Source organism: Mesocricetus auratus, unplaced genomic scaffold (assembly GCF_017639785.1).
Source record: "Mesocricetus auratus isolate SY011 unplaced genomic scaffold, BCM_Maur_2.0 Super-Scaffold_100010, whole genome shotgun sequence".
NCBI lineage: Eukaryota > Metazoa > Chordata > Mammalia > Rodentia > Cricetidae > Mesocricetus > Mesocricetus auratus.
This window is the reverse complement of record NW_024429194.1, coordinates 17,365,092-17,507,705: the sequence shown is the minus strand read 5'-3', so window position 1 is coordinate 17,507,705 and position 142,614 is coordinate 17,365,092. Positions and strand designations below refer to the sequence as shown.

At 51.7% G+C, this 142,614-nt stretch overlaps 2 protein-coding genes across 8 annotated transcripts; one reads left to right on the top strand and one right to left on the bottom strand.

Annotated features, from left to right (window-relative positions):
* Positions 1-64,452: 64,452 nt before the first annotated feature.
* Gpc1 (glypican 1) lies at positions 64,453-93,889 on the top strand. 2 transcript variants are annotated; one of them, XM_005077215.4, is made up of 9 exons: positions 64,453-64,853; positions 87,248-87,406; positions 88,730-89,121; positions 89,715-89,880; positions 90,836-90,966; positions 91,069-91,188; positions 91,276-91,409; positions 91,656-91,831; positions 92,140-93,889. In XM_005077215.4, the coding sequence occupies exons 1-9, from the start codon at positions 64,688-64,690 to the stop codon at positions 92,364-92,366; spliced, it is 1,671 nt and encodes a 556-aa protein (XP_005077272.1). In that variant the 5' UTR covers positions 64,453-64,687; the 3' UTR covers positions 92,367-93,889. The 2 variants fall into 2 exon arrangements, with proteins under 2 accessions (XP_005077272.1, XP_040608942.1); XM_040753008.1 differs by lacking the exon at positions 64,453-64,853 and adding an exon at positions 82,734-82,877.
* On the bottom strand, positions 92,404-138,843 carry Ankmy1 (ankyrin repeat and MYND domain containing 1). 6 transcript variants are annotated; one of them, XR_005879799.1, is made up of 19 exons: positions 138,708-138,843; positions 138,291-138,450; positions 135,092-135,281; positions 132,068-132,211; positions 125,926-126,398; positions 124,021-124,237; positions 123,533-123,691; positions 122,254-122,717; positions 121,125-121,296; positions 116,391-116,531; positions 115,242-115,382; positions 113,373-113,480; positions 112,520-112,651; positions 111,408-111,521; positions 110,935-111,100; positions 107,471-107,546; positions 106,629-106,789; positions 95,170-95,299; positions 92,404-95,038 (listed from the first exon to the last, which is right to left on the bottom strand). XR_005879799.1 is itself a non-coding variant. In XM_040753005.1 (18 exons), the coding sequence occupies exons 2-18, from the start codon at positions 138,431-138,433 to the stop codon at positions 94,995-94,997; spliced, it is 3,045 nt and encodes a 1,014-aa protein (XP_040608939.1). In that variant the 5' UTR covers positions 138,434-138,450; positions 138,708-138,843; the 3' UTR covers positions 92,404-94,994. The 6 variants fall into 6 exon arrangements, 4 of the variants coding, with proteins under 4 accessions (XP_040608939.1, XP_005077287.1, XP_040608940.1 ...); XR_005879797.1 differs by having other exon boundaries at positions 95,175-95,299; XM_040753005.1 differs by lacking the exon at positions 95,170-95,299.
* Positions 138,844-142,614: the final 3,771 nt, after the last annotated feature.

Here is a 142,614-nt window from a genome sequence, read left to right as displayed (position 1 = left end):
AAAACAAAATATAAAACTCAAAGAAAGAAATACAAATAGTCATTGGTCATGTTTTAAAATGCTTGAATTCGGTGGAATATGAAGAGAAGTGTGTAAGAGCTTGCCTATAAAATTGGCTGAGACTTTGGAGATTTGCTGCTAGAGAGCCCAGAACGAGGCATGGGCAACATGTCGCCCCTGGAGGGCAAATCAAAGCAGGATGTCTGGGAAGCAAGTTGACAGTCCACATTGTCAATTGTTTCTGTTGACACTCCTCTTCCAGACACTTACAGTGTGAAGATGCTTTGAGCCATGGGTGACACGGCAGACACCGTCTCGATGTCTACACATCCCCCATCCTGACAACTAAGACAAAGGGTGGCAGAGCCGGGCATCAGTGCGACCTCAGGCCACTGGAAATGAATGCAAGGACCAGAAAGACTCTGAGTCATGTGATGGAAGCCTGTTACTCCTGGCTTTGTTATTGCTTCCACTGTCGTTTTCTCATTTCTGGCCATTTCTTGGGAAATATGTTTTCAGAACAGTTATGAAAGAACACGGCTGACCAGTTCACACACGCAACAGTGGGACCTCCCTCCAAAGCCAGAGCGTGCAACAAAGCGGTGTCATTGTGAACATCCACAGTGCAGGTTGCTCCACCAGGAGCATCCTGGTGCTACACCAGACACAATCTGACTGTCCGTGGCTGTCCATGATGGCTAGCTGTGGTCTAGGCCCTTAGAAGAGTTGGCAGAACCTGTTCCTTACATGGGTCGTGTGTGACTGCTTTTCCAGGGTGAAGCTCAATCCTGATCTGCCTACATTTCACGTTGTCCAATCAATAAACACATCTGAGATTCTACTGTGGGTACCAATTAGCAGAGGTTTCCGGGTTACATTGAGATAGACCCCAGGGGTTCCCCCACAGCAGAGATTAATGCCCTCTTCATCCCATTCATCCACCATGAGTCCCCACTGTGGTCCCTCAGCAGGAACACGGGAAGCCGTGTTTGTAGGAGAGCCAGGGAGGGAGGGGCGTGGCCCCGACAGGCTGGCACTGGCTGGTAAACTTCCCTCAGAGGTGAATGTGCTGCCTCTGCTCATGTCTCTTTGGGCAAGTGAAGTGGCATAGCACGGTCCTCCAGGGAACTCACGACTGACCTGGTTCCCCCTCCTTCACCACAGCCCTGAGGAAAGGTGCGGGACGCCATTGCGAATGTGACTCTGAGATCCTGAAGGACTGGCAGTACAGCCTGGCCCTGTCCCAGGCCCCAGGCCCAGTCCAGCAACCTGGAATAACAATTGCTGTGCCCTGTGGTATAGGCCCCAGGGGGGTTGCTTCCAAGTTCCTCAGCAAGGCACATACTGACTGTTTGGAGATTCCCTTCTGCAGCTCCTCCCTTCACACTCTGTCACGTGGCCCTGGTGCTTTGTTTCTGAGAGTGCCTGCCACCTAGGATTCTGTGTTTCAGGCCTTGGGCCGGGGATTTGCTCTCTGGGTGCTGTTTGCCACAAGGAGGACATCACTGCTGCTGTTTTCACCCTGCGCAGTGTGACTGTGTCTCGATTTCCCCTGCCGGTCAAATGTCCAGGTGCCGCTGCAGGTACCCATTGAGCTCCAAGGAATCCAAGGGTAGAACACAAAGTTGGCGTGTCCAGGATGCAGAAAATGTCTTTGAAAAGGGTGCCAGAGGGCATCCTGTGGATTACAGAGTAGCTATATGTGTTCAACTCTGATCATGCCAGATAAACCCACTAGGGTGATGGGGAATCGAGGATAAGGGGTCGGGCAGGGAGGGGCCTTGAAGACAGAACAGGAACCAAAATACAGAGAATGTCAATTCCTCGGGAGACGGGAAACCTGTGGTTGAATTTGGAGTGGCAGGCAGCAGCTGGAAGAGAATCAAGCAGTCCCATGCCTCAGGTCACAGGAGAGCTCAGAGACCCCAGGTAGGACTCGTCACCTTCTGTACAGACAAGCAGAGTCCTGCTCTCCCAAACCTCCGTCCCCTTGCCCTGCCTCACTGCCCTGGCACCAGGCCAGAGAACCGCTGGCCAGAAGCTCTGGCAAAGGGGGTCAGGAGAGTTCCTCAGAACAGCAGACACAGCCCAGCTGCGTCATGCTGACAACAGGTGTGCTTGGTAAAAGACTTTACATGAAGACCACACACAGGTTTTAAATAAGTCTGCACATCAGCAGCAAGCAAATGGCTGGCCTCTACCATCCCCTCCCTATTTTTCTGTGACACACAGGCTCTCACAGAAACCAACTCAGCTTTACCTGCGTCTGGAAGACTAGCAGATCAGGGTGGGTACCTGCCAAGTGCCCTATAAATGACCGCTCGCCCTGTCAGAGAAACTGGGTCCCTTGCTTGGCCTCATCCATAGCACTGTGAGGTAAGACATTCCTGAGTTGTCATGTTTAAAATCATGGAACTGCCCAGCTGATTGGAAACACTAAAAGGGACCCTTGGAATTAAGGTGAAAGCCACGGTCGCTCCTTATTTCTGGGTGGCATGCGTTGCTCAGGCTGCTGGGACTGGGTCTTGGAGCAGAGCAATCAGAGGGATGGAGGGACCAGTAGTAAACCAGGTCAGGGTTTGGTGGGTCACTAACCTTGAACTTCAGGTAGAGGGTTAATTGCCCCCAAGACACGGCCATGTCCTCACACCAGCCCTGGAGGAGACCCTCCCCTGGAAAAAAGGTCTTTGCAGATATTTGGAGTTCTGTTTGCTTGTGTTTAGCATAAGCCATACCTCAGGAGGAGCTGTCTTCACAGACACAGTCATGAAGGAACTCTCTGGGGCCCCAGTTTCCTCACATGTAAACTTGAGAAAGGTGGGAAGCGGCTTGACACGGGTGTGTCAGAGTGAAAGACGAGAGAGCGAAGTCTCAAAGTCTCAGCTGCAGCAGGCGGGTGTCGCCACGTGTCATATCCTGACCACCACTAATGGACCAAGTCTGTGACAACCACAGCTCCCAGGCACAGTCACACCAGGGTGCAGCAGAGACAAGAGCTTCTTTGTCTCATGACCAGGGGTACTCCTCACTAGAGACAAGTCTCACCCCCACAGGTCAAGGTGAAGCCAGTAGAAATCGGATCACGAGGCAGCACCTCCCCCTCCCCCCTCCTCCAGGACAGCCCTGGGCCTGGCACGGAAACTTTGGATGGGGTGGAAATCAGAAAGCCCTCCCTGGGGGGTGGGGGGATGTGCATACATATGTGTACCAGCTCTCACTGGGCAGGTCCTTCTCCTGAACTGAATCAGATGGGTGGCCAGACGCGGACAGAGGTACCTGAGCTGAATCCTGGATCAGGCAGAGCCCAGACTCCCTCACTTTGGTCATGGATGCTCCTATGCAGGTACTGAGCTACCTTTAAATAGGATTGGTGGAAAGATGCAACCGCCCCCCCCCCACCACCACCAGATTCCTTCCTTCTGTCCAACCCAGGTCTCCAGAATTAGGGCCACAGCCAGGCTCTGGCCACACAAAACAGGCAAAGAATGCCCAGAGGCCGGTTTTTGTCGGACCCTCCACCAGTATTGCTGCTGGCAGGTTGGGTAATGTCATGTGATCCCCTTCCTGGGTGGGGGCTCTGCTGTGTCCTGAGGAACGTTGCTCCTGGCTGTCTTGGGATGAATGGGACACAGTATGTGGGGTAGGGACCCGGAGATAACAACACACTGCAGCAGGTCCAGCTTCCTCCCCACCCCCTTCCATGCCCACAAGGCAAATGTGGCCTTTCTGAGCCATCTGACCCCAGGATGGAGCCTGAGCCAAGGCAACAAAAAGACACTGTTCGCCACAGCCTGTCCCCAAGGCCTCCCAGTAAGATCACAATGGGGCCTGGAAACAGGGCTCAACACTGGAGGCCCAGGAGGCTGGGACCGATACCCACGGCCTCTTCTAGTTGTCCAGGACAGGCCTGCCTCAGTTTGCACACAGGTCAGCACCAGAAAGAAGGGCTCTTTGCTATCAGGTCAGGGGCCAAGCCGAGGGGCTGCTTCCTTGCCTTGTCTCTTCCAATCCCCTACAAGCCCTGGACATCAGTGCTTGACAGCCGCACAGCCCTGTGGAACAAGCAGAGGGGTCTGCAGACTAGAGAGACAGAGAGTCAGAGACCCAGCGCCCACGGTGTAGGGGCCAGCACTGAGGTAAAGAGGGGTGAACAGGTCCTGGATGAGGCCAAACCTGCTGCCCCTGAATCTGGCTTAGCTCCCTCCCAGGTAAGGAAATAGACTGACACTCATGGCTGTCACCTCATAAGGCGTCTCTGGGTACCATCATGTGAAGATAAGCAGAAGCCATCTGAGCTCAGGTCCCATGCAATGTGTCATCCTAATCCCCTCCTCATGGGGACAGGCTGTTCCTTTCTTGTTAGTGGCTGTCACTTCTGATTATTAAAATGGTCCTGAGCCTGGTTTTGACATTGTCTGTCCATCTCAAAGACCTCCCAACCTCCTTTGAGACATGGGCCTCCCCCAGAGCCACATTTCCAAATGTTCTTGTGCCTGCCAGAGTCTTAAGGGGGACATGTGAAGGGAAGCCAAGTTCATCTCTCCTGTAACCCTTGTTCCCAACCTTGAGCTGCGGCCTCCAGACACAGGCTTAGGCTAAGAGCCTTGGTAGGCCTCCTCAGAGCTGCTTGGAACTTGCCAGGTCGTTCGAACTCCCCTTGCAGTCTCTGACCTAGGATGCTGGGGTGGCCCTTGTCTGCCTCCCAGATGCCCTCTGGGCCACATGAGGCTCCTATACCCCAGGAAGGGACTGCCCCACTTGGAGAACATGGAGACCCAAATGAACATCCCTTGCATGGTAAGTGCTTCTGTGTCCTTGGGACCCTATGCGGGGCCTCCAGCATCGAGGGAGAAGGGCTGTACCACAAGGCCAGGATGTTTCAACAGGTGGGATTTGAAATAGTCACATAGAAGATAAAACGGGGAACCTCATTCCCTCCAATCCACCTCAGATGTCAAACTAGCCATTAGAGCAAAGTCATGGCCTCTTCCCATAACTGGCTCTGCCTGTCACTTAGGAGGCCATGCAGCTGGGTGACACATTGTTATTTTCCCATTAACTCTGTGCAAATGTCATGCGGACTTAAGAGCTGTGGTCATGGCCACACCGATGGCTTTGTGGAAACACCCTAAGGTGTGGTGGCTAAACCACCGACTCTTCACTGGAGCCCAAAGATATCTGGAGGGTGAGAGGGGTCAGAGAGTTGGCATCTCTGCATACTGTGTCTGTATCCTTCATTGCCATAACCTTTCAACAAGACTCCCCTCGGCTGTTGATTACTGAGAAATGTTTTGTCCAAGATGCTAATGCAGGATGAGCTCTGCCTGTCAGCCACTGGAGCTGGTGTGTATTTTTTTCCATGCCACCCTCGTGCTGTCTCAGCAGCTCAGGCACTGAAGTCACTGGGATTCATCATAATCTCAGACCAAACCACGAGGTCAGAATATTTATGCGAGATGAGTAAATCAGCAGTTCCCAGGTTAAGTCACTGCCCACCCGCCTGCAAACCTCAAGGCCAGAATGCTGAACATGAGAAGAAAACATCTTTTGAAACTGTGCCCAAGACCAATGGACAACTGCCAAGCTTTAGCCCACCCCAGGCAAGCCGTGAAGCTTCTGTTTCCTTTGTTCTGAAAGCAGCAGCCTGCTCCCTCCGTCCATCTCTTCTCCCGGAGCTGAAGTTGATCTGCTGGGGCTAAAGTCACAGCAGTGGGGTCTTTTCTGTTGGCTTGCAGGTCATAGTTCTGTCTTCGTTCTGCTCTGCTCTCTGCACCTGGGCCCTAGAAAGCAGTTCTCACCAGAAACCAGCTCTGCCAGTGCCTTGGCTTGGACCTCCAGGTCTCGGATATTTTGTTGTGGAGGCGCAGACAGACTACAGACTAAAACAAGCCGGTTCCAGAGCTGAAGGCTAACCCCTTCTATCCTGCAGGGGGCTCCAGTTCCCCTAGGGAGTCTGAGGGTAGTTTCAGCTGGTCTCCCCCAGAGCTCCCTACCCCCAGAGAGGCCTGGGGATGCTAGGAGCACTAGATGAGGTCACTGAACACATCCTCAGGCTCAGCTCTGGGGCGTGCAGGAGAGTCTCAGCCCCTTAGGTTTCTGGCATCTCAAGTGAGGGGCTACTCAGCCTCTGTTCCTAAGCCTGTAGTCTGCCCCAGTTCTGCCTGACGCAATCGTAGTAGCCGCGTCACTGTGTCGCTAAATCCATCGTCTCTGCCAGCCCTCGAGTCAGGCGGTCTGACCACATCCTAGACGGAGGAGCAGTGGGGCAGCACCCCCTGCTCCACGGCACCAGCCCCGCACCTCAGCTCCGGGAGCTCCAGTCCGCCCATCACCGAGTCTCCCAGGCAAAATGCCGTCTATGCTGATTAGAGCTGTGGAGCCCTACATGGCACAGCTCACCTAACCAAGCGGTCATCCTGAGTAAGGTCCACGCCTAGCATACCCTCCTGCTGTGGACGGCCCACTGAAGTGGAGGTGCCCAGCTTCCGAATTGCTTCTGTTGTACTCTTCCATCAAAACAAACACATTTCTAGGACATTTCTAAGCATGGGAGAAATACAATACGACGATAAAGGGGGTCATATAGTTTTATGTAGAGTGTAAACCAAATCATATCAAGAAGGAACCATACAAAACCTCAGGAGTGATCTGAGAGAAGCGGACGGCTGGTGGCTTTAGCATCCCGTGTTCCGTACCCACACCTAGCCCTAAAGGCCAGGCGCAGAGGAAGTACCAGCCCCACGGCTGTTGGCACAGAACCCTGCAAGGTCCTCAACTTTATTACGGCGCTGGTGAGTTTTATGTCAACGTCACACAAACTAGAGTCATTTTGGAGGAGGGAACTTCAATTGAGAAAATGCTCCCACCAGATTGGCCTTAGAGCAAGCCTGTGGTGCATTTTCTCAATTGACCATTGCTGTGGGAGGGCCCAGCTCGCTGTGGGCTGGGCTACCACTGGGCTGTGTGGTCTTGGGTGCTATAAGAAGACAGGCTGAGTACTCCATGAGGAGAACCCCCCGATGGCCTCTGCATCAGTTCCTGCCTCCAGTTACTGCTGTTTGGGGTTCTGTCCTAACTTCTCTCAATGGTATACTGCCACTTGGAAGCATAAGATGAAATAACCCTTTCCTCCCCAAGTTGCCTTTGGTCCTGGTGGGTTTTTTTGTTTGTTTGTTTGTTTTTAATCACAGCAATATGAACTCTAAAACAATTACTACCTGTAGTTTTGTTTGTCTCCTATAATGGACCCCCAAGTTTAGCCTGGGGCCGTTCAAACACCTTCATGCTCCATAAGAGACCCCTGCTTGAGACCTTCACCAATCACCAAGAAGAAATGACGCTGACATCCAGTGACAATGGGGTGGGGGCGGGGCAGGGCAGAAGACATATACCAACAGTCAGAGCCAACAGCGAAGTGCTAAAAGTTCTAGAAGGCCCATGAGCAGCAGGTGCTGCTGGCACGGGGCTCCTGGATGCCTGAGTTTCTGTCCCATCGCTAGTCGGTAACCGCTTCATAAGAAGATTCAAAGTCACCTCTCTGACCTTGCCGTGCCAGCAACAGAACTCCGGCCACTGCGCACTTACAGTGTGGCTTCTCTGCCCTGAGACCAGCTGTAGGCAAAGCACACCTGATTTTGAAGATCCAGTAAAAATGTCTCATCTCCCAGTCACCGTTCTTAATTGATTGCATACTGAAGTGGTCACATTGATGTCATTTCCAGTCACTGTCTGTCCGTGGCGTGGGAACCTGCTCAAGCAGCAGTGGGAAACTGGTGGGCAAGTCTGAATCCACGAGGTCACCTAAGCTGGTGATGCTGTGCAGCGCTGGGCTCAGGAGGCAAGGGGACGGAGACAGCACTGCTAGAGCGAGAACTGCAGGCTGTCTAAGCAACAGGCAGGAAGAAGCGGGAAATGTCTAGGGCTTCCACGTCAGAAGAGGCAAGCCTTCTCATGTGTTCCTGGTCAGATACATTTGTTTCAAATTACAGTGGTTAAAAAAGAAATCATGGAGGCTATGGCCTGTTCCTGGTGGTAGCTTACCACTGCAACCATTTTCACTAAGGCAGTCACTTCAGGGGGAAAAAAAGAAAGAAAGAAAGAAAAAAAATGAACTACAGTAGTAAAGATGGCTCAGGAAATCGTGCACACAAGCCTGATTCGCCGCTAGCCTGTCTGCAGACAGGCCCTGTCATCACAGGCCGCTATTTGCAAGACATTATGTCAAACGCCTCTCATTGCGCATCATGTGCAAATGGTTTGCTTCTTGTTAAAATCCAATCCTGGTTTGGGTTTCTCTCTGCAAATCCCTTGATGAGGACAGGCTGCGTCTGTTTTGAGTCTGGTTTGTGTCTGTTTTGTGTCAGCTGCATCCCTTACAAAAATCAGCTCCTTCTGTGTCCCCGATGAGTCTACATGTCCGCCATGGTCTTCTGCGGCTGAGTGCGCCGGCCACCGGTGTCAGCGCGCAAGCCCATGTCCAGCACAGGGAGCCAGAGGCCAGATGTCATTCTTAGCAAGATGCAACCACCACAGGGCCATCCCTGTGGTGGCGGGAGGTGGCATCGGCCCTCTGCCTCCGGGATCCCCGGCTCCTTTGAAGTACCAGCATGACACAAAGTGAAAAGGATTTGCGTCAAATGCAGTCTAAGGGCATGTCACTCCTCGGTCTCCAGTCTGCGCAGCTCTGTGGCTGTTAAATTCAGACAGGCCTTATCGCTGATGAAAGGGCTGGTCTGGGGGGGATTAGTAATCAGGCACGCTCAACTCTTCAGGAGAGCCTAGCCTTTTATTCCTGGGAGTTCCCCTTTTTTTATATATTCTTAAGGAGAGTGTGCGAACTTCCCAGCACAGCTGGCTTCCAGATGATCCAGGGAAGCAGACAACGGCACTGGGAAGTGACTGTGGGTATCCTGGGGACCACTGTGAGGAGCACCTCCATGATGAGAAACAGCGGGATGGACGCTCATGGAGTAGCGGCTCTGCTGGCGAGGGAGGTATGTAAGCCAGGCTGATACCATGGGAGTCCTGTGGGCAGGACAGCAGACAGGGCTCAGACGGGCTGGGCTGTCAGTAAAGTTGCCTAATCCTTCTGCTTTAGGTCAGGTGCCCTGTCCCTGGCTGCTAACTGGTGGGCAGCCTTCTCAGCTCCCAAGAGCGACGGGCATCACCATGTAAAGAAAAGTCTGGATGCCAAGACCCATCTATGCCTCTTACCGTTTGGTATTGCAAGTGGATGGTGCAAATACCAAACCAGGAAACTGCATCCCCGCACGCTAACACAGTACAGCTTCACATCGGCGTGCCTGCTTGGCTGTGAGTCTTCTGGAAGGGCTTCAGAGCTAGGCGTTCATCCTCACTTTATCATGGCCTCAACATTTGTGATAGTCTCTTCTAACTCCAGGCCAGAGTGATTTTTTTTATTCTTTTGTTTGGCAAGTTTTTTGGTTTGCAGGGGTGTGGTTTTATTTTGTTTTGGTTTCCTTGAAACAGATCAAAGCACTGGGAAAGGGGTTTTCCAGCGGTCACTGTTGTAATCACCTGGGTCTCTGTGTAGTATTCAGTCTCCTGTGGCTCTGAGGGAGCCAGGAGCCCAGGGCACATGGACACACACACCACACATATCACATACGCATACGTGTACATGTACACACCATACATACACACACACACCAGACAGGACCAGCCTCCGGCTTTAAATCCAGGCATACTGGTCCCATGAGAGGTATCCTGCAACCACCACAATGACAGCAATAATGCACCCCAGATAGCCAAAGATGGGACAGTGTCCCAGTGGAACACTCCTGGATGATAAGAACCCCACACCTGCTGTGGTGGCACCTGGCACTCCGACTGGAAACAGCCTGTATCCTACAGGGCTGTAAGCTCTGTGTCCACCCAGCATCAGATGCCTCCGAGCTCAGTCCTGGACTCCCGGCAGATTCACATGGAGTCCCTCTGCAAGTTTCGCCCGGAAGCCGCTTGGTGGTGACACAAAAGCTGCCTAGAGGTACACAGAATTTGCAGGTAGACAAAGAACAGTTCCCTTCGGGTTGGCAGCTCTATGTTTCAGACTCACAAGCTCAGTTTCCAAACGAAAGGCTTTTTAGCTCTAAACCCGAGAACCGGTGACTCGGAATATTAAGCTTTCAGAGCTAAGGCTCATTGCTGCTGCGAGCACTTCAGGCTGTGGCTCACCAGGCTTAGAGCACCAACATCCAGATCCAGTTACAGCGCTGGAGACTTGAATAAGGACCCTCGGCTCTCAGGTGTCTCTTGAGCTCTCCTGCAGACCCAGCCTGAGGGCTCAACTCCGACTTCTGGCTCTTCGTAGCCTCTCCCACTCTGTAGTTTCAGCTTCTGTGTGTCTCTAGCCTGTACTCATCCTCTGGGACTCTCTAGCTGCCCTCTGGTCTTACAGTTCAGAGCTTCTCGTTCCAGACCCTCAGGTCCTGGTGGCTCTTTGGAACTATTCTGCTGCTGCCCCTGGAAGCCCCAGGTCTCTGTCTGCTCCTTGTGCAACTGTCTCAGCCACTGTACCCGTAATGAAGACTAAAATAGGTAAAAGGCCACTCAGGCGACACCTTGAATGGGACCTAACCTTTGCCACACCAGGGATCAGAATGCAGGAGAGAAGCCAGATTGAGTAGCAGAAGAGGGAGGTGCCACCTGTGCCCAGAGTGTAATTCCACAAGCCACAGCCTTGAATGGGTTAATAGCATTGGATTTTGCCAGTCAGGACCATCACACTGCATAAATCATAGGGTTTTTGCTGAGTCACTGGAGAGGTGATTTCCTCTTGTCCTGAGTAGCTGCAGGGCAAGCAGCTTCATCTAGAGTTCCCTGGGGCTTGTGATACTCTGAGTTGTCTGAAGCAGCCCTGGTTGGAGAAGGTCCTTCCCCGAAGCAGAGGCATGTGACTCCAGCAGCACCGTGGTCAAAGAGGCCCCAGCTGGCTAGGAAGTTTCTCAATGCTGTGACGGCCCAGCCAGCTAACAAAAGAGGGACTGCTTGGTTGACAGCTCCCTGCTTAAGGCACTTGGGCACAAGCGAGAGGTCTGGCAGACATCAATCAAAGGGTCAAATCGTCACAGAGCCAACAGCGTAGTTTATTTGAAGGAAAAATAGGCACTAAAGGGGTCTTACAAGTAAAGATAAGAACATTCTTGACATGATTTACCTGTACTTAACTTGAGGCTGTAGGCATAGCTCAGTGGTAGAGCACTTGCCTAGCATTATTGGGGCCTGGGTTCGATCCCCAGTACAAGACACTCTCAAGGAGAATGAGCCTTTCTGCCTCTGAGCTTTCCAACCTGTTTCCCATGTGTGGGAGCGACAGCAGACCTGCCACACACGTACATCCTCTTGGGACAATGGCAGAGCATCTGGTCTAGATAGGACAGGCACTTGCTGGCAGCGGGGAGCTACCCACATAGAAGCCCCAGGCGTCTACTCCCATGCCCAGCAGGTGGGCATTTCCATTTGCCGCCCTCTTTACGGGTGTCTGGACTGCAGGCTGCTGGACAAAAGGAACCACCTGTGGAAAGGAAGGCACTAAGCCAGCCTGTAGCCTGGGCTTCCCACATTTCCCTCTAAGGTGCCAGGCTGGTACATATACTTCCCCAGAGATGGGCCAGCCCATGTGAATTCTAAGTGATTAATAACAACAGCAGAGAAACACGCAAGAAAAAGTATCCTCTCCCAGCTCAACCCCACCAGCCCCGATCCTGCTGTCCTGGCTGTGTCTGCACCGTGGTCTTTTCCTCAGGTCAAACTGCAGCATTTGTGTGAGCAAACCCATGCACATGCCATGCCATGATGTCAGTCACCCTGTGAGCAGCAGCCCCTGCGGCCAGTCCCCACCTGTGCCATGCATGTTGGCAGTCCTCTCTGTCGTTAGACAGTGCCATGAGCTGTCCTATCGTTCTGGGACCCATGGACACAGGCTGCCCTGGTGCAGCCAGGGACGGAAGCTGTTCCATCTCTCCCAGGGCAAGCAGAGAACCAGCCTCCTCTCCCCAGGGCTTGCACCTGTGGGTCATTGTAGGCATTCTGGGCAGCTAAGTCTGCAGCCCACCTGCTTGCCCTCCTACACTGGTGAGAGAGACAGGATGGGCACAAATCCCCAAGATGTCTGGCACCCAGACCTGAGGTGCTTCAATTTGGCACCCCACAGCCTGATTGAATCCTCTGAGGAGAGTGAGCCCATCCTCCAAGACCCCTGCTCGGTCCATAAAAGTGTTCAGCCTTGAGTTCAGGCCTGGGAGGCTAGAACTTCCCATGCTTACTCAATAGTTAAGGGTGAAAGCCTGGAAACCCTGAGAGGGAGTTGGTGGCCAGATTGGTCCTAAGGGTGAAGGAGAGATGTCAGGAAGTGTGGCTGCGATGTGAAATGCCCCATGGGTTCACGTGGTTGAACACTTGGTCCCCGGCTGTCGGTGCTGTTTTTGGAGGGATTGTGAAACCTTTAGGAGATGATGGATCCTTGCTGGAGGAGGTGCACCTCTAGGGGTGGCTTTGATGTTTTAGTGCCCAGCCCCACTTCCTGCTCCTTCTCCGCTATGCCATGGAAAGAACTGCTCTCACGCTCCTGCTGCCGTGCCTTCCCCACCATGGTGGATGCTAACTCCATGGAACTGTAAGCCAAAATGAAGCCTCTCCCTTGAGTTGCCTGCTTGGACCAGTGTTCTATCAAAGCAACAGAAGAGAAACTAAGGTAGACTGTCCACGAATCTGCTTTTGACATGCAGAGGTCCTCTTGCCGCAGTGATGCTCGCATTAGGTAAGTGACATGTGGTAGCAGATCTCATGGCCAGGATGCCCCTGGTGACCATTGCAGGGAGGTGGCCTCTGCCTGTAATTCCTACACAGTCCAGGTTGCCCACTTGCTCCTCCTATGAGAGGAAGCTGGAATCTCACCCAAGGTGGTTCACCCAGAGGACGATGAGAGAAGGCACTGGGGGCGGGGTTATTGGAGCTTTTCATGACCACCTGTACCTCCAGATCCTGGGGATTCACATGCATATGTATATACATATGTACAGGCACATGTACAGTTAATTAAAAATAATAGAATTAAATCTTTAAAAAATCTGTGACAGGCATTGAGAGATCCTGTCTCAAGAAATAAAGTGCATGATACCTGGAGAATGACAAGGTTGATCTCTGACCCCCACATCCACCGGCATACATACTACCACAACACGCACATACTACCACAACACACACATGCTACCACAACACACATGCTACCACAACACACACATACTACCACCACACACAAAGATAGACTCAGAGACAGGTTCACTAAGGAAGCCAACATACTCCATGAGAGGAAAAGCCGAAATATCCTCCTACGAATGTGGAAGAGGTAGAGATATAAGACATGAAAAAATAAAAATGGAGAGACCGGAGACTGTGGGTGTCACGTCTGTAATCAAGTCAGAAAAACCAATATCGCATGAAAATCACAGTCAAGGGCACATGGGTCACAAACAGGCAATACACATACCCTTTGGGGTGTCATGGAATTTGGAAGAGAACATTCTAGATGTCGTTAGAGAAGCAGAACCCTTAGAGAAATGGTATCACAGTGTCAGCTTGCCCAGTGCAGAGATGAAATGAGGCAAACAGAAGAATTCTCAGAGGTCAGAAAAAATTAGCTTTCTAGTCCAGCTCATTCTTGAGTCTTCATGCAAAGACAGAAGGAGCTCCTCAGACCTGCAATGTCCCAGATGATCCTGTCACATCTGCCCCACTCACTGCAAAGAGCTGCTGCAGAGAACGGGTGCCAATAGGATAGGGCAGCAAAAGCTCAGAAACGCTAGTCAGAAGGTACCTAGAGTAACAGGGACAACAGAGAGAGGGAAGGAGAGAGACAGAGACAGAGACAGAGACACAGAGAGACAAAGAAGGACAGAGAGAGACAGAGAGAGAGACAGAGAAAGAGAGAGAGAGAGAGGAGAGAGAGAGAGGAGAGAGAGAGAGAGAGAGAGAGAGAGAGAGAGAGAGAGAGAGAGAGAGAGAGAGAGAGAGAGAGAGAGAGAGAGAGAGAGAGAGAGAGAGAGAGAGCGAGCTAGGGGAAAGCTACAGAGGCCACTGGGGCTCTTATCCAATGAACAACAGACAATGAGCACAGGGGAGGCTCCAGCAGTGAGCCTGTCTGTGGAGCATCTGTTTCCTCGGGAAGTATGAACATGAAGAATGATCAGCGTGAATGAGGACAAGGATGTGGTCAGAAGGGACCTCCTACCTGTCAGTACACGTGTGCATCTGCCTCTGTTGGAGACTGTTCAGAAATAAATGCCACAAGCTGGGAAGATGGCTGGACTGGCAAACTGGACCTGAGTTCGATTCCCAGTGTTCACAGAAAAAGCTCGTGTGATGGTGCACACTTGAAATCACAGCACTAAGGAAATGGAGATAGGTGGGTTCCTAGGGCTGGTTGGTTGGTCAATCTAGTCAAGCTGGAGAAACCACAAGTCCCAGTGAGAGACACTGTCTCAAAAACAAAAGGTGTGGATGGCTCCTGAGTAATAACAGATGAGGTCAGCCTCTACCATCTACATGAACACACACACACACACACACATACACACACTACACACACATACACACATACACACACATACAGACACATACACACATACACACACATACATACACACACACACATACAGACACATACACACATACAGACACATGCATACACACACACACATACAGACACATACACACATACACACACATACATACACACACACACACACAGGAATTTTGCTTCATGGGTTCTGTTTTTAGAAATTTGTTACAAACAAATGGTCCCAGAAGAAGAAGGCATGAGTTCTGGAACATGCTTCCACCCTTTTTGTGTGGAGTCAAAGGGAACCATACAGCCCTTGTGTACTCAACGTGGCTTTCCAAGTGTTGACATCCATTCTGCCTTAAGTGTAGACTCTCAAGTAGCCAACTGAGGCAAGACACAGCAGTAAGGACAGGAAAGGTCATATTTGGATCCACAAGCAGGAAGCAGAGAGGAAACTGGGAATGGCGTGGATATTTTGAAACCTCAAAACCCACCCCCAGTGACAAACCTCCCACGAAGCCCCATCTTCCCAAAGTTCTTCTACTGACTGCAGACCAAGTATCCAAACAAATGAACCTGTGGAGGCCATTCTCATGCAAATCACAGTAGGACGTCCAGGGAGAAAGGCCATGCCCCACCCACCCCACATCCTTCTTCCCAGCCTCAGCTCGTCACAGATACAGTGATGCACCAGGGGAGCACAGGGAGCCCCCAGAGATAGAAGGCGGCAGCAAGTCCAGCCTGTCCCTGGAAGATAAGGGGGTCCGGGTGCGTAGAGGGTACCTTGACCAAGGTCATGCCATTCAGGTCTTGTAGAGCCCAGGATGACATGCTGTCTTCTGTGGCAGTACTCTTAGCTACCGCCATCCGAGTTTATCTTCCTGAAAAGCCTTGGGCTTAAAAGTAATTGGAAATTGATTTTTCTTTTACTCTGTGGTCCTTGGATTTAAAAGGGTATTGTTCCAGGTAGCAAGCTAAGTCATGCTACCCCCCAAGGACAGTGGCTGTCCTAGATCCCCTTCCCCACAGGGTCTCCCACCCTTGGATATAGGCAATCCCTGCCAGCATGGAATTGCATTCCCACCCCAGTGCTCTAAATCCCAGCCTCCTGAATGCTCACCATGGAGGCTCCTCCAGACAGGCTTCAGCCTTTTTGAAACAGACCACAGTATTAGCCGGGTCACTGTCCTTGTGTGTAGAGCCCCCTCCCCAGAACATCAGCTTAAATGACTCAGGTAGATAGCCAGCTAGCACGTGGGTAGAGGGTTCATGCATCCAACAGGAGCTCTGACACCACCAAGCTGTACCTGAGGCACTTTGGCTGCTGGGCCTTCCTGCTCTACATCAGCGGAGCAGTCACTGGTCCCCAATCCCACAAGTTCACCTCACCATGGTGCTTAGATCCCTCCACCCAGAAAGTCCTCACTTTAGCCCCATTGACCTGGCTGAGACTCCACTGTGGAGGGTCATCTCTGTCACATCAGCACTGCAGGCTTGGCAAACACTGTACACACACACACACACACACACACACACACACACGCACACGCACACGCACACACATGCACACACGTACATGCACGCACATGCACATACACATATACACGTATGCACACATGTACATACATTCACATGCACACACGAACACACACATGCACACGCATGCATATGCATGCACACACACAGCTCATGGAGGCCCCACAGCACCCCTAAGGGTCACTTCCACTTATAAAGAGGCTGTGATTGTGTCAATCTCAATGAGACCTAGAAACACTTGGGAGGTGCGGCAGGCATAGCTGCGTGGCCATCTTGATTCATGCAGGAAGGCCCGACACTGTGGGCAGCGCCGTTCCCTAGACAGCAGCCCCTGAACTGAAAAGGGGAAACCAGGCTGCAGCCAGCATGCTTTTCCTCTGCTTCTTAACTCCATCCACCACGTGCCAGCTCAAGCTCCTGCCACCAAGAAGAGCCAATATAAACTTTCGCTCCTTCAGCTGAATGTTCATCGCTGCAGCAAGAAATACACAGGCTCAGAAAAGCTAAGCAGCCCTCCCAAGCTTGCACATCAAGAGGGAGGGGAGATCGCTGTTCTGGTCAGCCAGCTCCCACAGCCCTCACTGCTCACCTTGGCTGAACTGGAATCTGTTGACCAGCCCTGGCTCAGACCCTAAGAGCACGGTGCTAGTCCCTACCCCAGGTCTCCCTCTTGGTCCAGCAGAAACCAGGAAGAGCTAGCGTGCTGTGAGAACAGAACCGCTTCCTCCCAGCTCTCGAGGCTCCCAGCTCATCAGCTTGCTCTCGGGTAATTAGAAGGCCGAGGCTCACCCCTTCTGCCCAAGTGGGACCCTTCGCGGGAGGGGGGAGCCATGCCACACACTCTGCATGCCACAACAACCCCTTTTGCAGGGCAAATAGAACTCAAATTCACCCTCTTGTACCCCACCACAGGGCCCTCCCTAGCCCGCACCTACATTCCCAGAAAGCTGGACTCATCCTAATTGGGTCAACAGGAAAAAGGGGGGCTGGCCCTGAAGGTAGGCCAGGCAGGGCTAAGGCTCCAGACACAGCCTTTGTCGTCTCACAGGCCTGAGTAACAGCTATTCTCTCTCCTCCGAAGGTCAGGACCCCAACCCCGAGAAGACCTCAGCATCCTGCCCCGCCCCCACTCCACATGCTGTCAGGACACAATACCCCAGGGGATCTGCCCTCCACGCCCACAGCACACACAGATGTCTGCCTGTGCAGGGAGAAGGCTTGTGGTATGGTGGGTCAGGCAGCGTCTTGGGCGGTGCCCACAGGATCTGGGGTGCAGTTGCAGCCTGGCTTGCTTAATTCAAGCCTGTGGGTTCCGGCTGGCCTGAGCGCAAAGGAGAGTTTCTTGGCTACACTCTGGCTTCTGGTTCTTCTTTCTTCTCCACCCTGTGGCTTGGCTGCCTCAAGACAGGCGCAGCTCAGAGCAGGCCTTCGGGGCAGCATCTTTTACAATGCTGGACCTGGAGTGCTCAGCCTACACAGGCTTTCCAGGCCTGCTACCCTTAGAACCCCTAGATCCTAGAGTAATCCCTCCCCAAATCTGAGGCACCTTCCCCGGGCTTCAAGGTTTTCCAGCATCGTCATTTGGAATCAGAATCCAGTTTTGGTCTCAGAGGTGGTATGTTTAAGATCTAAACTGGCCCCTCCGTAGGAACTGGGCAACAAGGATACCCCTTTCCAATGCTCAGTAGTGCTGGTCACAGACACAAGGATACCTCTGTCACCTTTGACCACTGCTGTCCGGAGAGCTCAGGCTCATCAGGGCCAGCAGCAGCCCACCCAGCTTCCTCCGTCACTCACGACCTCCAGAAACAGGGAACCTTCTCCACTCTGAAATGGAAGCCCTCAGGCATCGGCCACAGACACCAAAGCAGCCAGAGAACAGCAAGGCTGCCCCTGCTCTACCCTCTCTGGGCCCAGAGATCCAGGCTATGCAGTCCTGGGAACACACCCAGTGGCCTTTATTCTTCTCTGAACTTGGAGGCCCCAGAAACCACACCGTTCAGGAAAGCCAGGACTTGCCAGGCCACACAGCCTCAGCCAGCTCTGAAAGGGGGTGGACCCGCCTGTGTCCCTCTCCAGCCTTCTCTTAGGAAGAGGAGAAGAGCTGTCAGTCCCAGCCCTTGAGGGGAGGTGCCACCTGTGGAAATGGGTTTTCTGTGTCTCTGTGGAACGGGGATCACTTCCTTTGCCTGCCTCCCCAAGGCAGGGGTGAACACAGCGTCTCCATGAGCATCAAGCATGGGCACTGGCGCTCCTGAGAGGAGCTCCCCCCAGTGCAGGGTGTGGGAAGCCCAATGTGGTGGACAGGATGGCTCTCCCTAGGCTGGGGACGCCGTGAGGCAAGGGCTGGATGGATGGATGCGGATGGTGGTTAGCTTCTGGAGGCCTCTCAATCCCTCTGCTGGGATGGAACGGGGAGGAACTGACTCTTCCCTAGAGAGATGGCAGACTGGAGGGACTCTGAGGCCCTCGGAAGAGTCTGCACTGGCTGGGCTGAGGAGCATGGAAGAACACAGCCCAGCCCAAAGGAGCCAAGCGCTAAAGACAGGAGTGTGGGGCTAGAATCTCCCCATCGGGAATGCTCACTAGCTCACGGCTGTCCAGGCTGAGCACATGGCTCACACGTACCGGATGAAGAGAAAGCATTGTGTGCACAGAGCTAAGAATAAGTATCAGGCCTACCAAGCCGGGCGTTGGTGGTGCACGCCTTTAATCCCAGCACTCGGGAGGCAGAGGCAGGTGGATCTCTGTGAGTTCAAGGCCAGGCTGGACCAACAGCCTCCAAAACAGAGAAACCCTGTCTCGTAAAACCAAAAACAAAAAAACAAAAAAACAAAAAACAAAAAACAAAAAAGAATAAGTATCAGCCCTACCTGCTGGTTAGGTCGCCAGGAGGAACCTCATTGTGTGGGACAGGAAGGGCAGGGGTGAAAGGAGGGGCCGGAGAACACATTAGCCCCTGGCTCTAAGAAGGAACTCCAGTGACATCACTTAATCCACGGGGGAGAGTGAAAACCCTGTAAGTCACAGAAGGCATGGCCTCCACTATGATGTCAGACAAGGCTGATGATCTGTCAAAGCAGGCTCAACATCCAGGCTAAAGCCTCTGGAGCACTGTCATCCCCAGGGACACCAAAGTGGAGTGTCAGTCGGGGCCCTGTAGCTTCCCATGCCTGGGCCCTGTTGGGACTCCAGACTCACCATCCTGAAGGTGCTGGAGTCATGCATCCTAGTAAAGGACTCACGGGCACTTCCATGGTTTCAAGGTTAATGTGGGGCAGGACCCTTGGTGCCTGCCTCAGCTCTCTCCAAGTCATCCAGGATCATGCTCCCCAACACCTGCTCTGGTTTTTATAGCTGAGGTATTCTGAAGGCAGATGCTGCATACACTGGAAGCATGGAGTTTCTGAGTCTCTAGCCTACTGAAATAAGTGTGGATTCACTTTTGAGGGCTTGGAAGGCAGGCCCAGCCAGACTCAGTCCAGACAGCCCCTAGACCCCTGACCATCAGCTCCCAGAGCAGCCACCTGCGCTGGACCTTGGACTTGGCCACGATTCTCTTTCTATGGTCAGAATGTTTGTGTCCCCTGTAGTCGGACTTTTTCATCTGGACTGCTGGCTCCCCAGTAACGGCACGGAGACTTATTGTTAGTTATGAAAGCTCAGCCGATAGCTTGGCCGTGTTTCTAACTAGCCCTCATAGCTTAAATTAAGCCATTCCTATTGATTTATGTGCTGCCTTATGCCATGTGACCTGTTACCTCATCTCCTGCATGCCATGTTTCATCTGCGTCTCCTCAAAACTCCCCCATCCTTCTCCCAGCATCTTCTGTGCCTGGAAATCCTGTCTAGCTATTAACCGTTCAGCTCTTTATTAAACCAACCACATCTGAAATGACACATCTTCAGAGTGTACAAAAAATTATTCCAGGGTGAATAGTGCCCTGAATTCACACACTGAAACCTAATACTCGATGCTATAGTATTAAGTGCCTTTGGGAACTCATTCATCATGAAAACACAGCCCTTACGAAGAGAAGAGAATTCGAGTCCTTACAAAAGAAGAAAAGTGGCTAGCGATAGGTCTGCCAGTGAAACACTTGCCTTGTTATGGATGAGAACCTCAACTGAACCCATATTTTTAAAAAAGCTGCACATAGTAATGTAAGTTTGTGATCCTGGCAGTGTCAACATGGAAACAAGTGGATTCTGGGAACTCACTGACCTGCTTGGCATGGTCCATGCTAATGAAAGACCCTGACTCAAACATAAACAAACAAAAAGAAACCTGTCAGGACTGAAGAGATGATTTGGGCTCAGCTGATCCAGTGCCTGTCATGCAAGCGTGAGTCTGCACGTTGGCATTCCCAGCGTCCACATTAAAAGCCAGGCACAGTGGTACATCCTTGTAACCCTGGCTCTGGAGAACCAGAGATGAGAGGACTCCTGGGGTTCATTGCCCAGTTAGCATTGCAGAATTGGCGAGCTCCAGGATCGCTAAGAGACAGCATCTAAAATATGAGGTGGAAGGCAATTGAGGAAGTTGCCCAAAGCTGACTTCTACCCCCCCCACACACATAGAGGCAGCCTCTTTGCCCCTCTGCCTATGTGAGGAGACAATGACACAGCATCACCTCTGGAAAAGTTGGCCCTCAGTGTCAGAGAAAGCTGCATCTGCTTCTGCCTTGCTTGGATCTCAGGGTCCTCCGACTGGTGACAAAGAAGGCTATACTGTTCATAAGCCATTCAGTTCATGGGCTTTTGCTACAGGAGTTCAAGGAGGGTGTGTGTGTGTGTGTGTGTGTGTGTGTGTGTGTGTGTATGGCAGGGAGTACTTGGAGGTCCAGCAGCAAGAGTTCTGGGAAGGCAGATGTCAGACCAGTCTCTACAGTATGGAGTGAGCTTTGTTCCCAAAGGCTACACTCCAAGTTAGGCCCAGGTACCTCTGGATCCTGGGCGAAGCATCTAGTACCCAGGGTCAGGACCAATCTGGAAGCAGCCAGAGCCTTTAGCCTTGTCTTCGGGCGGGAATGTGGTAGAATACAAGTGTTCTATCAAGCATGTTTCATGAACACGCGTCATCGGCCCATTGGCCTCTCAAGCTAACCATATTCTCAGTGACTTCCACTACTCAGTTCCTCAGAACTCCATCATGGGTCCTGTTGCCAAAGTAGTCTAACACTAAAGTCACCTGTCACACTGTCCTGCTTCTCTCCCACCACACCCCACAGCACTGCTTCCTCTCCCTCACCTGGCCCCCAGTGAAGACCCCAACTCATCACATTCAGCCCGGCAGAAGATGTGCTCAAACATTTCCCCTCATGATGCTTGTGCACAGAGCTGCCTGCCCCAAGGCCAGGGCCACATACTCCAAGGTGAAGAGCTGCCTGCTCCAAGGTCAAGGCACATTCCAGGGTCAGAGTGTATGTTCAGGGGCACATGCTTCAATCCAGGACCAAGTCTGATGCACCCCCTTAACATCAGGGCTTGGAAATCTGTCAGGCAATGACAGGAGGGACAAACAATGTAGTTCTTCATTGCAGAGAACCTGCACGTGCTCCCAGCTGTGGGAGGGAGACAGGGCTGGTCCAGCTACATATCGAACCTTGCTGTTCCATGACCACCTCTCTAGGAACAATCTTGAGGCTTGGAAAGGCACAGAGCTCTAGGTAGTAGTAACAGTAACAGTAATAGTAACAGTAACAGCGGCAGTAATAGTAATAGTAATAATAGAGTAGGCCTTGCCACTCATCTGGAGAAATTAGGCTCTTACATGAATATTATCAAGGCCATCCTGCGGGCCTCTTCCTTCCAGCTCTTCAAGGCCCAGTTCTGCTGTGATCCTGAGGCCCATTATAAGGCCAGATTCCTCCTGGTAGGCTTTGCCCCCCCCCAGGCAGGACCAGCTGTGTCTATGGGGGGAAAGAGGCCTGCAGGGGCTCTGGGGAAGGGACAGATGTGCAACAAGAGGGGCATTGTCCACACTCCGATCAGACTCCCAGGAGCTGCAGGGGTGGGAACAGCTAGGCAGGGCTCTGAGCTGGAGGCTCCCAAAACAGCCAGGGTGCGGCTGGTGGCCGGGCTGGGCAGCTGACTTCACACCACAAGCACGCTGGGCAGCCCAGCTGTCTGGGGCCGCACCTGCTCAGCCTGAGCAGGATGCTGTCCTCGGTGGGATAGGATGGACAGCCAGGGGCCTGGCCACCCACATCTCAGCTCCTGGCTCCGTCCCAGAGGGGCCCTTCAGGCTCTGGAAGCGTCATGCCGCTCCCTGATCCTTTCCCTGTCCACTCGAGCCAAACTCGCCCCCTTGACAAGCTCGGGTCTTTCTGAGAGTCGGACTGTTGTGTGGGAAGGTAGAGAAGCTGCCTTCCTCTTGGGTCACCTCTCTGGGAACAAAGAATAGCCCATCCATCCAAGGTGGGGTGTCATCTGTCCTCCTAAAGTGGGGCAGGGTCTCGTGACCCTGACACTGACTCAGGAGGTTCATAGGCACTACTGAAAATCACTGAATGACATTCTTACCTCCTTCCTTGACAATGGCTCCTGTGCCCTCCATAAGGGCTTCTGAGCCACCAGGAGTCACCCAAGCTGCCCCATGGCCTCTTCCCTGCCCTAGGCTGGGGAATAGGAAAGCAAGTGCTGTGGAGGGGCAGGAAAGCGAGTAGGCCTCTGAGACCCCGCTCTGTTTCTCAGGGCTCCCCTCGTCTGGAGGCTACACAGGGGCCCCCAACTCATTTTCCTGAGGGGTAGACGGGCAATAACTCTCCTGGCTAGGACCATTCACAGGAAGTTGAAGAACCCCGTACTAGGGCCTGGGATTCAGCATCTCTGCCTTGCCCTGAGAGAGGTCACCTGAGGGAGGTCAAAACGACACAGACGAGCAGCCTTCGCTCTGGCTTTTGTTGTCGAGTGGATCATATACATGCATGACAAAGTTCGCGCGCTGTGGAGACCATCTTAAGAAATTATATATCTGTCCCGTAGCTTGAGAAATATGGTAAAACACTGTCTGCAACTGAAGGGGTTTGGCTAAAAGAGGCTACAGCCAGACTTGTGAAGGACCAAGGAAGAACAGCTTTTTGGTTCAGATAGTCTGTGGGGCCCTACTGAGGAAAAAGCTGGGTTTTAGGTGCCTCACAGTCCTCCCCATCAACAGTGCCTGGCACTCACGGATGCAGACGTTACTCACTGAGGCACAGTCTCCCTCACTCACACAGCCTCAGAGAAGACAACGCTCAGACAGACACCACTCACCAGGGTAAACATACTCAAACACACAGATGCCCAGTCCTGATATCAAAAGGTCAGTGACATCACGGTCCCTAATCCCATCCCTCAACTGGCCTTTCCTGACCCCTCTCCCTCCAGTAGGCAATTACCCCTAGCTGCAAACCCAGTGACACAGGCCTGTCTGGACTCCAGCACCTTCTCAGGAAGCCTCAGGACTGGCCTGAGGCCAGAGTCTACCTCTGCCTCCTCCATGGTCCCTTCTGTCTGTGGAGCCCAGTGTTCCTAATGGTGATCTGACCAGTACTGAGCCCAGGCCTCCACACCCCTCCCAACCCTGGTGTCTTATGCATGCGCCGTTACTGCCTACCCCTGCCTGTCCTCCTGGCTGTGTGTGTGGTTCTGAGACCGTGGTCACTTGGCTGAGAGACGGTGGTAACTGTTGGGACACCACCCCACAGGGTTCAGCTGACATCCAGAGATGGCCAAGGCGAGGGTGTGTCACATGGTGTGCTCTCACAGACCAGCCACCTGTGTATTCTGGCTGCCTTACGAGGTCAGCCACTGTGGCCCAAAATGTCCTCAGAAGAAACATGCTGGGGACCAGAGAAAGATGGTATCCTTACCCCAGAGGCCTGGTGAGACCCCAGCTAGCACACATGCTGCTGCTGCTGGAGCCTCATTCCTGAGGAGTGATGCAACCAGACACATTGTCACAGGCTGTCATTTGGAGAAGCCGGTGGGAACGGACCCACTCAAGCAGCTTCCAGCCATGTTGCAAGGACTCCTCGGTCAAGTGCCTCACCTTCACATTTACCATGGCACGGGAAGAGCCTGTGGACACAGAAAAAGACAAGGGCTCAGGGCAGGGAGAGTCAGGCTCCTGGACCAAGGAAGGTCTACAGTCTGCAGTGATCTGGCCCAGTCAGGCTCAGCAGCCCAAAGAGGCACCAGCTTTGTCCCTATCGTCAGCACAGGGGCACCTAGCCTCCCTGTCAGGGGTCTACACCCCAAGGTGCTGTATGCTTCCACCCTAATAAGAAGCATCTCCTACCAGCACCCAGGGTCTCTGGAGGAGAAGCCCAGCTCCCCAGTGCTCCAGGCTGTATTTAAGCTGTGATGTGCTGCATTCAGCCAGTTTCTGCAGAGAGCTGGTTCTTGCAGAATAGATGCCGAGGCTTGCCTGGGTGTAACCAGTACAAGGCCATTAGGCTATACTGCTGACACCGATTTCCCTGGGGTCTTTTGAAAGATGCATATTGAATCCCCAGAAGCCATGAGTAGATCTCTCTCTCTCTCTCTCTCTCTCTCTCTCTCTCTCTCTCTCTCTCTCTCTCTCTCTCTCTCTCTCTCTCTCCCTCTCTCTCTCCTTCTCTCTTTCTCTCTCAGTATTCTTTGACTTGAGGTTATTGCTGCCTTCTCAGCCAGATGACTCCATAGTTTCAGCTCCATGGGGTGCACTGGAGTGGCTAATTGCGGCTAGCTCATAGTACCATCTCTTTATGGGATGGATCAACAAGCTTGGTCTTCAACCGGCTATCCACAGCAGGTGCCTCTCCATCTGCTCTTGATGGCCTTTCCAGTTGTTTTTGAGTTCTGGATGCTGGGACAAGAGGTAAGGGCTATTTGTGTGTTCTCTTGATGTCCTTTAATCTGCCTGTTTGGGGGATGGGTGGGTGTATAGACACAGAGAGACTGAGCTCTGTGTTGGGATCTTTAGTGCCACTACACTCTGCGGAACAGTTTCCCAAAGCGATGTTACTGAGCCGCACTCAGTGAATGGCAGGGCTGGCTTCTAACACATTGTCAGTATTTCTTTTCACCAGTTATGCTGACCCGTGCTGGTAACCAGCTGTAGCCAAAAGCACATCTCCCTGACACTGCGAGCCTGGCGCCTGTTCCCATGCCCCTGGACAGCCGGGTCTCTTCTGGAAGTGCAGCCCTCGGGCCCTGCCCGATGCCCTGTTCGGTCGGTCGCCTGCTGTGTAAGTGGTATGAGGTGCTCTTTACATGTTCCAGACCCTGAAGTGGGCAGTTCTGAAGCTGTAGTTACCTTCTTCTGTTGTGTGCCTGGATGCCATGTCTACAGGCTCTCCCCCTTCCCCTCCCCCTCCCTCACTCCCTCTCCCTCCCCCTCCCTCTCCCTCCCTCCCCCCTCCGTCTCCCTCCCTCCCCCCTCCCTCCCTTCCTCAGCAAATCCTCATTAAGCATGTCCCCTAGTGCTCAGTGCAGGCAGGCAGAATGGACATTGAAAGAGCCCCCTGCCCTCTTCAGTGCCCCACAGGATGGAGGCAGCTCAAGTGTCATGGGGAAGCCCAGGGCCTACCCCATGGTGGATCCACAGGAGTGAGAGTAGGAAGATGTCACACAGAAAAGTTGGGGATATCTTACCACAGGACAGCTGCAGGGCATGTTGCCAGGGGCGGAGTCAAGGGATGGGGGGGCTCAAGGCTCTGTAGTTCCAGATGCCCTTGGTACTCTGGAGCCATCAATTGCCCCACCCCCTAGGCTCCTTGAGAGGCCCTGAACTCACAGCACCCACTTGGCATTAGTTCTTGGGAACAAGAAACAAAGACACCCCCCATGAGTGCCTCTGTCTTGGGACCTCAGTCCTCAGAGTGAACTCAAGGGCACGCCTCCACAGCACAAGGGTCTGACTGTACCTCTGTCCCTGGGTGAAGCCGATGGGGCTCCTAAACACTGTAGGACAGTGACAGGGAAGACAAGGAGGGGAGGGCCGCAGGCAAACAGATGACCAAGTGCCTTGATGAGCTCCGTCCAGCCCCCCCAGCCAGAAAAGAGGAAGGGAAAAAAGTCAAGGGAGGGGGCAGGGATGGGGGCCAAGAAGAATGGGAAGACCGAAAGAGGGCCTTGACCTTGAGTGTCTTGAATGGTGTGCACAGCACAGACCTCTCTCCTGCAGCATGCAGAGAGTACCCCCACCCCTGAGAAATTAAAAGGCTGGCACAGAGAGCTTCAGGTCAGGATGTCGCCTGCCCTGCATGCCTCGTGGCCCCGCCCCCATCCCTGGACCCAGACACCAATAAGGATAAGAAGCAAGCACTGCCTATGCGGAGGGGCAGACAGCACGTGGGAGCCGGCGTCTGGAGGACTGATACTAATTAGGAGGGAGAGCGGGCCAGGAACCTGAGGGTCTGTGAGCCAGACCTGCAAAACCCGGAATCACTCATTCCCAGATGCTGGCCCGCCGCATGTCCCCTTGCTGTTCAGTTCCTCACCCAACTGGCCTCTGCCTCTGTGACTGGAGAGTGGCCCTGGCACCTCCACCCTGCCAGTACCAACTGGGTACAGGACCAGGGCCAACATCAAAAGGGTAAGGACCTTTGAAAGATCTGCTCAGGCAGCATCCTTCCAAGGGTGTCCAGGGAAGGTTCCGAGGCCAAAGCTACTTTGGGGACAGGCAGCTGAGTACACCAACCCCTATCCAACCTTGTCCAAACCTGTGTCCACCAAACAAGATAAATCAGAGCCAACGGCAGGAGGGAAAGTTGTGAAGGGGGAGCTGGAAATGAATCCACAGTCGAGCAGTTAACAGACTTCTCTGGAGGCAGAGAGACAGGATGTTACATCTAGGGACAGGGAGAAGGACCCTTTGGAGAAGTAACTAGTCCTGGGGCATGATTGAATTTCCAGTAGGCTTTGGAGATAGGATACTCTGTATCCCAAGCTCGCCTCCAATTTGCTATGTATTCAAGATGGTCTTGAAACTTCTGATCTCCTTGTTTCTACTTCCAAAGTGCGGTGATAGCAGGCATGCGTTACCATGCCCGGTGCCGGAGACTGAACCCAGGCCCCTGTGCATGTTAAGGAGGCCCTCTAACAACTGAGGTATATCCCCAGTTCTGACCCTCTGCGACATAGCAAGTTCAAGGCCAAACCGGGATTCAGGAGATCATTATTCATAACTTCCATCCCTTTCCCATTCCCCATTCTCTCCTGAAGTCCCGGGGAGGTGGGGGACCACAGAGAAAATGACCACCCCACGACTTCCTGGGGCACCTGGATTTTCCCACCCCTGTGGACCTGTACCGTCCTCGTGTCTACACCAGCCTCACGAGCTGAAGATGTAGTCAGAGTCCTTGGTAGACTGATACCGTCCTCAGAGGCCCTCGGCCACGCAGCTGTGAGAAAGCACCTGGGACGGCCACAGGCATCTTGTCACCCTTAACTTGGGTGCAAAGCCATCTCCTTTCATTTGTGTGTTCAGAAATGACCCTCTGCCCACAAAGCTCTGGAAGTCTTGACTAGTGCAAAGCAATAAGATTGAAAACACACCTGTGGTCACGTGGTATTCTTACACCAGCATGTCTGTCTCAACTACAATAGGTTCATTCTCTGTCCTCAATACTGGCAGCACCTTTTTCCCAAGTACTTAAGTGCTTTTCCTATGCCAATCACTCAGTGAATCACAAGGAACATCTTAATAAATTCTAAAAAATAATCTAAAATCCTCTTCATGTGAATGCAATTATAGTGCTTAAGTTACTTCATTTTTCGTTTCATTTCTAAGCACTATATTTTCATCTTGGACATTAGCATGTGGGAGCCTGTGGAAAGGGTAGGTTGGGGTTAGCAACATCAAAGTAGTCTAGGGCACTGTTCAAAAACACAGTCCACACAGACTGCAAGATCATGTGTAGTGCACATGACTATATTAATTTGTAAAACACCCCCACCCCAAAGTAGACATTGTAGAACGACATTTTGAATGGCAGTTAAAATTTTAAGATGACAAATATTTCCTTAGATGTTTGTTCAAAAGAACCCTAGGGTGCTAGGGACATAGCTCAGTTTGTAGAGTGCTTGCCTAGGTAGCCCTGGCTCCAATCCCTTGCACTGTTGAAAACCAGGGGTGGGACATGCTTGTGATTCCGTCACTCAGGAGGTGGAGGTAGGGAGATTAGAAATTCAAGATCACCCTTGGATACACAGTGAGTTCCAGGCCAGCGTGGGTTACGCAAAGCCCTTTCTCAGACTAACCACAAAAAGCAAGCAAATGAAAAGAACTATACAATATCCAGGTCAAAGGATCAATTACAGTGATAACCACAGCCCCTTGGAAAGTGGAAGCAATGAGAATGCTAGGTAAGGGAATGGGAATCCTGACTAAAACTGTCCAGGGAAACCATCCCTCCACAGGTGGTGACTGTCCTGCTTGTAGCCAGCATAGTATTCATTCCTGAATGCCCCTGAGGTTTGTCTGGGTTTCATCTCTTCCCGCATTCTCTCCTGGTCCCGCTGGCTCTCTTGCTCCATTCCCAGCATGGCTACGTGGTGCTAATAATGTGAGTTGTGCCTGATGGATGCTGAGATATGGTGGGTGACCAAGCAGAATGTCACCCTCAGAGATGTCATCACTGTGAGAGCAGGAACACTGTAGATATCTAGATGGTGTCTAGGATGGGTGCCAACATCCACGATATGCCAGGAAGATACCAGGCCAGAGCAAAGAGCAGGTAGACACTGCTCAAGAAAGAGGAGGAGCATAAAGGGCCTCTATGAGCCCAGGCCTGAGCCCAGAGGCATATGGGTACAAGACGCAAAGGAATGCATCATGCTCAGAGGTGACCTCATATGACTATCACTAAGCATGGAAGGTCAGGTGACTAGAGACAAAGCCAGAAAGTCCAGGTGACAAATGCAGCAGAAGCCATAAAAGCCAAAGCCAGGGGGCTTTAGGGAGGAACATCACACCAGCCTTAGACTGCTTAGTCTGATTCTTCAGCCTATACCATGCTAAGATTGTTTCATGCTCAAAAATGCTTCCTTCTTCATGTGGCTCTCGGGAAGCCATACCCCCATCTCTCCCCGCCTCTCTGTGGTTCCCCACTGGTCCCTGGTGCTTACTCTCTATACACGGGACCCATAGACGCTCTTCTCCCATTCCACGCCACACTTGACCCTGTAGACTGACCTGACCATGCTGTCATGGCCAGCTCAGGTCTGGACCCCACAGCACGCACCTCCAAGCCAATATTTTAGCTGCTCTAGAAGGTATCTCAGTCTCCCTGTGCCAAGAGCCCTCCTGACAGCCATACACAGTGAACGGTGCCTCTGTCCTTCCCTGTGCTCAAGCCACAGGACCTGAAGGTACCGTGTGACTGCGTTTCTTCACTACTTCAAGCCAGCTTCAGAGCAAACTTTCTCCCTCTGAGCTATGTGCAGATCTGAGTGTGCCACCATCTTCAGCTCACGCTCTGAGCGCTCTGCTCCCACCGCTGCTGCCCTGAGGTGACACTAGCCATTGCCCTGCTGTCCCAGACAGAGTAGAGAGATGCGGAAGGATGGGTCCCCTTTGGTCCCTGCCTGCTGAAGCTGGACTGCCAGTGTCCTCCTGAACAGAATTCCCACCACTGGCTCTCCACGTCTGTGGCTGTTTTATGGACTGAGTCACACCACAGGCTACTCTGGGTCTCAGGGACCATATTACAGACCATGGAACCTCTCAGCCTCCACAAGCTCACAAGCCAAGTCCTCATTTTAAACATATGCTTTAATTGAATCCACACTGTATTGATTGGTGATCTCCATAGAAACAAGGTCAATAGGAGTTGCATATTCATGAGGGTGTGTGCTCCATGTTGTGGGATCCACATCCATGAAGACAACAAAATGTGAAGTGAAACTCCGTTTGCATGGAGTCCTTACTGTCTTTTTAATTCCCTAAACAGTAGAAGAGAATGGCTGTTTCCATACCGTACCCTGTGTCAAGTATTGACAGTCACCCAGTGATGATGCAGAGTCTATGGCAAGATGGCCCAGGTTCTGCCCAAACACGTCAGAGGTTTGTGTAACTTCAGTATCAGAGGAATCCACGGGGAAAGGAATCTTGACACCAGTACCCTGTGGACACAGAGGACTTCTATTAACAGCCCCGACGAATATTAGGCATTGTGTGTGTGTGTGTGTGTGTGTGTGTGTGTGTGTGTGTGTGTGTGCGCGCGCACACACACGCGTGCGCATACGCCCTTGAGAGTGCTGGGGATTGAGAGTCAGGGTCTCATGCTTGCACAACAAGTTCTTTGTGCGCTGAGTCACCTTCCCAGACCTGAAAACTGATTTCCTCTAATAAGCAAAGGCCTTGAGAAAGCCTTCATGAAGAGGTAGATGAACACAAAAGTGTTGGTCCTTCCAGAAATGGAGATTTAGGATTCCCATACCACCAGGAAAATCAAGAGGTCTGATGATAAGGCTCGAGTGTTGTAGCAGATCACGGTAGACTGACACTCTGAAGGAGTGTAAAGTCCTTGCGGTTTCTGAGTAGCATCCTGGCTACACTTCTGAAGCAGAGCATTCCCAGCTATGGGCACCCACACATGAGCCCATGTCTGTACTGTAGACAGTGAGCGTCTGTCCGCCTGAGTCCAAAGGAAAGCTTGCAGACCATGTGCTTTCATACAACTGAACACAGCAGGAAAGAACAATAAACCTCCCAACGAGCCCACGAACCTCACAAACACAGTCTGAGAAAAAGAAGCCAGGACCCGTGCTGCACGCTTTGATTGATGTGATGGTCCGAGCTGGGCAGCGTCGTCTACAGGGTCAGAACAGGGCCATCTCCTGTCTGGACGGTGGTTTCAGGAGCATGATCACACTCATGGGTTTAAATGCACCAAGCTGAGCAGTTAGTTTTGTAACTGTACTTTTCTTATCCAGTAAGATAAGTAAATAGCAGTGTTCTCTTAGAAGTACAGCAGTCATACATGCAACACAGCTCTGAGTCCATGGTGTAGACCAGAGACAGACAACCTCACCTGCGGTAGCTGTCACCACTCCCTCAAAGATCCCCTCTGCTTCTGAGCCTCATGTATCTGTTCTCAATATTCATCGACTCACCACCTCTGGTTCCTCAGGGAGCAGAGAATCAAAGGCCTCAGAAGAGCCTTAGCATGCCATGCTTAACTTTGGAAACACACAAGTCAGATACTGAAAGTAAACTAAGGATGACTTTTGCATCTCTGCCCTGGAGCATAAAAAATGAGTCACGCTTAAGATTAGTTCAATTCCTATGCAGCAAAGACACAGTCACACTAGCCACCTGCTTTCTGCAGCTCTCCTGCAGGGACTCCCAGAGCCTGCTGAGGAGGCCACCCCAGGTGAGAAGATGAGAGGTGGCAACGTGCAGCCACCTAAGGATCTTCAGCATCTCCTCACTCCAGGCTGGGTACCCACCATGGGGTCAGCCAGTGTCTGGCCCTCCCAACCACGTCCTTTCTCTTGGAAAATTCCCGTCTACCACAGACCATCTTAGCAGTCCTCTAGGCTGCACTTGAGAGCCGTAGAAGGCCATGTCCTGGGCCAGAGACCCCCTCCATCTGGTGCCTAGCTTTCCCTGCAATCCCAGCATTAGAGCCCTGCCCCTCTCCTCAGGCCGAGCATCCTGCTTGCAACAGGGAAGTCCTATACTAGCAGTTGAGGTCCCTGATGTCCACCCTGGGCAATGCCCTCAGTTGCTGCCTCCCCACCTGGGATCTGCTTCCATGCACCTGGGAGGCGATCCTTATCCACTGCAGCATGGAACAGCAAACTTCCAGTGGTTGCTCAGTGAATGAGTTACTTTCTCAGTGAGGGCCAGGCTGACTTGCAGCAACTGCTAATTGAGGTAGGAACCTCCCCGCAGCGGCAGATTCTAAACTCTCCTGTGGAACAGCAGGAGATACGCATCTGCATGCTCTGGAGCTTGCCATGGCTTAGCATGCATGGAGGTCACTGTTGATGCTGACGGTAGGAAGTCAGTAGCATGCTGTTGTCTGCACCTGCGGCTTCTCCAGGTCCACACTGCCAGTGCGCCGGGTCCCTTCAGCTGCAGATCTTTTGGTTTCAGCCTCTCATGCAATGATGCTGTTATTTAGCACACGTATGTCTACATGAACACACACTGGGGCTCCAGGGAAGAGACATGATGGCTCAGTGTTTGCAGCCACATGTGCGCTTGGGTTCCCCACTGCTATCTTCTCAACCTTCTCTACAGAATTAGGAAATACAAAAGTTTGAAAATCAATGTGAATCCTGAAATTTACAACCCCCAACTTAGCATTGACAATCCTTAGCTGTTTTTCTAACTGAATCTCTTGTCTTTCCCATCTGTGTTCTCAGTCTCTAATCCTGGAGCACACTTTTGCATGGTTCTATACCACAAACAGAGACACATACATATGCATGATTCTATACCACAAACAGAGACACGTACATATGCATGGTTCTATACCACAAAGAGACACGTACATATGCATGGTTCTATACCACAAACAGAGACACATACATATGCATGGTTCTATACCACAAACAGAGACACGTACATATGCATGATCACTAAAACAATAGCATGTTACTACTGAGGTTATACAGAAGGTTTCTAAGCTTTGCCATGCTCAGAACTGTCAAATCTTGTGTTGTCACAGTTGACAGGGAGATATCAGCCTGGACTTAATGAGACTATTTGGGTTTCAGGCATGTGTGAATGTTGACGAATAGCCTCTGACTTACCAACCCTGCGGCAGGAGACTGCTGACTCATTCTCCTTACAGAGGCTGAGTCACGAAACCTCTCCTGGCCGCACAGTAGATCTGAAAATGACTCACATACTGCTGAGTCATGATGTCCCCAGGCCTAGAGCCTGAAAGTTCCAGAAGTCATACCCACTGGAAAAAGCCATCCAGGGGCCTTCAGCTTGGAGGGGCCCAATACCTGCTACTGTGGCCTGCATGAATGCGTGGGCCTGGAAAGACATGGGGACATCCTGGCACCTCTCCAGCCACTGGAGCCTGAGGCACTGTGCTCACTCTAATTGCGTAAGCAAAGATTCTGTCAAGCCAGAAAAGGATGGGATGTTAGCCAGAGATCCCAGGGGCAAATGAGGACTATCACAGTACTCACCCAGCAACAGCCAAATGGCACATACCCTACCAGGTACCCGACCCCTCCTTGAAAGCCACACTCAGGTGACCCCTCCTTGCAGACCCTTACCCAGCACACAGGCAGGGCCTCCCCACGGGTTTTCTTAGCCATGAGGAGACATGTGCAAAGGCAGCCAGAACAGCAGACATTCTCCAAACAACACACCCTAGCCAGGACCAACAAGGCCTATCCAGGACAACACCTAACAAATTGAAGTTTCCTGCCTCCTCAGCCGTACAGGAAGCTGAGGCTCACAGAGGCGGCCACCACCAGAGCATCTGACGGGAACATCAATTACAGAGTCAACAATCACCATTGGCCAGCCCAGCTCAGAGCAAAGTGTCCAGAGGCTCTGCCACCAAGCCTTGGAGAAGGACACTAGGGGGCTCACCCACCGTACCGTGGGAAAGAGTGTCAGACAGGGACATAAGGAAGGACCCACCAGGTCTCAGGTCTGGGCAAGGACTTCAGAGATCAGGCCTCCCTGACTCTAGTCACCAAGAGTCAAGGATGGAAACAGGCTTAGACCACTGCCTGGCACACAATGGTGATTGAAGCTGGGGTACAGGCCAGGCTGGAGGCCAGACTGGGCCACTGGAGACTAGACCAGAGTTGATTACAGAGGGGCCCCCAATATAACTTTGACTCCTTTTCTGCTTTTGGGCCCTGGCAGCCTCTGGTGGGACACAAAGAGACGGCTCGGGGACATGAGGCTTTGGGTGACTCAGCAGGGATCAATGGCCCTGAGAAACTTCTGGAAGGAGATTCTAGGGCCCACTAGTGTGCGTAGCTGGTGGGGGAATCCTCAGTACTAGGCTGACCCTACGGCCCTGGATGAGAGGGGTAAGGCACACACAGAAAGGAGATCCTCAAGAAACTATGGCTACCTGGGGCCCGACTGAGCCACCATCGGGCTGTGGACATGAGAGCAGCGGAAGCAAAGGTTCTGAGTGGGCTGGTCAGGAATGGGGTTTCTCAGGCCTCTGGGAGTTCCAGCCTCCCTAACCGCACTTACCGAAGTCCCTCAGCCCTGTTTGCTGCCTCCCTCAAAGGGCGGTAGATCAGGTACCCTAGATCATAGATCAGAGATGGGACAGAAGTGAACAGCTGACCCTGTCCATCCCACATTGAAGAGTAAGTGACCACAAGTGTGATGGAGAACGCCAGGTCCATCTTTTGTCTTTGATGCCCTTATCTGTGGTATCAAGCCGAGTTGCGACAGAGGACAAGCCAAGACTTGTCTTCTGGAAGAAGCTCTGATCAACCCCAGAGAGGCTTCCCATGTGCATCCAAGCCTGAACCAGCTTCATAGTGAAGAAAGAGCCCACAGGCTGGAGAAGTATCATGCCAGAGAAACTCTACCAAGAATATGAAACCATCCTCCTCCAGTGTCCAGGACAAACCTGAACACCGAGGGGACTTGCAGAAGCTTTGTCTGACTGCAACAACCCCAAGAAACCTGTGAAGTATCTGACCTTTGCTCACAGGGCTCATCTGACTAGAGCCATGGCCGAGTTAGTCACAAATACCTCCAGGACAGTATCTACAAAACTGTGTACGAAGTAAAAAGAGTGTGTTTGATCTCATGACCTTCCAGCGTTAGGTGTCAGAGGGAAGCTGTACACAATACATTTGATGCTGGTATTTGGTTGGGATGGCAACAGACCTGAGTATCTGAGAGCTGCAGAGCAGGCGACCTCCATCTCTGAACCCTATCAGCTATTCAAGAGGTAACTATTCCTGGGTAGACCAATCGTCCCACCCATGTCGCGAGAGATTCCAACAAGGGGTAGGTTTGTAAGGAGTCTGAGCCACACCTACAGGACCAGACATTCTCCTTCATGGGTAGTGAGCCCAGCTGGCCACTGCCAAGGTCCAGGTCCTAGAGAGCTGAAGAACGCTGTCCTGGACCTGGTGACGTCACACAGGCTCAGAGGCCCCTTCCTCACCCCACGGTTGACTTTTGTTTCCTGTGCCTTACAGTGAACACAGGAAGTGTCTCTCATGCTTTTCCTTACATGAGAGCCACTTGGGTAAGTCTCTCACACCTAAAGCACACCCTAAAGCCCAGCTCCAGGCCTAAGGAGGCGTCTCAGAATGCAGGTCAGAAAGATGCTGGGCTCTGTCCCCAAGGTGCCTGGAAAGGAGGCTGTGAAACTGTCCTAGAACTGCCTCATCAAGGCACAAGGTCTGTCCTTTCCAAAGGCCCTCATGGAGCTGCCTTCCTCCTACATTTCCTTACTCTGCACCCCTGCAACGAACAGGATGCAGAGGTATGAACCATGTGGGGAGGGCTGGAGTTGTTCCAACCTGGGACCAGGGACTAGGACTGTTTGGGAGACCTCTGCCCTGCTGGGTATCTGTCCTACCCGGGTATTTGGACCTCTCTTGGCAGAACTGTTTACGTGAGGTCCACAATGCTGAGGTGTGATCGTCCCCTGCACGAAACATCCAGCAGCGCTGCCCCCCAAGAGCTGTGCTTTCCCACAAACTACCTCATGGGTCTACAGAGAGAAGGATCCCAGACAAGAACCGAGGCCTGCCCTAGGGACAGGCCCCAGACCAATAATCAAGGAATCCTACCCATGCTGTCCACACATGACTTCCCTTCTCCAGCCTCAGTTTCCCTGTTTGGGGATTGGAAGCAGTAAGGAGCAAGGGAGAAGTTTCTAAATGGGAAAAGGAACCTGGTCTTCAGGACAAGCAGGTAAGTTGGGCTAGACCTCGCAACTGCCCTCGGGACAGGCAGGTGCCCTTGTCACTGCCCTCAGGGACCCACAACTGAAACGGTGGGGGCATGCTACCTGCCCAGACAAAGCCCAGCCTGGGAGGTTAGAGGACAGAGACATCAAAGGGGACAGGCTGAGGCTTGGCCAGCTTCTCTCTAACTTCTTCCTGTGAGGCAATAAGGCAATAAGGGGGAGGGATATATCCCAGACAGAAGGCAGTCTCCCATGCAGGTCCCCAGGCAAGGGTCACCTGGGCCCAGGGGAGGTTCAAAGATTACCCCAGGAGGACCTTGGGGTGCTCACCTGGAGCGATGCACCAGCCGCTGCTCAGTGTGGTGCACAGGTCTGTGGGGAGTGGCCAGAGAGAAGCCACAGCTATGACTTAGGCTTCACTTCACAATAGCTGGACATAATCTCAGTGGGCTCCAGTGCGCAGACCTAACCTCCCAGTCCCAGTGCTAGCCTACATACACAGCTACAGGTCCATTAGTCTGTGCTCAGTTGACAGTGCTTCCAGACCTACGAGACCCCACGCACTACTCCTGGACTGTAGATGAGGGTCTGAGGTTGAATAAGCCTATGACCAAGTGCAGAGCTGTGCCCTGTGAGCCCAGCACCTGACTCACTGGCGGGCAGGTCTTCATGGGCTTTCTTTGCCTTCTGTGGAAAGATTCCCCCTTGGGAGGGCTGTAGAGACACTAGGAGGGGAAGGCTTTGTCAGTGGGCAGAGTAACCGACACCTCATCTGAGCCCTTTGGTCCCTCCTGAGCTCCAGAAGGCAGCAGGCATGTCAATCAAAGGGAGCTCCGCCTGGAGAGCTAGACAGGGTGGCTGACGATGATCCCAGGTGTACCCAGAAGCAGTGCTCCACCCAGAAGCAAGGAGCTGTCTGTCAGCGGCCTTCCTGGTAACAATTGCTGAACAGACAAAGCACCCCCATGAAGGGGAAAGTCAGAGTCAGGGGACAGGGACAGACAGGGCTACAAAAGAATGGTGGAGACACAGAGGTGGCCTTAATAGCAGGAAAGTCCAGGAAATGGATTCTCCGAGAGTCACCAGAGAGGCCAGGCAGACACTCACACACACACACACACACACACACTCACACTCACACACACACTCAAATATATCTCCATGTAAAGACTCCACCCATAAGAATTGTTGGAGAACAGACTTGTGTCCACTTAGGCCACTGATCTGGGGGTGCATATTACAGCAGCCCTATAAACTTAAAGCAGCCTCCAGTGAGAACAAGCTAAGATCTCGCCATGTTCAGGAAGCATGACCGGTTCTCACAGAGGAAGCTAGCACAATGAGGAAGCAGGTGGCCATCACCATAGCCCACTATGTCTCACACTCTCAAGGAGAGTGAGGGGCAGGCCTGCTATCAACAGCGGGAGACCGAGAAACTCTGAAACACAAGCCATAATCCCCTGCATGCTAGCCCCACTTGCTAGCATTTAAATCTGCAAGAATCAGTGAGATATTCTCTGTTGTTTTGATTTTCAGTTCTCTGGCCTTGACTGTCAGAGGCCTTTCTCACCCAGCAGCCAGGGGTCCGTGGCTTAGAGTGGTGTCTGCAACAGTGGGTGATGTCAGGAGACACTCAGCTCCTGACAGCAGCTGATGCTGTCATACTCAGGCATTGGGTGCCAGAAACACTGGCCCTTAGGATGCAGCAGCTCCCCCCCCCCCGTCTGTCTTCCTGGTGACCAGGCCCACAGTCTTTCAGTCTGACTCTCCATGGCCTTCTCTCTCCTTGTACTGTCTTCCCTCACCTCCTCGGTTGCCATTCTTGACTTTGTGCTCCAGGAATTTCTGAAACTACCCTTTGCAGCCACTGCCACTAATGTGGCTGCTGTTGTCTCAGCCCCTGTTCTCCCCATGACAAAAGTAACCTTCAGAAGGCAAGAAAAACCACTCACTGGCAGTCTCTTATTGGTCTTAATGTTACAACTTTCGGGCACAGCACAAGAGGGTATCTCTGAACATACCTCAAAAGTAAGTCAAACAGCCTGGTTATAAAGCCAAAAGGGGGTGTGGCATGGTTGACATGCAAACAAGGCACTGAAATGTGCGCCAGTCACGGCACAGCTTCCAATTCTACCAACCACAAGCCTCACATAAGGACCAATCATAGATTCCCCACATGCACTATCCACAAGCTTTCTACTGAGCCCCTGGGGTGAGTGTTCCCCACCCTTGGCCTGAGTGAGAATGGATACAGGGTAAGCAGGGTCACCTAGAGTTCACCAGGGCTTGTGTTGGAGCGATGTCTTCCAAGCCAGGTGAAGTTGTCTGGAGCAGTGGTGAGTGGCGCAAGGCCTCCTGAGTGTGCGCTGTTTGCAGAGCAGTGACGAGTGTCTGCAGCTGCTGTGGTTCCAGCTGGGATCTCAAAACACCCAAAGCAGGCTGCCATGAGGGCAGTCCAGCAGCTTTGAGAAAGCAGGCGTAAGGGAAGGTCTGTCACTCAGGGAATCAGACACCCGCCCTCGGGGTACACTCAGTCACAACACCAAGGGGTGTTTGCCGTGGAGATGTAACAGAAGCTTAACCCCAGACTAACATTCTCAGCAACAGTTCCCAGCCCTTAACCCTCATCAAACACCCAGGAAGAGCGGGGCCGCTCTGGTCTGTCTCAGAGGCACTCAGATGACTCACACCCGCCAGCCAGTGGGTTTATGTCTTGCGTGTTAAGATCCACAATATGTGCTGAGCTGTGTTTACTTTTGCTCAATTTTGAATGACTTTGTGCAAATGTCATTTACATACCACAGAGTTCTCACACTTACCACATACCATCTAACCATTTTAAAATATTTACCGAGTTGTACAACCACAACCCTAATCTGACTTTAAAACACCTTCATCATCAAAGGAAATCCTTCTACCAATGGCAGTCACCTCCTTCCCACCTGATCCTAGATGTGTCTTGATCAACCGCCTCGAGCTGTGTTCCAGGCATTCCATACAAGCAGAGACCTGTAAAACATGGTCTGTGCTGAGTGGCTGATCTGGTTAGAATGACCATAATCCCCATGTACCAGTATCCCATTCAGGGTGTTGCCAGTTCATATTACAATGTATGGATGGATTCTCACTGTTGGGGGACTGGATGATGGACACTGAGTTGCTTTTATATTGGGTTGTTATAAACAATGTTGCATTTGTAGGCAAGGCTTGAGTGGCCATGTGCTTGTGTAGCTCTAAGGTGAACCCCGGCCGGCCGGAGTGCTAGGACACCGTTTGCTGTACTTGTCTTTGAGAAGACCTGCCAGGGCATTTTTCAGCCCAGAAACACTGGTTTACATGCCCCAAGTGGTGTCTCTGTACATCAGAGGTATCTATCTGCCTTAGGAAGATAAGGGTCCACGGTTATCTCGATGGCCCCGGCATGAGGAAATATCTACAGGAGCTGGTATAAAGTCAGGAACGGCCATGGGGAAATCAACAGAAATCTAAGAACCTAGAGCGCTTGCGGCGTTACAGTCCATGCACTGACACAACATCTCAGGTAAACCTAACCTCACAGCCCTTGCTCAAGGTGACATCCCAGGGCTCCTATTCCACACACAGCTGTGGGAAACAGGAAAGCAGAGCTTACCTGGAGCCGCTCTGCAAGGCAAGCTAATGAGTGCCTGACTGTTGCCAGTGTGGCGGAGGACATCATAGGTTCCCAGTGAAGCAGATGCTCTTACAGATGGGAAGATGGTACCCACAGCAGCAGAATCCAGGGAAGGGAGAATGGAGGTGGGTGCTCAGGACCAGGCGCAGCAAGAGAGAGTAAATAAAAGGGGGCTTGGCTTACAGGAAATGCATATTGGGTACCATCAACACGGATAAGTACCACGCCAATGACTATAACTCACAAAGGCAGTCGGAATCTAGTGGTGACCTAGCCTGTCATCATCACACACATGCAAAAGAATCATGGCCCCAGTAAAGAAAATCTTAACACCTTTAAATACATTTTTCTTTTGGCATCAAAGATCGAACCCAGGTCCCCATGCATGCTAGGCAAGCGAGCTACATCCCCTAGCTCAGCCTCAAACTTCTCAACATACTCTATGTTAGAAGACAAACAAATTCAAATCCTAAGCACTTAACACTCTTAATCATTCAAGAACTTCAACACGGCTTCCAAAAACTCATACTGATATGAGACAAACTCCAGTGAAAGCAATCCTACGAAGAAAACCCACCACAGCAAGGGTGACGAGGCTCATTCAACCCAGGAGTGAACTGATACAGATGTGGCCAGCAGTGAGGCACATGGGGTGTCAGATAGCCCCAGGGTTAGAAATGAAGAGGGTAGTAAGAGGTGGGGGAAACGTATGCTGATTTCATCATCTCTGTGGTAAGAATATTTATTTCCAAGTTCCTAAATCGAGGAAAGAAGAGTTAATATCTAGTAGCCACAAAACATGCAGTAAGAATTCTAATACTGGGCCGGGAATGTAGGTAAGTTAGTTAAGGGCTTGCTGAGAGTGGAGAAGAACTGGGTTCTAGCCCCAGCATTTATACAATGGGCGTGGTGGCACAGGCCTATAGTCCCAGCACTCAAGAGGTAGAGGCAGAAGAATCAGAAGTCCCAAGACATTCTTACTCATACAGTAAGATCAAATCCAGCTGGGGATATCTGAGGTCCTGCCTCAAACAAACAAAAAGCCTGTACACACTGTAGAGATGGCTCAGTGGCTAAGAGAACGGACTGACCTTCCCAGAGGACCCAGGTTTGATTCCCAGCACCCACTTGGCAGCTCACAATCATCCGTTACTCCAGTCCTAAGGTTTCTGATTCCCTCTCCTGGCCTCAGTTGGCACCAGGGCACTGGGCATGTACATGCTGAATAGAAATAAACAAGCAAAACACCCATGCACATAATTAAAATAAAATAAATCTGAGGTGATAATTATAGTCTCATAATAGAAGAGAAAGGAAGGAGAAGAAGAAAAAGTAAAAATGTTCTATTTTCATCATTGCTGCTAGGAGCAAATCTGCAGACACTTGGGGCAGAGTCTGACATGATGGGCACCTGTCAGGAAAGGCTTGATGGAATGAGGCATTCCTCCTCACTGAAAGGTAGAAGTATTATGAACTAGAAATAGATGGATGCCTTACCCATGGAATAAAGATGCCACAGCCAGGCCCAGTGTGCAGTGCTGTGCTTCATGGGGAATCCTAACCTCAAGCCCCTCAAAACAAAAGCTAACCCTGGTTAAAACGCAAGAGAAAGCGATAAAGAAAGATATAAAATAAGGCCCAGGTGCTTGAAAGGCTGAGGCAGGAGCAAAGGTGCTTGGTTCCAGCACGCAGTGAGATGTCGTCTCTTAAGAAAATAAAGGAAGCCGGGTGTGGTGGTGCACGCCTGTAATCCTGGCACTTGGGATTCAGAGGTAGATGGATCTCTGTGAGTTCAAGGACAGCTTCGTCTAGATAGTGAGTTCCAGCACAGCCAGGGCTCCATAGAAAGCCTGTCTCAAAAGCTGGAGGCAGGGTAGGGGGAGGTTACACTATCTACTGAGAAGGGGGCAGGTGCAGTGAAGAGAAGAAATAAGAAGCACTAAAACTGAAAATGAGAAATAATATCAGTGCCATTTTCAGATCGCTTGACTGCACCTGGGAAAAGCAAGTCAACATCGCTGTGAACCAAAGGAGAATGCACGTGTTGATTGGATACAGAAATAACACAACAAAAAAAATCTACATCTTTCTAAAGGACAGGTGAAAACATATTGCAGAAGATGAAAGCCAAGACTCTATTTGAAATATCGATAAAAAGGTAAAGCCCAAAGGAATAAAGTAAACAAGAAACGTAGAATTTCAACATGAAGGGAATTGTGAAATACTTCCACAAGACAGATTTTGAACTAATTGAATAGGCAAACTGGGCTTGACTGGGTATGATTGTAATCCCAGCACTTCGGAGCTGGAGGCAGGATCTTGAGTTCAAGGTAACCCTTGGCTACATAACCTTTTCAAAGGCACCCGAGCTACATGAGGCTGTCTTTTTTTTCATATTTTTATTATTTTAATTTTAATAGCTTGTTTTACATGTCAATCCCAGTTCCCTCTCCCTCCCCTCCTCCCACACCCCCCCCCCACCATCCCCCCAGCCTCCCACCCTATCGCCATTTCCTTCCACATAGGGGATATCTAGAGTCTGTCATTTCACTCAGGGCAGGGTCCAGGCACTCCCCTAAGAGTCCAGGCTGAGACAGCATCCCTCTTTGTGTTATGAATACACGATGCCTGTTTGTATTCCAGGGATAAACACTGATCCACTGCTCAGGGCCCCATAGGTTACCCAGGCCTCCTCACTGACTCTCACATTCAGGGGGTCTGGATCAGTCCCATGCTGGCCTCCCAGCTGTCGGTCTGGGGTCCAAGAGCTCTTCCCTGTTCAGATCAGCTGTCTCTGCTGGTTTTGCCAGCCCATTCTTTGCCAATTTGCTCATCGCTCCTCTCTCTCTGTCACTGGGTTCTTTGGGTTCAGTTCGGTGTTTAACGGTGGGTGTTTGCCTCTGCTTCCATCAGTCACTGGATGAAGGCTCCAGGATGGTTATAGACATCAAGTTCATTATCAGGAATGGGCATTCAAGGTGGTCTCTACACTATTGCTTAGCTTGCCAGTTGGTGTCATCCCTTTAGATCACTAGAGGTCACACCGGTGCCTGATCTGTCTTCTAACCTATGATTCCCTCTTCCCCCTAATCTACTCCCCCACTCGGCCTTCCTGTTCCCCCATGACCTACTCTCTCTTCCTCTTCTCCCCATCTCTTCTTCCCAGCTCCCACTCCCCCCCCACCCCTCGACGTGTTCCCAATCTGTTCAAGAGATCTTGCCTCATTCCTCTTCTCTGGGGTACCATGCATATTTCTTAGGTTCTTTCCTGTTTCCCAGACTCTCTATCATTGGAAGTGCAGGCTGGCACTATTCTGATCCATGTCTAAAATCCATGTATGAGTGAGTACATACCATGTTTGTCTTTTTGTGACTGAGTTACCTCACTCAGGATGGTTTCTTCCAGTGCTATCCATTTCCCTGCGAATTTCAAGATTCCATTGTTTTTTTCTGCTGAGTAATACTCTTCAGTTGAGGGCATCTAGGTTGCTTCCAGGTTCTGGCTATTACAAATAATGCTGCTATAAACATAGTGGAGCAGATGCCCTTGTTGTATGAATTTGCCGCTTTTGGATGTACGCCTAAGAGTGGAATTGAGACTGTCTTAAAGGGGATGGGGAGTGGGAGACTAGTCAGTGGGGAAAGTGCTCATTGTGTGAGTAGGAGATCCTGAATTCAAACACAAGTTTTTATCAAGTTTTTATGGCTGTGATGAAACACCATAACCAAAAGCAACCTGGGGAAGAACAGATTTCTTTCAACTCACAGCTCTCAGTCCCAGTCCACCAGTGACAAAGGCAGGAACTGGAGGCAGGAACTGAGGCAGTGGCCATGGATGGGGCTGCTTACCGGCTTCCTGCTCGTGGCTTACTCGTCCTGCTTTCTTTCACAACCCAGGGCCGTGGGATTCAGGAGTAGCACCGTCTCCAGTGGGTTGGACCCTCACACATCACAGGTTTGCCCACAGATCAGTCTAGTGGGGACATTTTCTCAACTGTGATTTCTTCTTCCCAAAGGACTCTAGTTTGTACAAGTTGACAAAAAAAGAAAACTAACCATAATGTCATGTCTGAAATTAAGAAGTCTTATCATGGCAGGAAGGGGAAACTTTAGATATGTGATTGGACAGCTAGAGATAATGGAGAAGGATTAGGTAGGTAGTTCACAACCAACATCAAAAAGTGATAGATTCATTGAAAATAAGACAAATGAGAGTGTCTCACCTCCCCTGGGGCAATGAAAGTGCTAAGCCTTTCCATCCCTAAAGACTTACATAGCTGTTATTGCTCAGGGTAGGCCTCTTTTATGGTCCCTTTTTCCTTTTAAAAATGTCAAACTTTGCAGGCCAAGGTAATTTGACTCCCTAATTGACAGCTATTAGACCCCTCCCCGACTATCAGCCAAGACTGCCCCACACCAATTTGGCTGTCCTGAAAACCCCGTGGTCTTTTTTGAGGAAGTTACACTAAGACTACAGCTGCTTGCTGCCAAAGTTACTGCTTCAAACTGCTTACCCTGAACAGCATTTTGTCATCACAAGCTTTGGTGAAATCGAGATGACTCTGTAGTTATTTTCACCCAGGGAAGAAGGTAGTGTTTCTCCTAGAGTTCCACCAAAAAAAATCTGTGACCAATGCCAACACAGCCCCTTGTTTGCTTCAAGTTCTGTGGAGAGCTATGCAAACACCATTACCAGAGCCCCATTCTGACTACACAAGCAGGCTGTGCCTCACTTTGAGAACCAGCCAAGAGACACCCTGGCTGCCCCCAGTTCTAGATTTCTCAAGTGGTCTGTTATTTCTCACTTTAGATCTTCACCAAGAGTAGAATGGGCAGGGCTGACAACAGGAAGAGAAGCTGCATCAGAATGGTCATAGTGGAGGCAGCAGCAGTAGCCACAAGCTTCAGAGAGTGGCTAAGCCAGAAACACAGGAAGCTGAGGCAATGGGAACAATGGTGGATGAGGATTAAAGATTGTGGACTGTGGTCACTGTATTTGTCCTAGGGGTCTTGTTTGATTTAAGGACAAAGGATCTAAGATAACCTACTCCTAAAAGTTATGACATTTGTGTGGTATTTTGTTTTAATTGTCACCTTGACACAACACAGAATCACTTGGGGAGGCATTATCTAGATCAGGTTTGGCCTGTGGGCATGTCTGTTGGGGACTTTCTTAATGACCTCAAATGAAGTGGGAAAACCCAGTCTGAAATGGGGAAGAACCATCCCTGGGTTTTGGATCCTGTACTGTATGGGTAGAATTAGTTAGCTGAGGACATGCAAGTGTCTTAGTTAGGGTTTCTACTGATGTGAAGAGACACCATGTCCACGGAAACTCTTATAAAGGAGAATATTTCACTGAGGTGACAGCTTACAGTTTCAGAGGCTGAGTCCATTATCATCATGGCAGGGAGCATGGTAACATTCAGGTAGACATGGTGCTGGCTGCATTTTGATATGCAGGCAACAGAATGTGGACTGAGGCACTGGGTGGTATCTTGAGTGTGTATGAGACCTCAAAGCCTGCCTCCAGAGTGACACACTTCCTCTGCCTGCCTCCAGAGTGACAGACACACTTCCTCCAGCAAGACCACACACCTCATAGTGCCACCCACTTTGGGGGCCATTTTCTTTCAAGCTACCCCAGTAGGCATGCCTTCGTTGCTCTCTGATTTTGACTATGTATAAGACTCGCTGCTTCAAGTTCCTGTTGCGTTGACTTCCCCACAACAGTGGACTACAGTCTGGAACTGAGCCAAAATAAAACCCTTTCTCCCCTAAGTGCTCTTTGTCAGGGTGTTTTATAGTGGCAACAGAAATGAGTCTAGAACAATTGTCACTACAGACCTGCCCAACAGCTGGGCACTTGCAGGTTCTGCCCGCTGCCTCTCTGCTTCCCCTCACGGCTGATGGACACTAAAGATTATGATAGCTGGTGGCTATCCCATAGCAAGAAGCCTCCAACCTGTTGCCCAGAGCCCTAAGTCTCTGGCTTCTAAAGCCTGCCGCAACAGAGCGCTGTCATTCAAGGTTTGGAGCTGTGAGTCTTTGGGTCTGCTCTCCCATCACCTAAGCCACAGGGCGGGGGACTGCCGGCACTGGCACAGCCTCTCCTCACTGACTCATGGTTTCTATCTGAACAAAAGCATCCAGGTCAGCTGACTGGAAACAAAATCCCAAACATAGTCAAAGAACGACAAGCATGCATGTCCATCCAGATCCCAGAGTGAGACATTTCCATATGGGATCAAACCTACAACCATAGCAAAGTGGCTCAAATCTACTGCTCAGGGGAACCTTTGCCTCTATTAGGGTGGAAGAAGGCACAGGAGAACATAGCTACCAACTGTGAGAGCACACCTGCAGAGCTGACTATCTTAGCCCACCTAGGGCTTGGGGGCAATTTAGCCAGAACTCAAAAGTGGCAGACCCCAGGAAGACAGGAGATGCTTGGAGTCCCCTTTGGCAAAGCTACAAGACAAGAACATGGAATACTTCTAGTTTACCAAACCTATAAGCACTGGCATGAATTGGAATAGGTAGCAGGGATGTCAGCCTTTCCATGGTCACAGACCTCCCCAATAGTCATAACCCCCGCCCCCGTGGTCACAGCCCCCATGATCGTGAGCCCAAGGGCAGCCTTACTCAGGTCATGAGAGTGGCAGATCCCCACTCCATGGAGGTGCATGCCTGAGAGAAGATAGTAGGGCCCTGAGACTCTACCAAGGTTACTGCTAGAGCCCGTGTTACATAACACTGGTCCCTGGAGACCATGAGCTGCAAATCTTTGACGTCTGGGCTCATGAAGACCACAGCCCTAATCATCAGCATTCGAAATCTGCCCTTGTGGTGGCTTGAGTGAAAATGACCCCATAGGCTCATAAGGAGTGGCACTATTAGGAGGTGTGGCCTTGTGGGAGTAGGCGTGGCCTTATTGGAGGAAGTGTGTCACTGGGGGTGGGCCTTGAGGTTGGCTTCAAATGGCCAAATCAGTCTCTTCCTGCTGTCTGCCAATCCAGATATAGAACTCTGAGCTACCTCTCCAACACCATGCATGGCAACTGCATGCCATCATGCTTCCCACCATGGCAACTGTAAACCAGCTCCAATGAAATGCTTTCCCTTATAAGAGTTTCCGTGGTCATGGTGTCTCTTCACAGCAATAGAAACCCTAAGACAGCCCTCAAATGTCGTGACATCCCTGTCCTGCCTGCAGATCCACAACCAACACCATTGTCATGTGTCTGATGCACCTCCAAGCTGGCTACTCCATTTTGAGGTCATGCCTCCCTGAGGTCTCCCCTGGGGCTTGGTGGGTCCTGCTCAGCCCTTGCCCACCACCTACTGCTGCACTAGCATAGGCAAGGCCAGGAGACAAGGAGAATTCTGGGAAGTGTAGGCAGACATCAGACGCCAGGTGAGACCAGGAAGGTAGGACGCACTGGACCCTTCTCCAGTAAGATAAGACCACGTGAAAGTACTTAAATTACTAGAAATGGGCTGATAATTAAGACAGAGCTATCCAATAAGAAGCCCTAGTTATCAGCCAACAGTTTCATAATTAATATAGCGTCTGTGTGTTTATTTGGGACTCAAAGGCCGCGGGACCAACCGGGACAAAGAACCTCACGTTACACACTAGCCCTTGTCTTTCCTAGGATAAAAGGTGGTCCTGAGTAGGAAAGTCCCTATGCAGAGGTGGCTTGGCCCTGCCCCAGTGTCAGGCAGCCAGGAGGAGCAGTATGTGAGACCCTACCCCCAGACAGCACCTCCAGAATCATCCTGGGCCATGACATCCCAAGACCCTCCGTAAAGCCATGTTCCAACTGTGGGTGTGTGTGTGTGTGTGTGTGTGTGTGTGTGTGTGTGTGTGTGTGTGTATGTATCAGCACCCCAAGGGAACCCCTGCCTTTCCCATCTTACCCTACTCTGAGTATAGCTCTTGACACCAGGCAGAGACAGATCAGCTGCCTGCTACGGAGCACACATGACCATGCCCTAGGTCTCAGGCTAGGGTGGGGACAAGGAGCAGGTGGGAAAGGACAAGGCAGGGGTCTCCACAACTGCTCTCAGCTTCTGAACCGTGCAGCCGGCTCCACAGGGCTCAGGAATCCAGGCCAGTGCAGGGCTGGGCAATTTTACAAGCAACTTCAGAAGAACTTGCCCCACACCCTGGAGGCCCACGCTACGGAGACACTGGCTGTGTCTGTCTGAGCCTTCAGATCTGAAGGAAGGCATAGAGTGGGAAATATCCAGGCGTGCAGCATGGCTGGGGTGGGAAGGAGACACTGGTACCCGGGGACCTCTCCCGTTCCATGCCTGTGTCCCCGAGGTCCTGCCACGGCCTCCAGATCCACCGTGAGGAGTTTTGACCCCCTTGTGATCCCAGCGTCTTAGGGAGTCCCAGACATTTGGGCACTGAAGGCCCTGCCTTGATCTCATGGAGAGGATTTTATGAACATCTAAATGCCCTCAGTTAAGAAATGCAGCAGTGAGAAGGACAGCAGAAAGTTCTGGGGTCCTGCCAGGGCCATAGTGTGTTGACACCCTGGGCCCAGTCCTAGACTCCCCCTCCCAAAGCTGAGCTTGTCTTCAGGGCTGTCAGCACCCACCTCAGATTTCGGGCAGGATCAAAACCTTTTTAGAGTTTAGGGGGAAAAAAATCTCGTGACTTTTTTTTTCAAATAGTTTGGGCTTGGCAAGTCTCGAGTTGTGTTTTGCCAAGCCCTCCGCCCTCCTATAATTTAAAGGAGGAAAAAGCACAAGAGACAAAACCACTGTGCATTCCGAGAGAGCCGCGGTCTGCTGCTGCTACTGCCACGGCCCTCGGTGTTATCCAAGCAGAGAGGCCCCTCCCCAGCTCTGAGTGCTAACAGCTTAGGTTAGGGCAGGTTAGGTAGCTTAGTTTAGGTGGGTTAGTCTAGTTTAGTTGCTTAGTTTAGACCCGTCAATGAGATGATCTCTATAGGGAGTTAGAGCCCTCCCAGCCCAGGCCACGGTGGCCAAGTGTCACGCCACTAAGTCAGCCTCTGGGGACCAGAGGTTGGAGGAGCAGCCATAGCAATTCTTAAAAGGAGGCCCAGTCCTCCACACTGTTCAGAGTCACTTGTAAACCTTTTCCTGGACCCCTCAGCATCCCCTCCCCTACCCCGGGGAGGGACAGACAAGCAGATACCACCCTGGGGTCCCAAAGTCTCAGCATCCTTAGCACACAGGAAGGGGCTGGGAACAGAGCAGACTTTGGAGCATGGAGGATGCTTAGCCTGAAATTATTTGGGGGGGGGGTGCGGGGAAGGCAGCCAGGAAGCCAGGAGGGTAGGAGGATGAAGGGTAGTTTCTCCTCGAGACTATGGCCCCGAGCCAGAGTCTTGAGCAAGCCCAGACAGCAGGACTCCAGGTGGACAGAGACCTGGCTAGGCTTTAGGGACAAGCAGAGTCCTGGGGTCACTTCCTGTTCCCCAACCTACCTGGAGCTATGCATGCCCTATGACTGCAATGGGGGTTGACCAGGGCTCTGGGCCATCTGTAGATGGGCACCACGCCCTGTGGCTGCTGTTGAGCCACAAGCCCATGTGTAATGACAAGGCTGGCCGGCTGGCCTGTCCCTATGGCCCAGAGCCAAGTGTCAACAATTCTGAGCAGTGGTTTTGCTCTCTTTCTGACAGTACTGGGGATGGGAGTCTTCACTCCCACTGAACATCCAATTTTCCAGATCAGCTGAGAAACAGAGCTCAGAAGCAATCAGAGCTGAGAACCAATGAACAGAAGCACCCCAGGCCATGAGACATTGAAACTAGCACCCAGCCTTCACTCAGGTGTCTCTGTCTCCAGCCCCCAGACAGCCCTCGTGCCTGCATCTCTGAGTATAGCTTGTTAACGTTTTAAAAGACATGGTAGGGGCTAAGGAGATGATTCAGCAAAGTGTTTGCCATGCAGGCATGAAGATTCAAGTTCAATACCCAAGAAAAACGATGGACACAAAGACATGGGCCTGTAGGCACTGGAAAGAGGAGGAGCCTTGGGGATTGCTGGTTAGCCAGCCTATTTTTTTTGTAACTACTATTCTTATATTTGTTGACTTGGTTTTTATTTGTTTTACTTTTTGTCACTGTGAAACATGCCTAGAACAACTTGAAGGGAGAACCATATGTTTTGGCCCATGAGTTTGGGCTTCAAGTCCATGGTGCTTCGCTCTGCTGTTTCTGGGGGGCAGAGGTGAGACAGAGCAACAGGGTAGGAAAGGGAGGGTTTGAGGTGCATCTTCCCAGGACAAGCTCCTGGTGACCTGTCTCTCTAACTAAGTGCCAATCTTAGTTCACAACCATCTCCCAATGAAGCCATCACCTTAGGAACATATCCATTGATGAGGGCAGAGCCCTCGTGGTCCAGTCACGTCCCAAAGCTTAGTTCTGAGCACTGCTATGCTAAGACGCAGGCTTCAACACATGAGCCATTCGGAAAAGATTTCATAACCGACCTACAAGAGTAGCAACGAGCACAGTCAAGGTAGTCGCTCTATGTGCATGTGTGTGGGTGCATGTGCATGTGTGTGAGTGTGCATGTGTGAGTGTATGAAGTGTGCAACTCTGTGTGCACGTGCTTGTGGAAACCAGAGGACACCTCTGGTGTCATTCCTCAGGAATGCCACCCACCTATTTTTAGACATTGGCTTAGCTTGCTCATTAGACCAGTTGGGTTGGTCAGCGTGCACCAAAGACCTGCCTGTCTCTGCTTCCCCATGGGTGGGAAATACAAACATGTCCCACCATGCCCTACTGTTTTTAACGTGAGTTCTGGAAGCTGAACTCAGGTCCTGGTGCTCACAAAGCAAGCACTTCACAACTGAACCACATTCCCAGCCTCAAACAGTATAATTTCATAAAAATGAAAAGCCCATACATATTTTTAATCAAAAGTGCATGCATTAAGTAGCAGAGACAAATAAATACACAAGACCTGCACAAACATCAAGACAATTAAAATCCCAGTGTGGACAGGGGCAGGACTCATGAAATCTGACCCCTATCTGAGGAGCTATTAGCATTTGAAGGCTGCTGGGGGGTGGGGGGAGTTACCTAGGTCCAGTAGATGGTCCTACACCCATGCACACTCAGACAGCACTAGACGGACTCAGTGGGGAACTTGAAGTTGTGGGGAACCTGGTGTGGAGGGTTGGTGAGAGTAACTGAAAAATAGGGTATGGGGTGGATTTGATCAAATATGTATCTCATTTGAATACATACATGCATGTATGGAATTTTCAAATAATAGAAAGATTATTTAAAGAATAAAGTTATTATTAAAGTCCAAGGTATTATCAACATAGATGCTATGTTACCTGGAAATCAGAAAGTGCAACTAAAAAAAAAAGAAAGATCAGCCAGCTTAGTGACCCTGTGAGGTGAAAGTTCATTTACCCGCAGCGATGACCACTCTTAGAAGACGGAGGCACAGGATATAATTCCATTTCACAAACTCATGATTGTCTACAACACTTAACTTTTTAAAAGAGACAAACAAGAAAAATGTAAGCAGGTCTCTATAATGAAAACCGTGAAACTTTGTTAAACAGCAAACTAACCAGAACATAAACTAACCAAAGGGAAAAATTTGACATACACAGTAAATTCTGGGATGCAGACTCAATTTTGAGAAAAGATCAGTTCTCCCAGCAATAATCTATAAATCTGGGGAGATTTCCACCCGTGTTTATGAAATTGACAGGTTGAGTTCAAGCTTCATGTGGAAAACATTTGAAAGAAAACCCAAGGAATTTTGAAAAGTATGAAATATGTATCCTGTAAAACACATTATTTTTTTTAAAAGTGTGGCCTTGGTCCCAATACATGCACAATAACCTAATGAGGCATCTTAAAGCAGTGGACCAAACACCTGCCAGCATTTCACACAAGTGCACTCAGGGAGGGGATGAGACCATCCATCCGCTAGGGAAAATTCTCATCATCTGATCCTCCCTGGAGACGCCCTCACAGACACACCCAAAGGTGAACCCTGCTAACTCTCCACCCACCCAAATGACACTCAAGCCGGAGCACTGCATAGTTCCTGAGTTCCACCCATTTTCCACCACACAGTTCTTGAGTTCCAGCTGTTTTCCCATCGCTTTTGGAGAGTTTTAGTCAAATGGTGTGACTTCTAAGTTATTAGAAGTCTGAACTTGGCCAGAGTCTTTTTAATAAATACCATGCTGTTTTGTATTAGGGCTGTTTTCAAAATCTTTCAGGGGGAGAAGAATTTGGGTTGTTTCATAGCACACTGTATGTTAACAATAATTCTGTTGATGACTGATAGTATCATAAAAAGATATATCAGATTTCTCAGGATTTCGTATGACCTGTGCATTTTACCACAGTCAAGAAGCACATCTAATTTTTTTGTTTGTTTTTGTTTTTCGAGACAGGGTTTCTCTGTATTGTTTTGGAGCCTGTCCTGGAACTCGCTTGGTAGACCAGGCTTGGTCTCGAACTCACAGAGATCCACCTGCCTCTGCCTCCCGAGTGTTGGGATTAAAGGCGTGCGCCACCACCGCCCGGCAGCACATCTAATGTAACATCTTTTAAATTACTATTATTAGTGTGTGTGTGTGTGTGTGTGTGTGTTCATCCATATACTCAGGATGGACATGGTGGGTGTGTAGAGGTCAGAGGACAATTTTGGGGAGTCAGTTATCTCCTACCTTGCATTCTAGAGATCAAACTCTGGTTGTCAGGCAAAGTTGAACCCCCTTGCCAGGCTCACATCTCTATTTTAAGCCCAGAAAGGATACTCTTTGGAGATGTTCCAGGAACCCAGAGTTAACTCAAGGCTAAAAGGACTTAATTTAGAATTTGGTTTGGGGAAGCTATCAAAAATGTGAAAGTGTTTAAAGCACTTGCCTGAGGTCCCAGGTCACTTTGAGGCAAACCAACCTAGCAATGTGCAAAGTTACATGGTGCTTGTGTAGGAAGCTACAAAGAACTTAACGTCTTTTAAACCTTTCCTTGAATAAGCAAAGGGCAACAAAAGACAATATAAACATGAAAAACTGATAAAATACAAAGTCTCCATGCCTAGGTCAATTGCTTAACAGACAAAATAAAACAAACAAACAAAAACCCTTCGTAATATTCAGGATCAAACCAAAACTCCAAAAACCTTTGTCCTCCTAACAGTGAAAGATCCATGTCAAATTCCTGTCAGTCTGTCATTGAATTTATATTTTAATCATACATCAAATCTGTCGGTCTTAGTATAATGACTACAAATAAAATTCCTTCAATCCATAGACCTTCAACTTTCTCTACACAGGGTAATTTTTGAGGTTGTTAGATTGTTTGTTAATTTGTTTAGTTTTGAGACAGAGTCTCACTAAAATCCAAACTATCCTCCTGCCTCAGCCTATAAATGCTGGGACTACAGTTGTGGGTAACCCACCATTCCTGATTTTATTTTAGTGTTTTTCTTCTTTTGTATTCCATAATTAAGATGAAAGTACTCTTTTTTTTCTTCTAATTAAAACAGGTCTTACAGACTTTTCCTTATTAAAATCTTGTCCTTTCTTCTATATTAAACATATTTTATATTAGACATTTTACATTAAGCATACAGTCGTATCCCTCCATCCATGGTTTTGCTTTCCCTTTTCACAGCTACTGGGGGGCAACCCTGATCAAAAAATATTAAATGACAAACTTATCTAAGCAGTTACAGTTTTAAATTGCACAGTGTTTTTGAATAACAGGAAGAAATCTGATGTTATCATTGTGTCCGCCATACTGGACACCTTTCTGTGTCCCGCATATCCACGTTGTATATGCCACCCACCTGCTAGTCACACGTCGACCTCCTCAGCTGTCGGACCTGCGGCGTCAGCACGAAGACTTGAGAGAGAGACCACAACACTTATACTACAGTGCATTGTCACAGCTGATCCATATTGCCTTTAGTGATTACTCATCTCTTACCGTGCCTAATCTGTAAACCAAACATTGTCCCGGGTTTGTATGTTTAGGGAAAACAGTACATACAAGGACTGCTACTGTCATTGGTTGGAGGCATGCACTGGTGGCCCTTCAAAGGTTTCCCCAGTTGATAAGGAACACAACTCGAGATCTTTCCTCTTGAAACTATTATTTTGGTAGTTCCAATTCCATATATTAATCAGAATTTTAAAGCAACAGTAACCTTAATATTTAGTGGAAATTGAGAAGCAGATTGGCCTCTGGGCATGCCTTTTAGGGCATCTTGACTGCATTAACTGAGGTGGGGAGATGGGCCCTCTGTGGGTGGGATTCCCCAGCTAGGATCATAGGTTGTATAAGTGGAGAAAGGGTCCTGTGCAACAACAGCAGCATGTGTGCATCTCTCTCTCTCTCTCTCTCTCTCTCTCTCTCTATCTCTCTCTCTCTCTCTCTCTCTCTCTCTCTCTCTCTCTCTCTCTCTCTCTCTCTCTCTCTCTCTCTCTCCCCGTGGTGGATATGATGAGATTTCTGCTTCCAGCTCCACCTTCCTTGACTGCCCCACCACAATGGAATGTACCTTGAACTGGAAACCAAAATAAACAAAATAAACCTTTTCCAGTGTAAGTTGCTTTGGTCAGAGTGTATTACCACAGAAATAGGAAAAGAAAGTAAGACAGTGTAGAGCCCAATATTACTAGTTGCTATTTAGTAAGAAACTGAGGAGTCAAATTTTGAAGGCACTGAAGATTTGGACAGATACTATCCCACAGAGGACAAGCCATCTTACATAACACCTAAACGTCATGGCTACTCTGAACAAGCCCAAGTTCTGTTATTCTATTTTATTTATTACATGTGTATGGCTATCTTGCCTGGATGTATATCTGTGCTGTGCACCACATGCTTGCAGTGCCCATGGAGGCCAGAAAAGGCCATTGGATCCCCTAGGACTGGAGTTGCACACATATGGGTGCTGGGAATTGAATCTGGGTCTTCTAACAAGAGCGGCCAGCGCTCTTAAGCACTGAGCCATCTCTCCAGTCCCTCTTTGAACCAGCTAAAGTTATATTCAACTTGTATTTGCAAGTCAAGCAAGGTTGGACTCCTGGAGGCCTGGCTGTCCAATGATTCCCTCTAGGCTCCTGTTCAGTATGCTTTGTGGCCTGGCGTGGCCACAACTTACAATCTTAAGTCACTTGTGCAGGCCTAACACAATGTCACACGCTGGGTAACTTATAAAGTACAGAAGTGTTTCTCATGGTTCTGAAGGCCAAGAAGCCCAAGATCAAGAGGCCCACAGTCTTCCAAGATGGCCCTTTGAACACTGTGTCCTCTAGTGAGACAGCTACCATATCCTCACATGGCTCAGAAAGACAGCAGCCCCACTTCTACAAGACATCTACAAAATGGCACCAATGCCACCACTGAACCCTGGTTCCAACACTGCTGCCCTGCAGACTGAGTTTCCACATGAGTTTGGGAGAGGGATTTAAACCACAACAAGGTCTCCATGGCAACAATGCAATGCTTTAGGTGCATGAAATGTCAACTGATCAGCAGTGGGCTGCAGATTGGAAACTGAGCCAATGGCTGGCCCCCTCCAGGAGCTTGGCAAGCTTCACTTCAGTTCAGTAGCTCCCTGTCCCTGTCCCTCCTGGTAAAGGGACCCTCAGGACCTCATACACAGAGTGCAACCCAAGGCTTCTTGAGGGTTGAGGAAGGAAGTTGGCCCTGGATAAGCCCTAGCATCAAGAAGGCCTGTGCAGACTGAGGTTAAACTGAGGATGCCAGCTGACAATGGCAGCTTCCCTGTCACGAAAATAGCTGGTTTCTCAGCATGGCGAGGACTGATTGATAGTACCATCATTCATCAAAGATAGCTGGTTTCTCAGCATGGCGAGGACTGATAGTACCATCATTCATCAAAGGGAAGAGGAATAATCTCTGGCAGTACAGGCAATCCCAGTATTCAGGAGAATGGGGCAGAAGGTGCAAGTTCAAGGCTACCTAAAAGCAAAAAAGGGCAAAGGGGCTGTGAATAATACATAGCTCATTGACAATACACTTGATAGTGGTGAAGGGACTGTGAATACATAGCTCATTGATAGAGTACTCTATAAACATGTACAAAGCCCTGGGTTCAACCTTCAGCAGAAAGGAGCTTCATTGCAGATTAACTGATAAGATTCAGGAGGCCAGCTTACTGTCTCCCTCTTCCCTTCCATGGCAGGAAGCAGCTGGTTCACCCTGTCCTGAAGTGAGGAAGAGGGCTAGCTGGTTGTAACCAGGTCTTGGTGGGCTAACCTGGAACAGAGCACTGGTGGTTGACTCCGGTCTATCCTTCAGCTATAGAGGGCACCCTTTGTTTCTAACTGAGGTTCCAGAGACCTGTCCTGTCCCCTGGCTTCTGCTCGGCAGAGATTTGTGGCACTGCAGGGTTCTTGGGGGTCATTTTAGGTCAGGTCCCGTGGCTCTCCACTTTTATCCTGGAAAACAGCTCACCTCAGTTTTTAGGGACAGGAAAGTGGTGGCGGCATGGCTCTGGTCCACCAGCTCCCACCACATTCTAACTCTGGTATCCCATGCTGGAGCCACTTTGGAAGGGTGGCAGTGTCAACCCTGCACGGAGCTGGCTGCACACCAGGCTGCCTGAGGCTCCACTCTACCAACTCAGCCCTCGGGAACAGCCTGTTCTGTTGGGCTTTACTGGAAGAAGATTCACATAACAAAACCAGCAGAGAGCCATTTACATCACTGTGGGGAAAAATACCTATTCAGTTTCTCTGTCCTTCCTACAGCTGACCTTTTTACCTTTGATTATAAAGCCTCTCTGTTTTCTAAAGACTATATCCCATTAGGGGTGATCTGCAGGACTTTGCTCTGAGCCTCTCAGCTGTCCTTCTACTTTTTTTGATAACACTTCCTTGGTGCACAGCTTTTAATTTTGATGAAGCCGAATTTATCTACTTTTTACATTTTGTTGCTTGCCAAACATCACAGCCAGAAATCCTTTTCTAAATCCAAAACCACAAAGGTTTTTATCTAGGATTTTCTTCTAAGAGTTTTGTAATTTTAGCTCTTTGAGGCTTTTGATCCATTTCGAGTTAATCTTTGTGTATGATGGGAGGGAAAAGCCCAACTCCAGTTGCCCTGGACTTACTTGTTAAAGAGACTATTCTTTCTCCCATTATTAGTCTTGATATTCTTGTCCATGGCAAATGATCACAGCTGTACAGATTTTACGTCTGATCCCTCAATCCTGTTGATCTGTATGTTCGTTTTTATCACTATAGCTTTGTAGTGCGTTTTTCATGAGAGTCTCCAACTTCAATGTGGAGAGTTCAACTGTGGCTATTCAGAGAGCAGCTTTTGCCTCCTCCAGGTGCTCAATGGCTTGCCTGATGATGGGACAGGCCAGCACCTCCACCCTGTATGGTCTCCAGTCCATGTTAAGAAGGAAAATGCTTAGATATGAGACCCTCAGGAAGAGTGAGGCTGTCATACCTGCTTCTATAAAGAGACTTTGGCCAGACTACCACCAGAGGACAAGAGTCAAGGGCCAGGCCAACTAGCAATGCCATCAGCTACCTCTAAGACAGGCACTTCACTTCCTGTGTCAACCTTCTCCCTGGCAAGGGTAGTTTGATTCAAGGCTAGGGCATGCCACTGGATGTGACTAGCTGGCTAGCTAACTCTTCATCAAGTCACTGCTACAGGCTGTGTGTACCAGCTTCTTGAATTATAACCATCATCTGGGTTTTCTCCTCCTGGATTGGCCAATGGCTTTTTGTGAGCAACACTACACACTCAGCACCAGGGCTAGAATCCTCTTCTGCCTCCGGTTGCAGCTGGCTAGGTAAGACCAGTCTCCCTGATTCATCCAGGAACCTGGAATAGACTCTCCCTCCCACTGAGGCCCTCAGGCTGGCTACCCCCAGTTAGGCATACATCCCTGGTCTTACAGCAAGATGCCAGCACTCACAGAGACGTGAAGACCCTGGTGTGCTCCTCTCAGGGTCAGGAAGCTGTGCCCCTGACCTGTGCAAGTCTACTGCTCTTGGCTCTTGCCCTCTAGAGACCATCTGGCAAAAGTGTCTTTATAGAGGGCAACACATATGACATAGTGAGGCTCTACAGCCTGCTCTCCAGGCTCTTGCTATGCCTCCCCTTTAGCAAGACTCCTCCTTAGGAGCCCCTCTTGCGCCTACAGTGAAGACCTTAGTCCTAACCCAACACAAACCTGATCCTCTGTCGTGGAATACTAATTGAAGATGTGTTACATTTGTTTATGCTGTAGAATATTTGTTTAATGATGCAAAGATTCTTTTATGTTACATTTGTTTAACTCCGTGAAGCTTTGCCTGTCTAAAACACCTGATTGGTCTAATAAAGAGCTGAACGGCCAGCCAATATCTAGACAGGAGAAAGGACAGGAGGGGCTGGCAGGCTGAGAAAATAAATAGAAGGAGAAATCTGGGAGGAAAGGATCAAGGAGCAAGAAAAGGAGAAGTGACAGGAGTTGGTAGCGTATGGCTTTAATCCCAGCACTTGGGAGGCAGAGACAGGGGGATCTCTGTGAGTTTGAGACCAGCCTGGTCTACAAGAAACAGTTCCAGGACAGCCTCCAAAGCTACACAGAGAAACCATGTCTCAAAAAAAAAAAAAAAGAGGAGGAGGAAGAGGATTCCAGGGGCAGCTACACAGCAAAGTCACAGAGTAAGAAGTAGAGAAAGGTAAAAGCCCAGAGGCAAAAGGTAGATGGGGTAGTTTAAGTCAAGCAAAGCTGGCAGGAAAAAAGCCAAGCTAAGGCTAGGCATTTGTAACTAAGAATAAGCCTCCAGGTGTTTATTTGAAAGCTAGGTGGCAGGCCCCCAAAGAGCCAAAGAGTTAAAAACAAAAGACCCAAACCCACTACAATCCTCCTCAGCCAAGTGTCCAGCTTCCTCTCCAGCCTGCACGATGCTCACCAAGGGCTACAGAGGCCACACCACCTCCCACCAGGCCTCTGGCTCCCAGCCCCAGACGGAGGTCGTGGTTCACCCTTTCCCTCTGCATTCCCAGGGTTGACAGATGAAGGTGCGCTACCAAACCACTGCCCCTCGTCCAGCTCAGCTCTGTGGTAACTCTTCCCCAGGGGAAATCCTGGGAGCAACAGCTGGGAGCCCTATAGCAGCCCCACTATAGGGACAGCAATGTCTGGAGTAGCCATGAGGAAGGTGGGGACCTCTCTCACTATAGGGACAGCAATGTCTGGAGTAGCCATGAGGAAGGTGGGGACCTCTCACACTGCTCAGAGTGGTGCCTCTGCGTGGCTGCCACACAGTATCTACTTTAGAGTCCCGCCCCTGAGCTAGGACATATCTGTGGATGTACACAAAAGCCTGATAGTGACGCTGTCCGGATGATGCGGCAGGGGAGTTTCTATTAGACTCACATTGGTAAATGGCCTTGCCCAGAGTTGGCTGAGAGCACATGTGAATACCACGGGGACCTTTGAGACACCTTGGCCCTGGCCTACCCACCCTGAAACAATATGGCCAGACTTTCTAGGCCACACTTTAAACAACAGTGGAGCTCCCAAATAGGTGACAGGCATTCTACATGTTAGTGGGCTTCTTCCTAAAACTGGGAGTGTTCCAGGACTACACAGAGAAAACTTGCCTCAAAAAAAATCAAAATAACACAAAACAAAATTTGGCCTTACCCTAGAAGCAGATGTTTGGAACACAGAATAAGCCCAGGATCTAGGTCATCTTGCGCCACACAAGAGTGATGAAGTCTAGAGAGAAGAAGGCTTCTGTGAGGGTTCGGGAGCTGTAACGATACGATGACAAAACCCTTCCGGTCCAAACTTCTGGAGGTGGAAGCACCTATAAAGTCTCAATCTCAGGGGAGAAGCTGGAATCTGAGAGTGTCAGGTAGAGCATCTGGCTCAGTAGAAATGCCCTGCTGGAGGCGTGGACAAGGCTCACACAGCTGCTGTCACGTGCACTCTGGGCTCTGAGCTCTGCTCTGCAGGCAGAGTCCCTGCAGGCTTTGATTGAAGCTGGTTTTACCGAAAGGACAACCAGGCTTCAGAGACTGCAGAACAGATCAGAAGCTGGTAGCTGTCTGAGCAGAAAACTTTCAGGAGAGGAGCAGCAGCTGAGCCCAGGAGGACAGCTCCTACTGTCCTGGGCCTGGAGATTATCAGCACACTGGTCTCTCTGCCATCTGGAGAGCTTTAGCCAAGCACATCAGACCTGGCTGTGTCCAAGTTTCCTCTCTCCTCAGTGACCTGTCTCAGAGTCAGGGGAACAAGGCAGGAAAACAGCTCCCAGGATACAAGAACAGCAGGGCCCAGGGCTGAGTACCTGGAACCATCTCCTGCTGGGGCACACAGACAGAGGCAGAAGTGGGCTTCTGCAGGGGTATAGCTGCAGCCCGTATGGGTGGCCCAACCTCGTCTGAGCAGGCCTTCTTTCAGCTGGCCTGGGTACGGAGACATGCCCAGACTTCCGGCTGATCAAAGGGACCTGGGATTCAGCAGAGCCAAACAGCTGCCAACGTGCTGCCTTGATGTGGAGTGCCCGCAGGCAGGGGTTTGGGGCAGGCATGGGGTGAGTACAGGTAGGACCACCCTTGAGCAGAATGTGCCAATGCTGTCTCCATCCTGTACCCCCAAGCACCCATGTCTACTTGAGAAGTCCCCCAAGTCCTGGAAGCAAGGGCAGCCCTAGAACTCAGCGTCACTGACACAGGACTAAGAGTTCATTGCAGGGATTTACTTAGTGTCAGAATAAAAGGGGAAACAGCACCCTACTTCCTAGAGCCGACACAGGGGTGATCTCTAGGGTCTGTCTCAGTCTGAGACCCCGTGTGAAACTCCAGATGTCACCCTGACCTAACACAGCAATGAGACTGCATGTCCCTCCTTCCAGCACAGTGCTCCAGGCAGCAAAAGGTGTGTGGAGGGGTTAGGAGGCCACTCTCCCGGCTCTGCAGATCCTCTCAGGTCCTACTTCCTTCTAGCAGGGACTCTGATGCCGTTTGCCGCACTATCTCTAGGGAAGTGGCTGTCTGGCTCCCCCGTGCTACGCCATGCTGTCAGACACTCCTGGAGGCCACTTTCCCCTCACCAGCCCCTACTAGCATCTGCTTCTTCCCTCTGGGTGCCCCCGGGTGGGGTCCCTAAAGAGATGTCGACACCCCAGGTTTTCTATATTCCCCAGGTACCACACCACCCCCTAAGAGGTCAAAGTGCCATCACCTGTCACCCGAGCCTAGCCCATGCCTCTGACCCCTGCAGCCTGCTGGTGCCACTTTGCACCTGTTAACAGATGGTGACTTTGACTGACTGCTGTCCCTTTGGAAGTTGCTTTTGGAGCCACTGGAAGATGATCACGAAGCCAAAGAGAACACGAAACATGCTGTTTCCACCAGCTGGGAGAGGCAGTGCCAAATCACAGGAGAAAGGGGGGAGGCCAGTCGGCCTGCTAGGAACCAGCAGACCTCCAGCCTGTCCCGATGTCCCTCTGAGCAGTCTGGCTCAACCCCTGACCCCCAGAGCCCTTCAGGACTCTTATGGAAGTTGGGAGGTTGGGACCAAGCCCTCCGTTGTTCCTCTCTCCTCAGCTCCATGCCCTGTGACAATAGAAATACAGGTCCTAGCTTCATCTGGATCAGAGGAATACACTTCCCCCTTCTGATCCCCCCATTCATTCTGCCCTGTCTCACAGCCATACCATACTTTGGGCAGGCAAGGACCCCCACAAGGCATCCCTGTGTGTTCTGCACACAGTGGCCCCAGCACCCAGCCTTCCAAATCGCTCACCGTAATCCCCTCCCCAACTGCCGCAGGAGATAGCCCCAACCAGCCTGTATTTGGCATCCAATGACCTAGGTATACTTGTGCCCAGCTGTGCCATGGCCTGGCTGAGGGACAGCTAAGTTGTTGGCTATGTTGTCTCATATGTGACTACATTTCTGCAGCCAAGAGCCCCGAGGCAAGTAAGGCAAGGTCTGATGGGTACAGCTCTCATCTCAGGCATGATGAGGTTCCAGCATCCCGTGCTCCCAGCAACCATTTTTCTAAATTGTAACCACTCCTCCTCCTTGGTAGGTTTGGGGTAGGAAGGAAGGAGGCCGCACGGGTGAGGACAGCCGAACAGAAGAGGCGCTGAGCACGGTGGGTTGAAGAGTGGGCAGACTCTTCTCGCTGTTTTTCCTGAGGCCTTGTCACCTTGACTGCATCTGGGCAGCTTCAGCAGGGCCCCCTCTGCCATGAGGTCCCCTCAGCTTCTGCTGTCTGGACAATTATTCCCAGCCTCTTTGCTCTTTATCACCAAGGCGCTGACAGGTCCTGCCTGCCTAAAGCTGAGAGGACTAGATAGCCTATGTCCCTCCCTGCCCCTTGGCTTAAACTCTGTACTGGACATGGGCTGAGATACTGGCAGGTCCTCACAGTATCTCCCAAAAAGAATGAAGGACCTCTGTGAACCCTAAAAACTGCACTTAGCAACGGGGCAGCTTGCTTCCTGCACATTCGGTATATCCCAGATGTTATGGTAAGAACGTCCACTCCCAGAAGAGATGGATGCTCTGTTGTGAGCTGAGTCTACCAAGAGCTGGTGAGTGCTGGGTCCCATTGGGTACCAAGTCTGTTTCCTTTTATACTAGGCTGAGTTAGCTCAAGTGCCACCTAACTAGGTAGACTCTTGGGCAGCTTTCTGCCATTTTGGTCAAGTGTCCTGGTCAGTAAAAGTGGGAGTAGAATCTTAACCTTGGGGTGACATACACACCCGATGGCCCCTCTCTGGGAGCAACAAGGCCACTGCCATTCTGGGTTCCCTGCCCTGCAAGGGAGGGGAGGCTGCTAGGGACCTGCCGGACCTTCCATGTTGCTCTCTGGCTTCCTCAGTCAGTTCCACAGCAGGCCCTGAGCTACTCACATACCTGGTCCCTCAAGGTTATGGAAAACCCAATGTGGGAAGAAGCATCCCTCTGGAGGGAAGGTGCTATGCTGCCCTTTTGCAAGTAGAGTGATAAGGATGTCCCTAGGAGAGGGAGTCACCTTATACAGGCCATCAGCTGAGCCAGGATCATAGAAAGGGCCGCCGTATCCTAGGGATCTGCCATTTGGGGTCTAGAAATGGCTCTGCACTCAACTTGCCTTGAAGAAGTATCTAGACTGCTCACGTTACAAAGAGGCATGCAATGGCTCTATTGAGCCTCAGCCAGGTTTAACCCTGAGTCAATTCCCAGGCCACAAGAGGCTGCCCGCTGATACCCAGGCATGTGGTGGGGAGCCAGACCACATGGGGAGCACATAAAGCGAGCAGGAGCCTGGGTCGGGCGCAAGGGCACTATTGAAGGTGGCAGGGGGCCCAAGCTGGCCTGCCAGGCCTGGACAAGAAGGGGCAGGCCTCAGCATGCAGTGCGAGGGGATTGGTGAGTCGGGAAAAGTGTTTCAGGGCAGGGGTGTGGGGAGATCTGCTCTCCTAGCCTGGGTCCCCATTGCTGCTCCCAAGTAATGGCTGTATGCATGGATGAAGGGGTAACTTCACTGGCAGTTAGGGCAGGAACCCCAGCCTCCTGAGATGACAGTCTGACGGTTTAGGAGCCCTGAAAGGAGAGGCATATTGAGTGATTACGGGTGTTGTCACAAACCCATAGGTCCTGACCCAGCTGAATCCAAGGGCCCTGAACTCGTTTGTTGCATAGGCGTTATCTTATGACTCTCAACCAAGTGAGCCAGTTCCTTTGTTTCCTTCCGATTTCCAGATTATGTATCAGGGTTCACAGTCTGACCTCAGCTATGATGGCCTGTGAGGCCTTTACCCACAGGGCACAGGGAAAAACGGGAGAGACAGTGCCACCGGCAGCAGACAAGCAAGAAACTCCAAACCCAGCACCACCAGTGCCCAGGTGGGGTGCCAGGCACCCTCCCCACCTCCCCCATCGTCCCTGAAGCTCTGCTTGGCAGCTGATGCCCGTCCTCCACAACATGTCTAGGGTTGGGCTGCCCTGCATAGTCTCCCAACTCCACTCCTTTCCAGGGATCATCTGCCACCCTGCATCCAAGCCCACAGACCTGCCTCTGTCCCATTGCTTTGTCGCCCAAGAGTCACGAAGAGGGGACCGAAACACCCGCTGACAATCTGCAACATATAAGTCATCTAAGCTGGTGAAGGCTAGTTTTTTTGGCCAGTTTCCCGCCTTCAGCCCCCTCACCCTCCTCCAAAACACATCAAATGAGAACTGCAGCCGAGCAGGAGCAGCTAGAAAAGGCGTAAGGAGGTAGGAGCTGTTGGGGGTTCGGGCGTGCAGGTGAGCAGGGAAGCGAGGGACCAAGACAGAGTTGTGGAACCGCTGAAAGAGAAAGCCGGGTACGCAGAAGGATGGAGAGGAGCAAAGAGGTGCCGAATTCGGCAGGGGGCGGGGAAACCCCTGATTGGCCGGGGGAGGACGTGATGTCACGTCCGGCGAGGGAAGCCCTGCCTCAGCGGTCCCCCCCCGCCCCGCCCCCGCCCCCACAGGTGGTGCCTCCGCCCTGAGTGCTGGGCTTCGGGGGTGGGGGGGAGGCACCTTCGGGGACCCTGGACTCAGCTTTGCATTCCTGGTTCCCCCCTCCCTTGCTTCCCCCACCCCAGCAACCGAGCACATCGCGTGGACTGGAAGGGCCTGCACGCACCCCCTCCTTCCCGAGAGCAGAGGAGCGCCCGGTGCGCCCCGATCGTGCCCCCAGCCGCGCCCCGCCCCGCCTAGCCCCGCCCGGGCGCTCCCCTCTTCCCGCCCGCGCTCCCCGCCCCTCCCTGCCCCTCTCCGCGGCCGCCGTGGGGCCGGGCGGGCGGCGGGGGGAGGCGCTGAGCCGGGGCTGCGCGTTCGCCCGCCGCGCTCTGGGCGGCCCGACTGAGCGCCTGGACCTCGCGCGCCTCGCGCCTCGCGCCGCAGTCGCAGCCGGCTTTTGTTGTCTCCGCCTCCTCGGCCGCCGCCGCCGCCACTGGACCACGAGCCGCCGCGCGCGCCGGGACCTTGGCTCTGCCCTTCGCAGACTGGGCTGAACGGGCCGACCGGCCGGGAGCGAGGGAGGCGCGCGCGGGCGGCCAGGGAGCCACGGGCCCCCGCCATGGAGCTTCGGGCCAGAGGCTGGTGGCTGCTATGCGCGATCGCCGCGCTGGTCGCCTGCGTCCTCGGGGACCCCGCCAGCAAGAGCCGGAGCTGCAGCGAAGTCCGTCAGATCTACGGGGCCAAGGGCTTTAGCCTGAGCGACGTGCCCCAAGCAGAGATCTCCGGTGAGTAAGGGCGCGGCAGTGTCCGGGGGCTCCGGACCCCAGCACTCAGGAGGTCTGATCTGGGCCCCTGACCCGCGCGCCGCAGCTAGCCCCGGGCGCCAGAACCCGCCACCTAGACTTGGAGTGGCCTTCTGCCCCTCAACTGCTCTGTACCCCGCGGCCCTCGCCTCTGAGCTCCGATCCGCTCTGTTGCTTCCCAGTTCCCAGTCACTGTGCTCTGGAGTTCCTTCCCTTTAGCACTGTTCTGGCCCGGCTAGGAACGAGTTGACCCCAGCGCGGTGCACTCCCTTCGGGTCAGGCTTGGAGCTGGGCGTCTTCAGCCCCTGACTTGGCCCAGTGTGCCGGTGAAGCAAGCGGTAGCTGTGGGCCGGTCTGTTGGGGCACAGCTCCCGGTGGCAGAGGGCTGGGAACTTCTCTATGCGGACCTCTCCCAGAGGCGTTCAAGGTTCTACTTAGGAATTCCCTCGGGTCCACGGCAGGAGCAGCCTAAGTGGGATTTATGGGAGGAGATCCTATCCTGCAAGCCTGGATTCCAAGAAAATGTGAGCCCTCTGTGGGCTTCAGGCGACCCCAGGGCTCGTTGGGATTCCTACCCAGGAACTTGTGCCCGCCAGCGCCCCTGCCCTTGCACACTCGTGGTCGGGCCGGGCACTTGGGGCCGCCTGGAGCTACGAGCCCAGCTGCAGGTGGTCGGCGTCTTGGATCCCGCCCAGGGGCCTTGTCATCTCTTTGTAAGAAGAGCGGCCCTCCTGGCGGCGGCCTCGGCCCTGCAGCTGCTGGGAGCAGCTCTTCCCCTCCCTTCCCTTCCCTGCTGCCTCAGGAGCTCTGGGAACCGAATCTTTATGAGCTTGGAGCGCCGATGCAATGTCCTAAGGACCTCCCCAGCCGCAGGCTTCCCCCTTAAATGTGTGTGGAGCTCCCCTGGATAAGTGCAACACCAGGGCCTTGGTGAGCAGGGAATTCCCGCTGTAGGGTTCTTCCGAAACTGAAGGGGCTTGCAGGCTAGAAGCCAAGCTCAAGTGGTACCACAGTCGTTCTGGACGAGGAAGATCAGGACTGTCACCCAGAGTGGGTAGCCTGTGGCCTTACCTTGCTTGGGAGTGATGTGGTAGTAAGTAGCCAGGCTCTGGGGAGAGACAGAACCCACAGATACCTCAGTCTCTCGGCTAGCTCCCCTCAAGTACCCCTAGTACAGGCCTTTCTATGCCTCTCTGCAGACAGCCCTGCTATGTCAAGGCCACACCTCCTGCACTTCTCCGGGCACAGACCACCTGGGTGTCTGGCAGCAGCAGGAGGTCCTGCCCTCCCCTCCTCCAAACACACATAAATAGGAACTTAAACCCGGGCATGCTTGCCTACCTCTGATCCTTGCCAGACTCCAGCTCCCCTCACACCCCAGTCTGACACCTTCCAGCCTACAGCTCCCCATGGCATGGCCAGGCCCACCCGTCTTAATGCCTTCTTGGGGACCTTCTTAAGAATGTGCCTACCCACAGACACTGTGCCGGTGAAGGCAAGGACTGGCAGTGTGGGCAGTGGCGAGGGCAAAGGGAAGAGGCAGAGATGTGGGCCTTCCAGAGATTCTGGGTCTTACCGCCCGGGGGTTGGGGGGTGTGGGAGTTAGGATCTCAAAACAAGTAAAAATGCGGTGATGTCTGTGTCAGCTGTGGGCACTGTCCATCCAGCTGGGATGTGTGGGTGCCCTGCAGAATTACTGCAGGCATACAAGTTGGGGCCCAGTGTCTGTTGACCCCTCTTACTGGCTTGCAAGGCTGGGGGCTGTGTTCTTCCTCCATCCCTATTGGGGCACCTCAGAACTGGTGCCACACTTCCCCGGAACCCCCTTGGGCTGCACCTCACAGCCCTCAGAGTGGGAGAGAGAGTCTCCACAAGCCCCGGAGCACCGAAGAGAGTATTAACACACAGACTAAGAGAAGCAGGGTGACCTCCGGGATAAGCCAGAGCCCAAGGGGCAGCCAAGCTCAGGGTCCTGTCTGGTTCTGTGCCACCAGACCTGGACTCCAAGGACCAGGCGCCCTCTGGTGGCCCCTGATGGCATAGTCCTCCCTAGAGCTCTTAAATCCTCTGAGTCTTTTCCTGCGGTCCCAATCCAGATTTCCAAAGAACGTTCTCCTCTAAGGAGTACGGGGATCCCCCGGGGGCTAGATACCTGCTGAGGTTCTGCTGGGGGTCAGTGGGTGGTTGGGAGAGGGGAAGGGTGGGCCATGGGCACTTGGGTAGCCTTTCCTGCCCCTGTCTTGGGGACCAGAAATAGCAGTAGTTAACAGGAGACTTCACTCTTATCTAACAGGGGTGGCCTGTTCAGTAGCAGTGATAGATGAGAAGCAGCCAGGGGACGCCCACACTATGGTGGTGTCCTCCCTCTATTCCAGGACCCCGCAGTGGAGCAAGGTCTGTGTGAAGTTGCTAGGAGCCCACTGCTGAATCATAGCCATGATCAAGCAAGCCTCTCCTGACTGGCAGGACTGTTCTGGAACATGAGTGTTACTAAATGCGCCCCATATTGTCAGTACGGTACCAGGGTGTCCACTTTGGCCTCCAGGGTCAGGGACCACCCCTACTTAGTCTCTGCTGTCACCACAAAGCCGTCCAGGCCACTGGTCCCAAGCAGGTTCACAGTGAACAACTGTAGACGGATATGTCCTTCTCCTGCCTCACGGCTGCTGTACTGCAGCCTGGGGTGGGGATAGAGGCTGAAGGAGGCCTCCAGAGAGCAAAGGTCTCCAGCCTGGGCAGAAGTGGGGCTGGGCATCAGAAAACCTCAGAACTGCCCAATGTCACAGTGTTCCTGCCTGCTGGCCGGGGGGGGGGGTACCTCATACCGGATACACACTGAGTAGCCCCCAAACCCCAGCAAAACTCTTAGTTCTCTATGTGGGCTCTGGCCTTCTATACAATAGTGCTTGAGAATCTGAGGTCCTTGGGCCTGTGGGCCCTTCCCACCTCTTAGAAAGAGTTGCCTGGCTTTCTCTAGAGCCCAACAGAATGTCTCCCTCACTTGAGGTCTGTGGCTCTCAGAAGTCACTGGCACATTCCCCACTCTGGACCAGAAGTTTCTGTGTGGCCTATTCCGGCCAGGAAGAGACACCCCCTTTGTGGCTCAGCACGAAACCCAAGGTGGTCCACATCCCGTGGCGTGCTGCTAGGGGCTTGGCTTTCATCATCCCCAGCATAACGGCCGGGCTTCTGTGTGCCCCAGGGAACCCTGATCCAGCAGGGCCGTGTGTGATGCAATGGCCTGGGTCCTTGCTGTAGCACTGAGGCTCCCAAGCTGGACAGGCCATCCTGCTTCTCCATGGAAACACCCTCTCTTGGTCCCCAGGGGCTTTCTGTAGAGTTAACACAACCGCGCAGTTGATGGTGTCCATCAGCTGAGAGTGTTCGTTGTGGACTGGGCTCCAAAGATGCACTTTCACAACCATTCCATGAGCGCTTCATGAGAGGGACAGAGAAGGACATCCAGGCCAGAGAGGCCACATGCCTCACTCGGGGCACTGTCTGGCTAATTCCAAAGTCTGTGCTAGCAGCTATACCTCCACAAAGCTGGAGCACACCTCCTTTCCCCGGGCTCTGTTCTGGAAGACTCGTGCTCTCTCAGCTTAGAGACCTGAGGTGGGATTGTGCAATGCAAGCCTGGTGGCCTCTCAGCTATATTCTGCGCTCTGATACTTAGGCTCTAGAAATTCTCTGAACTGACCAGAATGACTTCCCAGGCTCGAGGCATGTGACACACGTGGCCCCGGAGTGCGCACAAAGGTACCCTGGTTGTGCTTCTTGTCAGTCAAGGACAGGACCCACCATCACCACTACCAGACTGTCAACAGCTGGGAGGGGCAAGCTGATCTACATGGGGCCAAGTCCCAAAAGAATAGCAGACAGATAGAAGCGCCGTACCCAAGGCAAGCAAGGACTGTGGCAGGTGGGTCTGCCGGTGTTATTGGTCCTAGGCTACTGCTAGTGCAAGCTTCTGGTGACAGGCCTGCCCCTGGCCTTGGAAGCCCCCACCCCACCCCGAAAGCATCGGGAATATACTGGCATGCATGCCAAGCAGCAGAGCTGAGCTTTAGAACCAGGTAGGTTCAGTCACTATATGAACACACCTTCTCTTATACCATGATGGTCCTGAAACACGGCTGTCACCTGTGCAGTAAGAGATGGGCAGGGAAAGGGGACGCCTCCTTAAGCCAGACTGTCCTCTTCAGACTGAGTCCAGAGTGATTTCAGAGTCTTTCCTATGTCAGAACCGAGGCCGAGGCCCCCGCCCCCGAGTTAGTCTCTCTCCGGCCCAGAGCTAACTGGCTGTGGGCACAGTCATCTGGTGTAGGATGCTATTCATCTTTAGTGGCTCCAAGCGGATGACTCCTACCCCAAGACAGAGCACCTTGCCGATGCCCTGCTGGCAGCCCTTCTTGGTGGTGTTTAGGAGACGGCCTGGGCAGACACCTGTCGCAATCGAAGTCTCCTGTGTGAGAGTGTTGAGACACGGTCCCCTGGGTCCTCCCCACCCCACAAAGAGGCTGCTGTTCTAGGTGAGAGCACAGTGCAGCCAGGGGTGAGAGGGGGGTGTCTAGATCTCTTAGCTGTTCTCCATCCTTACCTACATGCCAGGGAACTCTTGAGTGTGAGAGGAACACGATGCCACCCACCGACTCCCTTAGGGACCAAGCAGACTTACCTCCTCTGCCTATGCCCTCAGCATTATCTCCCACTGGCTGCCCATGCCTCTGGCATATGACCTCTACCCCCTCCAGGCCGATTCCTCCTGTGCCCACCTAGGGGCACTTCTGCCACTGTTGTCCCCAGTGTTCCCTGACAAGCACATACAAGATTCCTACTTTGAATCTCACCTGAGCAGGTCTTAGGTCCATTCATGTGGTGAATACTCCAAATTCTCCCTGTGTGCCAAGCAGAGGAGCTGCCCTAGAAATTGTCAGCATTTCCCTGTCTCAGAGCCACGGTACAGGAAACAGAAAGGTGTAACTGTGGACATTTAATTTATTGCCTCCTGGTTTGAGATACTGGGAGCCTGCCACCCAGGCACCAGGCTGGGCCCTTTCTGCCTCTCCCAGCATCCTGACTTTTCTGGTGCCCCGGCTTACAAACCCATACCTTCATCTTCACATAGCATCTCCCATATAGCTACTCTAGACTTCTTATGAAAACACCAGTCACCTTGGGTTAGGGCCTGCTCAAATGCTCTCAATAGTTAATGTCTGCTGTGCCCTCATACCCAAATAAAATTATCTTCTTAATTTGGGTGGAGGAGTCGTACTTCCACATACAGGTTTTGGGGACGCAGATCAGCAAGGGATGGCACCGTGATACCACATCTCATTCTCGGCACTCGTTGGGCCTTTCCGTCTGGCTGCGGAGATCTGGGCTCTGGGCTCTCTGCTGCACTCAGACCTCTCCCCGCCTGCTCTTTGCCCGCCGACCTGAAGCCCTTCTCCTCAGAGCTTTCTCTCTCCATGGCTGCCTCTGCCTCCGTGAAGAACCTCTTCCATGTCAGGTGGCAGGCCAGGGTTCTCTGATACTCTAGGTCTGACAGTGCTCTATCAGCTGTAACTGCTGACCCAGTGACAGGTGTCTGTGGTATGTCACAGAACCAGGGTGGGTGGGTAATGAGGTTGTGGCCTGAAGACCCCTAGCTGGCTGGCTGGCTGGCAGTGGTACCGGTGTACCTCAGACAGGCCACCTGTGAGCAGAAGAGTCAAGCCAGACTGGAGGCTCAACCCTCAGGCAGCCTCTCAGAGGACAGCAGAAGAGCAAGGGGCGGGACAGACTGGGTTTGGTGGAGAGCCCCACGGTGTGCCAAGAAGGCCGCCTCCCCCGGGGCACGGACCAGCCAAGCAGGCCGCTGCTCATTTGTGGAGAGTGCTCCCTAGATTCTGGGGACTTGGCCAGGTGACAGGGCAGCCCCTGGGGGCTCCATCAGTCTTGCTCTCTGGCCATCTGCCCAACCTCCCCCCACCCTGGGAAGCCAGAGCCGAGACAGAGGAAAACAGGGACAGAGCCCAAGCCCTCTATGAACTCAACCTAGAGGCCAATGACAGAAGGTCAGCCTGCTGTGTCTTCATGTGGGCACCACAGGTGGATGAAGCGAGCTCAGTTGGCCCCAGGCCAACGCAAGGTCCTGTGTCTAGGTGGCTCAGAAAGGAACCTCTGCACATGTGAAACTAAGTCCCAGAGATGGAGCCCAGGGCAGAGCCTCCTCACTGGGAGTCTGCTGCCCTAACCAGCTCCCATTCTGAGTGGGTCACTGTCCCAGTGCAGACTTGGCAAGTGCCTGTGTGGGTACCAGCCGATGTGGGCACTTACACTGTGAATGAAACACAGGATACATCCTTCAGGTGGGCCCGTCTCATAAGTGCTGAAAGTGGTGTCCAAGCCACAAGGGTGAGATCATAGGGTGCAGATCTGGTTCTTGGGCCTCAGACTCCCTCGGGCACAGAAGGGACAGAGGACTACGGCATCAGAAGCCTGTACCAGGAGGATCAGGTTCAGAGGGGATGGGTCCTCGGGGGCCATGTGAGGACACATCATCTTGGCTAGCTGGCTGAGCCAACAGAGGCACAAGCTCGGCCCATCCTCGGCTGGCCACACCCAGGTAGATCTCTTAAGGTCAGAGCTAGCCCTTCACTGCTCACAGATGCGGGAGCCAAACTGGCCTGCCTCCTCCTGAGGGGACAGTGGAAAGCTGGCCAGGCTGGAAGGCGCAAGACTTTTTTCCCTTTCAGTCCCTGACTCAACACATTTAAGTTCTAGTGAGAAACTTAGTTGGGGCTTCCAGGATCTCCAGACTACAGGATTGTGGCCCCGAGCCTCAGCCACAGCCAGTGGCCTACAGTGAGGATGGTGTGTTCGAGTTGCAGCACTACCAGATGTGAGACTGGAGGGTGCTGGTGGCCCACATCCCCATAAGCTGTCCTGGCTCACTGAAGCCTCAGAAACACCTTTAGAAGTATTCTTCCTAGTCATCGAAGACAGATCAGGATCACATCCCAGGCTGTGGTCTCTGAGTGGTCCTTCGTGCTGTGTCTGGGGCATCTTCATTGTCTGTGGCTACCCATGGTCCATCTGCACGGTGAACTGTGGTGACGTCTGAGTGTTTCCTCAAGCATCTTGGCCACAGGTGCCCACCAGAGGCTCTGGGGGCTGCAGGGAGTACATCCTGCCCACCTGTGACCATATGCCAGTCTCTGGAGAGAAAGCTGATGCCACTTGCTGCCAGGGTTGCCTCAGGTGTTCACACGTCTGCAGTTGCCATGGAGCTCGGGACACACTGGACCACACAGGTATCTAAATGAATGAGGCTCTTAGTAATTCATCGTAATTCTTACTAAGTTAGCGAAATTCCTAGTAATGCGCCATTTCTAACCACTGCCTCTCCCCTCCTCTCATTGGATCAGTACCCAGAACCCTGTGTACATCCTGGTATCTTAGAGCTCCAGGTTGGCACATCTCATCCAATGTGTATGCACATGGGACTGTGGGCCAGTGGCCATGGGTCAGATACTCTGGGCATACCACTCCATGAGTGAGGTGATAGCCATATATATATAATTTATTTATTTTAAATCATGTGCATTGGTGCATAAATGTCTGTGTGAGGTCCCTGGGAACTGGAGTTACAAACAATTGTGAGTTGCCATGTGGGTGCTGGGAATTGAACCCGGGTCGTCTGGGAGAACAGTCAGTGCTCTTAACCACTGAGCCATCTCTCCAGCCCCGTGAGGTGATAGTCCTAACCAGGACCCACTGCATGGGTCGGCCATGCAGCTGTTCCTAGAAGTTAGTGGCCACTGTGTTTTTAGCAGGCTTCCCCCAGGAATCGGTAGCATCTCCCACAACCATCAGCAGCACCAGGAGAAGTACTTGTGTGGGAGCTGCAGGCCCAGCAAAGTCAGGGATGGGGAGAGGAAATGGAGTTGAATCCAGGGGTTGACAAATAGGCGGTAAGCAGGAGAGTGTGAGCCAGGGGTTCTTACAGGATCACAGATGGAACTCAGAGCTCAAGGATGTGGGTAAGGAGACTGACTCCCACCCAGGCTGCAGCATGTCCTTGCTAGGAACAATAGGCCCCGGGGCTTGGCCCATGTAGAAACTGCCAATATTCTCATGTCCCTTTACTTTTGTAGCAGATAGATTGGAAAATGGAACCACCACAAGTTGGAAACTCCAATGGACATTAAACCAACTGCCAGGTCTCACAACACAGGGTATTCGTGGGGAATGGTGCACCACTGTGTCCGGTAACATTCTGATGAATGCCCACTGAGTTTTATAAGAAATAGAGACTAGCTCCTTGGGTCAAAGGGAAGCTCTAAATGACTTCCACGGTCCTCTCATTTCATACCTCAAAACTAAACTCTTGTCTTGAAGAGTTGACAGCCTCCACCAGGTGGCACTGGGGCCCAGAACAGAGTCCAAGTCCAGCTGTGTGGCAAACTGGTGGGGCAGTGCCAGTCTGCGGCTAGGAAGCCTGCCCCTGTGAGGCTGGGCCGAGGAATGACTGATGGCCAGCCTGGACAGTGATGAGGCTTGGTGGGTTCAAAAGGCCCTTGAAACCTCAGGGGCGCTGGAGCACCTACTGCGTGTTGGGTGCTGTTCTTGGTGCTGAAACGTGGCAGCAGACAGCACCCTCAGGCTGTGCAGCTGGTAGGGTCCGCAAAGACAAGCAGGTGTCACTTTCCCTGTGAGCGTGTGGCCTCGCTTCACCCATGACCAGTTGTTGCTCGGGTCATTGAAAAGTATGAAAAGGACATGGTTGCGGGGTGCAGAGTGGCTCTGTAGGCAAAGCATTTGCTGCACAAGCTGAAGCCCTGGTTGTCCCCAGAGCCCATGTGAAAGCGGAAGGAGAGAACTGACTGCACAGAGTCGTCCTGTGACCTCCACACGGAGCACCATGACGCACACTCCACACATACACACAGACACGCACAATAATAGTAAGTGTGACTTAGTCCTGTGACCGCCACACGGAGCACCGTGACGCACACTCCATACATACACACAGACACGCACAGTAACAGTGTGACTTAGTCCTGTGACCTCCACACGGAGCACCGTGACCCACACTTCACACATACACACGGACACGCACAATAATAGTAAGTGTGACTTAGTCCTGTGACCGCCACACGGAGCACCGTGATGTACACTCCACACATACACACGGACACGCACAGTAATAGTAAGTGTGACTTAGTCCTGTGACCTCCACACGGAGCACCGTGACGCACACTCCACACATACACACGGACACGCACAATAATAATAAGTGTGACTTAGTCCTGTGACCGCCACATGGAGCACCGTGACGCACACTCCATACATACACACAGACACGCACAGTAACAGTGTGACTTAGTCCTGTGACCTCCACATGTAGCACCATGATGCACACTCCACACATACACACGGACACGCACAGTAATAGTAAGTGTGACTTAGTCCTGTGACCTCCACATGGAGCACCATGGCACGCACACTCCACACATACACACGGACACGCACAGTAATAATAAGTGTGACATAGTCCTGGAACTCTGGCCTAGCACATGCAAGACCCTGTGCTCTGTCCCCAGTACTGGGTGGGGGGTGCTGGGAAATGGGGGCATCATAATGTCAGCGCTGAGGCTGACAGCCACACATCTGTCTGGGTGTCCCATCCCCAGGCTGCACAGGACAGGCCCAGAGCTCCCAGACCAAAGTCTTGCTGTGCGTCTCTGGCTTCCCCCTGATGTGTCATCAAGGTGGCTTAAGAAGCTCTGGTCACCTGTCTAGTCAGTGTATGAAGGTCGCAGCCTTTTGTGTTAGCTTGTGGGACTCTCCTTTGGCTGGGCACGTAGAGCGCTTTGCATTGAACTGAGGAACCAGCCTCTGTTTCCCACAAAAGTTACCAGGATCCGTAGGCAAAGCCAAGAGCATCAGAAAAGCAAAGTCTGGCCTGCTATTGAAAGAAACAGAGAGAGGCCTTGTAGAAGGGACTGGAAGAAGCTAGGTGGGCGTGGCTTCAGCGGGGTGAAAGGATCGTCCACTGCTACAATGTGGCTGAAACCCTTGGCAAGAGCCTGCCACTGATGACTACTGGAAGGGATGGGTTTTCCTGGACATTGAGTGGCAGAGAAGGGTCTAGTCACAGGAGTACTACGTGAGGTGAGAGGAGTATATTAGCTACTTTGTTCCTACTGCAACAAAATGCCTGACAAAGCAGAATGTGTTTTGACTTCCAGTTCAAGGGTGCAGTCCATCAGAATTGGGAAGATGACAGGGGGCGGAGCTTGAGGTAGCTACTCACAGTATTGCCACAGTCAGGAGGCAGGTAGTAAGTGCTGGTACTCAGCGTGGTTTCTCCCTTTGTTTTGTTTTGTTTTGTTGTAGCAGTGAGAATCTGTTTTTCAAATAATAAAAACCCAGACGCAGATATTGGAGTTAAAGCTAAAGATCAGAAAAGCAAAGCAGCCAACCACTAGACAGCTCTTACCTCTACCCAGGCTGGGGAGATCCCTGGCCTCAGTGTGATTGGAGACTAATTGCCCTGAGATTGAATACTGAATGCTGCGTGAGACCCTGGGCTCCTTCTTATACACCTCCTAGTGCTGGGACTAAAGGCATGAGCTGTGTTTCTCTTTTAGATTGATTCACTCTCATGTAGCCCCAGTTGGCCTTGAACTCATAAAGATCCATCTGCCTCTTGTCTCCTGAGTCCTGGGATCAAAGGTGTGTGCGACCACCGTCCAACTTCTGTGGCTGTGGTTAGCTTTGCATTCTCATCTTCAGTGGCTTTATTAGATCATAAACAATATATCACCACAGAAATCTGTCTTAGGTTATTGCTGAGATTAAATACCATGACTATAAAGGATTTGGGAAGCAAAGAGTTTGTTTTGGCTTACAACCTTCAATTCATACTCTTGCAGAGACACGTCAAGACAGGAACTCAAACAGAGCTGATGCAGAGGCCATGGAAGAGTGCTGCTTACTGGCTTGTTCACCGGGGCTTACTCAGCCTGCTTTCGTATAGCTCAGGAGTGGCACCACCCACAGTGGTCTAGACCCTCCCTCACCAATCACTAATTAAGAAAATGCACTCCATTCAAATGGAGGCATTTTTTTTTTCAACTGAAGTTCCCTTTTCCCAAATGAATCTATCTTGTGTCAAGTTGGCATAAAACCATCCAGGACAGGCTCCAGCCCACAGCTTGTGTGTGCTAGGCAAGTGTTCTACCACCAAATCACATCCCCAACACTCTTTTTCATTTTTATTCAGTCTAAGACCACAGCCCAAGAGAAGGTACTGCCCATATGTCTAACGGGTCTTCCATTTCAACCCAACCTATAAAACTTCCCCAAGACATACGCAGGAGTTTATCTTCTAGATGATTCTACCTCCTATCAGATTGATACACTAACCATCACTAGGGTGGTGTTATCCCAGTGACGGTGAGTGTAGTGCCTGTTTCTGAAGCAGGGAAGGGCTGGAAGTCAGCTCTGTGAATCCAGTGTGGGGTGCCTTAGCCTGAGCCTGCTCCCTGGAGTAGAGCTCTCTGAGCTGCCCTGAGAGACACAGTCCATTCTGGGTGTCAGGGTGCAACCAAGTTCTGTGCCCAGATCTCTAGAGCATCTGTTTGGCAAAGTGGGTAGTCTGGGGTCAGTGTGGTGGCATCTGAGCCATGCAGAATGGAGACAGGAAGGCATGTGGAGGATGGCTGCTCTTGGGCTGTTTGTGCAGTGACACAGTGTCACTGGGCTCTGGAGGAATGTTTGGCTGGGCTGTTGAAGACAGCCACACCCTTGGCTGAGAGCCACCTCTTAAGGACAGTGACCTGCTCAGTAGCCATTATCCTAGGGCTGTGAGACACCCCACAGAATCCAGTCCTGGTCTGTTGGACCTATCTAGTCTACCCATGCTCAAGAGCCAGCTCTGCGCTCACTTGGCTATGTGACTTGGGGTTGATTGCTGTACCTCTGTGTGTTCTGTACCCTTCTTGGGGAACAGGGAGGCCCATTCCTCCCCAGTGATGTTTTCGCCAGGCAGGCTGTGAGTGAGGGAACCTCAGTAGAGAGATAAGGCCAGCATGTGGGGAGGCTGAGGAGCCATGGGGCATGAAAGTCCTGGCTGCAGGGCAGAGATCCTAACCAGCATCCACAGTGCTCCTTCCTGAAGTGGAAAGCCAGGAATTGCAGGGAGAGCAGTGTCTCTGGGATACAGCAGCAGAGGAGACAGGGATGTGTGGATGGCAGGCCAGCAACTAGAAGCTAACTTTTAGGAAGGAAGCCAAGGAGGGGCCCCTGGGAACGCCAGTCCTGGAAAGGACAGCAGGAAACAAGAGGGTGTCAGGGGACCAGCCTCTTGTCAGGCCTGTGCAGGTAACAGCCAGCGGCAGGGCCCTCTCTGCCCTGGATCCCATGGCCCTGACACAGCCCTGATGCTCCCTTGGGGAAGTATTGACTCCTCCCTTCAGCTGTCTACCTCCAGGGATCCTGCCCTGAGCTCCACCCCTACAGAGTTGTGTCACTGGATCCCTACGTCCCTCTGCCTGCCAGCAGTCACTGGCAAGAGCCTGAGCATAGACAGGGTGGGGCCAAGACACCAGTTCAGAAGACAGCTGTGTGAGCAACCCTGAGAAGTCAGTTGAGGAGGCAGAGTGGTCCCATAATGGCACTTGCTCCTAGAGCCCAGAGGGTGAGTCTGACCTTTGGGGAGCAGGGACTATGCAAATGACAAAGAGACAGGACTCTGCTGGGTAGGAGACCCAGGAGTGCTTGGTGGGGCTGGGAGGGGCCTTTTGGAGTGGGTTGTTAGACCAGTAGCAGGATAGGTGTCTCTCCCAACAAGACCTTACAGGCACGTGCTAGTATCCTGATGCCTCCGTCTCAGAAAGCTTGGTCAGGACCAGAGCGGAACTGTGCTGATGATGGCACTGGTCACATCTGGCCCCAGGCCAGGCCCATTGAACCCTGGTTTTGCAGGGGAGGGTTCTTCTGCATCCCTAGGACTATTGCTGGACTGAATGAGGTCCCCAGAGGTCTCCTACCAGCCAAGCCTGGGCCGGGGGAAAGGGCAACATTGGCCAGGGGTCTGATGTGGATCCCCACTTCACTGCTGGGGACCTGAATTGTGTGCTTGTGAGTGACTGTCTTCCAGTGACAGTGACTTCAGTTAGGCCACGCCTCATGTCTTAGGGTTTCTATTGCTGCCATGAAACACCATAACCAAAAAGCAAGTTGGGGAAGGGAGGGTTTATTCTGCTTATACTTCTATGTCGCTATTCATCATCGGAAGTCAGGACAGGAACTCAAGCTGGGCAGGAACCTGGAGGCAGGAGTGATGCAGAGGCTGTGAAGGGGCGCTGCTCACCGGTTTGCTCAGCCTGCTTTCTTATAGAACACAGGACCAGCAGCCTGGGGATGGCTCCACCCACAATGAGCCCTCCCTCACTGATCACTGGTTAAGAAGATGCCTGACAGCTGGCTCTTTTGGAGGCGTTTTCTCACTTGAGGCTCCCTCCTCTCTGATGACTCTAGCTTGTGTCAAGTTGACTTAAAACTAACCAGCACACCCCACAAAAGACTGCAAGACAGCGATGAAGAGGCAGACCACCCCACTGGGTAGATAGCGACTGGCTTCCCAGCATAGTGTGTCATTACCAACTGGACCTATGTCCCCATTAAACACTAATCCCCTGCTCCAGTTTTATTTCATTGCGATGGTTAAAACACCATGACCAAAAGCAACTTAGGGAAGGGAAGGGTTTATTCGACCTACATTTCCAGGATACAGTCTGTGATTACAGGGAAATCAGAAGCAGGGACTTGAGACATCTGGCCACATGGCATCCACAGTAAAGAGCAGAGAGAAGTAAATGCACTTAGGTTGACAACTAGCTTACGTCACGGTGCACAGGTCAGGGCCCAGCTTAGGGGATGGTGCTTTCCACAGTGGACATGCCCACAAGAGAACATGATCTAGATAATACCTCACTAAGGCTGTCTTCCCAGATGATTGTAGATTGTGGTAAGTTGAAAGTCAAAGCTAACACACTCTCCACTCCTCTCCCCTGCTTCTGACATGCACAGTTTCACTCTGTCTCTTGTGACTTTGCCCTAGGAACCTCACTTGGCTTCTTTCATTGAGCATGATATCCATCTTACAGTCTGTCAGAATTCCCTTCTTGGGAATATAGTTATAGTTTGTTTATCCATTCAGACATCTGTTTTCACCTTTTGACTCTGAATACTGTGTCTGTTTAATACAAACATGCACACATGTACACACACACACACCTCTCAATTTTTTGAGCCGATTTTTACATTGCTTATCTGAGATTTGTGTATAAGCGGCGGGTAGACGAGATGGTTCAGAAGTAAAGGGTTCTTGCTACCAAGCCTGATGAACCCACATAGAAGGAGGGAACCAACTCTGAGCACATGTGCTCTGTGGCACATATGTAACTGACAGGCACATATACAGTTATAAATGCATGAAAAAAATATAACTGGCATCCTAGTTCCCTGCTACCCGCCTCTAACTGTGCTTGCAGGGCGTGGTGGGGCCACAGCTGGAAGTCGCATGCATGCCCTTGTTGGGCAAACAGGTGCTGTCTGGGCAGCCCAGCCTGGGGAGACTGCCCAGACTACTGCCTCTCGCAGCGTGTGGACTCCTGCTGCAGTCTTTGCCTTCCACCCAGGAATTCCCCTGGGATGGGAATCTAGGGAGCCCAGCACTGCTCACATAACCATTCCCAGCCGCTGGCCTTGGGTGTGTTTTGGCTATCTGTAGGCCACCATGTCAGTAGTAGACAAGTTGTGTAAAGTGATTCTAACCTTGAACCCTTGTTTGTGTGACACTGACCAGGTGCTAGAAATAAGAGCTCTTACGGATGGGAACTCCTCTCCCAGGTTCCCTATGGCAGTTTGAAAGAAATGGTCCCCAAAGGCAGGGGCAGTATTAGGAGGTGCAGCTTTGTTGGAGTAGGTGTGGCCTTGTTGGAGGAAGTGTGTCACTGTGGAGGTGGGCTTTGAGGTCTCATATATGCTCAAGCCACACCTGGTTTCTCAGACCACTTCCTGTTACCTGCAAGATGCAGGACTCTCAGCTCCTTCTCCAGCACTGTATCTGCCTACACCCGTAATGGACTGAACCTCTGAACTGTCATCAAGACACCCCAGTTAAATGTTTTCCTTTATAGGGTTGCTGTGGTCATGGTGTCTCTTCACTGCAATAGAAACCCTAACTAAGATACATGCTGCTGGCTGACCTGCCTCTTGTGCCTGCTTGGGGGAAGAAGTTCTGAGTTGATAATAGCAGTGGCCTTGTTCCAGAAATGCCCACACTGGGCAAAGATGCCCCTACCCATTGTGTTTATAGGTGTTTCGACACAAGAGCTGGCATGGGTGCTGAGTACAAGTGAGACAAAGTGGGTGGAGCCTCCTGGGGAAGGGGTAGTGAGCAGTCTCTGTAGGAAGGTAGGGGAGATATGCTCAGGAGTGGGTGGAGCCTCCCGGGGAAGGGGTAATGAGCAGTCTGTAGGAAGGTAGGGGAGATATGCTCAGGAGTGGGTGGAGCTTCCTGGGGAAGGGGTAGTGAGCAGTCTCTGTAGGAAGGAGATAGGCTCAGGAGGGTGGCTGACAGGCCAAGTGGGAACAGCTGGGATGGCAGCCAGTGGCCCTGTGCTTTTGTCCTGGGCTCCATCCTGTCTGGGTTGTGGCATCTCTTTCCCACCTCTGCCAGTTTGGTATTTACAGGATTAAGGAGAAGCCTGCATTGCGTCCCTTTATTCCATGTAGACACATCTGAGGAAACAGGGCCAGTCTGTCCTGTGGGGCTCCTGGGTTGTCCTGTGACCCATAAGTGAGGTCAACTAGATGAGAAAACAGTGAGGAGCCCGGCACAGCTGGTATGAACCCTCCCATACATCCTGCCGCTAGGCACCGCGTGGGCGTTGGCATGAACAAGAATGCGGGGCTGAGATTTGCTGAGTTGGCGGAGCAGCACCTCAAGCTCTGAGTGGGCTCTGCCCTGCAGCCAAGTCACAAGACTGTGGTCTTGGTAAACATAAGCACAGGGTCCTCCACATCTCCAGTGTGTTCCAAAAGCGTGAGCCATGGATACTGGGACAAGACCTTCTGTCCCTGTGGGACCTTTTGCCATGCTGAGGCACCTCCTACCTGGCATTCACTGTTTGGGTGGCCTGAGCAGGGAGTAGGCAGTTTAGAGGGCAGCCATTTGGGTTTCAAGGGAGAGCCCTTTGTTTTGAGGAATCATTGGGGTCTAAAGCCCCCTGGTCGAATAGCTACCCACCCAGCGGATTCCTGTGTCCCCATCAACGAGACTAGGAAGGTTGAGGAGCCTATACATTTCAGGGTGGAAGTTTGAGTAGGTGGGTTTCCCTCGCTGGGATCAAAGGCTGGAAAGTGGAAATGATCAACAGAGAGAGAGAGTTGCCCTTGCCTCAGGAGGACCAGAACCATAGATGGATGGAGAGTGGTCTGTCTGGGAGGAATTTAGGGCTAGGTTGTCAGGTAAGGCTGAAGGAAGCTGGGTGAAGAGCCTAACGGGGATGGGTTCTCAGGGCAGGGGATGTTAGGAAGAACTGGGAGACTGTGGTGTGACCTCTGAGTACAGACAGCCGAGGGGATCCAGCGTTCTGCTGGGGAAGGACCCCCTCCACATTGCAGCCAGCCATCACTTTCCCGGGGAGAAATCTGACCATCCATGGACCTCCCTAGCTAGCCCTAGTTTCCATGAGTATCTGCCCTGCTGAGACCAGTAAGCTGGAGCACCCGCTGCTCTTCACCCCCACCCCTGGCATGGGACTGGCGGAAGAGACCTGATCCACAAGTCCTCAGAAATGCTGGGCATCGCGGTGGGGGTCGGTGGGGGAGATGTCCGGTCCTCAGACGTTACTGTTTCCAGGGAGACGGGGGCGGTGCTGACGCGCCAGTGAAGGCTGCGGGAGGAGGCGCGTCCCAGGGAGCCGCCTTCAGCTGTGTGCGCCAGGGAGACTGCCACTGCCCTGGGCTGCAGAGTTCACCATGCCCGCACCCCTAGCTTCAACCTGGCCTTTGCCGCTGCGCCCTGCTGCTCTGCATTTGCCGGGACCCTGCACTGGCACTCAGGAATCGCGCTTGCCATCCGGAGTGCGTCCACAGCTGGGGACACCGCTGGAGCGGCCATCCGGGAAGGGGCTTCTAGGGCCAGGAGGGCGCCTGCTGAGCTGGGGCCAGGCTGAGTCTGCTAGCCGCCATCTCCATCACCATTCCTATCTGTATCTCCCCCTCCCCCATGCTTTTACCTCTCATCTTCAGCTCCACCACAGCCTATGTCTGGTCCCCTTCCCATCAAGACCTCTATCACCAGCCCCGGTTTCCACTCACGTCTCTCCAGCTCCTCACCTTCGTCCCATCTCCCTTAAGTTGTCCTGCACCATCCTGGCCACCCCTCCCATACCTCATCTGCACCCCCACCGGCTGCCGCAGCCCCCTTCCTGCAGCAAGCCCCCCTTCCTCTGCTGAGCCCATCCCCCCGCCCTGCAGCCTTAGCACACCCCTTCCTCCTCCCTCGTCTGCCTCGCCCACTGCGGCAAGCCCCTTCCCCGCCAATCACATCGCCCTCTCACCCCTCCCTCCATCTCCTCCTTGCCGCAGCCCCCCCTCCAAGTGCCCCCTCTGCCTGCTGCAGCTCGCGCTCCGCTCCGCACTAGCCGCACCCACTGCGCCAGCGCCCCCTCCTCACTGCGCTGCCAGCACGGGCGCAGGCATCTGCAGATCCTGCCTGCCGGCTCCAGCTGCGCACAGAACCGTCCCTGTTGTGGAGGAGGCAGAGGTGGGAGCTGCAGGTGCTTTGTTCACCTGGGCCCGGCCTGATGCTGGAGAGGCAGCTGGCAGGAAGGAGCCTTTGCCTGCCCGGAGATGACCCCTCCCACGGAGCTCATAGAAGGGCCTGCAGCCGATGCCCCCCCAGTTAGGGGTCCCCGTGTGCGATGGAGGCTCTTCTTGGTGATGTTGTCATTTGGGTGAAATTGAGCCGGGGCTTGGGGGGGGTCATGAATGTACCCAGGAGGGTTGGGAGTATTGGAAGTGAATGGGGAGGGTTGTGCTTTTCCAACTTCAGAGATGGGGTTGAAATGTCCTCCTTCAGGTGTGACCCTTGGGGACTACCCAGGTCCAGGTTTGTTGGGAAACAGGAGCAGGCAGTAGTGACGGCCCCTGGCTCCCAGGAGGCAGGTATTCCTTCAGAAACCTGGTTCATTTGCTCCTGGTTCCTTGCTACCTCCAGGTTGTCACATACTGGAGACCCTCAGCCTCTGGGACTGGAAAGAAGCCTGGAGCACAGGTGGTTTACTTTTCCTGCCCTATCAGTCAACGGGAAGGCCTGCTCTAGGAGCCAGCACTGGCCAGGAGAGGGTAGCCTGTACATCTCCCTTGCTGTGGTGCTGAGGGCTCTCTATGCTCCTGTGCAGCCCCAAGCCATGCAGGCGGATTGTCCACATTGAAATGGGAGTATTTTAGGGGTGGTAAGGGAAGCGGGTTTTCCATTTCTTCATTGTCCCATGAACAAGGGAAGCTTCTGGAGGGATGGGCTTGAGGAGGTGGCATGACTCCAGTCTCTTGAGAAGGGTGGAGGGTTTGGGGCATTGGATCCCTGAGGTGTCGGGGCGGAACAGGTTGGAGAAGGCTATGGGCAGCATCAGAGATGCCCTCAGGATGCTGGAGTAAAGCCCTAGGGTGACTGCTGATGACCAAGAGGGGTGCAGTGTCTGCCGGGGAGGAGCAGGAGCTGCAGCTGTCAGCAGGTGGCAGGAGGGTGTGACCCCCCGAGAGGTTCGAAGCCACAGGCTGTGGTCTGCTCTGGAGAACAGTGGGGGTGGGGCATGCAGGCAGCCAGAATCTGGGAGGAGGTAAATAAAAGAGAGGTTGCTGCCTATGGGTTTGCTGACATGGGGTGCCGTGCTGGGTGACACGAGAAGCCAGGGGTCTTGGAATTGGGGTTTGGGGAGGGGCTTTAGGTTTGGGGACAAGGTTTAGAAAAGGGACTAGGGTAAGGAAAACCTGCTATGGACAAACAACCCCTCCCCCAAATAAAACCTGAGAGCACCAGGGGAGGATAATGCCCCAAAACCCAAGGAGGGAAAGATCTGGACGAATGAAATCAACTCCGGATCATAGAGATGGGTGGGCAATGCTGCTGCCCCACCCACCTTCGGGGCTGGGAAGCAGGGAGCTGCTGTGGGCTTATCCCCTTAGGCTGGAAAATTGCCTTTCTCCAGGGATTGAACCGAGGGAAGGTGCAGGGACTTGGGGTGTATTCTCGTGCTTTTTGAAAGTGTGGACAGCTTTGCAGAGCCTGCCTTCGCTTCTCTGATATTGAGTGCTTATCACCTGTGGCCCCCGTCTCAGGAGGATGAGGACTCAGCGGCAGCCAGAAAGCCTCCTGTCTTTGTCACACACACACACCCCAGCAAGCAGCTCTGCCTTGCATGGGCTTCTGGGCAGCCTGGCCCAGCCTGCCTGGGGGCCCTCAGGCCAGTGCCCGGGCTCTGGCTCCGTGTCTTCACTCCCGTGTTTGTCCGAGGAGGGAGGGAGGGACGGGGGCGGTGCTGGGGCACCTGGAACAGCGCAGGTCACCCGGGCTGGCTGGGCGAGGTGGCCAGGCAGAGCCAAGGGGCTGCATGGGAGGCCATTGGATGGGGGGAGTGTTCATAGTGGCTGACCAAGCGTCCCATGAGTCCCACCCACCCAGGACCTGAAGTGGAGTCTGGCAAGTGCCTGATTCCTGAGTGTCTGCCCTTATTTAACTTGTCCCTGTTTCAGCGGCCCATCTACATGGTGGGGGTGGCGACTGGCTCCACCAGGATGATGGGGGATGTCAGGAGACAGGGGACAGTGGGAGGGGCCAGCAAGGATGTGCCCGCCTCTGTCCTGACAGTGCGAAGCCTGGTTCTTGCATTTCCCACCTGAAATCGCGGGCCTGCACACATGCCTTCGCCCTGAGTGCCCCAGTCACAGCTGATCTCAAGATGTCCCCTGAACCCCACACTGACACCTGTAACCTCCATCCCCAGGGCTCGCTCCCCAGCTCACAGCCGGATCAGGGATGGAGCCTCCTCGGGTAGAAGTGACCCCAGTGAGGTTGTTGCTTGGTAACATGTTGCTAACAGGACCTTTGGCCCCTGTAAGGGGCAAGTACCCTGGGCAAGAGGAGGAAGCAGGGTGGTGAGAGCAGGGGGGGACACAGGTAGGGGAGTGGTGGGAGGGTCAGAGGTGTGTGCCTCCCATCCCTGGCTCCCTTTTCTCTCCTCTCCCCTAAGTACCCTTGAATCAGAATACAACTCATTCTGTTCTGCCAGCTGTTGGCCACTGCCCTGCCCTGTGGGCCTTTGGGGATCCTGAGACCAGATGGGACTCCTCAGCTGGTGAGACAGAGTCCCCATGGGGCTCTGGGATGAGGCAGGGTTCCCATACCTCAGTGAGCAGGAGGAAGGGCGTCTGCGCTAAGACCTCAGCCTGAGACGGAGCTGGAGGCTGCACTCCAGGGGTGGGGAGTAGAAAATGGATGGATAATGCTCACCTATCCTGGTTCTTCCTGCCCTCTGCGTCCCCTGACTCCTCCCCTTAGTCCATGTCCAGGCAACCTCAGAACCTAAGGATAGGTCTCTTCCCTGCCAGGTAAAAGTCACAGGGGTCACACACGGCTCCCCCTGCAGCACCACCACCCCCATCCAACACACACAACTGTACTCATCGGGTGCCGAAGACAGGGATGTGACCGTGAGATGGACTGACTCTTTAGGGATCTTCAGCCTCGGAAGCATTCCTGGGCTCTCTGCTCCCAGCTGGCTTCACGTGGGTGGGGTTTCACAGACACCAGGCCTCTGCCCCCCCACACACACAGTGATCACGCCCTGATATAGCAGACCCCTGCCCACACACCCGTCCTGCTGTCCACCTCCCGCTGGCTCACCTCAGAGCCCCGCCGCCACCACCCTGGTAGCTAGCGACGTCACACCCTAGAGTCCTCAGCCTTTCCCATCCCTCTCCTGCATTCCCACTAGCCCATCAGCAAGGATAAGGCAAGGCAGTCTTTGGCACCCAGGGGCCAGCCCTGGCACATGCTCTAGGCTCCCGAAGCTCTGCATCTCACCAGCTTCCTGGTTTCAGCTCCACAGCTGCAACATCAAGGTCAGCTTGCCTGGCTTAGGGAAGCTTCTGGAGTCCCTGCTAGCCCTTCTGTCTTCCCAGATCCTCCACCTAAGCCTGGACCCCTACCTCTGCATCTCCTCTGTCTGACTCAGCCAGTCCAGGGAGTTGGGGGTGGGGGTGGGCGTGGCACTTTCTGTAGCTCACACCTGTGTCCGGGCAGACCTAGTGAGTCTTGAACAACTCAGACCCCACTGACACAGACCCGGATCTCCAAGCCTCGAATTCCCTGTAAAAGTTGTCACTGTAGCCTCAGCAGAGGGGTTAACACGTCCCTTTGGCTTGTTCCGGTGCCAGGAGACTCTCTTGGGTTTGAAGCTGCCTAGCGCGTGCTGTAAAGGCTCCGTCGTAGACACCACGGCTGACTGCGGGCCCAGAGCAGCCCTCTGTCTGCAAGTGGGAATTGGTTGTCTTGAATGGTTCCCACTGTAGTGCCACCGGTAGCTGGTATCTCTGTGCAGTAGCCCAGGATAGAGAGAGGAGCGGAGAGCTTCATCCAGAACACTGTGGGGACAGGGAATGTGTCCAGCTTGGTGGGAGCCTCTGGGACCCAGTGCCTGCACACAGTATGCTGTTATTCACCCCAGATTGGTACCCAGGGTCTGGCAGGATGCTGCCACTGGTCCTGCAGAACTGTCTTCACCAGACACTCCACTGTCTGTCAATCAAGTGTGGCGCTAGATGGCGTCTGAGACTGGGGAGGGCCAAGAAGAGGACGGTTTCCTCTTTCCTCGCTGGGCCGAGGCTTGAAAGCCTCTATCAGGTTTCCCACCTAAGTCAGGCAGCCTCTCCCTCTCCATGCAAGGTCCAAGCTGGCTCTTTGAGAGCCCTGAAATGACTCTCCTTGTATTCCTGAGATGCTGGGATATACCACATAATACTCCTAGCCTGAGGTCAGCCCTCTGATAACTCAAGAACACCTGTGGTACCCCATCCTCAAATCTCATCCGGGGCTGTAGGAGGTCCAAGCCACAGGAGCCCAGCCTTGCCCTACCCTGTCCCAGTCTCCACCTTCGCAGTGGGCTCCTAACCCGAGCTGAGCCCAGCCTTGCCCTACCCTGTCCCTGTCTCCACCTTCGCAGTGGGCTCCTAACCCGAGCTGATCCCTGTCTTGGGCAGTGCATCCTGGGCCACTTCTCCCTGTCACACCATCCTTTCCCATCCCACAGGTGAACACCTGCGGATCTGCCCCCAGGGCTACACCTGCTGCACCAGCGAGATGGAGGAGAACCTAGCCAACCACAGCCGCATGGAGCTGGAGACTGCGCTCCATGACAGCAGCCGTGCCCTGCAAGCCACACTGGCCACCCAGCTGCATGGCATCGACGGTGAGCAGGGGCTGGAGGGTGCGGACTTGTGGCGGTGGGGTGGGACTCCAAGGCTGGGATTTGGATGGTTAATGTCAGCAGAAGGGTGTCCCTCTTCCTGCAGAGCTTGAATGGAACAAGGGTCCTGGGGAGAATGGGCCTGCCCCTCAGGGGGGACCTGATGCTCTTGGGGTACCTATGTGACCCAAGCAGAGTTCCCTTGACTTACAGAGGGCTGGTCTGCATCCCAGCTACACTTTTGGGGTCCCTGTAGTAGGTCACTATCCCAGCTACCATCTTTAGCCAGGGGCTTCAAGAGGCCAGCTCAGCTACCTTTTAGCATCATTTATTTATGAACCCCTCATGTGCTTTCACTATATATGGGCAGAGAACAGTAGCCCAAACAGTGATGACATGTTCAACAGGGACTACATGGTGCCCTGGGCTCGGAAGAGTCCCCTAGAAATTTAACCTGTAAGTAACGAGGTTCACCGACTCCAGAAGGAATGCAGGGCCCAGGCAAAGATGTGGTCCCTGCAGTCGAGTGGAGATGGGAAAATAGAATCTGTGAAGGTTTAGAGGGAAAGCATCGACACCCTGAGTCTAGCCACAGCTGGGGCATAGCTTCAAGGGTTTGGAAATGACAGGGTATATCAGAGAGCCCTAACCATTTGCATACTCCACATGTGTTGCTAAGCCTTCCTTTGTTGCTTGTGGAAGGGAGGGGCCTAGCAGTCACAGACCTTAAGACTCACTTCCAAGGGGATGCCGCAACCAGGTGGATGCCAGGATGCCATCGCAGGGCTGTGGAGTACAGTGACATTTCTCTGAACGTCAGAATCTGATACACATGTCCACACCCCACCAGAAAGTATCCGTCTGAGGTGCTGGTTTGCAGGGGCAAACAGGTTCTTGAAACCTGAAGCTGGGGGCAGGGTTTGCTGGAGAGCACGAGGAGGAGGGCTGCTTAGAGCGACTGGGAGCACTAGGGGGATGATGGGAGAGACAGGCAGTTGGCAGGTAAGTAAGGGTCACTCTGGTTCCCCCGGCCACCTCCATCCCAGCCCCTTCCAGAGTCAGTGGATCTCAGTATCTCTTAGTTCTAAGGCCCAACTCAAAAGTGCCCTCTGGAGCCCCAAACCCTGTGGACAGTCCTGACTTCTGCACCACTAATAAGGAGAGAGGTCTCCAAGAGCCTGAGGAACCCTCTGCAATATGGTGCCCAGCTTTTACTGCCTGTATCAACAGACTCTGAGAAGCAGGGGGTATTGTGCCAAGCCCACAGGTAGATTGGTGGGGGAGCAGAGCCTGCCTCAAGGGGTCACGACTCTTCTCTGTGCACAGACCACTTCCAGCGCCTGCTGAATGACTCGGAGCGGGCACTGCAGGATGCCTTCCCTGGGGCCTTTGGGGACCTGTACACACAGAACACTCGGGCCTTCCGGGACCTGTACTCTGAGCTGCGCCTCTACTACCGTGGCGCCAACCTGCACCTGGAGGAGACGCTGGCGGAGTTCTGGGCCCGGCTGCTGGAACGCCTCTTCAAGCAGCTGCACCCCCAGCTGCTGCCGACTGATGACTACTTGGACTGCCTGGGCAAGCAGGCCGAGGCCCTGCGGCCCTTTGGGGATGCCCCCCGGGAACTGCGCCTTCGGGCCACCCGGGCTTTTGTGGCAGCGCGCTCCTTCGTGCAGGGCCTGGGTGTGGCCAGTGACGTAGTCCGAAAGGTGGCCCAGGTACACATACTGCCCGAGGCTCTGAGCAGACCCTTGGGAGTCAGGCCCTCATGCTGTGCCCTGGGTGCCCGGTACCCTCCACTCTCAGCCCTGTCCCTCTGAGCCTTCTGGCCCTCGGCCTCACCGCTGGGGTTCTCACAGCAGCTCCTCAAATGTGAGTCCACCCTGAGCCTGGCCATCTGCTGTCTGTGTCCTTAGCCAAAAGAAGCTGTGGCAGAATGGAGGGGTCTATTGTGCTCGGGAACCAGGAAAATGATGTAGTTGTGCCTTGAGCAAGCTGAGGGTATGGGGAGGGCACCAGCTTTAAATGGCACTGCCCCGTCTCTCCTTAGTCCAGCAAGTTACCTCCCAGCCTCTGGGCCTTGGTTTCCTTACCTGCAGGGAAGCCTAGTGACAGCCATAGTACCCTGGCACTGTGACCATTGGAATGTGGACCTGAGATGGCCTGAGCTAGGCAAAGTCCGACAGCCAGTTAGAGCAGAACCCGTGTTCTAGCTTGCATCCCAAGCCCTTGATAGTGGCGCTCCTGCGGGGTAGCTGATGACCAGGTGCTCAAGGACTACAGGGAGCCTCAGGCTGCCTTTGTTCCCCAGGTTCCTCTGGCCCCAGAATGTTCTCGGGCCATCATGAAGTTGGTGTACTGTGCTCATTGCCGGGGAGTCCCTGGTGCCCGGCCCTGCCCTGACTATTGCCGAAATGTGCTCAAAGGCTGCCTTGCCAACCAGGCCGACCTGGATGCTGAGTGGAGGAACCTCTTGGGTGAGCCCTACCCCCAGGCTGCCTGACCTGCCCTTAGGAGCACCATACAGGGATCCTAGGAGATAGTAGTTCTGGGCTTGGATCAGGCTTAAGGACCTGATATGGGTGGGTCTGTGGGGTTAAGGGACAGATTCTTTCATTCTTGTCCCAAGGGGTGTGGTCAAATAGCTGTCTCAACCTACATATACACCAACACAGGTGAAATGTGACAAGCCTATATATGCATGTACATACACTGACACATGTGCAAACTGGCATGTATGTGTGCTGCACACAGTAGGCCAGTCTGTGTGGTGTGCACAGGGTCTCCCTGCCAATCGCAGGTGTTCCTACATGTACTGGCGTAAGGTGAGTTGACATACACACATGCCAATATGTATGAATCACTGTGTATGTCTGTCGATATGGGGTGAGTTAGCATGCATACATGCCAATATATATGAATCACTGTGTATGTCTGTCGATATGGGGTGAGTTAGCATGCATACATGCAGGTACATAGCTGGCATGAGCTGGTTAGTATGCTGATGATCATCCGACAGAAGTGTCGGCACTAAGAGCCAGTGTGTGCATACAATTACGTCTGTACTATATGAAAACATGAACATGCAGATACACAGTTCATGTGTATGGGCCCTGGTATGAGACACATCTACATGCATATGCATTAGCTTATGTGGGCACAAAGTAGCTATCCATGCGTGTTGAACACATGCATGAACTAACATGAACTAGGCCAGCAAGATTACCAGATGAGGATCTGGTCTTTGTGGAAACCTATGCAAAGTGTATGAGTATCCACTATTAATGCTCTGAGCTGTGCATGAGTGTAAGCTGGTCCAGTCTGAATGGGAGCGCGTGACCCTCTGCTGACCAGTACCTCTGACTGGGGCCGTCAAGACTGTGTGTTATTAACATGCACATGTGTGTGCTTGTGTATTAATGCCTCTGCCAGACTCCATGGTGCTCATCACTGACAAATTCTGGGGCCCATCGGGTGCGGAGAATGTCATTGGCGGTGTGCACATATGGCTGGCGGAGGCCATCAACGCCCTCCAGGACAACAAGGACACACTCACAGCCAAGGTGTGTGAGGAGGGGGGTGTACTGTGAGCACTGGAGGGTCTATCCAGATCTGGGCCTGAGAAATCCTGCTACCCCTCCAGACCCCCTTTGGTGTCTCCCCAGGTCATCCAGGGCTGTGGAAACCCCAAGGTCAATCCCCATGGCTCTGGGCCTGAGGAGATGCGTCGCCGTGGCAAACTAGCCCTGCAAGAGAAGCCCCCAACAGGTACTCTGGAAAAGCTGGTAAGTTCAACCATCTTTTACATGTGTGGGAGGGGACACAGGCAATCTACCCCCTGGCTTTTCACTGGTATGACTGCCACCCAACAGGTCTCTGAGGCCAAGGCCCAGCTCCGAGACATCCAGGACTTCTGGATCAGCCTCCCAGGGACACTGTGCAGTGAGAAGATGGCCATGAGCCCTGCCAGTGATGACCGCTGCTGGAATGGAATATCCAAGGGCCGGTAGGTGCCCACCACTGGTCACGTCCTCACAAATGTCCCAGAGCATGGGAAGACGGGCTGGAGGCTCACACGCCTTCACCAGCTCCCAGCAGTGAGCACATACCCCCTACCGTGGGGCCTGCATGAGTTACCAATAGGTTGGAGGCTCATTGGCTCTTGGGGTGTGGTGAGGATATTCTACACTGTGGTTCGACTCCCTTGCAAAAGTTAATGTGATGAGTCGTGGCTCTGCCCGCCCTGCTCTAGGTACCTGCCTGAGGTGATGGGTGATGGACTGGCCAACCAGATCAACAACCCTGAGGTGGAAGTAGACATCACCAAGCCTGACATGACCATCCGGCAGCAGATCATGCAGCTCAAGATCATGACCAACCGCTTACGTGGTGCCTACGGCGGCAATGATGTGGACTTCCAGGATGCTAGTGAGTCCCAGCCAGGGTGGATTGGGGAGTGGGTCTGCCCTGCTCATAAGAGGAAGGGTAAAAGGAAGGCCTCTCCAGACTCCTGCCAGGGGCCCTCAGCCCTTTACACTTATAGATGGCTGTAAAGGCCCCATGTCCCTGTAGCACAGTCGAAACCCAGCCAGGATGTCTGGCTGGCTACCATGGAACAGTGGGGAAGCGGACCTAGGAACCAACTGAGTCTACAGACTCTGGGCTTATACTCCCAGCATCACCCGGCACCCGGGTCCCCGGTAGGAAGGGCCTGCTAAAGTCTCCTGTCCTCCCAGGTGATGATGGCAGTGGCTCAGGCAGCGGTGGTGGCTGCCCAGATGACACCTGTGGCAGGAGGGTCAGCAAGAACAGCTCCCGGACACCCTTGACCCATGCCCTCCCTGGCCTGTCAGAGCAGGAAGGACAGAAGACCTCAGCCGCCAGCTGCCCCGAGCCCCACGGCTTCCTCCCGCTCTTCCTCGTCAGCTTGATCCTTGCAGCAGCCGGGCCCAGGTGGCGGTAACTGCCCCCTAGCCCCAAGGACTGTCTTGGCCAAAACATGCAACAGACAATATTTAATACCCTTGGGCCTTCAAGGCCCAGGGCAGGATGAGGCGACAGTAGCTCTGAGTCATGGGGCAGGGTGCGTGGGGTGCTGGCCTCCTGGGTCTGACTGCGCCTGTCACCCTAGCTTTTAATTTTGTATCAGGTCAGCTGCGAGCCAGTGTCCCCAAAAGCCATGTATTTCAGGGACCTCAGGGGCGCCTCTGGCAGCACACTCCTCCCTTGCCCTCCTGCACCACCCCCGAAGCTCATGAGGCCTGCCAGAAGGGCGGCTGTTAGCCACAACCCATTGGAGACCTCAAGTGAGTCTGTGCCTTCCTTTCCCGCCTCTTCCCACGGGGGACTCCCCACCAGACCCCAAGGGCCACAGATGTCAGAAACCGAGGCCCATCCCGCAGCTCCCCAGGAAGCCTGCCAGGGCTGCCAGTATGTTGCTGCCCAGGCTCTGACAGGGCTTTCAAGTGTATGCATGATACCTTCTACTCAGAAGAAACTCTGCGGCCAGGATCCCCACACGCACCGGGCCAGGACCCTGTGCCACTGCGCAGCCCAGTGAATGTGGGCTTCCTTGAGTGTGACATAGGTGAGGTGGCAGCCGGCATGGCCACACTAGGCTTAACGGCCACACTGCTTGAGGGTGTGTTCGGTCCCCTCATGTGAGCTCACAGAGTCTGGCCTTGGGGGTCCACGTGAGGAACCTCACTTCAGGGGAATAGCCAGCCACATCTAGCCTCTATCCCATTTATAAAGGTCTCCTGGCCACAGGGACGCTGGGTGGCTGGTGACACTTCAGCTCAGGGTCAATGGGACCTGGTACTGCAGGTCAGGAGGAGGTCTGGGTCCCTTCCTGACCCAGGCAGCTCTGCAGGAGCTGGGGGAGCAATGGCGGTCAAGGGCTTCTACAGACATGCACATTCGGACCCTCGGTGTCCTTGTCCACTGAGCGCTACGTCTCAGTCTTCCTTGACAGCACTGGAGAGGCTCAAGGCACCGTTTGGATTCTGGTATCCTCCTGTGGCCTGGAGATCTGGGGTGGCTGGCACAGCTCTGTCTTCCCTTCCAGGGCTTTGGGGATGCTGAGCTGCTATAACCAGGAAGCCGGTGGTCCTGACATGCAGAAGGCCTGGAAAGGCTGCTTACTGCTTTTTGTTTCTTTTGTCACTGGGTTAGGGAGGCTACTGCCAGCACAGTGAACCAAGGCCTGCCCAGTGGTCAGGATGGGGACTCTCTGCGGTTGGTCCGTGGATTGGTTGGGTCCTTGCCCTGAGCACACCCATCCTGCCAAGCTCTGCTGGTGCCACTCGGACAAGAATGGCAGGAGGCAGATCTGGGCTTCAGGATGAAGAGTGCCTGGGTGTCAGGACAGCAGCGCCCAAGCCAAGCTACTGTGTCCTTCCCCCACGAGGTTCTCTGTCACTCGGTGCCAGTGGATAACGTGTGTTCTTTGGAGTCTTTGTATGAATTAAAGGCTGGAGACCTACAGTGGACACGACCTCATGTAACTCTGGCGAGGCTGTGTCTGTGTTCAGGCACACAACAGGGCACACACAGGTCAGGACTCGTTGGAAGGGGATGAGCATGGGTTGCACCTATAGTAGGATCCTAGGGTTTCCGTGTGGTGGTGACTATTGAACATCTCCAAGTTCTGCCTGGGAAGATGCCCGCCTGGGCCAACTGAATATGCCAAAGGTCATGGGAGGAAGGGGCCTAGATACCAGGGCAGGTCCAGCCCGCCCAGGCCCCACCTACTTACCATCTCTCCAACCCACATGCATTCATTGTCTTACCCATTCCTGCCAGCTACTCTGAGGTGCCCGGGAGAACAGTGTTGGGACCAGGGATGGCCTGCCACTCCATCTGTTCTGAGCTATCCTACATCTGCAGACAGACCCTAAATAGCCTAGGGCATCCAGGGCTGACTCACCCTCGCTTCAAGGAGCTGACCTGTCCCTGTGTGAGCACACAGTGCCAACCTCCATGGCTCACTCAGTAGCAGGACTCAGAGCAGCCCTGCTCAGCCAGCTGTGACATGTCTGCTTTATCTGAGAGCAGTGGCCCACAGTGTCACCATTCAGTGAGGCCTGTACAAGCACGGGGGAACAGAGCAGAGCCCTACCCCACAAATGCTGCTTGGCCACACATCCCAAGGAGACCCCCAAACAGTTCCCAGAAGGAGGAGCCTACAAAGGGCAAACTCCTGCTGGGTATTAGATCCTACCCAAGGATACTTGCAGTGTGCAGCCCCCCTGTGGGGGCAGGGCGGAGAGGGCAGCTGCATCCTTACTGTCTACCTTCTTGCAAGTCCTGGGAAGCCCTGGTGCCAGGTGGTCCAGATTCTCCCCTGGGAGAGGGAGGGAGTGCAGTCCTCTCTCTTTGAGTGAGCAGGATATGGAGTGAGGTAGAGGCTCAGTAGAGCCCTGTGAGGAGAGCTGGGCAACCTGATGCTCACTGGTGACTACAGATGGAGCCCCCTGTCAAGCAGTCCAGCAGGCTCTCCCCGTTGGGTTCTTCTCAAACTTGACACACTTGGACACCTGTTTCGTCTGCTTTGGATTCTTGTTGAGCTGGGCACAGGCGGGCACCTGTTTCATATGCTTTTTGTTGTTTGGGGGGGTAGGACACCCATCCTTTCTGTCAGGAAAAGGAGAACACATATGAGGTGGGTACCCAACACTGGAGTCAGCAGTCAGGCCCAGGCCAGGACTAACTCAGTGGCTCCCATGGCCTTGCCCTTTGAGTGCCAGGCAATGCCAGGCCAGCACCTTGCCTCTAAGTCCTGCCGCAGTGCTGCTGAAGAGGCTGGCTGGAGGGTAGTCCCTTCTCCACCATCACTGGCTCTCAGAGTCTTCCTTAGGAGAACTCAGGAATGCACGGGCGCCCTGAACGGCCGGCCTAGTGACAGAGCAACAAGCTTACCCTGTGAGCGTCTCACACGGCTGCAGGCGACCCTGCAGACTAGTGCAGAGATTTTAACCCCACACATGCACTCATCCATGCACGTGCCCGTGCAATCTGAGCCATTAGAGGAGGAGGTTAGAGCCAGCGCGCTGACGTGGGTAGGTGGGTCGGAATGTGGGGTGCTAGGAGTCCTGGCAGCAGAGTTTGTAGAGTTTGCGAGCTGCTTTGCTGAAACGCCACGACTGCCTGGGGAGGAATGAGGCAGTCACTGCCCTGTAAGAACTCCTCCCAGACAAGGACAACCCCATGTACACACGACTCAAGGACAAACAAATTGCCCCTGAAAGTAAGACTTTAGTAACTAAGCACATCCCTTTTACACATCCCAGGAGGATGAGTAGGACCACCCATCTCCAGCATAGACCTGCTTCCAAGCTCAGTCTGAAGTGAGCCAGCCAAAAGTTTAAAATCTCAGAATGCCAAGCTCTGGTCTAAGCAATCAGCCCAACTGCCCTGTCATAGTGAGGTGTTGGGAAGTATGCATATGAACAGGTTATGGGGACACAGTAGACCCTTTCCTCACAAGCATCAAAACCTAGGGGAGGTGTGCAGGTTTTACAGTCAACAACCTATATGAAGTTTCAGATGTAGTAGATCCTGTGGCGGTGGGGCAGGGCAGGGCGGGGGCACTGACAGTCTACAGCAAACAGGCAGATTAGTGTGTCAGATGCAGACCTATACCTGTGGTGGAAGCTAGGACGGGGTCCCCAAGTGACAGAACGCCATGGAGTCACAAGGTCCTCCTCAGGAGAGACCAAGAAAGTATGTACATGCTCCCCAGGGCCCCCCACAGAGAGTCGGTGGCTGGTGACAGTGTATAATGAGCTAATGCAAAAGGGTCACCCACAGAGGAACAGCAAGATCCTCACAGAGAAGCAGAAGATCCTCACAGAGGAACAGCAAGATCCTCACAGAGAAGCAGAAGATCCTCACAGAGAAGCAGAAGATCCTCACAGAGAAACAGAAGATCCTCACAGAGAAACAGAAGTTTAAAAAAACAACAACAACACACACACACACACACAAACCTGGTGAGGTCAGCTGAGATTTGTAAAATCACAACACGGTAAAAAGTTTACCACCACATCCAGCACCTGGGAACCATTTCACAGGCAAACTGAAATTGTAAGTGGGATCAGAGTGAAAGGGGGAAATAGAAGCAACAACGTTAGGACAAGCCTTTGTGGGTGCTCACCAAAACTGAATTAGAGAAGCCCCCAGAAGAGGAGTGACTCAGAAAGCTTATGTAAAGACATAACAGCTAAGAATTATCCAAATCATGGCAGGTTACCTAGAGCTGAAAGGATTCCAAGCAAGATCAACCTGAAGATGGATGCCTGAGACATAACCAAACTAAAACTAGAGGTCAGAGAGGAAGACTTGTAACGACAGTGAAAGATCCATCATGTACAAGGGAGCCTGTGTGTGTGTGTGTGTGTGTGTGTGTCAGTCAGAGTTTTCAGCAGAAACCTTGCAGGCCAGAAGGGGATGAGATGATGAAACCAAAGTTCTGAAAGAAAAACTAACTTCCAACCAAGAACACTATACCCAGAAAAGCAGACACCCATAAATGAATGCAAAATATATTTCCAGACATAAGTTAGCTGAGAAGTCCCCAGGTATCATGTCTATGCCTGCCTAATGAGAAATGCCAGCCTGCCTGCCACCATGCTCCCTGCCATGATGGCCACGGACTCACACTCTGAATCCCATACTTTTTTTTTCTACAAGTTGCTTTTGCTTTGATCATGGTGGGTTTGTGGGGGGAGGGGTTGTTGTTTTGTTTTAAAGATTTATTACTCATACAGTGTTCTGCCTGCATGTATGCCGGCAGGCCAGAAGAGGGCACGAGATCTCACTACAAATAGATGTGAGCCACCATGTGGTTGCTGGGAATTGAGATCACCCTCTGGAAGAGCAGCCAGTGCTCTTAACCTCTGAGCCATGTCTCCAGCCCTGGTCATGGTGTTTTGTCATGACAATAGAAAGGTAACTAAGACAACTATTGGGCTGAATGAAAAGGGATTTAAATACATATCCCATGTGAACAATAACTAAAAGGCAACAGAAGTGTTTCTGCCTACCAGACGAAACAGATCTCCAGTCCAAGTTACAAGGTCACCATATTGTCATAAAGAAGGCAGTTCATTGAGCAAATATAGCAATTATAAATAAATGTGTGCCTGGCATTAGTGCGCTAAATATACAAAGCAGACAGTGGCAGATCTGAGGGGAACGTAAACATTAACTTCAGCATCCCACATTTGGTGATGAGTGTCTAATCCCGACAGGAAAGCAACAAGGAAACAACGAACTCAAAAAATACTAAAGATCAAGTGGGCTACCATGCATACATATAATTCCATTCACAGCAGAGTGCTTGTGTCTCAGGAATGTGGGCATCTCCTGGACAGGCCACATGATTAAAATCTTAACAATATCTTTCCTAACCACAGTGTTATGAAACCAGATAGCAACAATCTGAGGAACTTATACAAATTTCCACAAGTATGTGGGAATAAGTAATATGCCCCTCCATAACCAACAAATTAGAAAAAGAAATTAAAAAGGAAATCAAAGACTATATTGAAACAAATAAAAAAGTTAAAACACACCAAAACTATGGAGTGCACCAAAACAGTTCTATAGTAGGAAAAAAGAACCCAGCAGAAAAAAATATTCAAGATCAGAGCATAAATCTATGAAATAGAAACTAGAAAAACAAAAGATTAATGAAACTTGGTTTTCTGAAGCGATGAAACTATCAAACCTTTAGCTGGACTAAAGAAAAAGATCTCAAATTTTTTTCATGAAGATGAGTCATTACAACAGATGCTATAGGAATAGAAAGGACCCTAAAGGATCAGTGTAATAACTTTATACCTACACATTGGACAACCTGGAAGGAGTAGAGAGTGTCCCAGAAATATGCAACTTATGTAGACTAACTCATGAGAAAACAGCGTTTGAACAAACCTGTAACTGAAGATACCCCAAATGACAGTCCAGGACAAGAGGACTTTGTAGGTGACTTACACATGTCTAAAGGAGTATTAAATCCCTCAGAAAGCTGACCAGGAGGTGATAGTGCATCTTACAAACTCATTTTACAGGGCAATCATCTCCCTCATGCAAAAAAAGAAACACTGCAAGTCCCTGCAAACTTGTCACAGTCAGTGTCACCAGCACATTAAAGGGATCATGGAATGTGACCAAGGGGCTACCTCCCTGGGATGTAGGGAGGTTCATTATATACAGATCATGCAATACATTAGATAGTCCCAGAAGTAGGATTAAAACCACACAAAAATCACAATAGATAAAAAAAAAAAATCCTGGGCTGGAAAGATGGTTAAGGGCACTGGCTGCTATTCTAGAGGTCCTGAGCTCAATTCCTAGCAACCACGTAGTGACTCACAACCATCTGTAATGAGATCTGGTGCCCTCTTCTGGCCTGCAAGCATATATGCAGACTATATACTTAATAAAAATAAATAAATCTTTAGAAAAGAGACAAAACATTTCCATTTATCCAGGTTGTCCAATGTATAGGTATAAAGTTATTACACTGATCATTTATGGTCCTTTTTATTCCTGTAGCATCTGTTGTAATGACTCATCTTTCATGAAACATTTTGAGATCTTTTTCTTTAGTCTAGCTAAAGGTTTGATAGTTTCATCACTTCAGAAAACCAAGTTTCATTAATGAATAAAGTAGCCTATTATGAGGGGTTGTGTTTTAATACACACACACACACACACACACACACACACACAGGTATACTTGATGAACAAAAACCAAACAAAAGCACCTAAAAGCCCTTTCTCTAAGATCAGGAACAAGATGAGGATCCCATTTCACCACTTCCACTCAGCTTATTGATTGGAAGTCCTAGACAGAAAAAAAGGCAAGAAGTCACATTATCTTCACTGGCCGACCATGACATGTGTATTTCCCTATAGAGTTACCTAAAACCCTGAGAACTAACAAGCAATCTCAGCTGAGTACTAACACACGAAACTGGTATAAAGCCAAATGGTTTTCTACGTAAAAACAATGAAAAGAAACTAAGGGCCAGAGGTGGTGGAGCACACCTCCAATCCCAGCACTTAGGAGGCTGAGTCAGGGGGATAGAGTTCAGGGCCAGACTAGACTGCACAGCAAGACTTTGCCTAGGCATGTAGCGCTAGGGTAGAGCTCTGGTCTCACATATGCAGAGCTCTGGGTTTGATTCTCAGAGCAAGGAAGAAAACTAGATAGATGGGACAAGGGGAGGTAGGGGAGAAGAAGGGGGAGGAGCTAAGGACACGGTCTCGTCTGTAATAACATAAAAATTACTTAGAAATAAATATAACTGAGGAGGTGAAAAACTAAACTAGAAATTAGAAAACATTGACAGACAAGTTTAAAAAGCCATAAGTAAAAACAAATGTACCATGATTTGGATTGGAGAAATTAATACTCCAAAATGTTGATACCATCCAAAACAACCCACAGATTCATTGTAATCTCTATCAAAATCTCAATAAATTGGGACTGGAGCAATGACTCAGCGGTTAAGAGCCCTGACTGCTCTTACAGAGGTCCCAAGTTCAATTCCCAGCAACCACATGGTAGCTCACAACCATTGATAGTGGGATCTGATGCCCTCTTCTGGCAAAAAGTCAATAGAGCACTTACATTTCTAAAATAAATAAATCTTTAAAAGAGTGTTAAGAAGCAAACAAAAATGCAAAATCCCAATAACATCTTTCATAGGACAACCCTAGAATTTATATGGGAGCACAAAAGGCCGAGACCCCAAGCTGTGTCTGAGGAAGAACAAAGGCTACGGAAGTGTCCCGTTTTCTAGTTAAAACCCTTATAAAACTAAAGTAATGAAAACCGTAGCAGTGCCCAGGTAAGAGCAGGCATGACTGAGAACACATCCAGCTATCAGCAAGGCCAGGAAAATACAGTGAGGAAATGATATCCTCCCCTAAGACCTGGAGAGGGGGAGCCAGACCTGGGGGGAAACGGAACCGGATGTTCCCAGGCTTCAAAGGGAACAAACTAGCAGGGAAGTCACAGTCCTGGCCTCAGCTACACCGCCTGTAGCTACTCACTGTTCCCTCTCCAGAGAATAAAGAAGTCCTGGAGCTTCTGCATGGAACCGGAACCCTGGCGCCCGTGTTCTAGGTTTCCGTCTCCATCACGATCTAAGCTACCCTCTCTGTTGCATTGGAGACCCTCTCGGATCCATCCACAGCTCTTTTGCCTCTCCTCCCAAGCTCTGGATGGTCACCTGGCCATCAACCCTGGCAGCAGCCCACTCTCCCAAATGCCCAGATGATGGAGGGGGCTGAGAAGAGCTACTCATCCTTGCTTGTCCACAGCCAGACTCTAGCCTCATCTCCCAGGGCCTGCCCTCTCTTGCTACCTCCTATTGATTTCCTAGTCTATATGGAGCCAAAATCTCTCTGTGCCCATAGCCTGCTATGCCTTGCCTCCTTCAGAGCCTCTCAGAGCCCGCTTGTCTCTATCCTGCTTCCTGGGCAGGGCCATCACTCACGTCACTTCCCAGCCCTTGCCCCTAAAACTCTCTGTCCTCGTTTCCCACACCGAGCCTGTATGTTCTCTAAAGGGACTGTGATCATTTACCATCCCCCCTTCTCACCATCCTGCCTCCTCGCTTCAGCCTCTGAGGGCTCAGGTTATGGTAAGGCACCTTTTACCCAGACAGGAAAGACAGGGCAGCTGAGTCTAGCCCAAAAGAGAACCCAAAATTCCAGGTAAGCACTGAGAAGGGGACTCTGCGGGGACAAGGGTGGGAATGCTGGGTCCCACAGACACTGGCACCTAGACGATGACCTAAAAACACCCCTGGGGAGGTGGGCCTCCAGAGAAAGCGCTCCTCCCCTTTCCCACGGTGCCTCTGTCTCCTCAAGGCTGTCTTCTCTGCCCTTTGTGGCCCTCATCTCACCGATGACCGCCCCCCACCGCGTGCTTCAGGAACAGGATCACATGGGCTGCAGCAGAGTGGTAGCCACTTGGGCAGGCACTATGTCCTTCACACATTCAAGTTCCTAGCAGTGACTGGAAACTACCGGACAACTCAGGCAGAGAATCGGCTCGGCTCTGCTCGCGGGAACCCTTGGCGCCTTCCCTGACTTTGTGGAACCTGATGGAGGCGCGTGTACTCCGTAAGCAAGCTGGACCCTAACCTGAATCCTCAGCCCCTGCTGCTTCAGCCCACTGGGGTTCCCCAGGAAGAGCAAGTCCAGGGTAGCTGTGACCACCCTAGGGCTGCCTGCCAACCCTAGAACAAGAGAAGGAACACATCTCCCAACAGGGATGGAACTTAGCTCCGAGGTTCGGCAGCTGAGTAGCCAGGACCTGGGCACCAGAGTCAGAACAGAGCAGCTGACGGGGTTTGCGGCATCTCCTTTCCCTGCTGTCCCAACCACTACCATGTGACAGCACAGAAGACTTGCCCAATGGTCTCAATACCATGCAGGAGGCCCCTAACGTACAAAAAGCGCTAGTGACAGAAGCCAGGATGAATTCTGAGATACTGGGACAAGTCCTTGGGCTTGCCCCTAGAGAGGGCTGGGTTGAGGCTCCGGTAGACAACAGATATCTGGTAGAGAAGGCCCTACCCTCCACTTGGCCATGTGTGGACCTCTCCTACTTCCGTCCTACAAGTTCCAAGTGACCCCCACAGCCTTGACCCAGACCACCTGACCCAGAATACCCACTATAGCCACAAACAGCCCAACAGCACTGGGGCCCCCAGCCCTGCTGTGGGTGAGGAGGAGGTTCTTCTGTGAACACCAGCTTTGGTGTCACCTCCCTTCCTTGCAGGCAGCAGCAGCGGCATAGGACATGGCCACTGTAGAGTTTCCTCCCTTTTTCTGTTCCCTGGCATGACAGCTCAGGCCTCCAACTGCTCTGGGTTGGATACAAGCCACCTGGCATCACGAGGAAGCTTACTGTTCTGCAGTAATTGACTCCTGGACAGAGCATAAGTGCAATTCCCTCCCGGGTTTCCAGCTCCCTCCCTCCCCTACTATCTCACCTCTGCTTCCAAGAGATAACTTTCCCAGCTAAGAGGAGCTTTTCGAGAACGTATGCCCGGAGCCACGTGGCCCCTCCTTGCTTTAGTGAGCAACCCCATCCATGCATGCATTGCCTCGCCCACTCCCTTTCACCCTCAACCCTTCTTCCCACCAACACACGGCAAACGTAGCTGGTCGTGCTGGAGTGGGAGTCCCTGAGGCACAGGGACCAGGCCACCCTGTCCTATGACCCCTAGGGTGCAGGCTAACAACAGAGTTGAAGAGACCATACAGCAGCTCCGAGCCTGTGGCTAGCAGGAAAGACACAGACAGGGACCCAGCGGAATCCACCCAGTGGAGGTGGGCACCGCAGGGAGCTACAAGGGGACAGCAGGTCTGGGTGGGGCTAGAGATAGGCGTGGGCTGCAATGGCAGGGAGGCCACGCAGCCCAGAGCAGAAAGGCGGGAGGGGCTGTTCGAGGAGTGGACAGCGAAGCCAGGAACACTATGCAGGATGGTGAGGAGGGGAGGGATGGGGCTCCACTGGGCAGAGAGCAGCTGGCGTTCACAGGTAAGATGTGACGTGAAAGCCAGAGAGGAGCCATCAACGAATCCCATGGGAAGAAAACGATGGAAGCACAGCCTCACGTCTCACCCAGAGGACTGGGCACTCCCGTGTTTCCCGCTGTCTCTGTCAAAAACAGTCAACTGCAAAGTCCCAGCAAGATAGCTGAGCTTGACGACCAAATCCACAATCTGAAATCTGAAAGGGCTTCAGGGAGCTAGCTATGAGCGGGTTTGTCCAGCAGACAGGAAAATGTGTCACAACCCTGCAGGTTGAGGCCACAGAGCTTAGAGGTCACCTGTAGAACACAGGGAGAGACGTGAATACCAGCAGCCACCACTGACCACCTTAGGGAGGACCCAGGACCTCTCAGTTGTAGGCAGATGATGAAACTACAGGTCAATCTAACAGTGACATACTAAAATAGTTATGGACAGCAGGGCTAAGTCACCCCTGTTTGCACTCTCGTCGTGAGACCGTTCCCTCAGCCTGTCAGGGATGGACGGATATATGGCGGCAAGTTTTTATGTGTTCAGGCTGCAAGAAGCTGCTTTTACAGGGTGAGACAGAGAAGAGGAGTCACATTAGAGGTGTGAGAAAGAAGGTAAAGAACATAAACATCACACCAGCACGGACAGATGTCACACAAGGTCACTCTGTGGGCCTCAACTCTGTTAGACCAACATAACCTCTCGAGAGCTCACTTTGGAACACGGAAGGCTTCCTAGAAACCACCGGAAGGGATAAAAGCCCAATGAGTGTGTGACGGGGTGTATGACCATTTGTAGACTGAAGGGCAAAATGGCCTGAGTTTCAGTCTGACACTTCTGCCAACCTCCAAGGCCGATTTTGAAATTATGGGACCACAGCACTAGAAAATAATTGTTCAACTGTTCAAGGCAGAAATCAGTAGAGAGGTACATCTGCCTGTGTACAAGGCATCCTAGAGTGCTGTGTGCATCCACAGATTGAAATCTAAATGTATCCCCAAAATGTTCAGAATGGACACAGATTAATACGCTTGTCACAATTATCGCCTTTTAAACAATTTGGGGAGGCTGAAAAAATGACTCAGTGATTAAGAGCCAATTTTCTGCCCTTCCAGAGGACCCAGGTTCAATGCCCAACAGCCATATGGTAGCTGCAACTCCAATTCCAGATTGGATGTCCTCTTCTGGCCTCCACAGTCATCAACCAAGCAGCCAAGCATGTGGTGTATAGTGTGGGAGGGGGATGTATAGTATGTGTGTGTGTAAATTCATACAGTCAAAACATGCAAGATAAAACTGAAAACAATTAGTGCATATTTTAGACAAAGTAATGCAGGGTGAAGAAAATGTTGTAGGAAAATACCATGGCCTTGTTTGGAACAGGGGAATGCCCTTACTCTTAGGTACACGTGTGTGCATGCCTGACTAGTCTCTGCATCCCCACATGTCTGGAAAGGCATGAGCCCATTTGGAAGGACACACAAGGAGTGACCGTGGCCCTTTCTGAGAGCAGGGTAACTCATTTGCATTTGCTTGATGTTACTGTACATATGAAGTGTGGAAGCTTCTTCATTGCTAACGGTGTAGAAGCAGGATGCTCATGTGTCCAGCTGCTGACATGGACACCAGCACCCGAACCCCCACCAATGTTAGCACTCTGGAACAAGGAGCTAGGTCATCCATGGTGTCAACTGACCAGAACTAGGGGACAAAGCTCCAATCCCTGCCTGTCAGGAGCCCCTCTTGAAAAGCTACCTGTGGCCGAGTTCATAAAGACACAGTTTGTCCCTCTCTCTACGGTGGTCCTCACCTACAAATGTAAGCCTTGCCTGGCACCTCTGTGAACCTCCTCCTTGGAGTAGAACTCGAAACCCAGGCAGCAATATTGCTGTGCTGTTGCCAGGAGAAAGACTGTCTAGCTGGTCTTCCCCAATACCCTGGGCTCTGCGGCCCCTTTCCCACTTCTTCCCCATCCTGTGCTTATTATTCGTCTGCTCTCTGCTCCAGACACCCCTAGGCCTGTCTACCTTCCGGCTGCAGTCCTCACTGCCTGCCTGCTCCCTCCACCTGAAAGTGGGTCTGATTCTGCAGGGCCACACCATCTGACTCTTCCCTTAACCCTCATGCTTCTACTGTGGACCCAGAGCAAGCCTAGTAGTACAGCTAATACACCTCAAAGGCACCCTGAACCCCATAGGGAGCTGGAGTCCATAGGAGGAACCTAGACAGCTGAGAACGGCTACAGCTGAGAAAGCCGGTGGCAGCATGTGCCCTGCCACTGTGGTGCCAGCATGAGCCCTGCCACTGTCCTGCAGCCGGTTCCCTAGCAGAGTCCTGACCTTTGACCTGCCTGTCTACCGGCCCTGCTCCTTTGCAACATGGCACGGGTCTCACGAGAGACCAAGGTCAGCATGATGAGCATGGCCGGGATTCTGAGACGCAGCCCAGGACATAGACTTGAGAACACACCATAGGTCACTTTATTGCCAGGTCAGGAGGACGAGACTGCTGTGACATGCAGCTGCCGTAGCGCAGACACTTCTTGCATGAGGCCACCACAGGGCGCGACCCTGGACTCCTCCCCAGGCTCAGCAACAAGCACTGTCCCCTCACGGGGACTCTGACTCCTTCCAAGCTGAGCTTTCCAAATGGGGCACTGGATGGATAAGAGGAGGATGGATAAGAGGAGGTACAGGGGGGAAGCATGGAGGTCCAGCTGTTGGACCTGAGCAAGACACTCAAGGGGTAGATGAGCCCGAACTGTCCCTGGCGCAGGAGCAGTGACCACTAAGCCTTACTACCTAGACCTCCACCCAGTCTACAGAGGGTAAGGAGAGCCCCACCTCACTCAGCTATGGCCTGCAGTCAACTTCTTTATGCTTTGCTCCGGTGCTTACAGTGCTGCCTGCAGCAAGGGTGAGCTATGGTTGCCTTTCAAAGACAGCCCCCCACAAGATCTGTAAGACAAAGGCTATTACCAGATCCGGGGTAAACCCCACTGAGGGTACCCGCTACAGGAATAGAGGACAAATCGGAGATGTGGTCATCAGCAGGAGCAGCCCAACCAAGCCCAGGACAATGGGTAATGCCCCCAAAATACCAGGGCTGGGATACAGCCGAGACCCCTGTGCCACTCACCACCTTAGTGGAGCCGGGGAGAAGGAGGGAGGAGGGGAAGGGCGAAGAGTCAGGGGGAGCAAGCAGGGAGTTCACAACATGGCTAGAAATTCTAAGGACTGCTAGGGGGACATCTCAAAGGCAGCCCATATGTTAACCGTCTGTGCTGTATGTGACTAGCAGATATCCAGTGACAGCATCCCTCCACCCCCGGCACCCAGGTCTTGGCTCTGCAAGGAAGTGGCCATACGTAGTGATGTTACTGCAGGTGGAGAGCCAGGATGGTTCCTGCTCTATCTTCCCTATTCCACCCGCCAAGACAGACACATACATACCACACGTGCCCGCACACACACACACACACACACCACACAGACATACACACAGACACATACCACACACAGACACACACACAGACACACACACACTTAGTCCCGGCTTTCAAGGGAGATGGTGATTATTCCCCCCACCCACTCCCCAGGCCTGCATTCTCTGTCCTGGGAAGCAGCAGTAGGCCCCTCGCCAGCCCATCCCAACATGGCACCCAACCTACTCATGACCATGATGTCATTGCAGTCTTTTTTATGGAAGTCGGTCCAGGCCTTGGTCTTGCAGTACTTGCTGCAGGTCAGGATCCCATAGCAGCGGGGACAGGGTGTGAGGCGGACCCCAATGGAACGACCACATTGGTAGCAAAACTTGTAAAAGGCAAGGCTGTAACACAATTCCCAAGGTCAGATCTGTGCCCACGCCTGAGCCCCCACACCCCACCTATGGAAAAGACCTAATGTCCCCACCCACAATGGTCTCCACATGGTTATTCTGAACAGTTAATACACACTGAGCCTTTGAACCCCTCACAGGTTCCGTAAAGGCTGCGCATCCAACATGGCGACTGGAGGCAGATTACAAGCACAGGGAAACAGGTGAATCAGCTACCCGAGGGCAGACCTCAGAGCTTGCATTTGGGGTGAGACTCCATTTCCAGAGGAGATGCTCCCCACCAGCCTCTATCCCTGCCCCTTCCCTCAGGATTAGTGCTACAGATGTTCCCACAAATATGCCTGGGTCCTTCCCAGAAGGGACATGGCACAGGTGATCACAGAGACCCTTCGGCCACAGGATCACCTTGCAAGAGGATGGCAGGGAGCTCCTGGAAAAACAGAGGTTGAGCCGGGCTGTGCCTTGCCCCGGGAGGGGGCCACCCTCCTGAGGATGTGGAGCTAGTGTGCCCCACCCGGACATGCCATGAGTCCCGAAACTCCATCTGTTAGCCTCATTCCAGCTGGAGCCTGTGTCTGTACGCTGGGCTGCCTGGCCAAGGCTCTGCCACTTGGAACAGAGAGAAGTTGGTGGCCCTGCAGGGGCAGTCAGGACAGAGCCCAAGGCACTCACTGCTGCTTTTCTGTGGCTGAGGTCTTAGACATACTGGAGGTCCTCTTCTTCAGCCTGTGGCTGGGGGACAGCTCCGCTGTGGAGAGATCTGAGTCAGCTTCCTGGTGGTAGTGTGGGGGTGGGTGTCACAGCTCGGGGAGGGATTTGCCTGGCTACACCACTAAAGACTACGGGGCAGCCTTGCCCAGTTCGCCCACCCTCTAAAGGAGTCGCCCTGATGACCTCCCATTTGTCTCTGAGGTCCTGATGATTATTCCCTGCTTTCTCAGAGGCCAGTTGTTACTTGTTCAGAAACCTAAATTTGTGGAGTCCACAGTAGTGGTGAAACTTGCCAGCTTGGTGATTTAAAATCACCTAGGAGGTAGACCTCTGGGCATGTCAACGAGGGCGTTTCCAGACAGGCTTAACCGACATGGCTCAACCTGAGTGTAGATGGCCCCACTCCATGTGATAGGAACCCAGACTAAGTGAAAAGGAGACCAGCATTCATCTCTGTCTCTGCTGCTGAGGATAAAAGGTGGCCAGTCACCCCACGCTTCTGTCAGTACATCTCTCTTGAACTGTAAGTCAAAATAAATGCTTTCTCCCATAAGTGGCATGTGTTGGGTGTTTTGTCATCATAACAAGGAATGTTTTCATCGCCTTTTCTTAAAGATAGTTTGGCTAGCTATTAAAGGAAATCTTAGCGGTAATTTCTGTTGCTCAGTGGTTAAGAGCACTGGCTGTTATTCAAGAGAGCCTGAGTTCAATTGCCAGCACCACATGGCAGTTCCAGGTCCAAAGGAACCACCACCCTCTTCTGGCCTCTCCAAGTATACAAGTGGTGCACACACATATGTGCAGACAAACAATCACACACATAAAAAAATGAGTGATAGTTTTAAAACAGAAGAATCTGATGAGAAGCCTACTATTGATACTCCCTGTAAGCACTAAGTCATCCTTTTCTGGGTGCTCTGACTTTCTCCTGGTCTTCGGGGTTTCTGACATTTCCTTGTAAAGTGTTTCTGGATTTCTTTGCGTTAGATTTCTGTGATTGATCTTCTAGAATGTAGTGATTAGCACTTTCCGTGTCCCTGGGATACTGCAAACTCACACATCTTTGACCACTTCCTGCTTCTCTCCCTTCCTCTTCTGGAATCCCACTACACATGTGCTGATGAGCTCATGGGTGCCACACACCTACTGAGCAGAACATAGGTTCATTTATTTTGGTACTTTCTTCTCTCTTCTTCAGACTGAGCTCATCCCTACATTGTCTTCTGACTTGAGGATTTTTTTCAGTTAGTCAAGACACTCTAAGTGAACGTTTAATAGGGGACTGAACTGATTGTGAACACCAGAATTCCTACCTGGTTCTTTTTGATAATTTCTTTCTGTTGTTATTTTTTGAGAAAGGGTTTCTCTGTATTGTTTTGGAGGCTGTAAACTTGCTCTGTAGACCAGGCCAGCCTCAAACTCACAGAGATCCGCCTGTCTCTGCCTCCCGAGTGCTGGGGTTAAAGGCGTGTGCCACTACACCACTGCCTGGCTCTTTTCGATGCTCTCTCTCTTTACTGACATTCTCTACTAGGCGAGGTGTTGCCAGAGCACCTTCCTCTAACACATTCTTTGAACATGTTTATAACGGCACTCCTGTTAAACGTGACATCCGGGCCCTCGCCGGGAGTGTCTGACCTTCATGCTAGCACGTGGCTCAGATTCTCGTTTCTTTGTATGTGTGTCTTGTGTTGGTCCTGGTGTTGTGCTAGGTCCTAATCACACACCCCAGCCCAGGCTTGCTGCTGCTGTTCACTTGTTTGGTGGCTATCTGGGTTGTGAGGTGTCCCCATCCCACGGTAGGAAGTTCCTGATACTGCTACACATGGGCATGACCACAGTCGCCCTGTCTGTCTCTGTCCATGACTGCCTAGATATCAGCTCAACCAGCGCTGTGCTGGTTGTTCCACTGGCTTCAGAAGCGTTCTGGGAACATAAATGACCTCTCAGTTACAAAGTGATAGACTCACTCTATTTGAGGCAAAAGTCTCCAAGGCCAGTGCTTAAGGCTTGCTCCTCTGCCCTCATTTCTGCTAGTTCTTTCTAGTAGTAAGCCATCCTGTTGCTCAGCCTGTGGTACCAGTGGGTCACCGCCCTCACAGGCGCCTCTCACCATCAGGCCTGAACTGGTCCATGTGCCATGGAAAGGAGTCTGTTTCTTTGACAAGGCTTACTGCTCTACAGCATGGCACCAAGTCATCCCCACATCAAAGCTCCAGAATCAGAGTGGGGAATGGCAAGCCTCTCCATGGGTGATATCCCCACATCAAGGCTCCAGAATCAGAGTGGGAGATGGCAAGTCTCTCCATGGGTGGTATCCCCACCTCGGGATCTACTCGGTGATGCAACAGAGAGGTTGTATGCCCAGGTCTTCTCAGCCAGCTCCCCTCAGCCAGGCCCCCTGCCTCACAGCTGTTGTGAGAGGTCAGAGGCCCAGCATTCTCAGTGGTATCTTAGGGCAGACAGAGCCTGTGCCCCACAGACTATGGAGAGAAGCATCACCACCCAGTCACACTGGCTAGATCTCAGCCTCCACATTCTTCATCCTTTGGGGACAGCTGTTTGAGTCAGGATACATTAGTGTGGGGGGGCAGAGACAAAGTGCAGGAATAGTTAGTGGCTGTGTATGTATATGTGTATGTGTACAATAATTAGCATAAATGTGGAATGTGCTACGCAGGTTTATGGGTGGGAATGTGAGCAGTGTGTAGGGGAGGCTGGTTGTATGTAGAAGAGAAGGTGGTAGCTTGGGTGTGTAGATGGCTGTGTGTAAGTGTGGGCATGTAGCTTGGAACTATTGGTGGGGTACAGGGGTAGGTGGATACGTGTATGGGAGGTGGAGGGGATAAGTGTGTATGGGGGCTCAGGATATCGGGGTATGAGTGTACAGGTGGGTAGATAGGCATGTGTGTAGCAGATGTGGCTGTGGTAGGGGTGGGTTACTCTGTAGAGGAAAGAGCTGACTATATTCAGTTGTGGCTGGATTTGTGGCTATAAGGGAGGTTTACAGGTTGGTGGATATGTGCGGGTGGGCGTGGATAAGTGGACCCTACATGGTTTTGTAGCAGGTATTGGTGCATGTGGGTGTAGGTGTATGTGGGTGTATAGTGAAGGCAGTGGTTTCTGTGTGGATGCTTCCTGGGGGTGGATGGGTGCACATTGGGAACAATGTGAGCGAAGGCATCTGTGGACATAAAGACATATGTATATGCATGGTGGGTAATTGGGGTGTTAAGGAAGAGTGGTGGACCCGAAGACATGTGTGAGAAAATTGGAACGGGGAGGGTTCTAGTCTAATGTGACATTGGCAGTGGGGGAGGGCACGGGGAGAATGTGGGCGAGCTGATGTATGTCTGGAGAAATGAGGGTGTCGAGGTAAGAACAGAGCTAGGCACCAGGCACCCTGATGAGCCAGCCTCACCTACCTCTCTTGCTCAGGTACAGAGCCTTTATGTCCAGCTGGTTCTCTTTGCTAAGGACAGCACGCCGTAACTGCAAACCCATGTACTCTAGCAGCCTTTTTCGGGCCATGAATATCTCCCGCTCTGTTGGCATCAGAGCATGGAAGGGACAGTGGGCGATCTTCCGGTCCTATGACAGAGCACAGGGTCACTATGAGTCCTTTGGGCTGCCACTTGCCAGCCAGGCACACTCAAGGGTCACCAAGGACTTCAGGCCACCCCCAGCCCAGACTGCAGAGTGACTGAGTGAGCAGGCCACCTCTCTCCATCCGGTTAATGTGACACAGAAGGACACTTGCTCACAAGAGCCCAAAGCGCATGCTCACCATCATGAGGTCTTCTGCGTTGGAAGGCCAGCCTTGGCTAAGGACTCCTGGCTTTACCCAGGAGAAGCCAAGCCTCAAAGGGGTCCTGCTTAGAGCCCAAGCCACACCCACCTGGTAGAATTTGAAGTAGCCGTAGTCCACGGCTGTGCCCACGGCCATCCTTTCACCTTGCACAAGCACCACAGGCTTCAGGATATCTGCCCCATAGCTGATGAGCCGGTCAATCTACCAAACACAGAATCTGGTAAGCACACAGGGTCAGCGGAGGGGTGACAGAAGCCACCTGCAGCATTGGACTGTGCAGTGCAGTCCCACACATGGCCATGTCATGATGTGCATGGCTTTCAGGTCCTGTGAGCACACTTACTGGACAGCTGAAAGGCAGCCAAAGGGCGCCACCCAGCAGGAGAGCACGGCTGCCCAGAAGGGTTGTTGTCCCCTGCCTTCTCCATGATGGGCATCCCTCATGTGTGCGAGAAAGTCAGAGACAAATACAACAGACAGGACATGCGTACAGTGGAGCATCAGTCGGCCTTCAAAAGCTATAACCCTTGTACGTAAGTCAGGAGCGCCCTCAGTCAGCATACCAGGAAGTACAATACCTCCTCGCCAGTACACCGTCTCCGCATCGGCACAACGTCCTGTGCCTGTTTCTGAACAATCGCATATTATTAAGTGAAGTGTGACGCGGGACCTGAGAGTTGTCAGAGTGCACAGTGAAGAATGGAATACAGTAAAAGAAACTGTGACAGCTGCAGTTGAAGTCAGCAGGGTGTGGTAGACAGTGGCGTGTGGAGTAGATGTGGCTGTTATTCAATCGATTCCAGCTGGGTGTGGTGGTGGACAGCTGTAATCCAGCACTTAGGAAGCAGGCTGAGGCAAAAGATTACAAATCTGAAGCTAGTGAGGCTGCAGAACATGACTTGCCCCCCCCCCCGTCTCTCACACACACACCCTAAATAAATGCAGTTGGGTGCTGTGGAAAGGTGCTAACATGCTGTCTGCTTTCTCAGCACACAATATATAAGCAGACCTTCCAGATGCAGACACTGTCAACAGATTAACGCCATCTCATTTCCCACGAACTGCTGGGTGCTGGATGCTGTGTCCTTTAGTCTATTTTAGTCAAGACATGATCTTAGGATGACCCAGCCTATCCCACCCTGAACTATGTCAGTATTCTCCCCCCCCCATCCCCAGCTTCCTCCCATACTTCCCCTCACCAGGGCAATCTTGTTCTCCGTGCTCCTCTGCTGCTCATAGGCCAGGTCGCACACAACACATAAGGCAGTGCCCAAGCCTTTGGTCAGAGGTAAGTTGGGGTCAGCTCCCTGGGACAGGAGCTCCTTCACAACCTGGACACACAGACAGACTCCTGAGCAACCATAGTGCTGGGTGCTATCCACAGGTCCCACCCACAGGGAACATGGCGGGTGGGAAGGGTCATGGACAAGCTCCTTAGGGAGGAGTTGCAGTTCCACTCAGGGCCTGGTTCCGACACTGCTCTGCCGGCTTCTGCTCCTGCCTCACTTTGTAGCCTGGGAAAGAGCGTGGCCGTCAGGCAGGTGTGCACCACTGGCCAAGAGCACATCTGTCCAGGCCCTTCGGCCACTCCCCTCCAACTCTCCTTTTTCTTTCACTCTCTAAAACTGTGCTGCATGCCTGATTCCCAGAGCTATAACACAGTGGAGCCTGCCTCCTCCCGGAAGCTGCTCAGTAAGCAATGATAAATGAAAGGTTGTGAGAGAAAGAGAGACGGTGATGGAGGGAGGGTGGATGAGTAGGTGGGTAGGTAGATGGATGTCTGGGTGGGTGAGGGAAAGCAGGCTGAGCAGCTATATGGTTAGATTGGCAGGTAGGGGGCTGGACCGGTTAGTGGGTAGGAGGTTGGGTAGATAAACCAGCCAGTATTATGGAGAGGTGGGGAAATGACACAGGAAACCCAGCGACTGATTGAAGGAGGGGAATCGATGGTGGCAGAAACAGCCCAGTTGCCTGGTGCACACCTACATTAGAGCCAAATACACAAGAATCGGGTACAGAAGGGGCCGTGTTCGCGGGTGCAGACAAGCTCACCAGGTCATTCCCACTGGCAATGGACAGGGAGAGAGGGGAGTGGCCGCTCCACAGCGTGTTTGGGTTTGCTCTGTGCGAGAGCAGGAGCCGGACTATGTCTCTGGCACACTGTGGGAAGAAAGGCAGATGCACATGAGACCGGAGGCCCCATACCCAAGCGGCCCCAACACACCACCAATGACACAACTGCCACCTCCAAAGTCAAGCCAGTCGCCCAACTGCTGGCTCCTTGCACCAGCACCACCCAGGGACATGGGGCAAGGAGACGGAGGGTCCTCAGACAGACTCCAGACTTTTATTCACAGGAAGGAAACAGGAAAGGTCCTGGTAAATGGATTGGCTGGAAGAATGTTTTCAAAGAACCGAGAATCGTGAAGGTGGCATGGCCGGGGCAATGGAGGGAAGTTCCTTTACCTGGGCGCACGTGTGAACCTCGCCCCGTTCTTTTGGGGGTCAGTGGTGGTCAGTGGTGGTCAGTGGGGGTCAGTGGTGGTCAGTGGTGGTCAGTGGTGGTCAGTGGGGGTCAGTGGGGGTCAGTGGGGGTCAGTGGGGGTCAGTGGTGGTCAGTGGTGCCTCTGTTTCCCCAACTGCAGGGGCTTCTCTCTAGCTGCCCTATACACTTTGCTGAAACTGCACCTCAGGATGTGACAAACCCTAGGAGCTGGGGACCAATCTCTTCCCAGTCCATTTCCCTGCAGCCTCAGTGACTGGCTGATGAGATGCCAGAAATCTGTGGAGGGGGCTCTTGGGAAAGCTGCTCCATCTTCAGCGGCCAATGTGTGTGTGATAGCTGAACGTCTGTAGCCTCTATGCCCTCATCCATGGACTCTGCCACCTCCCTGCCCTCGCCACTGATGTCTCCATGACCTAACGATCGTGCCACACTAGTGCCCCCAGTCTTCCCGGAACTTCTAAATCTGAAACACACATGCGTGGAAAGTGTTTGTTCAGGCCCATGCCTCACACTGGCCAGAGCCTTGGTCAGGCTGCCTTCTTGAAACCTCCCTGCCCCTGTTCCCAGGGCTCACAGCTGCCCTCTGGGCTCTAGAGAGAACGGTGGGACCCTACGTCTAGCTCCTCCCTTGCCCTCTAAGGAAGTTCTGATCTCATGGGCCAGGGGCTGTCTCTTTCCTCTGCATCATCTCTCCATTCTCCACAGTGTCACCTATGAGGCTGCACTCCGCTGCCCTAGAACTCCCCTCCCCACAGCCTCCCAATTCCCTGGCCTGCCCCGGCCACTCAGTCTCTCCTGAGGAGTTCCCATACCAGCCTAGCTCAGAGTCCCAAGGCAAATGGGAGTCAAGGGGCTACAGGGGCTAGAGACTCAGGCAGGGGAGGAAAGAGGATGACCGAGGGGTTGGCAGCCCCTGGGCCCCAAGGACAAAAGTGACTTCACATGGCACCCAAGGCCAAGCAAGGCGTGGGTCCATGCATGGCCAGGGAGCTCTTCTTTTTCATATTTTCATTCACTTTTACCCACACTGGATTTTTGTGGTGGTTTGGAAAGCCCACCCCAGCAGCTTCAGAACCATAGGCCTGGATGCAGCAGCCAGGATACCACATCAAGAAGCCAGCATGGCAAGAGGCCCGCTCATACCAGAGCTGCCCTCTCTGCCCAGAGCTACCACAGAGACAGCACCCAAGCAATCACACACTAGCACCCACATGTGTAGGTACATGGACACACACGCCCTGACTTAGAAGTGAAAGCTTAAAGACACACACATATCCTATTTGAACAAAATCTTGCCTGGCCTATCATCCCTCATGCAGCAACCCTCGGTGCCCAGCCCCACCCTTACAGGGGAGGGTCACACTCCTCACTCTGACAATCTGGTCAACCCCAGGGCAGGGCCCACGGCTGCTCACCTTCTTGTTGTCCTCTCGCTCACAGGCCACATGCAGAGGTGTGCGTCCGCCCTCTTCTGGGATGAACGTGTGGACAGTGTAGAAGCTTCTGGGTGGGCCTGGTTCATTGTTGAGCTTCAGGCTTGAGGGCAGGAGGTCAATCTGGGGTAAACACAAGGCTTGAGACAGACCTGTGTGTACCAGAGTGCCTGCTGGCAGACTGTAGGTGTGGAGTACCTTCCCACATACTCCTCTGAACCCTCCCAGAACCACCATGACTCCCACAGCACTCACAACACCCTCTAGAGGGCCGGACTCACAGGCATGCACCACCAACCCTGTTTTTGTTGTGGTGGTGTTTTTGTGTTGTTGTCCTGTGGTACCGAGGATGTTGTCATTTAAAAAGCAGCACGAGAGAAAGAGCCAGGTGACAGAGCTCACATGGAAGGGTTTTTATTCGGGGAAAGGGGATGGGAAAAAGAGGAAGGGGAAGGGGAGAGACTGGTCTTTGGGGACAGGGGCAGCAGAAGAGAAAAGGGGGGGCAAGGAAGAGACAGAGATGCAGAGAGAGAGAGAGAGAGAGAGAGAGAGAGAGAGAGAGAGAGAGAGAGAGAGAGAGAGAGAGAGAGAACAGACAGAGAGAAAGATGGCAGGGGCAGGGCCCTTTTAAAAGGCAACATAGAGAATCTTGCACAGGTGATGCTCTTAGTGGCTGCAGCTGAGGACATATCCTATCAGAACCCCAAGGACAGGCCAGTACAGATGCCTGAATATCAACAATGAAATGCTGGAAAACCATATTATCAATTGAGCCCCAACCCCAGTCCCTCCCCTTTTTTGAAACAGTATCTCTCTATGAACTTGCTATGTAGATTAGACTGTGCCTGAACTCACAAAGATCTGCCCACCCCTGCCTCCTGAGTACTGGGAATTAAAGGCATGTGACACCATGCCTGCCTGCATCCCCAGCCTTTAATCTGAGAGGAGTCTACCAAGTGTGTCAGCCTGCTTCCTCCCACGGCCACTGTTGGGTGCTGATCCGCCTGGCCTGCTCACCCCAGGAGGGGCCAGGACCAGGAGCACGGTGACCACAGCATGCACTTGAGTCTCTTTTTGTCACCTCTCCCCCTTTGCCAGTAGGCACAGCTGCAGAGCCAAACACAGCCACACCTTGCCGGCTTTGTATATGTCGTCCTGGTCGGCCGCCTTGGCGTCCACATCAGTGACTGCGTGGAGCAGCAGCTCCGTGATCTTGACCCCCTCCTCTCCAGGAAGCGAGGCTGCGATGTGGAGTGGGGTCAGAGACTTCAGCTGTGGAGGAAGTGTGGTAAGGGTGAAACCCAATCTGCAGCCAGGCAGGTGAGGCCCTGGCTAGGGTTATGCCATGGTCCTTGCTGCCCGAGCAGAGGAGAGGATGCTTCCCTTATTGCAACCATTTCAGGGTCCCACAACACCGTCTCCTTCTCACCAGGCCCATGGGTGCAGGACAAGGAGGCCCAGGAGGGTAGAGTTAGACAAATGCCCACAACAATGGATGGACTGAATGCTCTTAACATGCCATGGAACCCACGAGCATCCAGGGTCACAACTGTGAATGCTGGAAAATCATCTGGCTTGAACCCAGTTAGTTTTAGGCTGTCTGTCTGACGCTATCTTCTATCTGTATCCCTGCAGGACTCTGGTTCAGGTACCGCCATCTAACAGCCCATGGCTCCTAACCACCCTTCTGACTCTCCCCATGGTGTCCCTCCCCCCATTGTCTGAAGTTGGTCCCTGATGGACTGACTGTCTCTGAGCTCCAGCAGTTCATGGTTGGGGCTGGGGTGGCGGGAGGTGGGGAGTGGGTTGGGCACAACCCTGCTCTTAGAGTGAATACCAGCAGCAACTGAGAGAGCCCAGTCAGAGCAGCCAGGCTATGGTCCCCAGACCAGTTCCTCTCAGTATAATCTCACTCAAGTAGGGATGAAAGCACCTGGAGAACGCCCTGGAGGTGGGGTATAGTTAGGCTGGAAAGCAGAAAGAACTGAGAAGCTGGCAAGGTAGCATTAGCTCTACATGGCACAAGACCTTGGCACAATCCTGCAGCTGCTGACTCAGGCATAGAGGCGCCACAGCCCAAGAGCAGCTGGGTGTTGAGGAATATTAATTTAAGATGTGTTACATTCATTTATACTGTGGAATATTTGTTTAATGATGCAAAGATGTGTCACATTCTTTTATGTTGCATTTGTTTAACGCTGTAAAGCTGTGTTACTTGGCCTGCTCAAAACACCTGATTGGTCTAATAAGAGCTGACCGAATGGGCCAATAGCTAGGCAGAAGAGAAATAGGCAGGGCTAGCAGATAGAGAGAATAAATAGGAGGAGAAATCTAGAAAAGAGGATAAAGAGCAAAAAGAGGAGGAGACTTAGCCCCATTTTCCTGAGGAATCTCCATACTGATTTCCAAAGTGGCTGTACAAGTTTGCACTCCCACCAGCAATGGAGGAGTGTTCCCCTTTCTCCACATCCTCTCCAGCATACGCTGTCATTGGTGTTTTTGATTTCAGCCATTCTGACAGGAGTGAGATGATATCTCAGAGTTGTTTTGATTTGCATTTCCCTAATGGCTAAGGATGTTGAGCACTTTCTTAAATATCTCTCAGCCATTTTAGACTCCTCTATTAAGAATTCTCTATTTAGTTCTGTGCCCCCACTTTTTAATTGGATCCTTTGGTGTTTTGGAGACTTATTTCTTTGTAAATTTTGGAGACCAGCCCTCTGTCAGATGTGGGATTAGTGAATATCTTTTCCCATTCTGTGAGCTGCCTTTTTGTCTTGTTGACTGTCTTTTGCCTTACAGAAGTTTCTCAGTTACAGCAGGTCCCATTTATTAATTGTTGATCTCAGTGTCTGTGCTACTGGTGTTATGTTCAGGAAGCAGTCTCCTGTACCAATTCGTTCAGGGTACCACCCAATTTCTCTTCTAAGAGGTTCAGTGTGGCCGAATTTATGTTGAGGTCTTTGATCCATTTGGACTTAAGTTTTGTGCATGGCAAAAGACATGGATCTATCTGCAGTCTTTTACATGCCAATATCCAGTTATGCCAACCATTCCACTCTTAGGCATATACCCAAAAGATGCCCATTCATACAACAAGGATGTCTGTTCCACTATGTTCATAGCAGCATTATTTGTAATAGCCAGATCCTGGAAGCAACCTAGATGCCCCACAACTGAAGAGTGGATAGAGAAAATGTGGTACATTTACACAGTGGAGTACTACTCAGCGGAAAAAAACAATGGAATCTTGAAATTTGCAGGCAAATAGATGGCACTAGAAGAAACCATCCTCAGTGAGGTAATCCAGTCACAAAAAGACAAACATGATATGTACTCACTCATATATGGATTTTAGACATGGATCAGGGGAGTGCCACCCTACAATTCCATTGCCAGTGAATCTGGGAAACAGGGAGATTCCCAAGAGAGATATGCTTGATACCCCAGAGAAGGGGAATGATGCAAGATCTCATGAGCAAATTGGGAGCATGAGGGGAGGGGAGGGAACCGGGAAAAAGAGGAGGAGAAGGGGAGAGGAGAGGAAGATATGGGGGAACAGTAAGGTTGAGTCGGGGGAAGAATGGAGGAGACCAGGATGAGAGATACTATAATAGAGGGAGTCATTATAGGTTTAACATTATAATGTTAGAGCTAACACTAGTGAGATTTCCAGAGATCTACAAGGATGACACCAACTGGCAAACTAAGCAATAGTGGAGAGGCTACATTAATTGCTCCTCCCTGATAATGAGATTGACGACTACCTTATATGCCATCCTAGAACCTTCATTCAGTGACTGATGGAAGCAGAGGCAGATACCCACAGCTAAACACTGAACTGAACTCCTGGAACCCAGTGACAGAGAGGGAGGAGTGATGAGCCAAGAGGTCAAGACGCTGCTGATGAAACCAACAGAGAAAGCGTATCCGGCAAAGGGGAACTCTTGGACTCAAAACTGATGGCTGAGAGGCCAGCATGGGACTGATCCAGACCCCCCTCAATGTGATGTCAGTGAGGAGGCCTTGGCAATCTCTGGGGCCTTGGGTAGTAGATCAGTGTTTACCATGGCGTACGAATGAACTTTGGGAGCCCATTCCATATGATGGGAACCTCTCTCAGCCTGGGCACATGGGGGAGGGCCTATGCCTTGCCCCCATATGAAGTGACAGACTCTGGAGATCCCCCATGGAGGGTCTCACCCTCCCTGGGGAATGGTGTAGTTCGGCGGCAGAAAATGAGAGCGAGACTTCGTTGTTCAGTCTTTTATACCTTCCTCCGTAAACCCTAGCCATGCCCAAAAGTGGTCCTGGCTAGTGACGTAGTTCACCGCCTTCGTCCGTATATGTCTTTAGTCATGCCTAAAGTGGGTGTGGTTAGTGGTGCGGTAAACTGCCCTTTTATTACCTCATCTGTGTGTGCCTCTAGTAAGTCACATGGCTAATGGCTGCACACTGTTTCCTCCTACAATATTGAGTGGAGGATTGGGGGGGGGGGCTGGTAGAGGGACAAAGGAGGAGGGGTGGGAGAGGGAGTTGGGATCTACATGTGAAGCAAGCATGTTTCTAATTTAAATAAAAAATACATTGAGAAAAAAACTCATAGAAAAAAAAAAGGAGACGGAGAGGAGGACACAGGGGTCAGCCACCCAGCCAGCCACAGAATAAGAAGGCAAGAAAGATATATAAATTAAAGAAAGGTAAAAAGCCCAAAGGCAAAATGTAGTTAAAGAGAAAGGGAATCATTTAAGCTAGAAAAGCTGACTAAAAACAAGCCAAGCTAAGGCCAGGTATTCATAAGTAAGAATAAATCACCCTGTATTTATTTGGGAGTTGGGCCATAGACCCCCCCAAAGAGAAAAAAAAAGGCTATGTACCTCCTCTCCTGTTAAGGTTGGACAAGACAACCCAATAGGAGGAAAGGGTCCCAAAAGCAGGCAACAGAGTCAGAGATAGTCCCTGACCCTCCTGTTAGGAGCCCCGCAAGAAGACCAAGCTATGTATCTGTAACATATGCAGAGAGGGCCTAGGTCAGTCAAAACCCACAGACTCAACTAACTTGAGCTCCCAGGGACTCACAGAGACTTAACTGCCAACCAGAGAGCTTGCCTGGAGGTGCAAAGCTATTTTTCAAGGCAACCTCCTCAGCCAGACGAGCAGGCGCATGACTGTGATCTCAGCTACCTGGGAGGCTGAGACAGGATGATCACAGGTTAAGGCCTGTTCTGCCCGCATCCAGTTTGAGGCCAGCCGGGGCCACATGATACTCTGACTCAAATACTAAAGAAGAACGAGTATTACAGGAAGCACCCAGGAGGGAGGAGGCAGGAGCCAAGGCCTCCCTAGTCCACCCAGGTCACTGTGCTGTGGGCTTGGGTCGTCAGGTTCTCAACACAGGAGCTTTCTTTTTTGTCTCCGTTTCTTGTTCTGTGTCTCTCAAGTTTAGGTCAGACTAATCTGTCCACGTGACTTTTTACTTCCCCAACTGTGTGCGACTGTTCTGTCCTGGACCAAGCCACCCAGGTTCCTCATCATGCATTTGTTTCAAACACGGGCATCAGGAAACTACACACATCATGGCGCACTGTGAGAAATAACACCCCTTCAAAACCATCTTAACCGCACCATGAAACCTCAGTGGTAGGCCCCCTTCCTGCTATGGCGTCACCAATGCCTCACACACCAGGTGTTTACAGGCAGGGTGGACCAGCCCTACTGCTGGCCCCGAGGAGCTACGGGCTTTTACAGATAAGGACTGGGAGTCTGGGCGTGCCCCACATCCACTGTACGGCAGAGGCCCCTCTGACCACCGACCTGTGGAGGCCCCTCTGACCACCGACCTGTGGAGGGTACTGAACCACCGACCTGTGGAGGATACTGAATATCAGTCCGGGCCCCGCTCTCCAGCAACAGCTTCACCCCAGCCACGTCCCCAGCCTTCACGGCGAGAAACAGGGCCTGCATGGGCACCTGGCATAGGTTGGGATCAGCGCCTCTACGCAGCAGCAACGTGATGGTCAGCCAGCGGTTTCTACGTCTGTGGGTACCAGAAAGACAGTGTCAGAGGATGGAGGGAATGTACAGGGTGGTCGCCACACCTAGGATCTGGACAGGATCCTCCGCATAAGGGATGACGGGTGCTGACAACACAGACACGCTGCACCCAGTATCCAGTTCTCCTTGAAAATGCCCAAGGTCAGCCCTTCCAAACCTCAGAAGCATAGCTAGCATCAGACCTCCCTGTGTGGGCCACCAGAGCTAGCCTCAGCTGTGGTGCTGCAGGGCCTCAGTCCAGCATGGTCACAACCTCACTGAGATGCCTCATGAGGTGTGGACTGGCCCCTCCTGGGGTGGGTACCAGACAGCGAGGTAGATACACATGCGCACACACACACACACCACACACTGCCTGGGTGTTGAAAATGCAGCCCCACCATGGCACCCTTGCAAGGATGCTGTCTTAGGGTTTCTCTTAGTGTGACAAATGCTGTAACAAAAAGCAACTTGGAGAGGAAAGGGTTTGTCTTATCTTACACGTCCAGGCAACAGCCTCTCATTCAAGGAAGCCAGGGCAGGAACACAAGCAAGGCAGGAACCTGGAGTCAGGAGCTGATGCAGAGACCATGGAGGGGTGCTGCACTCTGGGTCAGCCTGCTTTTGTATATACCCTAGGACCACCAGTTCAGAGGCGACACAGCCCACGTTGATCTGGGCCTTTTCACATCAGCCATCAATCAAGAAAATGCACCACAGGCCTGCCCACTGTCCTGTCTGGTGGGACATTTTCTTACCTGAGGGTCCCCCTTCCCACATGACTCTAGTTTGCGTCAAGCTGATATAAAACTAGTCATCACAGAGTCCCAGACCATAGGACGTGGCCTCTAGAATTAGCTCCTAGTGGTGGTGCAGGGCTGTGATGGGTACCCGCTGAACACATGACTCACCCTGGAAGCAATGCTCCACCCCTACCTACCACAGAACGTCAGTGACTTACTCAGCCATGGTCTGCGCCATTTTCCTCACGGTCCCTTTGTCTGAGAGGGAGGGGATGTGCATCATGGAACTGTAGGCCTGGGCACTCTTCTCCAGGATGTCCTTCGAGACGTGGATAGAGTAGTTTCTAAGGCACATGTTAGACTCAAAGTTTGTGTCGACGCTGTACAGGGTGCTGGCATCGGCATTTTCCGCCCCGTCCTCAGGCTCTTTCTCTATGTCACTGCTGACACTCTTCACTGAGGGGGTGTCTCGCTTGTGAGTCACACTGCCCTTCCAGCTGATGGACTCCCGGGATTGTACAGTGCTCAGGACCGGGCCATCGTCCAGGCTGTTTGAGAGGGCCGGTGATGACTTATACTCCTCCCCACCTGGGGTGGACGTGCCCGTATCGTAGAAATAGTCCACACTGGGCTCTCCAAACAAGAATGAGATTTTGGGAGTGATCAAGGGTTTGGCCAGTTCCTATGGCAATCACCAAAAAGGTCTCATTAGAGGAAGGGACTGATGCTCTTCCCTCCACAGCAGCCCCAGTAAGAACTTGGATGGTGGCTTGGGGCTTCCACGCCCTTGCAGGGGCAGGGACAACTCTCAAGTCACTACCCAGAACTATACAAGTGAGCAGCCACTGCCCAGGGCTCATACCACCCCCTGCGCCCTGAGCCTAGGAAATGTTATCTGCCCAGAAGCAAGCATCACCGTATAAGCCGAGAATAGCTGCTGGTAAGATGACTCACTCTCACTCTTCGTACTGATTTCACATAGGGCAGGGCTGGCACTCGACACTTAACGCTAAATAAAACTGCATCATCACAATTCATTTCACTGCTTTCTCACCACTTGAAAATCCTCATTATACACTTGGGTTTCAGCTTAAATTATAATTTCTGCCCGGTGGTGCTGCTCTCCATCTCTCTCCTTCGGCACCAGGAATGTCAAAAAGAAGTCCCTAGACGAATGACTTCTGCACCAGCAGAAATGCAGATTCTCTGGCCCTAACCCAGACATACTGTCAAGGACCCCAGTGGGGGAGGTCTCAGGACCCCAGGCTGCTACGCATGTGAATCCTAGGGAACATTCCCTTGGTGCATGTGGAATGGCTCAGGATGCCTTTGGGAGTTCCCAGGCTCTCCCTCCTGACCCCTTCCCCACTAGACTTATCTTTTCCATTCACCATATGTGGGTGTGCCTGGTTCACACACCAGGGAGGTGGCTGTGGCCATTTAGGTCAATGGGGTGCCGGGCAGAGGATGAGGGTCTGGTGACCAACAGGGGCCGACCTGGGGCAGGGTCCTCTCGGCAACGTTGGGATGAAAGAATTTGCTGGGGTAGTAGTGGAGGAAGCACATGCTGAGAGGCGTGAGGCCCTCGTCCGAGCGCTTGTTCACATCAGCACCACAGTCCAGGAGAAGGTTGACAATGTTGCGGTGAGAATGCACCTAGAGAGTGGCAAGGTCTGACGTGTCAATACGGGAGCTGGCCCTCAGCAGGACATGAGGGGGACCAGCTGGCACCCATGCTACCCTCATCTGGCTGCACTATAGGTGGACGCACAACACTCGTTTGGCCTTGATGAAGAGACTAGTGTGTAACGGAGAGAGGAATGGATCCCTCCCAACCTGCTTCCATCTGGCCTTGAATGTCACACTTGGATGGGTGGGGTTTGGTTTGGTGCCGAGGACTGGCTAGCTCCTGTCAGACACTCACTGCTTGAGTGAACCACACAAGGGAGCCCACGGGGCAGTGTTCCTATGGAGAAAGGACTTACCGCGGCAGCAGCCAACACCGTGTAGCCCTTGGAGTCAGACACATCAGCACAGGCAAGGTTGTTCCTCAGGACGCCAAAAATCCAGTTATAGTCCCCTTCCTCAGCCTTCAGGATCATCTCCCTGGAGATATGCTCCTTGGGGCCACCGGGCCCAAAGCAGCTGCGGTTCCCCTCCAGGATGGCAGCTATGTTCCAGCTGGCATGCACACTCTTGTTCCTGGGAACACATCAGGCTTCGTGGGTATTAGACTACAACCTGGATCACCCATTGCCTTCGACAAGAAAGAGCCCAAGTGGGGCTGCCTCCCTCCACCCCTCATTCTGCTGACTCCTCAGAATGCCTCTTCCTGCTTAGGGCTCTCCTTCCCTTAGTACCCATCACCCCTTTATCTCCCTGAGCCCTAATGGCTGCACTGCCTGCCAGTTACAATCAGGACAGAGTACCCAGTGAGGGAGACACATCATCTAGAGGTAAAGTGCTCAGGTTAAGTACTGAACTGCAAGCACTGCCCCCTTGTACGTGTCTGGCTCCGTGGGCTCACTACCGTTTTACTGGGAAATATGCTCTCAGTGGCTGGACCCTGAGTGAGCAGAAAGCCAGCAAGCACATGGCTCTACTGTTGGAGCCAAGCAAACACATCCCACCTTCTGCTGGAGTAGAGAATATCAATGTCCCATGGCGCAGGTCATCACACAACACTAAATCTAAATCTTCCTGTATGTACATACAGAATGCTATTCACAATCAAGAACCCACAGATTTTATTCACTCAATAGCTGTCCATGTTTGGTAGCTCAGTTGATGGCTACACAATGGATGGGTGCCATAGGCAGGTAAATGATTGGGTGGATGGATGGATGGATGGATGGATGGATGGATGGATGGATGGATGGATAGGTGGAAGGATGGATGGATGGATGGGTGGGTGGAAGGATGGATGGATGGGTGGGTGGATGGATGGATGGATGGATGGATGGATGGGTGGATGGATGGATGGGTGGAAGGATGGATGGATGGATGGATGGATGGATGGATGGATGGGTGGATGGGTGGGTAGATGGGTGTGTGGATGGGTGAATGCATGGATGGGATGGCATGGATATGTGGGTATAGATGAAGTGGGCAAATGGGTGGATTGAATGAATAAAAGGGTGGGTAGATAGGTGGATAGATGTAAGGGTAGTTTCTCGGGTAAAAGGATAAAAGAGTGGGTAGATGAATTATTAATCGATTGATGAGTCAATGGAGTGGGTGTGTAGGCGGATGGATGGATGGAAGAATAGATGGATGGAAAATAGTCATGTGTGCCCATCAAATGCATTCTAAAATGTTCACTGATATCTGAGGGCATTGTTTAAGGAAGTAAGAACAGTAGAAGGTATTTGAGTATTTTAACTTTTAAGGTGAAGAGTTTTCCCTGGGTGGGTGCTGGCTTTCCCCAAGCTATGGGCATGGAGGGTCTCTTCAGAGACAGCAGAGCAGAGCCAGTTTTCATGGCTTTCCTTGCAAAGACCAGAGGGTAAATCAGTTTGCAGGCCTCATTCCTTCCCCGCATCCCACTGTTGGCTCTCTGCAAGACCCTTCATTAACAAGCGATAGTAATAGTGATCTCTTCTATTATGTTGGTGTGGAGAGACTTGACTCACAGAGCCTCTAATGGCAGACAGGAGCCTGGATTTCAAGTGTACAAGCTCTAGCTTACACAAGAGGGAATGTTCACGGGTCCAAAAGCCAAGGTTTGCCCTTGGAGTCATTGAGACAAATGCTGTGTTCTCATGTTCAACAAGCAATGCCGAGAGGTACCCAGGCCCTTAGCAGCAGCCCAGCAAAGGGGAACAACAGAACCCTTCCCAAAGGGGACCCTATTCAATGAGGAGACAAGACAGAAAGACCAGACTGATCACCTGAACTTGTAAGTTTGCTTCTGAATTTTGACCAACAAAGGAGTCTCATTTGTTATAATCCAGGGCTCTTCATCCTCAATGAATGGAGGAATCTCATTCATGAAGATACAGTCATCCAGCTCTCTTCGAAGGGTGCCTGTCATGGGCAGGTGGTTGTTGTCAGTCGAATAGACATGCATCTCTGGAGGCAGCGTGAGGTCATCATTCAGGAGAAAGCGTTTGTATTCATAGAAGAAGGGGTCCTGCTCCTCAGGAAGACCCCACTCCACCTTCTCCTCATCTGAGAGACTGATTCTCTCCTTTGAGCTTGTGAGGAAGTCTAAGAATTCTGGGTAGTTCAGCAAGGAGAAGCTGCCGGGGACCTCTGTCCCCAGTTTGAGGAGGTGCTCACGGAACCATAGTCCAACGTCCTGGCTGCCATCAGGGTAGGTCTCAATGCCTGGCCCAAACCGTTGGTCATCTTTATACAATCCCTACAAGGGAAACCACAAGGCCAGTAGAGACACTCAGTCAAGCTTTCTACTTAGTTGCAGTTTCATAAAATCAGCAAAGAGAGTGTACTCCTAAGAAATGTACTGCACGCACGCACGCGCGCACGCACAGGCACACACACACACACACACACACACACACACACACTGAGGTATGAGGTGTACTGGGCACTAGGGCAGAGCATGGCCATCATGCTCAGATAGAATGTAGGTGCACGGAGAGGGTGCTATGGCCAAGTTGGAGGACAAAGGGCCAGGCTAGGAGTTGGCCTCTCTCAGATGAGGACTCCAGGGGGCTGTGATGGAGACACACGGGTGTGCTCATTCCCAAGAGACTCCTGCAGGCCTGAGGGCTGGGGAACATCACAGGCTTCTTATCTCTTCATTGCAGATAAGGTCCTTCAGAGATGCATATTAGGAACCCATCCCACCTGTCACTTTGCTTCACTCCAGAGTGGAGGGGAGGAGGAGGAAGGAGGACAGGAAAGGGAAGAGGAGAGGAACTGCTCTTTGCTTTCTATGACCCCAGGGGAGAGTGTGACTTCTAGGCCATTCTAAATGCTTCCATCACCACCCGCCTCGGGTATGCAGAGAAGAAAAGGATCTCAGACAAGAAAACGGGCATCAGCGGTCTGGTGCAGGGGTGGAAGTAAAGCCCTAGCTTCCCACAAGATGTGCCTCTTCTATAGTAACCTTAAAAGATGCTGGGAGGTCACTGTGAGGTCAAAGGTCAACAAATGTCAATGACCTAAAATATGGAGATGATGGCACCTGTGCCCTCATCTACCACCAGGCAATCTCATCTTGGCTTCCTGGCTTCAGTCTGAGGTGGGCATAGGAGATGTGAAGGTCTGTAGCCTGACAGAGTGGATCCTGAGAAGAGGAATACAGTGTCTGAGGGTGACTTCACTCTACAGGGAGGTGCATGGGGCAGCAGATGCGTTTCTAGAAGACGCTGTGAGGGACTAAGGCAATGGGGGTGAGAGGTTCATAGAAGTAAGTGGTGGGGTGGGGCATAGTGAGGACCCAGGTAGCCTGCAGGCCTGGTGGGCCCAACAGGGAGGTAGCACCCTTATCTGGAAAGCTCAGCTTAGGTTGCAGCTATAAGAGCAAGTGGGCCAGGAAGAGACACTAGGGAGCCAAGCAAGACAAAGACCAGAGGGGAAGAGGCACTCCAGGGGGAAGCTGTCACATGGGTGCGTGGAGTCCACAGTCCTCTTGATCAAGACCCAGTAACTCACCTGATAGGAAACAATTCAAAAATATAACCCAAACACAAGTTGGCTCCTCACAACAAAACAGACCTGTATTCAAGGGGACTGCAAATCCAAGGCCAAGCTGGATTGCAGAATGAGTTCAAGGTCAGCCTGAGTGACTTGGCAAGACCCTCTCTCCAAATAAAAGCTAAAAAAGCTGGCACAACTTGCCTAGCATGCACAAGTCCCTAGGTTTAATCTTAATTGCATTACACTTGTTCTTCAAAAGACACCACAGTGCTGAAGGATATGTTTAAATCGTAAAACTGTTTGGAAGAATTAGCATAGAAAGCTCTCTAACCCAATTAATATCACTAACTAAACATATAACAAGTCACCATGAAGGACACACAGACAACAAAGAGGAATGGGACGGAAACAGCGTCGCCTGCCATCAAGGTGCTCCAGACCCACGCACACCACAAGGAGATGTCCCAACGTGCCCACATGAATATTAATGGGCTGTCAAGAGAGACAAGGGTGTGGAGCCGCTGAAGTGTCTACTGGTGGCTGAAACGCCATGACTGCTTTGCGAAGCTGTCTGGAGTGTTCTCAGGAAAATGATTGTTAAAAAGCAACCAACGCTTGAAGAACTCAAAAGAACCTCTGCCAGTGAACTAAAAAGAGGGAAGCAAACAACAGCAGCAACATCAAAGCCATGTGCTACCCACACAGTGAAACCCTTACCTGTAAGGAAACTCAGTGAAACATAGACACACCGGCCTCAAAAGGTTCGTGTCTAGACAAAAGAAAAGCAGACAAGCCGCACTGCACACGGCATGATTCCATTTATAAGAATGTAAAGAGTGATGTAAAAAACTGTGTGTGTGTGTGTGTGTGTGCATGCGTGCATGTGTGTGTGTGTGTGTGTGTGTGTGTGTGTTTGCCAGATGGTGGTGGTGTGCACCTTTAATGCCAGCACTCGGGAGGCAGAAGCAGGCAGATCTTTGAGTTCAAGATTAGCCTGGTCTACAAAGTGAGTTCCAGGACAGCTAGGGTTACACAGAGAAACCCTGTCTTGAAAACACACACACACACACACACAAAAAAAAAAACAGACAAACAAAAAACCAGGCCCGGGATGAACTTAAACTTCTGCTCCTCGTGACTCCACCTCCTAGGTCACAGGCATCTATGTCATCTATGACATCAGTTTTTGTGGTGCTGCCAATCATACCTGGAGCTTTGTGAGTGCTGAGAAAGCACTCTACCAAATGGGCTGCATCCCCTGTCCCGAGGGGGAACTCACTTCACTACAGCATTTATGTTTCGTCCAACCTTTCTGAAATATCACTCTGATATGCAAAGCTTTTCAGATATTTTGCTTTTTTTTCTTAATAAATTTTGTGCTCTGGTCTGTGGGACCTGAAGGTCTAGATCAGTAGAGCATGTTCCCTCAAGTGTGTAAGGCCCTGGGCTCCACCCCAGCACTGCCATAATAAAGAACCTGGTGTGTGTTCCACATTTACAGAACTCCTTGGTTTGGAGAGGTGTAGCACAACCATTCAGTAGACACCATCACGATGGCTTTCGGCTACTGTACGGGACAAGGCAGATCTAACTGGCCAGTGACCATTACTGAACTAAATTTAAATAAGCACACACACGTTTTCAAAAAATAAAGAGGAAATATCTAAAATGATTTAAAGTTATGGTGACAGATATACCACAGTGAAAATAATGTCCCAAAATTTCTATAACCTTATTAACAGACCTTGGGTCATGAAATATTGAGGAGGGCTTTTGCTTGTTTGGGTTTTGGTTTTCATTTGTTTATTTCATTTGTTTGCTTTTAATACAGGGTCTCTCTATGTAGCCCTGGCTGTCCTTGTGTTTGCTACACAAACCAATGTGGCTTCCAGTTCACAGATAGCCACCTGCCTCTGCCTCCCAAGGCTAGGATTAAAGCTGCCCTGAAGAGATTATTTTTAAAGAGGGCATATAAATTCATTATAGTAAAAGAGCATAAGACAAATACCAGGGACATACACTAAATCCAAAATTTTACTCATCAAATAAGTAACATGGTCTCAAAGTATACAAAACTGAATGTGGCACTCTAAGGAGTATTTTAAATAAAAAATGTTTTCAATTGTGGTGAGACATTATAACTTACCATGTTTGAGTACTGACACAATCATCAAACCAAAAAAAAAAAAAACACTTTATTTTCAACTTAAAAAACCGCAAACATCAAAAATATGTGACTCAGAAAACACTGTGGCCAGCAACTGCTGACATGTTTTTAAACGTTGGCCTTGGGCCCATGAGAGGTTCAGCAGGTAGAGAAGCTTGCTAGGCAAACCTAGTGACCAGAATCCCATTCCCTGAGCCCATGTAAATGTGGAACCAACTCCACAAAGTTGTCCTCTGGCCTTCATGTGAACAAACAAATTTTCAAAACAAACACTGCAAAGTCAGACGTGCTGGGTAGACATGGTGATAAAGGCTTTTAATCACAGCTTTTCAGGAAGCTGGGCAGGATGGCCACAAAGTCAAGACCTGCCTGGGTTACAGAGTGAGTTAAAGGCCAATCTCAGAACAGTTGAAAAGAGGGCTGGAACTGGAGCTCCACAGAGAGCATTTGCCTTGCACGAACAAGGCCCTAGGTCTGATCTTTAGCACCACAGAAGTAAGAACAAAAGAAAGAAAGAAAGAAAGAGAGAGAGAGAGAGAGAGAGAGAGAGAGAGAGAAGGAAGGAAGGAAGGAAGGAAGGAAGGAAGGAAGGAAGGAAGGAAGGAAGGAAGGAAGGAAGGAGGGAAGGAGGGAAGGAGGGAAGGAAGAAAGAGGGGAGGAGAAAGGGAAAAAGAAAAAGCCTGACCATAGTCTAGGTTATAACACAAGTCTCAGCTAACTTAAAGCACCAAAATCATGCAAATTAAGCAAGCACACAGGAGATCAGTAGCAAAAAAAACAGCAAAAGCCAAAGTCTGAACATAAAAAAAAAAAATAGAAACCATGGGTCAAAAAGCAATCAGAGCAGAAATCAAAGCACTTTGAACTGAATGGAAATGACAATATGAGGCCATCAAAACTGTGGAACACAGAGCCAGTGAGTGTAGCCGACACAAAGTGGGCCATCAGTAAGTGAGAAAAGCTTAGGAAGTCACTGGAGGCAGGAGAGCACAGGGAGGATGGACAGGAAGACACTGAGGCTGACACAGAACCAAATGACAGATAAGCTGGGCCAAAGCCGATTCTCTGAGGGAAACAAATAACAAAACTGATAAACCCCCGGGGCAAGGGGTGACGGATAGGCTGTCTGGCTCTCTGTTAGGGCAGAACTACTCCCACCCACAATGAAACGCATTGCTATTGGCAAGGATCACTAGTAACACCGAGTGTTCACAGGGATGCAGACTGGAATCCCACAGCCATGGGTAGAAGACAAGACATCATAGACAGGGAGCATTCAGAAGGCCACACTTAGAAGATTCCCTAGACAAATGAAAACCTGCATTTAATGTTTGCATGCACACACAAAACCAAACTAAACATGTGCGCACAGCAGCTTTAGTCACAATTGCCCCAATCAGGAAACAGTCTAAAGGACTTTTCGTTAAGCTGTGGTGGCTTCATACCATGGAGACTTCAGTAACCAAAGGAACAACAGAACATTGAGCCATGGGGCTGGATCTGCCCTGCGGGCCAAGAGGAAGACACGGGACCCAGCTCTGCAGGGCTCCACTGTGTGGTCCTCTCTTGCAAAGGCACAATTACAGGCAGAAGGTTAGCTGGAACTGGAAGGGACACTTACTACAAAGGCATGGGCAGTGTATCCAAGCACACAAACCAACACCTGTTGAAGCTTTCAAAACTTTCTAGTGATAGAGTACTTATAATTGTAAATTATATATAATAAATTAAGGGGTGGAAAGTCATTTGTGTTTTTTCCTGGGAGGAAGAGGCAAGTTTTATATGTTATGTATAAGAAAGATCCATTTTATATATTAAAAAATAAACATTTATGGTATTTTTAATTCAAAAGATACATAACTTGATAAGATCCTTCTGGGAATAGATAGGTGTATTTTTATTTTTTATTTATATCTTTGTTGCTGGTAGCATTATAGCCACTAAAATAGGAAAGCTACTTCTACTTAAACTTTTCCAGAGTCTAAATGTCTTTTTCTCCAGCGGCCTAGACAACAGTTGCACCCACTCCTCTCCCCAAAATGCAAAGGCCCACCCAACATAAACAGAGGTCCACCCCTCACATGTATGTTCATACGGTAGCCTTGCCCCTCATGAACACGCAGCAGCCTCTCCCTCATGAACATGTAGTAGCTCCTCATAAACACACAGTATGCTGCCCCTCACATGAACACACAACAGTCCAACCCTCATGACCACACAGGGTCCCCATCTATCGTATGATGATAGTATTTCCTCACCTGGAATAACTTGGTTTTCATGAACATGGTGCCATAGCCTTCTCGTTGACTGAGGTAAAACATGCCTGTGAAGCTGGAGCCATCTGGCCATGTGTAGGTGCCCACACCATGGCAATGGTCCCGGTAAAACTGCCCGCGGTAGGTCTGTGGAGTGGAGACGTCAGTGAACCTCCTATCTGGAAGAAGCCACTCGGCTCTGGAACCCCCACCCTGGCAGGTAACTGCTAAGTCAGGCCACCACACCTGGCTGGCAGAATGAGGACCACAGGGCTGTGATGGGCTTCTTGGGTACCCAGACACAAGGCTTCTTTCAGTCCAGGTGACCAATGTGATAACTGGAGGGGTCTTCAGGCAACTAGCCCTATGAGTCCATACTCCCTGCCCTCTGCTCTGGTCTGGACTTGGGTGGGGGTGTTAGAACTGCCTGGAGCTGCTGTCAGGCCAGCACCAGCCCTAGGTGTGGCAGAGTGATCTCCCCTCTTAGGAGTCCTGGCCCCACCCATAATGAGCTCTCCTTCAGGTAACAGAGGTCAAGCTGGCTGCAGGATGCTTGCTGGTCGGGGACCCTGAGCCTAGCTAAGGACAAGGTGGGGTTCACTTATGGGTCCATTGTGAGCCTCTATGCCCTTGTCCTGAGCCCTTCAGGTGACAATGCCAGGTGGGTGTTTCAAAGGGGACGAGAGGGGAAAGGAAGGTGTCACCCATGCCCCAGGCACTGTACTTGACCCATATGCTGTGAGGTGGCATCTCCCTCCTCAGAAAAGGCTGAGCCAGCAGCTCTTGGTTGTGATTTCTCAAGAAGTCATGAACAGTGGGCAAATGAGAAGCAAGGTGAAGACTTGAGACACAAACACACGGGTATCACCATCATCAGGAGCCACACGCCAGCTCCTGACATCCCTGAGTTCCAGGGCTGGGTTGGAGGCTCTGCCCACAGCTGCTCCCATTGCAGATCTTGGAGGACTCCCGCCCTTCTTCCCATCCCAACACGTCATTTCTCCTAAGACCTCACCCTAAACAGCTGCTCCTTCCCCCATTGCTCTCCTCTGACAAGTGCACCTCTAATGATTCACACCCCCTGTGTAATTCCCCTGCTCTGAAATGCTCCCAGCAGAAAGAGTACATGACCAAGTATGCCTACCTCTGCCCTGCCCCAGGCCCCAGCTGCCTGGATCAACGCAGCCTCCAGACTGGAGCTGGGCTCAGGGGACTTTAGGAACTAGACTGAGAAACTCTGTTCCTTCCACTGTTTCTTGAGCAAACAAGAGGGACTAGATGCTGGAGGGAGGACTGGACCAGGCAAGCCCAGCCTTGCGGTTAGAGAAGCCCTTGCCAGAGGGAGAGCCACACTTGGAACAAAGGCGCACAAGAGGAGCCCATGACCCCCCACATGCCATGAGCAGCATCAGACAGGTTCCAGTGCCAGGGCTCCTAGACTACCTGTGGAAGTGCGAATGTAATTGGCCCCCATAACTTCATAGGGAGTGGCGCTCGGGGGTGTGGCCTTGTTGGAGGAAGTGTGTCACTGTGGGGGCCGACTCTGAGGTCTCTTTCGCTCAAGCTTTGCTCAGCGCGACCCTCAGACCATTTCCTGCCCTGCCTACAAGACGTTCGACTCTCAGCTACTTCTCCAGCACCACATCTCAGCACCCTGACATGCTCCCGCCATGATGATAATGGACTGAACCTCTGGAACTGTAATCGAGCCCCCTAATTAAATGTTTCCTTTTATAAGAGTTGCCATAGTCATGGTGTCTTTTCACAGCAATAGAAACCTAACTAAGACACTGCCCTCATCTCTTTCTCCAAGTCCTCTACCTGGACATGGATGGTAGGAAAATCGAACATCTGGAACTTTTCATAGCAATGCATCCCTGCTGACCCAGCCAGGCTTCCAGACACAGTGCACCCCCAGCTTTGCTGCCCCCTGGGCCCAACCAGTGACACAGGAAGCACAAACAAATTGGGCATGGGCTCCAGTTTTGGATCCCTGCCTCCAAGAAGTCGTCACTTAGGTCCTGGGCATAGCCTAGCATGGGGGCCTACGTGAATTCTATAGTTAAGAATATCCTTTGCCATCATTTTCATCTTAAGCAGCAAGCAATTTCAATAGGATAAAATGTGTGAGTTTCTGTGATAATCCGAAGCTTTAAAACATTTAGCCCCCCTTGGGGGCGGAAACCTACTACTGTTATTTTGCCAAACTGGCGTATGTCGTCAAGCTGCCTTCTCACTATTTATATTTATATCCATGGATTAGTACTGCCCTCAACCTGGGCAGAAGCTTGTTTTTTGTAGTGGGCATCAATCAGTGCAGAGATTGGTAATTGGTCAAAGTGCTGAGAATAAGTGATTGTCCCACCTCTGAGGCTCGGGGGACATTGTAGAAGAAGTGGGGTAGGATGTGCCGGGGAGGAGAGCTGTGACGTATTGGTTTCTGGGCATGACATGGCTGTTACGCTCCTGAGCTCGCAGCATGTGTGGCTACCTGCACAAGACCTGCGTAGGATTCCGAGCAGACGGGGAGGCGGCTCACAAGGCCCCATCCCTAGCTGAGGAGCTGTTTGCTGGCAGTCAGTGGCTGCTGGGGATGAGACAGCCCATTTCCTCCAGGAGTGTGGTTGCTCCCCATGCTCCAGGGGAGGGCTCCACACCAAGCAAATGGGAGGAGCACCAGCTGGACTTAGCGAGTTATTTTAAGAGAGAGGACATTAAGATGGGAAGGGAACGTGCTGGGTGGGTTGGAGAGAGTAGAGAGTGGAGTAAATATGCTCAAGGTAAATCCTCTACACTATGAAACTGTCAAAGAATACAAATATTTTAAATAATGAAACATCCATGCAGGACAAGCGATTATCTTCTTCAGTCACAGCTTCCCAAACTGCATGCATGACCCCCAGGAAACCATGACATGATGGAGAGGTGCGCAGAGAGCTCCTCTGGGGATCTCCTGTCGAAAGCCTTAACCCTATCCTGCGGGCAACACCTGCTCTCAGGAGAAAGGCCCCTGCTGCAGCCACCTACCTCGCCTGTGGGCCAAGAGAACTCGCCAAATCCGAGCTTCATGTTGAGTCCGAAGTCCCCTCTGTAGACACAGCCATCCTGCCACTCCTGCACCCCTTGTACGAGCTGGATGTAGGTCCCCTTCAGGTCCCGCTCTCTCGGGGGAGCTTCGGACTCCTCATCATCCTCCCTGGGATGCACTGAAGGGTCCCTAGGAAGGCCATGACAGTGACTACATGCAGAGCGCCGCCCCTCCATCTCATGTTGCTCTCCTGATAACCCTAAGGCTCCGCATTTCCCCAAAGGGAAACTGGGGCATAGAAGATGCCATGATTGTGGGGCTGCTCAGGAAATGAACTGTGCAGGAAGGGTACAAACTGTCAAGAGTAAATGTGCCCACCCAGGACATAGGACCAGTCAGTCCCTCTAGCTATTTCCAGACAGATTGCCCACGGCACAGTCCTCCCTCCTGAGCTGGCAGTACAAGCCCCAGGTTGAGCAAGAAACAGACACTCAGACGCACAAGTAGACCCAGGAAAGGTCTGAGAGCAGCTGGAGAGGCAGCAAACTGACAGACAAATGGACAGACACCGGATGCATAAGCCGTAGTAGGGAGAGGTGTGTCCAAGGTAGGTTTGCCTCCCTCTTGGCCTTGTGTTCTCAAGGGATAAGTTGTTACTTAGACAAGGATCTCAGCCTAAGCCCATAACACTCCCCCCTCAGGCCCCTCTCAGTTCTCTCCGGATGCTGCATGCTGATGCCTCTGCTCTGGAGACCAATTCCAATGTCTAGCTGGCATCACACAACATGGGACCCCTTAGACCCTGTGATGATTAACTTCGGCTGTCAACCAGACTTCATCTGAAATCAACGAAAACCCAAACAGTTGGGCACACCTGTGAAAGATTTTCTGGGTTGGAGCATTTGAGGAGAGAAGACTCATGCTAAATCTGAGTCACATTGTCTGGTCGCTGCCGGGACATAGGAGGAGGAAGCTTTTGCTTCTGCTTGTTTGCCCTCACTCTTGCTGGCAAGTTCATCTACCCTGCGGAGGCATTCCTGTTGCTGGAGCCTACTTCTCTGATGTTATAACAAGTGCCAAAGATCAGGGGAAAGATCCAAACCTGTGACCTGGACAACTTCCATTCTTTGAGGAGACAGAAATTGTTGGAATACTCAGACCACAGCCTGTAAGCCACTTTAGTAATCACATGCGTATAGTATATGTGTTGTACTATTGTGCTTTTATACATTGCTGCGGAACAAGCTTTTTGTGCACTGTGAAGATTTGTCACTCGGATCGCTTTAATAGAAAGCTGATTGGCCGGTATCCAGGCAGGAATTATAGGCAGGGCAACCAAACTAGGATGATGGAAAGAAGAAGGGTGGAGTCAGAAGAGACGCCAGCCAGTCGCTGAGGAAGCAGGATGAGTAGAAAATGGGGTAACAAGCCATGAGCCACGTGACAAAGCATAGATAAGAAATATGGATTGAGTTATATGTAAGAGTCAGGTAGTAGTAAACCTGAGCTATTGGCTGAGCATTTATAATTTATATTTAGTCTCCCAAGTCAGTTACTTGGGAAGCAGCTGCCAGTTATTTTGGAACACGCAGTTGAGACAGGAAACTTCTGCCTACAAATGGCACCCACTATCTGGCATAGATCCACCTAAGAAAAGGTTCTAAATACACAAAAAACGGAGTCAGACTCAGCTTCCTAGTCTCGTGCCAGCTGCAATGCAGAGAGACATGTCTCCCCACAGCTACCTGTGACATGGAGTTGGCAGCCAATCACCATGAGGTAAGTGTTGTGGCAGGTTTCTGAAGTCTCTCACATGGGCCACAATACAGAGAAGCTTCTCCTAGCCACTGCCTGCAGGCTTGAGGGCTCCACCAGCAAACTACATGGCAGATTTAGGGGTTTTGCTCATGCAGACCGAAAGGAATGCAGATACACACAAAAGATAGATTCAGGTGGGGGGGGAAACCCTAAATGGACTACAGTGTGTTAAAAATACACTTGGAAGAGAAAAGAAAAAGGGTAGAGAAAGTTCTTAAAAAGGAATAAAGTAATATAAAAGAAAAAAGCTACATAAAGATGGGAAATACACAGAGAGTCTGGATCCTCTGTGTGTGTGTGCACGCGTGCACATACATACATTTATTCTGTCCGTTCTGTTTCTTTGGAGAACCTTGACTAACACAGCCCTAACCCAGTCCACCAGTCAATCCTTGAGTACCTATTAAGGGCAACTGAGCCTAAGCTCACCATCTACCCAATAAAGTAAGGATCACATTTGAAGAAGACAAAACCCACATTTGGTGTATTATATAGACAGAAAGAAGTCAAGAAGGACAGACACCCAAACGATCATAATGAGGCTGAAGGCACTGCTGTGCTGTTGTGAATTCTCTGCTTTCCTTTTTTTCTCTCCAACATGTCTTCCGGTGGCCCATACTGGCCTCAGACTTAATGCACCCACAGTGATGGCCTTGCACTTCTAATCCTCCTGCCTCCACCTCCCAGGTGTGGGACTGCAGGCACGCAATACCGCGACAGGTTTGTGCAGTGTTGGGATTCAAAGCCAGGGCTTTGGGCATTCTAGACAAACAACTGAGCCACATCCCAGCTCGGAGATGTAAATTCTTATGTTAGACTCCTAAACACCAGTGCAGGTGGGGGTTTATTACAGACCAGGCTCTGCTGAGGTTCCTGGCCGAGCAGCCCCTACTATTATCAGCCGCGTAGTGAAGAGATATGCTGGTAACAAGGGCCATTCCTTCAACTGCCTAGAAGTGGATAGGATTACTCGGACAGTCCTAAGAACGGGCATGGGATTCCTGCTTCTACTTGACCATCCTTTCCCCTCTTGGATTGGTATACTTGGGACTAGGCTAGGGAGGTTTAAGGAACCTTTAACGATGTAGGAGGAGGAGGTGGACGAGGAGGAGGACGACGAGGAAGGGGGTGAGGAGTAGTAGTATGGGAGCCAGGGTCTCACTATGTAGCCCTCGTTGGCCTGGATTGCCTTATATAGGCCAGGCTGGCCTTGAACAGACACATCTGCATGCCACTGTCTCCCCAGTGCTGGGATTAAGGTAGGGTGCCACCACACCAGGTCCCTTTAGCAATGTTTGAGACCTGCCCCAGTATTGAATTCTAGCTGACTCATTGCCCTTAGGTGCCGATTGCATCTTCCTGCCAGCAGGACCCCTGCACCTTCTGTTGAAGAAGGTATAGCTCTTCACAGATTCCTGGCTCTCGGTGTCAGGAGACTGACTACTTCGTCCCTCCAGACCTCTGGGGTTGTAAGTTTTCGAGCCACGGGAGTCCAGAGTGACAACGGAACGCGAGTCTTCCATGTCTCTCTTCTTCAAACCTAGAAGCAAATCTGTGTTCACAATTCGCCCTTAGGACTGAGGACAGTGGCTGCTGGGGGACCCGCCCGCAGTCCCATCAGACTTGGGTGACCTTCTTCGGAGTCTCCAAGTAGACCCCTCTAGCTCCTGAGGGTTCGCTGGCCTTTCTGGGGGGTTCCCTGGCCTTTCCAGAGCGGTCATCACCGCAAGGGCCGTCAAAACCACATGGGATCTAGCCTCGCCCGCAGACCTCCGGCCGCCCTCAGCAGACACACACCTTTGGCCTAGACTGCACCAAGCATCTCAGAGCGCACCCAGCGATGTAGAGCCACCACAGGAGCGCGTCACGTTGCCCTGGAGACGGCCACGCTCAGGGTTTGCTCCAAGCCCCAACCAATCGGAGTCAGGTCCCGCTGACCCCAGACCCGCCCCTGAACAAACCTCAGCCAATGCACGAGCGGAACTGAGATTGCCACGCCTCCTCCCAACCATCGCCAATCCCTGAGCTGATCACGCTGACTCAACCACCGCCAAAGCTCGAGCTCTTCTGTGACTGCGGGCTCCTCCTGTCAGTCCCACAACGCCAGTTAGCCTTCGGGCCGGAAGCTGCCAGCATTCCTAAAGAGAATGCTTGGCGAAAGACCCTGGGGCCAAGGCATGATTAAGACCATCTGACTGCCAAACCCAATTTTATGCAGTGGTCGCTCACAAAGCCCTAGACCGCAGCCTGGTCCAGGCAGAGAAGAAGACCTCTAAGAAAAGGGGCTTCTAGAACAGGGTTGCACTGAACAGGGTTGCAGAGAGGATGCACTGGAGTGTGTGTCCAGAGACACAATGAGGGACTGGGTACCAATGTGCCCTAGGCCGTGAGTGATAGGATGAGCTGCAGGTGGAAAGGCTGCGCCAAAATCCATGACGTGCTGAAATTTTGTTTATATCCGTAAGTGTATACATGGACACTTAGCATACAAAGATCAAAAAGGTGTATTTCCACAGTTTGTCATAAAGGTTCACCAGGCACAGTGAGTGGCACAAGCCCCTCATCCCAGTACTATCCTGGCCACTGGATAGGACAGAAAAGCCTTCCAGACCCCTCCTCATTCCCATTAGCCCAATCCCACTCCTGAGGCTGAGGAAGGAAAATCGCTGCAAGTTAGAGGTTAGCCTCAATCACAGAGAGAGACCTTCCATCTTCTCAAACCCCGACCCTTTCCAAGTTATTCAAAAGGAATGTTTTCATAATATGTTAACATTCATTGAGAAAAACTAGTAACATTAGTTTTTTTTTTAATTTTGGTGAGTTGGTAAATTTAGCAGATTCCACAGATTGGATAGTTGGAAACTGATCTCAGGCCAACTTGCTTTCAGCAAATTAGCAGCTTGCATTGCCAAAATGGGTGTCTGCAGGCTTGAAGGCGCCTACTGAGCCACCACTGTTGCTACGGGATTCAGTGAATCACTGGCTGGGAATGAGGCTTTCTCTACTAAAACTGTTAAGGACTGGAAAATTAGCAAAGAAAATCACTTGAAATCACATATTAGACCCAAGTTTGCTATTTGGAAGCAATGATGGGGAAAGTGAAATTCCAAAAGGACTCTTCCTCTATTGCCTGGAAAGTGTAAAGTGATTTTAAGTTCTCACAAAACTGGGAGACAACAGTACTGGCTGCCACTAACTCTGTTTACCCACCACCGGGCCCTAGCTCAAAACTGTCATTAGAGAAAAGCACATGAATATATGTGACATGTACTAAGTGAGCAGACTTGGCAAGCGAAGAACTGGCCTGCTTTTCTTAGGGTGCTTTGTAGTAACCTTGGATAGACACCTGTGATTCTGAACTTGTGCAGAGCTGTAAAGCCCTAAACTTATGATGTATTTACAAAAAGCCTTTATTCTGGTTTGAATTTTCTCTGAGGTGAAAGTGGGCTAACTGTGTGCAGTTAGTCTGAGCAAAAGGAACAAGCAGGCTTTTTAAGTGTCTACGGTACTAGTGGGACAATTAGATCTAGTTATGAAGCAAGTACTAATATATTTTCTATATACCAAAATTATATAGGTAAATGAAGTCATCTTCCTGATCACTCACAGATATGTGTGCCCAGTAAATGGAATATTTTCATAAGATAAACATACAAGCAGTGGGAAAACACCCAAAGCAATTCTTAGAGAAGACAAGTTCTTAAGGAAGAAATGAAGTGACCCATGAGAGAAATTACAGACAGGAGCAACTGGTTTCCACCTTTCCAGGTGGAGCTCTTCATCAGAGAATCACGCATCTGGTAGGTTGGCCTGCTGAACACTGTTGATAACCTGCTGTATACTCCCACAGCAGCCCTCAGTACTTCCATGCTGGCCACAGGATAGGACAGAAAAGCTTTCCAAACCCCTCCTCATTCCCATTAGCCCAATCCCACTCCTGATGCCATCTGTGGTGTATCGGTGGACTTTCTCTTTCCCACCAGCCAGCTCCCCAAATAAACACACAGAGACTCGTTAATGATTATAAATGTTTGGTCAATAGCTTAAGCTTGTTGCTAACTAGCTCACAACTTAAATTCACCCATATCTCTTATCTACACTCTGTCATGTGGCAGTACCTTTTTTCATCACAGCATGCTCATCTCCTGCTTCCTCTGTGCCTGGCTGGAGACCATGCCCTTCTTCATCCACACGCTCTTTTTTGGCATTCTTTTTGTCTGCAAGTCCCACCTATCCTCTATCTGCCTAGCTATTGGCCATTTAGTCTTTTATTAAACCAATCAGAAGGCTACCTTGGCAAAGACACATCTTCACAGTGTCCAAAAAGGCTATTCCCTAATGGTGCTGGTTTGAATATGAATGGTCCCTATAGATTCCTATGCTTGAATGCCTGATCACCAGTTAGTGAACTGTTTGGAAAGGGTGTGGCCTTGTTGGGGAAGGTGTCACTGGGGATGGGATCTGCTGTTTCAATCTCTACATTCCTAGTTAGCTTGTCCCCCCCACATACACATACACACTCACTCTGCCTGTGATTTTTGTCTCAAAAATGTTAAGTTCTCAGCTACTGTTTCAGAGCCATGTCTACCTGCCTGCTCCATGAACTCCTCCATGATGATCTATGCTCTGTGACCCTGAGCCCCAAATTAAATGATTCATTTTATAAATTGCCTTGGTCATGGTATATAAGCACAACAAAAGAAAAAGTAACTCTAAGGCACTGTCACAGGTGTGAGTCTTCCCTGACACTTGGGAGCATCCAGAGCTTGCTCCTGGAACTGGGGATAGAGAAATGTACACCTGGGTGGGGGGGGGGGTTCCTACAAACTGAGCAAGTCCATAAAAAAAAAAAGATTACACAGGGCTGATTGAACAATTAGAACACTGAGACTGGAGAGAGCTGGAAAGTTACAAATCCAGAGTTAAATGATTGTGGGCTCTCTTTAATCCTAATGCCCACATCTGGTTCTCACAAAAGCCAGCATGCCCCTGGAACTCATGAAGCCAGTTCCCCTATACCAAAGGAGCCATTTTCTTATCACTGTCAGAAGAGGCGAATGGCTGCCTGTGGTTCCTGTAGTATACCAAAGAGCATGCTGGCATCTAGGCTCCCTCAGTATCACAAGTAACTGTTACACATTTCAGAGTCCATGCTGGCATCCTGGCTCTTCTCACGCTGTCCCTTACCAAATACTTCCCCAGCTCATGGGCTTTCCTCCCCACCAGCTTCTCGTTGTCCTTATAACTCTGCTATTTCAGCTATGCTTCCCCTCCCCCCCATCTTTCTTGGTCCTCTTTTGTCATCCTCTCTTGGTTTCTCCTCTCATGGCCAAGTCCAGCCTGCTGGCCATGTTCAGTCTACTCTCCATGCTCTAGACTCTGCCAGATGCCTCTGGCTGTGCTCTTCCTCACATCTACAATTAAAACCTTCTGCTGGGCAGTGGTGGCACAGCATTCCTTAATCCCAGCACTTGGGAAGCAGAGACAGGAAGATCTCTGAGTTCAAAGCCAGCCTGATCTACAGAGAGTTCCAGGACAGCCATAGCTACACAGAGAAACCCTGTCTTGAAAAAAACAAATAAAAACCTCCTTAACCATAGGAGCCGTCATTTTCTCAATTTATATACAATCAATGACTATTAACTACCTTCCCCCTACCTGTCTGGGCACCAACATTTGGCACCATCTGCCCAGGCCCCACGTT

Bases quoted from the DNA above. Each gene is read 5' to 3' on its own strand.
- Gpc1 (XM_005077215.4), top strand. From the start codon at position 64,688: ATGGAGCTTCGGGCCAGAGGCTGGTGGCTGCTATGCGCGATCGCCGCG. The intron at 91,189-91,275 runs GTAAGTTCAACC...GCCACCCAACAG, and splicing joins CAGGTACTCTGGAAAAGCTG to GTCTCTGAGGCCAAGGCCCA. The intron at 91,832-92,139 runs GTGAGTCCCAGC...CTGTCCTCCCAG, and splicing joins TGTGGACTTCCAGGATGCTA to GTGATGATGGCAGTGGCTCA.
- Ankmy1 (XM_005077230.3), bottom strand. From the start codon at position 138,433: ATGGAAGACTCGCGTTCCGTTGTCACTCTGGACTCCCGTGGCTCGAAA. The intron at 135,282-138,290 runs GTGCAGGGGTCC...TGGCCTTCCTAG, and splicing joins TATACCTTCTTCAACAGAAG to GGACCCTTCAGTGCATCCCA. The intron at 111,522-112,519 runs GTGAGGGGAAGT...TGTGTTTGGTAG, and splicing joins CGGAGAACAAGATTGCCCTG to ATTGACCGGCTCATCAGCTA.